The sequence below is a fragment of the Saimiri boliviensis genome, chromosome 7, assembly GCF_048565385.1.
Source record: "Saimiri boliviensis isolate mSaiBol1 chromosome 7, mSaiBol1.pri, whole genome shotgun sequence".
Classification (NCBI taxonomy): domain Eukaryota; kingdom Metazoa; phylum Chordata; class Mammalia; order Primates; family Cebidae; genus Saimiri; species Saimiri boliviensis.
In genome coordinates, this window is record NC_133455.1 from 72,525,331 (window position 1) to 72,669,509 (window position 144,179).

Genomic DNA, 144,179 nt, shown 5'->3' on the forward strand with positions numbered 1-144,179 from the left:
TTATATTCGATTTCATTTCAGTTTCATGATAACCCTGTGAGATGGGTGTTATTATCATCTGTTTTCCCCAAGGCTGAAAGAAAAGGTATATTTCAAAGAACACTATCCTTATGTATGGTAGGCACCCACTTAACTTTCATCTAACCTATGTTAGATTTCTTATACTTTGGTCTGTAAGACACTAGTACCGTTCAAGGTTTCATAAGTTTTCCTTATCAAACAATTATGGGAAGTGTTGAAAACTTTAACTGTCTCTTGGAGTTTCACAATGCACAAAAATGTTGTAAAATTTCTTAAGAAATTCTGTGGTAATGCAACTTATTTAACTTTATGCTTAGATTTCACAATCTTATTTAACTAAAGAATCCTTCTCCCATTTTTGGTAGAACAAGCATCCACGTTGCAAGGCATATACCTTTTGTAAAACATGTTTTGAGAATCATGGGTCTAATTATATATGGAATATATTCCCTGGTAGGAAGTAGAGGAGTTAGTTCATTATTATCATCATTCTTAGAAAATATGTATTTGAGTGGTGATTCCTCAAGGAATTGCACACACGCACATTCAATTTCATCTCATCAGTGCATCACATCTTAATGTCATTTGTTAGATAAACAAAAGCAAATGAAGGATGTGGATATCTATTTCAGGGGATTGGTCAAAGGAATTGAAGTTCACAGACTAAAAATTTCAGTTGTGTTTCAGTAATTTGGAAGGCTGGCAAATTATCACTATTCCAGAGATCTCCAGAATTTCTTTTTTAGGGATGTAATGATATTCTGCACTGTTCTGGCATCTTTTTTTCTAATAATTTTTTAAAACCCTCTCAAGAAATTTGGCATATTACCAATGAGGAAATGAAATTAATTTGTAGTTGTAACATTAACAGAGGAGTTGGAAATGAAATACTCAGCTGTGGTTGAATATGCAAGGGGAAATGTGAAGATGATGACCAATAAACCAGGTAACACAATGTTGAAATATGTTTTCTTGAATTATTCAGATGCTTATAACAAAAAAAGATTTTCCTCCCAGAAACACCTTATTTAAGCCAGCCCCAGCCCTTCACTCTGTGTCCCTTGTAAGTAGGGCTTTGCTCAGAAAAGCTCTGGGTGTGTGGCCTTGCTTTTTTCGAAGGATCATGACTTGCACCTTCATTTCATATTCTTGGGGAGAACAGAGAAGAAGGTTTATCTTTGCTTCTACAGATCTTAGCAGTATTCTTATCCTATTAAGCCACAGGTCTTATTTATTCAGGTCACAAATAACTGAGAAGTGCAGAAATAATAGGATACTGATGGCAAATTGCATTTCTCCATATTATGACTATAAATAAGTTACCTGAGACAATTTTTCAGAAGCCAATTTTACAATAGTGGTTTAAACCAAAACTCAATGAAAGGACGTCATTTTTTCACATAATGCAGTAATGATTAAGAATGATTATTTTCTCTTTACATTGATAATACCTGATCCTTAATTCTCCTTATGAGATTTGCTTTAATATCTAAAAAGAATGAATATTTCTAAATAATGTGCCTCCAATGGAACTACAAACTCACTTGAAATTGCAGAGGATGTCCATGTGGAGATGTTTCATATGAAACTGCAAGTGGCTTATAACATTACTTTCAGATAGTTCCCCAGGGGGAACATGACACACATCTGACAATATAAATGAGATAATTTGTATCTTGGCCTAAAGCAGGCTTTCTGCTTTGGTGTCTCTTCATTTCAAATAACAACACTGGAGGGCCTGGAAGAAAGAGGCAGATTCATCATTTAAACTGTGTTTCCTACATTAAGAGATTGGGAATGCAAAACAAAGGAAGTTGAGCCCCAGAGTTATTGGTTGTCATCTCTTTCAACACTGCTAGTAACAGATCCATTGTAAATTTGTTGGGGCAACATGGGAAAGTGGGGAGTCTCTAGTCACTTGTTTATAGCAGAAATCAGTGCTTTCTAAACATCTTTAATTCCAGTTCTGGCATAAAGTCACCAGCCGACTCAGTTAAGCAAAAATATTTCTTTAGTACTTACACTGAATTTCTTCAAATAATATTTATTAAGCACCTATTATATGCCAGGCACTGTTCTAGGTACTGGGTCACTGGTGAACATAAAGGGTGAAGTCCCAGCTCTCTTAGAGTTTACTGTTCCTTGGGAATAAAGACAACAATACGTTAACAAAGAGCCCATGAAGAAAATAAAATAGGCTAATGTGATAGAGAGTGACAGGTATGGGGTGGAAAAGGCCTCCCTGAGGGAGTCTTGTTTAAGAAAATGGAATCAGGTAGAGAAGAGGGAGGAAAAGAGCACCCCGAGCATTGGAGACAAGCTCAAAGGCCTGAAGCGGGAGCAAACTTGGCATGTTCAAGGTACTGGAAGGGGCTCTTGTAGCCAAAGCCTGGGAGCAAAGGTGGGGTAATGGAAGATAAGCAAGGGGAGGCAGGCAGGGATTGCACCATCTGGGATCTTGTAAGGTCCCGATGAAGAGTTTAGATTTTACATATACATATGTACTTCTAGCTGCTGTGAGGAGAATGACTGTGCAGGCAAGGGTGGGCGCAGGAAGAGCACCAGGGCTATTTCAGATAAGCCAGGTAAGTCCAGGGTCTTGGACTAAAGTGGAAATAGTAGAAATAGTGAGAAGCTGGTTGATTCCAAAATATATTTCAGAGAGAGAAACAACAAGCTATATTGATGGATCAGATGTGGGGATTGAGGGAAAGAGGCTTTTGTACTGAACAATTTCCTGAGATGGGAAAGAAGAGATTTAGTGAGTGGAAATTAAGGGTTTGATTTGAATGTGCTTAGTTTCAGATGCCTGTTGGACATCAAAACACTGATATCAGGTAAGTTGGAGCTGAAGATACACACTTGGGTGACATTTATATATAGGTGGCATTGGAAGATCAGGGACATGACCAGCTGATGTTGGGGGAGAGTATAGATGCAAGAGAAGGTGGTGCAGAACTGTGTCTCCAAGTCACAACATTGTTGAAGTTGGGAAGAGGAGGAGGAGCGGCAAAAAAGATGGAGAAAACCCAAAAGATGGAGAGGTGTAGCTATGGAAATCAATAGAGAAAGTGCTCGACGGAGGAAGTGTATAGCACTGCAGAGAGGTAAAGTTACATGAGAACAGAGAGATGGCCATTAGGTTTGTCTCTCAAAGGTCATGAGTGACCTTGAGAAGAGTGAGGATAACAAAGAGGATGAAACTCAACCTTTCTCTTCAGAGAACTGACAATGCAGCCATGGAAACAAAAAGTGGAACTTTACTTTGTGGCTCTACTTAACTTCTCAGGGTAACTGTCACCATAGAAACCCACTGTGATTTAAGAACCCCTAGAGGTCGGATAGTCCAAACTTTCACCCTGGGCCTTCCAGGACAGGCTGATAGATGTTAAAAATTTGCACAAACTTTTCCAGGAATGGAAGTTCATCTTGTGATAGTTCACTTTGTGGCTGGATAGCTTTGTCTGTTACAGTAAAAGCCTTTGACAATTTAAATTTAGCAGAGTTTATTTGAGTAAAAAATAATTCATGCATCTGCAGTACTCAGAACCAGCAAAAGTTCAGAGAGCTCACTAAGCACAGTTGGAAGTGAGTATATTTAAACGTAAAGCGAAGTGCAGAAAGAGCTTGACTGGCTACAGCTTGATGTTTGCCCTATCTGAGCATGATCTGAGCAGGCGGTAGTCTGTGATTGGCTGCTATGATTGGCCGAGACTGACCGTTTGTTTTATTCCCAAGTTAGGTTTTCAGTTTGTTTACTCACTAAGTTGCAATTCGTTTGTAGGAACTCAAAGTACAGAGACAACCTCAGACCAATGGTCTGCTTATTTAACTTAACAGATCTCTTTCAGAGCAGGGAGATTTCTCATGCCAGCATGTTTATATTTTATTATTAAATTAAATTAATTTTTATTATTACCATTTTGTTATTATTTAACCATGAGTGACTCACTGTATATTATTTTTAACTTACTATTTTATTATTATTAATTACAATTTTGTTTTTACAGGATTTTTAAATGTCTTTTTGCTATTTCTTCCTTTCCTCCTCCTTCTGTGTGTGTGTGTGTGTGTGTGTGTGTGTGTGTGTGTGTGTGTGTGTGTGTGGTGGGGGAAGGTGGGAGCAGGAAGAGCATAGGCTTCTGAGTTAGATAAAAGTTCATTCTTCACTCTGGCACTTGATAATTGTTCAGCTTTAGACAAGTTATTTTACTTTTGGGGTATTAGTCTCTTGATCAGTACAACAGAGACAACATTCAGTTCATAGGGGCTATTACGGGACTAGACTGAGATGATCTGTGTAAACACTTACTGATATGGTTTGGCTGTGTCTGCACCCAAATCTCATCTTGAATCGTAACTATCATAATTCCCACGTGCTGTGGTAGGAACCCAGTGGGAGGTAATTGAATCACGGAGGCGGGCCTTTCCTGTGCTATTCTCATGATAGTGAATAAGTCTCACGAGATCTGATGGTTTTATAAAGGGGAGTTTCCCTACACAAGCTTCCTTCTCTTGTCTGCCTCTATGTGAGTTGTGCTTTTCACCTTCTGCCATGATTGTGAGGCTTCCCAGCCACGTGGAACTACGAATCAATTAAACTTCTTTCTTTTGTAGATTGCTGAGTCTGGGTAAAACGGACTAAGACACTCACCAAGCGCCTGGTAAGTGGCAGGTGTGCAGTAGATGTTCATTACCCTCCCTCCCTCAGCTCTTGTGAGACCAGGTCTCGGCTTTGCGGGAGGCTTCTTCTTGGCAATGTTCCTCGACATTCCTCACCCCTCCCAACCACACTCAATCGTTTTCTTCTTCTTTTTTTCCTTTGTGTGTACCTTTGTCATACCATCTATGATATGTGATTGTTTTCTACATTTCTCTCCAACTAGACTGTAAACCTTCAGAGGTTGGGAGTGGTTTTCACCTTTAGAGAGGCAGAATAGCACAGTGATGAAAGGGGCAGCTGGAAGCCAAACAATCCGCTCCATCAGTGTCAGCTGAATGGTCTTGAGCAATTTACTTAACCTCACTGTGCCTTGTTTTCTCATTTGAGGAGTGGGTCGGACGTAATTGGGTGAGAATTAAATGAGATAACTCTGTTAAGTTCTTGAGACAGTGCCTGCCACATAGCACTTTGTAAATGTTTGCTATTACAAGGATTGACTTTGCAGCCTCTGCAGTGCCTGGTCTGGGGCTAGTGCCCCAGAGGAGCCAGTCTGTGGGATGACTGAGTGAAGTGATCAAATACAGAGGATGGATTACTACCTAGATGGGTAAGTGTGTTGCAGTTAATTAATATTATTTTAATGACTTAAAAAAAATTTCAGAAGTTTTACATAAAAACGGGCTTATTATAAAAAATTCAACATATAGAATTATATCGAGTAGAAAGAAAAACACCTTATTTTGTCCCCAGTTCATCTTCCCACATGTTAAGTTGGTGTATAACCTCCCAACCTTTACTATTTAACACATTTACTGTTTTCTCTTTGTGATTCAGGCATTTGCTCTCATGCCCATAGACTGAAAAACAAACTCTACTATCTATTCACCAGAAATGTCAGAGACTAAGAATTTGAATTAATCCTACATTAATACATTAATTCTAAGTTGTTAGAAACTTATTACTAACAACTTGTTTTAAACAAAAATTGTTTTGTATCTGAATATACCTTTCACTTCCTTCAGGATGATTTATGTGCAGAGTAGACACTGGCCTTGGAGTGTTTGGGGATAATGGGAAAAGATGCTTTGTTCAAAAATTCTCTCCCATACTCTGTCATGTGCTTGGTATTTTCTTGTTAGAGCTGCATTTCTTTGAGTTCAGATGTTGCCAAAAAGCCCCTGCAAATTTGCATGTGAGCACAGTTCCTAGACAAAGCAGCTTAAGGGAAGGGAAGGCCCTGAGAATGGACCTAGAAGCTTTGTCCCTGTCAGGGTTTGACTTTTAACTCCTCCTGTTTAACAATCAGAATCCTGGCCCTGACTCAGGGGCTTTAACTCTTCTGGTTCCTATGCCTTGATTTTTGTCATGCTCTGGTTCTTCAGTTAAAATTTCTCTCTTCAGGCTCATTTTATATTTTGGAGAAACAGTAGGAGGAGCTCTTTGGATGAGCTGAGGCTTTAGCCATCCTTTGATAATACATTTTTATTTCTAAGGCACTAGGCATAGACCTGGAGGCATTTTCCTGTGGTAGGTTTTTATCTCTTTTTAAAATGAATAGAAAGGGACACATGAATTTTTATCAAATCATGGATCTAAAAACAAAGCCCATGGTAACAGAAGGTTGCTCCATATTTCCTAATAATGCTTTATTACTAACATTTTCATATTATCCTAAAAACAAGCTACTTCTCTTCCAATTTTATGGTAATATAAAGTTATTGGTTGGAACATTATTATAGCTGTTTTATATTTGAAAATTTATTTTGGGACTGAACTTATATCTTCAGGGAAAACATGATTGTATATTCATAGATGTTATGATTTCTTAACTAAGTCTTTTAATTTTTGTAATATTTTAATACTATTATTTGTCTAGATGTTCAAATAATCAGTATCCCAGGGCTTAACAGTGCTTACAATATAATTGCATTTAAAACGATAAATTTTATATTGATAATTCAGGGATCCCTATTTAGTTGATCATAACGAATTATGAAACCCCACTGGTTGAAATCTGGTTAGATGCTGCTGTTACAATTTTCTCTTTTCTCTGTGGTTAGTATTTTATGCTGAAGTTAGTAGCTTCTAAACTTCGTGCCTATGGGCACTGCTATCCTTTCAAATGATTATAGTTTTCCCCCATTTAAAAAATTGTGGTAAAATACATGAATAAAAAAATTTGTCATCCTGACTATTTTTAAGTACACAGTTCAGTATTTTTAAATGCATCGTAATGTTGTGCAGTCATCACCACCGTTCATCTCCATAACTCTTTTCATCTTGTAAAATTGAAACTCTGTATCCATTAAACAATAATTCTCCATATTACCTTTCCTCCAGCTGTTGGCAACCACTATTCTACTGTCTGACGCTATAATTTTGAACTACTCTAAATATCTCATATAAGTGGAATCATTCAGTACTTGTCTGCTACAGACTGGCTTATTTCACTCCGCATAATGTTCTCAAGGTTCATCCATATTGTAGCATCTATTGAAATTCCATTCCTTTTTAAGGCAGAATATATTTCATTGTATAGATATACCGCATTTTGCTTATCCATTACCCATGATGGACCATGGGTTGCTTTCATGGTTTAGCTATCCTTAATAGTGCTGCTGCCAACTAGGGTATACACCTATCCTTTGAGGCCCTGCTTTCAACGTTTTTTGAGTACAGAAATAGAATTGCCGGATCATATGTTGATCCTATTTTTAACTTTTTGAGGAACTGTTATACTGTTTTCCACAGCGACTGTAACATTTTACATTCCTACCAACAGTACACAAGGGTCCCAGTTTCTACACAACCTCTCCAACACTTAGGTTCTGTTCTTTTGGTAGTAGCTTTCTTAATGGGCATGAGGTGGTATTTCATTGTTTTGATTTGCATTTCCCCAATGGTTAGTAATGTTGAGGATCTTTTTGTGTACTTATTGACTATTTGTGTATTTTTTTTTTTTTTTTTTGAGATGGAGTTTTGCTCTTGATGCCCAGGCTGGAGTGCAATGGCACAATCCTGGCTCACTGCAACCTCTGCCTCCCGGGTTCAAGCAATTCTCCTGTCTTAGCCTCCCAAGTAATTGGGATTACAGGCATGCACCACCATGCCCAACTAATTTTTTATTTTTAGGAGAGATGGGGTTTTTCCACGTTGGTCTTGAGCTCCTGACCTCAGGTGATTCGCCTGCCTCAGCCTCCCAAAGTGCTGGGATTATAGGTGTGAGCCACCATGCTCAGCCTATTTGTGTATTTTTTTTTAAAAAGAAATGTCTATTTAAATCTTTTGTCTTTTGAAAGTTTTGTTTTTCAATATTGTGGGAAGTTTAATATGGCCCAACTTATAGTTGAAGGAGGCAGGGACAACCCAGCATGCTTCTGCCAGGTCTGGGGCCTCCACAGGACTCACAGCGAGTGGGCTGATAAATAGGAGCCAGAAATCACACTGGCCTACCAGCCACTGCTTCTAGTTCCTGTTTGTAGAAAAAAAATAAAGACTGCCACCTTTTGGTCGGTTGGCTTTTTAAGTGTAAAGGGGATGAGCAGATGGTAACTCCCAGGCATCCTGCAAAGTAGGTGAGTCACCTTTTGCCCATTTTGGCGGCGTGCAGTGACTCATGCCTGTAATCCCAGCACTTTGGGAGGCCAAAGTGAGCAGATCATGAAGTCAAGAGATCGAGGCGATTCTGGCTAACATGGTGAAACCCCATCTCTACTAAAAAATACAAAAATTAGCTGGGCGTGGTGGCGTGGGCCTATAGTCCCAGTTACTCAGGAGGCTGAGGTAGGAGAATCACTTGAACTCGGGAGGCAGAGATTGCAGTGAGCCAAGATCACGCCATGGCACTCCAGCCTGGTGACAGATCAAGATTCTGTCTCAAAAAAAAAAAAAGTCTTTTGCCCATTTTTGAATCAGGTTGTCTTCTTGTTGTTGAGTTTTAGAAGTTCTCTGTGTATGCTGCACATTAATCCCTTACCAGATATGATGTTTTCTTTCATTTTGTGGGTTGTGTTTTTACTTGGTTGATAGTGTCTTTTGATGCACAAAATTAAAAAATTTGTAGGAAGTCCAGTATGTCTATATTTTCTTTTGTTGTCTGTGCCTTTGTTGTAGAATCTAGGAAATCATTGCCAAATCCAATGTTGTGAAGCTTTTGCCCTGTGTTTGCTTCTAAGTGTTTTATTGTTTTAGCACTCACATTTAGGTTTTGATCCATTAAAAAAAATCTGATTTAAAAAATTGTTACTTTTTTTTTTTTCTTTTTCTTTTTTTTTGAGACGGAGTTTCGCCCTTGTTACCCAGGCTGGAGTGCAATGGCGCGATCTCGGCTCACCGCAACCTCCGCCTCCTGGGGTCAGGCAATTCTCCTGCCTCGGCCTCCTGAGTAGCTGGGATTACAGGCACGTGCCACCATGCCCAGCTAATTTTTTGCACTTTTAGTAGAGACGGGGTTTCACCATGTTGACCAGGATGGTCTCGATCTCTCGACCTCGTGATCCACCCGCCTCGGCCTCCCAAAGTGCTGGGATTACAGGCTTGAGCCACCGCGCCCGGCAAACTGTTACATTTTTGTTTTTAAATTAATTATAGAGATGAGGGTCTTGCTATATTGCCCAGGCTGTTCTCAGACTCTTGGCCTCAAGCAGTCCTCTGCCTTTGCCTCCCAAAGTGCTGGGATTACTGGCATGAGCTACTGTGTCTGGCCTCTGATCAATTTTGATTTAATGTTTAAATATGGATTAGGTAAGAATCCAGTTTTATTCTTTTGCCTGTGAATATCCTGTTTTACCAGGATTAGTTGTTGAAAAATCTGTCTTTTCACCATTGAATAGTTTTGGCATTCTTGTCAAAAATCATTTGACGATATACAAGAGGGTTCATGTCTGGGCTGTCAATTCTATTCCACTGGTCTACATGTCTGTGTTTATGCCACTACCAGAGTATTTTAATTATTATAGCTCTGTGGCAAGTTTTAAAATCAGAAAATGTGGGCTGGGTGCAATGGCTTATACCTGTAATGCCAGCACTTTGGGAGGCTGAGGCGGGTGGATCACCAGGTCTTGATCTGTCACCAGGCTGGAGGTCAGGGGTTCGAGACCAGCCTGACCAACATGGTGAAACCCCGTCTCTACTAAAAGTACAAAAATTAGCCGGGTGCGGTGGTGCATGCCTGTAATCCCAGCTACTTGGGAGGCTGAGGCAGGAGAATCATTTGAATCCGGGAGGCAGAGGTTATAGTGGGCCAAGATCACCCCACTGCACTCCAGCCTGGCTGACAGAGTGAGACTCTATCTCAAGAAAAAAAAATCAGGAAATATGAATCCTCCAGCTTTGTTCTTTTCAGGTTGTTTTGGCTATCTTGGGTCCTTGAGATTCTATATAAATTTTAGGGTGACTTTCACTATTTCTGCAAAAAAATGCCATTGGGATTTTGGTAGATTTTGCATTGGATCTGCAGATCGCTTTGGGTAATATTGACATCTTAATCCTATTGTCTTCCAACCTGTAACATGGGATGCATTTCAATTTGTTTAAGTCTTCTTTAATTTCAGCAGTGATTCATAGTTTTTATTGTAAAATATTTTACTTCTTTGTTTAGGTTAGTTCCTAAGTGGTTTATTCTTTTTGATGCTGTTGTAGATTGAATTTTCATAATTTCCCTTTTCGATTATTTATTGTTAGTATGTAGAAATGCAACTAATTTTTATATGCTGACTTTGTATTCTGCTACTTTGCTGAATTCCACTATTAGTTCTGTTTCTTTTGTTAGAAACCTGAGGTTTTCTATATATAAAATCATATCATCTGTAAACAGAGATAATTTTATTTCTTCCTTTCCAGTTTAGATGTCTTTTCATTTTCTTGCCTAATTTTTCTATGTAAAATGTCCAGTATTGTGTTGAATTCAAGTGGCAAAAGTGGCCATTCTTGCCCTGTTCCTGATATTAGATGAAAAGCTTTTATTGTTTTGTCATTGAATATGATGCTTGCTGTGGGATTTTCATATATGGCTTTTATTATATTAAGGTAGTTTCCTTCTAGTTCTAGTTTGTTGAGTGTTTTCTATCATGAAAGGTTATTGAATTTTGTCATATACCTTTTCTGCACACCAATCAAAATGATCATGTGGTTACCCCCTTCATTCTGTTAATGTTGTTTATTACAATAGTAGATTCCAATATGTTGAACCATCTTAGCATTCCAGGAATAAATCCCACTAGGTGATTGTATATAATGCTTTTAGTGTGCTGCAAAATTTGGTTTGCTAGTATTTTGTTGAAAATTTTTACATCAATGTTCATAAGAGATGGTGGTCTTTTGTTCTATTTCTTTCTCATTTATTTTTAATTAGTTAATTTGTAAAGATACAGGGTCTCACTCTGTCACCTAGGCTGGAGTGCAGTGGTGTGATCCTAGCTCACTGTAGCCTTGAACTCTTTGGCTCAGGTAATTCTCCCACCTCAGCCTCCTGAGTAGTTGGGTCTAAAGGCATGTATCACCACGCCTGGCTAATTAAAAAAAACCACACACACATGTTTTATTTTAGATACAGGATCTTGCTTTGTTGCTGAGGCTTGTCTTGAAAGCCTGGCTTCAACCGATCCACCTGTCTCAGCCTGCGAAGTAGCTGGGATTGCAAGTGCAAGCCACTTCATCCAGTCTAGTTTTCTTTTCTTATAATGTCCTTGTCTGGCTTTGGCATTAAGGTAATGCTGGCCTCACAGAATGAGTTAGGGAATGTTTTCTCTTTTCAAATTTCCTGGAAAAGTCTGAGAAGGATTGATGTTAGTTCTTTTTTAAATGTTGGGTAGAATTCACCAGGGAAGCCATCAGGTTCAGGGCTCTCTTTGTCAGTAGATATTTTAAAATTACAGATTAAATATCCTAACTAATTATGGGTCTATTCAGATTTTCTATTTATTTGTGGTTTAGTCTTAGTATATTTGGTGTTTCTAGGAATGTGTACATTTCACCTAGGTTACCCATTTTTTTTTAGTGTATGATTACTTTTAATACTCTCTTGTAATCCTTTTTATTTCTGCAGAATCAGTTATATGTCACAACTTTCATTTCTGATTTTCGTAATTTGAGTCTTCTCTTTTTCTCAGTCCATCTAACTAAAGGTTTGCCAGATTTGTTGATCTTTTCAAAGGTCCAACTTTGGTTTCATTCACTTTCAGTATGGGACTTCTATTATTTATTTCTTATGTCTCTGCTCTAATCTTTGATTTTTCCTTCTTTCTGCTGCTTTGACTTTAATTTGTTCTTCATTTTCTATTTCCCTTAGTAGTAAAGTTAGGTTGTTGATTTGAAATATTTCTGTTTTTTAATATAAGCTTTTATATCTATAAATTTCCGCCTGAGCACTACTTTTTGCTCTATCACATAGGTTTTTGTATGTACTGTTGTCATTTTCATTTATTTCTCAGTATTTTCTAATTTCTCTTTTGATTTTTTTCTTTGATCCATTGGTTCAGAGTGTGTTGTCTAATTCCATAATTTTGTGAGTTTTTCAGTTTTCTTCTATTGTTTATTTTTAACTTCATCCCAAGTGATCAGATAACATAGTTATAGGATCTTGGGGGTGTCGTTTTTCTGTCCAGAAACCTCTGTGACTGGTGGTGCCTTTGCCTGGGCCCCCTGGGCTCTTTCACCAACTCATCCTGGCAGGCCGCACTTGACCTACTGGCCTGGGTCCCATACCTGCCAAGGGCAAGTCAGATGTGGAAGGGCAAGTGGTGTGTGAGTAAGCATGGGGTCTGGTCACTGCACACAGTCAGACATGCTGGCTGTTGCAGTGGGGTGGGCAGCTCCAGGTGCTGGCACAGGTGCTGGAACTCTGCAAGACTGCAGAAGGACCAGGCATACCACAAACAGCTTCTGAGACTGGAATAGGGGAACATGGTGATTCCTGGAAGCTTGGAGATGCCAGGAACTGTGGGCTTCGAAGAAGCCCTGGCTTGGGGAGTTTCCAGGTCTGGGCTCCCTGAAGAGCCATAGTTCTTCTTTCCTTCTCTTCACTCGCAATGTGGCGAGCAAGGCAGTATATCTCAGCTCTGTTTGTGTTACAGCTCTCTTAGCCTTGCCATTTGGTGGGTTCCAATTTCTTGTCCTGTGCCCAGGAAGAATGAGGTATGTAGACAAGTGGAGGGTGAATAAGACAAAGAGGAGCTTTAATGAGTGATAGAACAGCTCAGAGGAAACCTGCATGGGGCAGCTCCTTTCTGCAACCAGTGTGCTCTGATGAATGATATTCTTCTAGCAGAGAGGAGACCCTGGAGTGGGAAGCTCATCTATGCAGGCAGGTCATGCTGATCTTCCCAGCTGTCAGCAGAGAGGAGGCCCTGTAGTGGGTAGCTCCTTTCTGCAGCTGGTTATCCCAATGTCTCTGCAGCTCTCAGCAGAGAGGAGGCCCTGGAGTGGGTAACTCTACTCTGTAGCTGGTCCTCCTGATGTCTGCTCTGGCTGAGCCTTGGCTTTTATGGGCCTCAGAGGGGAGGAAGTGCTTGCCAGTTGGTCCATGGGTGGCTATGGCAGGCCCAAAAAAGGCACCACAAGTTCCATCTCTGGTCCCTGGGACTAGCAGCGCAGCCCCCAGTCTTTAGGTCCTCCCTGGCCTGAAAATGGGGCCTCATTGGGGAACTGTCCCCTTCTACTCAGGAACTTGCCTGCCTCCTGCTGCCATTCATGGCACCCAGGCTGTAGATGCTAAGTGGTGCCTTCAGGCCAGTGCCAAGCTGCCTTCAGCTTCCCCTTGGCTTCCCTCCTATGCTTGTCTGGAGGGGGCTGTGGTGGCAGGGGGCTGGTGTGTCAACACTGCCCCCAGTGTGTGCACACCCAGCAGGCCGTGACAGTGCCTGGGCTTGGTCCTGACTTTGCTCTGAGATTGGAGCAGGCTCCAACAGTAGGGAGAAGCCAGGCAGTGGGAGCAGGGACATCTGAGCCTGTGAGGGCAGTGGGGCCTTCCCAGACTTCCAAGAGCGCAGGGATGGCTGAATCTGTAGCTGCAGTTTAGGTGGTTGCAGCTGTGCCTGGTAGGGGTGTGTGTGCAGGGCTCCTGCCAGTTCCACAGTTTGGGTGTCTATGTCTGTGGGATGGGGTGTGGTTCCCACCTGCTCCCAGGCTCTGAGAACACAGGGATGCCCAGGTCTGCAGCCATGGCTCGGGTGGCTGCAGCAGCACCTGGGGAGCTCCCTTCCCAACTCAGAAGGGGTGGGGCTCCCATTTGTCCCTGGCTCCTGCTGTCTTCATGGAATATGCAGCCCCAGCTGTGCCTCCCCATTGAAGCTGCTGTGATGGTAGCAGCTATTCCAGATGGACCGCTGCTGTGATCAATAGTTTGTATAATATCTATGTTTTCAAACACATTGAGACTTAATTTGTAGCCTAACATATGGTCTATCTTGGGGACAGTATTTCATGTACACTTGAAAGAAAGCATTTGCTGTTATTGTTGGGTACAGTGTTCTGTATATGTCTATTAAATCTAGTTGATTTTTTATGTTAAGTCTTCTGTTTCCTTATCTTCTGTTTGGTTGTTCTATCCTTCACAGAGTAGGGGCTATTGAAATCACCAATTATTACTATAGAATTATTTCTCTCTTCAATTCTGTTTTTGATATTTTTGATGGTCTGTCATGTTTATAAAAGTGTCATATTGTCTTGCTGTATTGACTCTTTTATTAATACACAATGTCCTTCATTGTCTTTTTAAACTTTTTTTGACTTAAAGTTTGTTTTATCTGATATTAGCATAGCTACCCCTGCTTTCTTTTGGTTACCATTTACATGGAATATCTTTTTTGACCCTTTCACTTTCAGTCTGTGAGTCTAAATTGAGTCTCTCTTGTAGACAGCATATAGTTAGATCATGTTTTAAAATCTTTCTGCCAACCTCCGTCTTTTGATTAGAAAATTTAATCTATCTGCAATTAAAGTAATTCCTGATAAGGTGGGACTTCTGTCATATTGCTCTTTGTTTCCTGAATGCTGTATAGCTTTTCTTGTCTTTCAGTTTCTGTATTACTGTCTTTTTTAAAAAAAACATTTGATAGTAAAATGTTTAAATTTCCCTCTTATTTCCTTTTTTGTATGTTCTATAGCTATTTTCTTTGTGGTTACCATGGAAATTACATTTCACATGCTAAGTTATAATAGTCTAATATGAATTTATAACATATTAATTTAAATAACATAAGTCTGCTCCTTTAACAGCTCCGTCATCACCCCTTTTAGTTGTTGATGTCACAAAATTATGTCTTTATACATTGTGCTCCAAAACATGCTATTTGAAATTTAATATTAATATTTTATTAATAATGTAATAATTATATTAAGTGAATTAGTCTTTGAAATTATGTAAAAAATAAAGTGTGGAGTTACGCAAAAGTTACAATATGTTTTTAGACTAATTGTTTTAAAATATATTAGTCTCTTAAATCAGAAAATAAAAAAGTGGAGTTATACCTTTATCATAATACTAGCTCTTATGTTGCCCATGAAATCTTTGTTTATTTAGGTTAGAGATGGGGTTTTGCTCTGTCACCCAGGCTGGAGTGTAGTGGTGCAAACAGTTCACTGCAGTTCCAAACATCTGGACTCAAGTATTCCTCCTGCCCCAATCTCTCAAGTTGCTAGAACTACAGGCATGCACAACCACACCGTGCTAATTTTCAAACATTTTATTGTATTGACAGGGTTTTGCTATCTTGTCTAGGCTGGTCTTGAACTCCTGAGCTCAAGGAATTCTTCTGCCATAATGTCCCAAAGTGTTGGGATTACAGGTGTAGACCACCACACTCTGCTAAGATCTTTATTTCTTTGTATTGATTCAAGTTAATGTCTAGTGTCCTTTCATTTAACTCTGTAGGACTTCCTTAAACTTTTCTTGCAGGGCAAGTATAGTGGTAACAACCCCCCTCAGCTTTTGTTTATCTGGGAATGCCCTAATTTCTTTATCACTTTTGAAGGGCAGTTTTGGCAGATACAGGATTTTTGGCTGACAGTTTTTTCTTTTAACACTTTGGCTATATTGACCTATTCTTCTATTTTCAAAAGTTTCTGATAAGAAATGTGGTAATCTTGTTGAGGACCCCTTGTATGTGACAACTCACTTCTCTTCTGTCTTACTGCTTTCAAAATTCTCTCTTCATTGGTTTTTGACAGATTGGTTGTATGTCTTGGTGTGGCTCTCTTTGAATTCATCTTACTTAGAGCTGATTGAGCTTCTTGGATGTTGATATTTATATCTTTCATCACATTTGGGAAGTTTTCAGCCATTATTCAAATATTTTCTCTGTCCTTTTTGTTTTTTCTCTCTCTCCTCCTTCTGGAATTTTCACAATGCATAGTTTGTTCCACTAAATAGTGTCCCAGGGTCCCCTAGGCTCTCTTTTCACTTTTCTTTAATCTTTTTTCTTTCTTTTCCTTAGACTTGCTAATTTCCATCATCCTGTCTTTAAGTCTGCTGATTGTTTCTATTGATTGTTCACATGTGCTCTTTGGGGGAACCCTGGCTAAGAGAGCTGTCTATTTCCTATCTCATATCTCATTAGTACTCGGTTAGTACCCAGTTTTGAATTTGTTCGAAGATGAATATTGAATGAACTGTTTTTCAATCAACTGAATTTTCATTTTAGTTATTGTAATTTTCAGCTTCAGAATTTTTTGTTTCTTTTTACATCTTCTCTTTATTAATATTCCAATTTTGATCATATATAATTTTCTCAACTTTCTCCATGTTCTCATTTAGTTCTTTGAGCATGTTTAAGACAGTTGTTTAAAGTTTTTCTCTAGTAGATCAGCCATCAGGTCTTTTTCAGAAATGGTTTCTGTTGATTTATTATTATTATTTTTAAATGAGCCATACTTTTCTGTTTCTTTGTCAATTTTGATCATATATAATTTTCTCAACTTTCTCCATGTTCTCATTTAGTTCTTTGAGCATGTTTAAGACAGTTGTTTAAAGTTTTTCTCTAGTAGATCAGCCATCAGGTCTTTTTCAGAAATGGTTTCTGTTGATTTATTATTATTATTTTTAAATGAGCCATACTTTTCTGTTTCTTTGTATGCTTTGTGAGTTTTTGAAACTGAATATTTGAATCTCATAACATGGTAACTTTGGAAATGAGATTCTCCCTCTTCCTAGGGTTTGCAGTTTTCTCTTATTCTTTGTTATTTTGATTGTTGTGCCAAGGAGCAGCCTGAGATGCAAATATAAGGTCTTTTAGCCCTTTTCTGAGCCTGTGACATTTCCCAGTTATGTGTGGTCACTTGCTAACTTTTCCCATATATGTAGTTTTTAAAAATGATACTTTTAAGTTCTGAGACACATGTGCAGAACGTGCAGGTTTATTATATAGCTATATACATGCCATGGTGGTTTGCTGTACCGATTAACCCATCTATATTAGGTATTTCTATTAATGCTATCCCTCCCCTAATCCCCCATCCCTTGACAGGCTCCAGTGTATGATGTTCCCCTCCCTGTGTCCGTGTGTTCTCATTGTTCAACTCCTACTTATGAGTGAGAACATGCAGTGTTTAGCTTTCTGTTCTTGTGCTAGTTTGCTGAGAATGATGGTTTCCAGCTTCATCCATGTCCCTGCAAAGGATGTGAACACATCCTTTTTTATAGCTGCATAGTATTCCATGGTGTATTTGTGCCATATTTTCTTTATCAAGTCTACCATTGATGGGCATTTGGGTTGGTTCCAAGTCTTTTACGCAGTTGTTTTGAATGTCCTAGTTTTCAGTGTCTCACTCCTAAAAGAAGAACAAGAGAAAAACAAATGAAGATAAAAAGGATACTGGCCCTTTAAATTCCTTCAGGTCACTTAAGCCAGAGGAGTGGGGCTTGCAACAGTGAGGGAGGTGCAACGACAAGGTCCACTGGCCTCTTTTTCTACACCTCTGTGATCAGAATCAGCATTCAGTGATCAGAGCACAGATCCCTAATATTTGGAGAGCAAGATCTTTTTTGCCCATTCTGACTTCCACAAGCTGTGTGCGAGATGCTCCAGGAACATGTGCACAGCTGCTTGCCATGGGTCTGGCTTGTGGGATGTGTATCTTCTACTCTTTTAAGGGCTGAAATTAGTGTAATTTAACCTCTGTTTTGCTATAAGCCTTCCCTGGAAGTCACAAACATTCAGCTAATTTTGTATTTTTAGTAGAGATGGCGTTTCACCATGTTGGTCAGGCTGGTCTCAAACTCCTGACTTTGTGATCTGCCTGCTTCGGCCTTCCAAGGTGCTGCAATTAGAGGCATGAACCACTGGGCCTGGCCAGATGAGTATTTTAATTGCACATATCATACACTGAGCAGAATTGGAGTACTGATAGTAAGAAAGACAGCAGAAAGCATATTGAGTAGGCAACTTACAGTATTTGCCTCAGAAGTCTGTATGGGAGAATCAAGGAGGGACCCCAAACCTGGACTTGGGGAGGCAAGGGAGGGCAGGGAAGGTCCTTGAAGGTAACTTGAGTTGGATCTTGAAAGATGAGCTATAATTGGCCAGGTAGATAATATGTAAGCTTTTGTTGGTGTATGGTGGTAGGAGGCAAAAAAAAGGGAATGGGTGAAAGAACAATCTAGACATTATGTAGAAGGACAATAAGATTACAGGACTGAAGAAGAATTTTGGAGAGATACAACAGGCTAGAGAATTGAGTCCAAATAGGTAGTGCTGAGGTACATCTCTGACAGGCGTTCTGGGCCCAGATTAGACCAGAGAAGGCCTAGAATACCATCATAAGAAATATGGATTTTATCTGGAAGCCTAATAGGAAATTTTGAAATATTTTAGGCAGGAAGGTAATGTGATAAGGTCTACATTAAAAATCAATCTGAAACATGTTTGGAGAATGGATTGGAAGATATGGTCTGGCAGTAGTCGAAGACTTGCCATAATCTAAGGAAAAATGATGTAGAGTAAACTAATGAGGATAGAGAGAAAAAGACAGACTTGAGAAACATTTTGAAGACAGGGTTGACAGGGCGTGGTGGACAACCATGTGATGTAATTTCTGTAATCCAGCAACACATGAGGAGGAAAAGTAAATTTCCAAGGTAAGATGATAAATGGACATGCTGAAATGGAGGCTCCTGTGAGTCAGTGAAGTGGTGATATCTGGTAGCTAGGGAGAATGCTGGAACTGAAGCCTTTGTAAGAGACTGGAGCTGGAATTCTAGATTAGAGGTCAATGGCATATGGTTGCAACTGAAACCCTGGGTATGGTCAAGGTCACACAGATGGAGTGAGTATAAGAAAGAGGAGCCTGAAGGGCAGTAATATTGGGCACACAAGCATATGAACATAAGAAGATGAGGTGGAAAAAGGGATGGGGAAGGGGAGTGAGAGAGATCCAAGTGACTCTAGCAGAGAGTGATGCATGGAAAGCCATGGGTGAAGAGAGAGAGACTTAACATATGGTGTGGTGGTGAATAGTATGAGCTTCAGAGTCAGATAGACCTTATTTCCAGCCCAGGGTCTACCTAATTGTGTGACCTGTGTCAAATTTCCTTATCCTGTCTATGCCTCAGTCTGTTTCCTCATTTTGAAAATGGGGATCATAATAGTACATACCTCAGCATTGTTTTGAGAATTAAATGAGATGATATATAAAAAGTGCTCAGCACTGTGCTTGGCACACAGTTCTCAAAGAGTGGTAGCTACTGCCCTAATATGATGACTGTCTTTTCAAGAGTGGCAGGAGATTCAGACAGATCAGAAAAAGGATGTTGAAAAAAGGCTGGAAAGAATCCATGGGATTGTGATTCAAGGAAGTTACAGGGGATCCTTGATGAGTTTCAATGGCATGGTGGGGACAGAGACAGAATGTGGGTGGGGTTGGGGGAATCTGAGAGGGATGACTGGATTGTGAAGAGAAGATGATGATGAGTATATGGAGTTCATTATTTTATTCTCTCTACTATGGGAATAAAGGGCCTAATAATTTTAAAAAATATATTTTTAATCCACAATACTCAACACATGATAGAAATAGCAGAAGGAATTGGTGAGCAGGAGGACTTAGGCTTTGCCCTTTGGCCATAGCCAAAGTAGGATGATTTCCAGACTTATGATGCTGTCAGAAGGAAACTCAATTGTTTCTATGCATCCATCAATCTCAGAGTACGTATGTATGAATCAATCCCTACACCTGTGTAGGCTTTGAAGTCAGACTGCTGCATTCAAATCCTGTCTCCACCACTTGCAAACTATGAGATCTTGGGTAACTTATTTAACCACTCTGTGCCTCAATTTCCTTATTTAAAAAATAAGGATAATAGTTCCTGCCTCACATGGTTATTATCAGGAATATATGAGCTAATACACGCAAGATACTTAGAATAGTGTCTTCGTCTGTTTGGGCTGTTATAACAAAATACCATAGACAGAGTAGCTTATAAACAGAATTCTATTTTTCACTGGCCTGCAGGCTGGGAAGTCAAAGAACAAGGTGCTGACAAATTTGGTGTCTTTTGAGGACTCATTTCCTGGTTTATAGAATGGCACCTTCTTGCTGTGTTGTCACGTGGTAGAAGGGGCAAAGCATCTCTCCGGAGTCTCTTCTTTTAATGGGACTAATCCTATTCAAGAGGGCTTTGCCCTCATGTCTTAAGCACCTTCCAAAGGCCTACCTCCAATTACCATCACACTGGTAATTAGGTTTTAACATAAATGCAGGGGTGGCTGGGTATGGTGGCTTATGCCTGTAATCCCAGCATTTTTGGGAGGCTGAGGTGGGCAGATCACCTGAGGTCAGGAGTTCGAGACCAGCCTGGCCAACATGGTGAAACCCTGTCTCTACTAACAATACAAAAATTAGCTAGGCACGTTGGCCCGTAGTCCCAGCTACTTGGGTGGCTGAGGCAGGAGAATCCCTTGAACTCAGGAGGCAGAGATTGCAGTGAGCCGAGATCGTGCACTGGGCGACAGAGCCTGGGTGACAGAGTGAGACTCTGTCTCCAAAAAAGGAAAAAAAGAATTTTGTGTGGAACAGATACAAACATTAGACTGTAGCATACAGTATTGGGAAGATACTAAGTGCTAAAAAATGTTGTATTTCATTCTACTATAATTTTATTTTTCTATCTAATATATATGTTTTTTGACTTAAAACAACATTGTATTGAATAATTTTTTTTCCCTAAGGAAATATAGAAGTTGTGTTGTTTTCTTACTATTGCCTTTCTTAGGCTAGTAGTAAATATAACAGTGATGTTTCCCATAACACATACGTTCACATTTACCACATAAACACATATTATAACATGTACACACACACAAACACATTCACACACATCCCCCAAACACACTACTCTTCCACTCCTGGCATACATACATGAACACACAGACAACTACTATTGAAGCTGTTAGCCTTGACATTTTTCTGTTTCCCTATTTTTTCTTTAAAAGACAGGGCTTCAGTATGTGGCCCAGGCTGAAGTGCAGTGACTATTCACAGGCATGATCATAGAGCATGACAGCCCCAAACTTGAGCTCTAGCGATCCTCCTACTTCAGCTTCCTGAGTACCTGGGGACTATAGACATGCGCCACAGTGCCTGTCTGTTTCATTTCAAAACTGTCAGATTTTCTGGTAGAAGTATAGGGATACATCAATTTAAATAGGAAATGGATCCTTTGGAATAGCCCAAGTCCCTTTTTGGGGACTATGCATTCACACAAATACTGAAGAAGCTGGAATGATATAGTTAACTGTGGAAGGGGAGAGACACTGTCCAACTAGTAAATTCATAGAGAGTCTTGGTCTGGGGTTGTGGCTGTCCACTCTCCCAGGTACTAAGGAAGGATGGAGCTGAAATTGAGCATCTTTGGTTTTCATCAACCATTTTTATCAAAGGAATGTTTTTATTTTTATTTTTATTTTTATTTTTTTGAGACGGAATTTCGCTCTTGTTACCCAGGCTGGAGTGCAATGGCGTGATCTCGGTTCACCGCAACCTCTGCCTCCTGGGTTCAAACAATTCTCCTGCCTCAGCCTCCTGAGTAGCTGGGATTACAGGCACGTGCCACCATGCCCAGCTAATTTTTTGTATTTTTAGTAGAGACGGGGTTTCACCATGTTGACCAGGATGGTCTCGATCTCTCGACCTCGTGATCCACCCGCCTCGGCCTCCCAAAAGTGCTGGGATTACAGGCTTGAGCCACCGCGCCCAGCAGGAATGTTTTTATTAAATCATACAGTGTCCTTGAATGGTCAGAGTAACATCCTGTTTTTCTGGTGTGTAATGATCTCTCCTCTCTCTTCATCTTTCCAAATCCTATCTCTCCTTTAAAGTCAAGCTCAAGCCTTTTGAAGGTCACTTTTCTCATGAGAATCATGAGACACGTTGTTGTAGGAATCACGCATAAGTAATTCCTCGGAAATGTACATCATGTAATTGCGACAACCAATACCATGTTAGGGCTTCAGTAACATATTAGCCCTCACTTTGCAGTGGCCTACCCTGTAAAGCTTTCTTTCCTGCTCCAGCTGCCTATCAGTTTGAGTTGGCAGGTGGCAGGCGGGGAGTGTTGGGTAGGGTGGTCGTGATGGAGCTTGGCCCACTGAGTCACTCGGGGGGGTCAGCCTGACAGCAGCTCCACCATCTTGCTCCACCAGCACAAGAGAGAAACTGGACAGAGCCTGAATAATTGCACAGGAGTTTGTAATTGCCTCAGCCTACAAGTGACACAAGTCATTTCTCTCATTTTATTGGCCAGAACCAGTCAGATGTCCCCTTCTAACTGCAAGAGGGCTGGAGGTGCAATCTTCTGAATGCCCAGTGAGTGAGAAGATAAATCTGTGTATCACGAGGATGGGCAATGCCTACCAAAGCACATCACTATTTAGGCCAGTGGGGTAGCTGCTCATAGTGGGAAGGGACAATGTGTGTGTCATGGCTTTTTTTCTTAGAGAAGTCACTGAGACTTCTGGGTAATAGTTAAGTGTACTTGGCTGTATCTGGCCTTTGGATAATGAGGTAAACTAGAGTTAAAACCCAAATCACATCCTGCAGAAGCCCAAAGCCTCAAATAGATGATTAAGCATAGACTGTAAATGCCAAAGAGACTTACTAGAGCATGCAGCAGGAGAAAATCAGTATCACAATCCCTAATCATGGATCACGGGAAGAGTTCTGAGCCTAAAAACCAGGACACTGAGGTATCATTTTTTTGGTTAGTAGCTTGTCCTTCATCTTAACATTTGGCTTTAGCTGGCAAACAGTAACTGTGAGCAATAATCAATCAATTAGAGTCAGCTGTCCAGCAGTTTAGGTTATAACATTTAAATGTAGGCAAATGCTAATTTATTCATTTATGCCTGTCTAGCCACGAAAGACATGGAAATAAACCCTTTCTTGTAAATAGAAAATAGCAACGAAAGTGCCCTTGGCAAAGAAGCAGTTCCTGCTCCTGTCTACCTCTCGCTGAGATATCTTTAAAATAGGACTCAAATTGGCTTTTTAATATTTACACAAAAAGTTTTTTTAAAAAGTTGAAAAAACTACTAAAACTGAGCCAGGGATGAAGGAAGTCTGATCAGGGTAGATTGCGTTAGTAGAAAGCATACGAATAATTTTTTTATCTGCCATTCCTGCCTTGAATGAATAATTTTTTTAAGGTAATTAAGGCAAGAATTCTAGTGACGTGAAATCTTCAGGGACAGTGACCCTTCTAAGCAGGGTTCCCTGATTCTTCTCCTTGGACACATCTTCTGCCCATCCCTACTTCTTCTTTTTTGTTATTAGAGAACAATGGTGAGTACCTCATGCCCTACCTTGCAGGAAATCCTTTGACGTGATGGTTTGTGGTTTCCTCCTAGAAGATATTACTTGGCCAAACTCCTCAGTGGCTAATAGATGGTGATAGCATATTCATTCACCCCTTTTTTCCTTTAAAGTTACCTAGAGTCTGAGAAAGTAGGAGCCTCAAGAAAGGATGTCAAGGTGGTCCCCACATCATTTACTGCTGAGATGACTGTAAACTCAATTTTTTTCTTTCTTTCCTTTTCAGCATATGAATTTGGAAGCAATCTATTCTCGCTAAAAACCCGAGAAGTTGATTCCATGCCCAAAATAAGCCATAACCTCAGTTGACTACTTTTTATGTTTTCACCAGAGCGTTTCCTTTCCATGTGGCTGGCAGAAGGAACAAATTTAACTGAGGCTTAATATTTGTGAATAATCTATTTCAACATTCTTGTAGACCTAAAAATGTAACCTGGAAACTGCTGGAGCAGCAGACATCTGGCTAGCAGGACAGACCATGGGTCTAATCAGGCTGGAAACATTAAATAATCAAGAGAGAAGATTAAGATTCCGGTCTGATGGGCAGGGAATGACTCCAACAGCAAGGGAAGTTTGAAGTGGGAACTAATTTTGTTGGTGGCCAGTTCATTAGTGCATTATTTTTAGTTTGAACAACTTTTACTTCCCTTGTACTTGGGATCTAGAATGAATACTCTGAAAATGAGAGTTCCAGTAGGTCAAGATATGTCTGCTCATATCCCATTCCAAAGCAAGTCACTTGGCCATTTCCAAAGTACACTACACCCAAGGAAGTGGTGGGGGAGGGAGTGATTAATTTTGAGCAGTAATCTAAAATAGCATTACAGACAGACGTGATGCACACAGAAGGTGCCTCTCCATCATCTCTGCAGAGCTGATGGTGATTAGAAGCAAGTCCTGCAGGGGGTAGTAGGGATGCAGAATGATGGTGGGGAAAGCTCTTTTAGGGGCCCTGAGTGGCCAGGGTGTTTTGTTGAGCTGGGTCTCCGTATTATATTTTGGGGTCATTGATAGCACTTGGGGGACCCATAATTTTTAGTTCATTTACTATATATGAATATAACAAGGACATTTAATATAAGCAAATATTATTTATTGAGCCTCTATTATATGCCAAGCATTGTGCTAACTAGTTTTCATGTTTATCTCAACCTTTTTCTGTTTAGGGCCAGAGAGTAAATATTTTAGGCTTTGTGGGCCATAAAGTCTCTATTGCAACTGCTTGCCTCTGCTGCTGTAGTGTGAAAGTGGTCACGAACAATGCAAAAATGAATGCGTGTAGTTGTGTTTCAATATCATTTTATTTATGGATTCAGATTTGAATTTGATATAATTTTTATACATCATGAAATATTGTTTTTCTTCTGATGTTTTTCCATCCATTAAAAAATGTAAAAACCATTCTCATCTTGCAGGCTGTATAAAAATAAGTGGTGGGTCAGGTTTGGCTTGTGGTTCCTAGTTTGCTGACCCCTGCTTTATCTCATTATATTTTCACAATAAGCCTTATAGTGTAGTTATTGCACATTATAGATGAATATTTCAGAGGCTTAGAATTTCTGCTAATCTCTGGCAATCAGTTAGTGTCCCACCAAGATATTAGTGTTTTTTATTGTGTTTGACTAATTATGTGTTCATAATATGTAGAATAATTCTTTCCAATGTTTTTTGTGTATTTTAAATTTTACCTGTTAATATACCACAGGAAAACATATATTTGTCCCATTTGCTGTGATTTTGAAAGCACATTGTTGATTCATAAATTATTTGATTGACATATAATAAATAATTTATTTTAGACTTCTCCATAAAATTCTATTTGATTTAGGCTAATACTAAAATATACTGATTTCTCCTGAATACACTTTAAGGAGATATGATGTTGGTTCTGAGAGATGGCAAGGGAAACCAATGTGGAGTGAAACTTTACCACTTTACATGCAGTTAATTGAAAGAGGGCTAAATGTAGACAAATATGAATGCATGTATGTGCGTGCACACAAATACACACACACACACACACACACACACACACGCACACACACATACACACGCTCTCAAGGGAAAGAATTGCCCTGAACTTGGCAAAGCCTGGAAAAGATACAAAAAGAGGTTTCTCTTTTTTGCATACTCAGTGTGGTGCAGTATGAATATCTCAGTGAGTTTAAATAAAACAACTAGACTCATAAGAATTAATATGTATTTCCAGCATATTACATTTTACACTATATTAAAATTCTTATGTAATATAGACTTTTTTGTTAAATGGGTTTAGATAGAATATGAGCCAAATCATTTTCCTTAAAACACAGTGTCTGCATATAGTAAAGATCTGATCTAGCACAGATATTACTTTTAGCTCTCTGTGTTCTAGGTTTAGAAAATTCAAACTTCTTATTTAAATAATAAGCAATTTAAAAATTTCAGAATCTATCAATTTGCATATGACTAAGACATTTAGACCAAAAGGACTAAATCATCATGTGCTAATGAACGATAATATATCTACTGTTTGTATACTTAAAAAAAATCAAAATTACCCAGCATGGCTGTGTTTAATTGCATTATCACAATATCAGTGGGTAATTGTGCTTTCTATGAGAAAAAATTGGTCCAAAGTCAAAATGTCACCTTGCTGTCAAATAATCCCACAGATTAGTATAAACGGAGCTAAAGAAATTGTGCTGTGACTGGAAAGGTGTGATGTGAATCCTGCTCATTACCCAAGACATGACTTCCACTGTAATTATCTATCTATCACAGTAGCTTCCTCTGCCATCTCTAGCTTACCTGATGCCACATCCACAACTCATTAACATTCGGTCAATACGCTACCATTTGTACAGTTAACCTCTGAGCAAAGTGGGGTCATTACTTCATTATGATGGATTCTGTAATAACACAACAATTTGCATCAAGGATTAATATTTCTCTTTTCTTCACTTATGGTTAAATTAATAATTAGTCTAACACCTGGATTCCATTATACTCTTGTTTTTCTGATCTTGTGTCAAGAATTCAACTGGTTTAGAGGAAACTTCAGAACTCTGTTGCCAAGGAAGAGCTATGTAGCTCTTCTGACTGACATCTCTGGCTGACATCTATTTTTAAAAGGAGAAAAAATATTTGGCATCATGTGGTCTGAATATGAAAGACATTGGTAATGTAAAATGAACTGAAGGAACATACAGGCTAGAAAGTCCATTGTGGTTTTTAGAAATAGAGATTAAACTGGATGAAAGTTCTAACAATTTGTTTATTGTGTTGAGAAACTTGCAAGTGAGTTAATTCTGGTGGTTTTAAAAAGTTAATATTTTATGGGCTGGGTGTGGTGGCTCACACCTGTAATCCCAGTGCTTTGGGAGGCTGAGGTGGGCAGATAACCTGAGGTCAGGCGTTTGAGACTAGCCTGGCCAACATGGTGAAACTCCGTCTCTATTAAAAATATAAACATTAGCCAGATGTGGTGGTGGGCACCTGTAATCTCAGATACTTAGGAGGCTGAAGCAGGAGAATCTCTTGAATCCAGGAGGTGGAGGTTGCAGTGAGCCAAGATTGTACCACTGCACTCTAGCCTGGGTGACAGAGCAAGACTCCATCTTAAAAATATATATATATATATGTATATATATATATAATGGAGACAGGAGACAGGATCTTACCATATTGCCCAGGCAGGTCCTGAGCTCCTAGGTTCGAGCAATCCTGCTGCCTTGGTCTCCAAGTATTGGGATTACAGGCATGAGCCACCATGTCTGGCCTTATTCTTTCATTTTTAAGCAAAGCATACAGACCTCAAATTTCAGTTTTATCTTCACAGTTCTTTAGCACAGCATCTGATTCTATTATGTAAGCTCTTGTAAATAGCTGCATATAATGTAAAGAAGTGGTTCATTTTCCCACAAGTAGTTATTTGAATTTTCTAAGTTACGAATAGAATTATTATAGCAAGATACTTTTAAGAGGAAAGGGAGTTTAACTTTTAAAAAAACGTCTCTTATGAAGAGCAACAAAAGTCAGAAAGAAGCATCAAGGGGAGAGCTAATGTTTCTAAACGTCTCTATTAACCTTTGGCGTCTGTGCCCATTACAGCTTTTTTCTATAACTCTGGAATATATTGTTTAAAATTTCTATTGTCATTAGTGGAACATTTGATGCAACTGTTTTATGCTACCATGATGGTCTTTGGAATGAAAGTTTGAATTAACTGAGCATGCTAAGAATTTCCACCATGAGCAGATGAATAAAACCCCTAATGATATCAGAGCAGTGTAATTCCCAGATCCAAGCTATCTTTTAAAATAAATGCTTTTTCTGGGGTAAGTACTCTACTAGGTGTTCCGTATAGTAACTTTAAATCCTGAAAAGTAGGTGTTATTATCCCAACTAAGAGGTGAGGAAATTGAAGCTCACAGAGATACAGTAATCTGCTTAAGGCCACATACCTGGCAAGTGGTGGAGTCAGAAGTTAAAACCAAGTCTGTCTGACATAGAGCCAGTGCTTTTTCCATCATAATATATCTTACTCTGCCATTCTTCATAATGGATCCAAGTAAAGGTGAACAATAATTATGTGCTTATCTCAGAAAGAAAAACTACCCAAATATCAAGAGGCAAGAATTTAAAGTGAATAAAAATCAATTGAATTTATGCTTATATAGAACACCATGCATCCAAACCTATGCAAAACATTCTTAATGAGGGAATGCCCCAAGGCCCTAAATAGACATTCGTGTATAAGTGTAGGATTTTCAGACCAGATAGGTTATACTTTTCAGAACTTGGAGCTTCACACTTATGCATTGTTTTGGATTTCTTTGGGTAGGAGAGTGTCGTGCAGTGGAAAGTAGCAACACTTAGAGAAGTATAATATTGCAATTAATCAATAGTTATACTTGAATATTGTATCCAAACAAGAACAGATTGTTTGCCAGTTACTAATTTATTGCTTCTTGGGTTTGAATGTACTATTCATTGCCTGCTCTATGATAATGGAGATGGGCCCTTGAAATTTTTTGTCTTTTGCCAGCTAGCATAGTGTTAAGCTTTGTCAATAGAAGGTGCTGGAGGAATACTGGAGAAGAATATGTTTTTTTTCCTCTGGTTCCAGTGTCCTTTCTTGACAGGCTCCTGGTCTGTGCATGGCTTCTACCTTGCCATTCTGTCAGTGCAGGGCACACAATTTTCTTCAATACTCAGTTCCTGCAAATTATGTCTCCTCCAGCACTGGGTTCCTTTAGTGAATGGATTCTCCAGTGCTTAGCTTCTACAGCACATGGCAACAAACAGCATTCTAGCATCCAACACCATCCCCTGGTAGTTCTGTAGCACGTTCCAAGGCATGACATCTTCCTGTGTATGGCTTTCTCTAGTGCCCCAGAGGGTAGATTTCCAGAAAGTTCCACCAGTATGGCACCTTGGTGACTTCTTTTTATCCAATGACAATGCTCTTTCCAACAAGGTCTGGATCTCAGCCCTAGAAGGAGGGGAGTTCTTGGATACTCTGTCTCAGCCTAGGGGTGGTATCTGTAATATCTGTATTCTTTAAATTTTTCTTTACTTCTTATTAGCTTATCCATCAGTACTCTAATTTTCTGTCTCCTGACTGTACATTGACTGGCATAGTTCAGTAGGTTACGTTATTTACATTATTTCTACTTCTTCTTTTTTTTTGAGACAGGGTCTTGCTCTGTCACCCAGCCTGGAGTGTAATAGTTTGATCCTAGCTTACTGCAGCCTTTGAACTCCTGGGCTCAAACAATCCTCCCACCTCAGTCTCCTAAGTAGCTGGCATTATAGGCATGTGCCACCATACCTGGCTGATTATTTTATTTTTGTAGAGATAGGATCTTGCTATGTTTCCTGGGGTGGTCTCCAACTCCTGGCTTCAAGCGATCATCCTGCCTTGGCCTCCTAAAGCTCTGGGATTAGAGGCACGAAGTACTGCACCCAGCCCATTTATACTTCTTCATCTGATTTGCCTAAATGCCTTTAGTCTAACAGGATTAAAACGTACTACTGAAAGATGACTTTAAGTGTTAAATATTCAATGCCTTAACAAGCATATTTTCTACAAAATAACTTATCCAGGTGTATTGCATTCAAACTATATAATATACAAATTATCTTCTAATGATAAAGTGAATTATTTTATCAGTTAAGATGATTTGGTTGCAAGAAATAGAAATGGCCTGGCTAACTCAAGCAGAAAAAGGAATGTATGGGAAGAAGACATTGCCTGGCTATTGCAGAAATCTTTAGTGGTCTAGAAAGAGTAGAGACAGGCTTTGAGAGCTACAGGGAGAAGAATGCCTTAGTTTGACAGGTTTTGAAATAGAAAGATGATTCAAGAGAAGGATAAATTTTTGGGTGAGGCGTTAATTCTCTGCAGCATGGGTTTCCCATCTCATTTAGAGAAAAAGCCAAAGGCTTCACAGTCTTTATGTAGCCTTATGTGACCAGGCTACAAGGCCTTATATGACTAGGCTGCTCTCTTATTTCTGACCTCAGCCTCCAAACTCTTTCTCCACCACTCATTGCAATGGCTCCAGCTGCTCTGGCCTTTCTGTGGCTCTTGAACATCCCAGGTATACACCTGTCTCAATGCCTTGCACTTGCTGGAATACCTTCTTCCTGGAATACTTTCCTTCAGATATTACCTGACTTATTCTCTCTCTTCCTACAAGTCTTTGCTCCATTGTCATCTCAATAAGATCTTTCCTACCACTCTCTTTAAATTCACAGCCCTGACGTGGTACTCCCTATCTGTCTTCCCTTATTAGTTTTCTTCTGTAGCACTTAACACCTTCTAAGATACTACGTAACTGACTTATTATGTCTTTTGTTTGTCTCCCTTTGACCAATATATAAGTTCTACAAGGCAGAACTTTAAAAATATTTTTTTCCAATGCTGCATCCTTATTATTTAGAACAGTGTCTAAATATTTGTGGATACATAAATGAATGAACTTCCTGTATTATTAGGCTGAATATGATTCATATGTTATAATTTTTACTCATATTTTTGGGTGTATATGTGTATGTGTCTTCAATTATATAACCAGAATTAAAGAGGTAACAGGCTTTGTGTTATGAACAACTTTCTTGGAGGCCTTTACTGCTTGAATAATGGATTCCCATAATTGGCTTGCTTTTAAGTGGTATTTTGCCCATGTTTTAAAAATTAATGACTGCATAGAGAAATGCAAATCAAAACCACATTGAGATACCATCTCACACCAGTTAGAATGGTGATCATTAAAAAATCTGGAGACAACAGATGCTGGAGAGGATGTGGAGAAATAGGAACACTTTTACACTGTTGGTGGGAATGTAAATTGATTCAACCATTGTGGAAGACAGTGTGGCGATTCCTCAATGACCTAATAATAGAAATGCTATTTGACCCAGCAATCCCATTACTGAGTATATATCCAAAGGATTATAAATCATTCTACTATAAGGATACATGCACACGAATGTTCATTGCAGCACTGTTTACAATAGCAAAGACCTGGAACCAACCCAAATGCCCAATGATGATAGACTGGATAGGGAAAATGTGGTACATATACACCATGGAATATTACGCAGCCATCAAAAACGATGAGTTCACGTCCTTTGTAGGGACATGGATGAACCTGGAAACCATCATTCTGAGCAAACTGACACAAGAGCAGAAAATCAAACACTGCATGTTTTCACTCATAGGCGGGTGTTGAACAATGAGAACACATGGACACAGGGAGGGGAGCACTACACACTGGGGTCCGTTGGGAGGAAATGGGGGAGGGTTGGGGGGGAGGTGGGAAGAGATGGCATGGGGAGAAATGACAGATACAGGTGAGGGGAAGGAAGGCAGCAAACCACACTGCCATGTGTGTACCTTTGCAACAATCTTGCATGTTCTTCACATGTACCCCCAAACCTAAAATGCAATAAAAAAAATTAATGACTACAGTGAGCATTTGCTATTCTTGCTTCCTTCTCCAGTGCTCAGCTATCCCTCTTTTTAACAGCACCCTAGTTTTGCTTTGGCGGGACTATCAATCGGTGATCTGATGACTGGAAGGCATTTACATTCTTGAGAAGAGTGATATAAACACCCAAAATGGCAGGCACTTTTCCTTCACAATCTCTGCAGCACCCCTTGAAGTGACATGCATCAGGTCACACTTCTGCTTTTGTATGGGGTTGCCCTAGTGCTCACCCTTTCTGAACGTGTTTATTCCATGTTCATTTCCATTTTTGTGAGTTATCCCATCTTTTCCCCATGCATTTTTTCTTCTGCATAAATTAGCTAGACTGTTCCTATTTCTTAACTAATAAAATAATTTTATTATCTTAACTAATAAAATAATTCACTTTATTATGGGAGGAGAATTTGTATGCTATTATATAGAATGAACGCAATATGCCTGGATCAGTTAGTTTCTAGAAAACTGCTTTTTAAAATACTGAATATTTGACCAAGAAAAGCCAACTTTTGCTAGTGCACTTCCATCCTGATAGACTAAAGGCATTTGGGCAAATCAGATTAAGACATGGAAATGATGTAACCTCTGCTGATGTTGTATTAGATATAATATATGATGTTCTGGGTCCCTCCTCTAGATTTCTTGTCACCATCAGTAGGTTTAGAATGAATAGTTGATACACTTAGATACTGGTAAAGAAAGGCTCAGTTATACAGAAATGAGAGAATCTGTAGTCAATTTGTACAACAAAACAGCATGTTACTACTTTGCTACCCAGAGAGCATCTTCATTCTATAATAGCGAGAATAAATTTTAAAGATTAATGGAGAAGTGCTCCACAAACCTCATTTCTAAAACTAGAGCAAACTATTTACTGGCATAATGAGAAGGTTAAGAACTCTGTTGGAGATGAGGCTTAGAAAGTTGGCAGATTTTTCAGTTCAAATTAACTCATGATATCGTAATTATAGATGCTGTAAATCATTGTAAAAATGTCACAAAATCTGGAAAAGAATATTTGATACCTATAGGAAATAGGGTATTAGGAAAATGTATTCTCAATTATAGCATTGTTTCCAGACCAAATGATTATTTTTCCTGAAAAGTTAATGAAGATATTTGATCAACAGTACATACAAAATAAACTTTTGGTGGGTAAGCTTCTGTCTTACTACTATTAATGATTTTTTGAAAAGCCCAAGACTATACAAAAATGTGTATGCTAGTCATTTGTTTAGAGTTAGGTAATAGACCTAATAAGCATTTCAGAAGAGGTTGTTTGCATTTCAAAGAGGTTGTTTTCATTTGAATTTTAAAATTTGTCTGCTACAGGAACATAGTATACTCCAATGAAAACAATTGATATTGCCTGAAAGAGACTGCTGATTGGTGTGGCCACTTTGGGAATCAGATTTTTAAAAACTCAACTTTTTACAAACATAGAAGAGTACATACACACACAGAGAATAATGTTAGTGTGCATTGAAATAACCTGGAAGATTTGTAAAAACAGATTGGTGAGATTTATTCCCAGAGTTTCTGTCAAGAGATATGAAGTTGGGCCTGCAATTGGCATTTCTAACAAGTTTCCAGGTGATGCTGATGCTGTGGGTCCAGGGGCCACATTTTGAGAGTCACTAGTATTATAGATTCCCATGTTTCTATTCTCAGCTAATAATCAACACATGGCCAACTTGGTTTCATTTGTACTCTCCACTCACATTCCCATCCTCTCCAATGTAAGGTTTAGGAGCAAATTCCATACATTGTGTACTTTCATCCATAGGCTCTTCTGAATGTATCTCTAAAACAGAATTGGCAGGATCCAAGTAGTTGCCTGTTTTTGTAAATAATATTTTATTGGAATACAGTCACACCTATTTGTTTACATGTTTATGGCTGTTTTCAGGCTATCATGATATAGTTGAGTAGTTGCAACAGAGACTGTAGACACATTAGTCTGTTTTCATGCTGCTGATAGAGACACACCGGAGACTGGGCAATCTACAAAAGAAAGAGGTTTCCTGGACTTACAGTCTCACGTGGCTGGGGAGGCTTCACAATCATGGTGAAGGTGAAAGGCATGTCTCACATGGTTGCAGACAAGAAAAGTGAGCTTATGCAGGGAAACTCCTCTTTTAAAAACCATCATATCTTGTGAAACTTATTCACTATCATGAGAACAGGATGGGGAAGATCTGCCGCCATGATTCAATTACCTCCCTCTGGGTCCTTCCCACAACATGTGGAAATTCAAGATGAGGTTTGGGTGGTGACACAGCCAAACCATATCACACTCAAAGCCTAAAACATTTGCTGTCTGGCCTTTTTAGAAAAGGTTTGCTGACCTAAGCAATGAACATCAATGTCTCCTTTTTTTTTTTTTTTTTTTTTTTAAAGAGAGAGTGTTACTACATTGCCCAGGCTGGTCTTGAACTCCTGGCCTCAAGTGATCCTCCCAAAGTGAATTCTCTTGAAGGCTTCAGCATCCTACCCAGCCATAAATGTTTTAATATCATCAACTATCTAGCAATATTCATGTTTTCTTGATTGTTTCATACAAATTGAAGAAAACTGTTTGTTGGTTTGTTCAAATTAGATTCAAATCAAGTCTATGAATTGTGTTGATCTTTTTAAGATTTGAAAATCTATAGGTTCCCTCTCCTATTCCATTTTTAAATTATTGATTTGTTAGAGAAAGTGGATTATTTGTCCTGTAGAATTTCCCCATTCTGGATTTTGCTGATTGCATCCTCGGGGTGCCCAATAACCTGTTCTTCTGTTCCTATAACTGGTAGTTCAATTAAGAGAGTTGATCAGATTCAGGTTGACATTTTGACAAGAATACTTTATAGATGGTGTTGGATACTTCCTACTGCATTACATCTTTTTATGATGTTAGGATTGATCAGTGGGTTTAGATGTTATTCACTTGGTTCATCTATTCTAGGCTGGAAGTTTTTTGATCTATTTGTTCTAGCAGCCATTGGTGGGCATTGCCTATATCAGCAGTCTCAATCATTGCTTCTTCTTAGAACCATCTGGGGAGAGTTTAACCCTCCTCGTATCTCATTGGTAGGCCACCCTTAGGGAATCAAACCAGAATCTCTGGGTGTAGATCCAGTCAACATCAGTGTTTGGCCAAGCAATGATAATTTATCATTCCTACAAATTATTAGCTGGAATTTTTCTATAAAGAACTTTCTCCCATCAAGTATTTGGTTACTTTGAGATGCAGTTTATATAGGAAAGGCCGAATAAGTGCTTCAGTTTCTTCATTATCAGTTTTTAGAATAATGAATTCTGGGGATGATAATTTTGGCCATAATGGTCAGGTACCTACCTACTCCAGGAGTTTCTGGATTATGAAAACACCTGGAATTTTTTCTGTTTGGATCATATAACGACAACAAGAGATTTTTTATTTGATAGGATGACACTCATCCTGTAGCGTCTATGAGTACAAATGAGGCCACAAATTCATATTTAGATTCTGATGATTCTTTGTGCTGTCTCCATTTCTGTATTGCTCAGTCCCCTTATAAACTCTCTCCCTCTATTCTTGAAGTCCCCCTGGTAGTGTCACCCATCCACCTCTTCATTCAACAGGTATTTGTCAATACCTTCTGTGTGCCAGGCATGTATACTTAGGAGCAATTCTAGTTCTGCTGCTACTGCTGCTGGCCTTGACAAGGAGCTTCATCATGGCCCTTTGATTGTTACCCTCCTTCAAAGTGCTAGTGTATGTGCTGAGGCCACTATCTGTCATTGCTTCCAAACCCAGCAGTCCTGGTTGTGTCAGGTTTTGGGCAGCAGTGGGAAGATTTCTTCTATTTTGGTTGCTGTCGTTTATTATGTGGGTTCTGGTAGAGTACCACTTGGTAACCTGAGTCTCACTAAGTCTTTCAGGAAAAAAATCTCCTTCACCTTTTTGACTTCATATTTTTTCTATTGGGGCTGAAAACACATCACCCATTGTTCTTGTCTCCGCTTTTCTTTCCAGACACCCACATACCAAACCCCTTATTCTTTAGCAAATTAAACCAAATCACAACTGCAAACAAATCAAACGAAGCAAGCTTTCCATCCATCCTCATGTCAATTTATAAAAATAGGTTTGTGGAGGGGTCCCTAGCTTGTCAGTTTCACAGTGAGATCATTGCTTCTCCAACTTTAATGAGCAGATTTACTACCTGAAAGTATCTTTTTTTAAAATTGTCAAAAGACAAAATTACAAGTAATTAAATTTAAAGATCTAGTTGGCTTTATTAGTAATTCATGAATCGGGCAGTGTCATACCTATAAAAATAGGTGCTCCAATGAACTGAGCAGATGAGGTTGGTTTTATAGGCAGAAAAGGACCGAAGAAAGCAGAAACAGGAAACAAAAAGCAAACAGGTCATTTTAAAGTTACTTTCCTTATAGGGTTAAAATAAAGGGGACTTCCTTATCATGCTGGCTCAGGTAACTGGGCCCCTTCTGATTGGTTGCTGTGAATTTTCTGTTTTTGGAAAACTGGTCTGTTTCAAAGTCCAGTTTGACTACATGGCACCTGGCATAAGGGACTCCATTCTGGTTTGGGCTGTTCTATTGGGCCTAATGCAGAAGCTCAGTCCAAAAAAACGGCCTTTCATCAATTTCACTGAACAAAATGGAGATCCTGATTTGGCAGGACTGGGATGGAGCTGAAACTCTGCCTTCCTAACAGGCTCCCAGGTTGTAAGGCTGTTGCTAGTCTTGGGAGGAGCAGGGAGCTAGACTTCGCATTCCAGTTGTGGCTCAGCTGAGACACTGTACTAAACAATCAACATACATAGAAATCGATAGCAAACTGTATATTTTAGGTCACACTTGGGTTTTGTTACAAAACCCAAATTCCCCAGTAAGGAGCCATCATCACAAGATGTGACTGTGCTGTCCAAGGGGCTGCTGATCTTCATCTGTTGATTTGCTCTGGGAGGTTTCTTTCTGTAAACAAGGTCCTAATCTATAGTCTCTGTTTACAAACTTTCTCTGTGTTCCCACTCAGTTGTTTTTAGTCCTGGCTGGGCATCAAAGTCCCTGCTGGAGTTTTTTAAAAAAAGTGTAAAATCTCTAGGGGTGGGACCCAGGCATTTCTATTTAAAAAAACTCTCCTCAGATAATTCTAATGTGCAACCAGAGTTGAGACTCAATTTTTTAATTTTTTTTGAGATGGAGTTTTGCTCTCGTTGCCCAGGCTGGAGTGCAATGGCATGACCTCAGCTCACTGCAACCTCCTCCTCCTGGGTTCAAGCGATTCTCCTGCCTCAGCCTCCCAAGTAGCTGGAATTATAGGCGCCCATCACCACGCCTGGCTAATTTTTCATATTTTTAGTAGAGACGGAGTTTTACCATGTTGGCCAGACTGGCTTCAAATTCCTGACCTCAGGTGATCCACCTGCCTCGGCCTCCCAAAGTGCTGGGATTACAGGTGTGAGCCACCACGCCTGGCCAGATTCAATGTTCTAAATATGAAGTTTTTCATTTTATTGTTGCTAAGGTGATTTGCTGCCTCAAAAATGGCTCTGCAAAAAGCTTGCTGTTAATCCATGAACTTGGGGATCCGACTCCACGTATGCAGCACCATGGTTCTGCTTTTTCCCAGTGCTGAGCTCACTGAGGACATGGATTCTGTTCTCATTTTCTACCTGCTGCTCAAAAGGAAAGATGATTTTATTTCACTGTCTTTCACAAGATGCACAACTTCTCTACTGTGGTGCAAGCTGAAAACAGGATCTTCCCATTAGGCAGAAACATGGGTACCTGGAAATGTCCTGAGCTGTTAAAAGCCTGGTTGGGTATTCTCAAAAGGTTTGCATTGGGTGTTTTTTCTGATTTAACAGTGGACAGAGTTTTTAGGCCTGTCAAAACAGAGGCAGCAAAGTCTGTTGCAGACATCAGCCAGGAGTAGGAAAAAAGGAATGGAAAGGCTGGTTGCTGTATAGGATTTAAAAGGCTTTAAAAGGTTGCCAACTGAGAAATGAGTTGTGCTGTTGCCCAATTATTCCATCCACTTTCTCTGGTCCACTGGCTTTCTGGTATTTGTGTGCTGAGAGAAATGATCCTGGGGCAGAGATTTGAAAACCAACCTTTAGAACTGTTTGCCAGATTCTGATATTAAATTAGCTGAAGTTCAGCCCTTTTCAGTTACTGGAGGCATCCCTTTTTGTAGTGAATACTGGGTTTAAATTTTTTTTTTTTTTTAAAGTGAAATAAATACATTCCGACTCTATCCTTTTCTTTACTAGGCCAAACATTATAGTTTTCAAACATTTCTCTCACCAGGACAAAAAGAAAAACCCTACCTAAAAAAAAAAAAAAAGTATAAGAGATTGATTCTAAGATCCTACTTAATTTAAACTGTGCTTGTAAAAGTCTGTCAGGTAGGTCTCTGAAAAGAACAAGTGTTGAAGTCATTTTGGGTTTGAACCAGTGGTGAATGGCTTCTCCATTCCTAAAGTGGCATTGTGAGCTAAAAGGTGAGGTATAAATTACCGTCAACCTGGACGTGCCCATTCACCGAGGGAACACATTGCTGAACAGTCAGGGCTGAGAGCAGCAGAGTGTGTGGAAGAGTGTGGTTAAGCAGAATTGAAGTGAATCCAATGACTAAATGCTGGAGTTGGGGCTGTTTAGAGCTGTGAGAAAAGGAGCCAACTGCTTCAGAATCAAGAAGAATCTTAGCTTTTATGAAATAAATAGGGTCCAACCTTGGGAGTTAGGCCACGTTCCAGTCACACCTGACTCACAGATTTCATCATCCAGAACTTTACCATATTTTCCTAGTCTTCTGTGAGAAAATATCTGGCCAAACAACCCACATAACAAAATGGGAAGGAGAGTGAGTTCCTTTGTGGGGAAGTGACATGCCCGTTGACATTCTCTCTCCCCATACAATTTCCTTGTGGAGCTTTCTGCCATTTGCAGTCTTAGAAATGCCAAGCTAAGGGATGTGTGGGTGGTATGGAGGATGGAACATGGAGGAGGAGGCTGGAGGGGATCCAAACTTGTGTAAGAAACTGACTTTGCTATATTAAAAGAAAGAGAAGGGACTGAGCATTTATTGAGCATCTGTTACATTTTTGGTGCTTTATAAATTATTGTATTAAACCTTACAATCATCTGAAGTTGATGTTAAAAAACATTAAACAGCAATTTTAATATGAGACTTTTCATATTTTAATATGAAACTTAGATTGAAAATGAATGTGGCAGATGGGATGTTCTGTTTTTTTTTCTTTCCCATTTTCACTAAGAATGTCAAAGCAGAATGGCTTTGCATGGCTGTGAATGTCCACGTATTTGCAGAATGGCTATTCATTTTATCTTCCCAATGCTCCAAGGAATTTCTTTACCAATTATTTCTCATTTTCTAACAAACACCTTCTCTTTCCTCTTCCTTCATTTTTCTGATAGGAACCAGCTTCACTAATATGGACAATGAAGTTTCAGTAACTGCTTTCCTCAAAGAACGATGGAAGACCTAAATCAAATTTTAAATCACAGACTATCAAGGGAGATAAAGTCTCTAGACAAGACAGCTCCAGAAACTTCTTCTTCCCATTTGTTGTATGGGCTGTTGGACTAGGTATTTTCTAGCAGAGACTAGGAAAAGATTGTAACATTCTGGATGATATAATCTGAGTCAGATGTGTCTGGAACATAGCCTGACTCCCAAGGCTGGACCCCATTCATTTAATAAAATCTAAGATACTTCTTGACCAAACATTTTTGTCTTTTTTAAACCTCCAAAGACTCTGACAACTAAAAAGAAAGCCTAGACTCCTAGAGCTTTAAATATTATTATTTTAGCAATGCAGAATCTGAGGCTCAGGAAGGTTATGTCAAGTGGCCAAGGGAACATTATTGGTGAGAGATGGAGTTGGAGCGAGAACCCAGACGTGTCTGACTGTACGGTCTCTGCTCCTTTACATCACACCTCATGTTGTTGGATCATTTTAGGGTGAGGCATCTTGGAGTTGGGGTTTGGGCTAATTTAAGCTTCTAAGTCGTTTTTGCTTCATTCTCCAGTAAGTATTAAGACCCATGAGGTATTTTAGAGAAAAATCAAGATGTCCTACCTGACATGTTTCCTGTACTTTGTTATTCTGCTAGTCTGATTCTGACGAAGACCATATCTAAACCTATCCACGCCTCCATATACAAAACCAAACTTACACACAAATATTTTACCCCCAAATACGATTTGAATTTATTAAGTACAAATCTGATAAAACCCAGGTGACTTCAGGCAACAGCTTCTCCTTAAGTAATTACACTTGTAGTTCACAGTTACACTTGATTCCAGATAACCTGTTCAATCAGAACTGTGTTAGTTATATACTACTGCATAACAAATTATCTAAAAAACCCCAAAGGTTTAAAAAAGGGATTAAAATTTATCCTTTGTAGTTTCTGTTGGTCAGGAATTTGAGAGTGTGTGATGGATTTGGCATGTGTCAACTTGGTGAGGTTGAACAGTATTCCTCAGAATTCCCTTTCTAGTATGTTTCCAGATACAGTGGGCTACTAGAGATACTGTCTCATAAGAGTGGGTGGATGAAAAAGAAGCAACAGCCATATTGTAGGAAACACACACACCTTCTTCCAGTCATTCAGTGAAACACAACTCTATGTGCTGCCATGAAAGGATTTTGCAGATGTAATTGAAGTCCCTAATCAGTTGACTTTAAATTGGGTGGGCCTGACTGAAACAACTGGAAGGCCTTAAAAGAGGGCTTAGGACTTTTCTGAAGTTGGGGGAGAGGGGAAAAAGGGAGGGGGGGAGATTTCCATCTGTGGATAACAGCTTTGGCCTGTGTCCATGGAGTTCCAGCTTGCCTGTTTGTGATCATCCCTCACTGATGGGGCTGTGGACAACAGCTGGGGTTCCAAACCAGCTTAGTGGTGAGCTTCTCTTTCTGAGGCTGCTCTATAAACTTCAGACTTGCCAAGCCAGCCCTCACTCCCAATTTCATAAGCAAATTTCTTGTAATATATTTATATATTGCCAACTGGTTCTGATTTTCTGTCTGAACCAAAATTATAATACAGGGCAGCTTAACTAGGCTATTATGGTTTGGAGTGTCTCATGAGGGTATAGTCAAGATGTTGGCCCGTGTTGTAGTCATCAAAGGCTTGACTGAGACTGAAAGATCTGTTTCCAAGATGACTCATTTATATAGCTGGCAATTTGGTGCTGGCTATTTTCAGGAAGCCTTAGTTCCATGCCACTCAGACCTCTCCATAGACCTACTTGAGTATTATCACAGCATGGCTGCTGGCTTCCTCTACAGTGAGTAATTCAAGAGAGCAAAAAAACAGAAGCAGAAATGTCTTTTCTTATCTAGCATTGGCAGTCACACACCATCACTTCCACTGTTTCTTTTGGTCACCCAGACCAAGCCTGAAACGATATGAAAGGGGACTATGCAAATGCGTAAGTACCAGAAGTCAAGGATCAATAGTAGTCATCTTGGAGGCTGGCTACCACAAAACCTTTCTCATTTCAATTCATTATTTTGGTGCCATGTAGACACAGCTATAGTGTGATGGCTAAAAATATTTTATGATTAAAAATGTTAAAAATTTAGAATTCAATAAATTTTAAATAATTCATTTTGAAAGATCACTGGAATAAGACAAAACACTTATATGTAGAAATTTTAAATAAAAAAGTAAAGGATATAGTAAAATGGACCTCCATGCACCTATCACCAAGATTAATCAAATATAAAGAGTTGGCCAATTTTGTCTTATCTATTCCTTTTACTCCACTTTTTTTTTTGCTACAATATTTAAAACAAATTCTTGAAATAAAGGTATTTTGTCTGTAAATATTTTCTTTTTTTTCTCTTCCAACTTTAATTTTAGGATTGGGGGTACATATGGAGGTTACATGTACAAATGTAAATGTATCATTGTAAACATATGTCACTGGGATTTGGTATATGTGTTATTTCATCACCCAGGTAGTGAGGATGGTATCCAACAGTTTTTCAGTCTTCACCCTCCTTCCACCCTCCACTGTCAAGTAGGCTCTGGTGTCTATTTTTCCCTTCTTTTGTATCCACTTATAAGTGAGAACATGTGGTATTTAGGTTTCTGTTTCTGTATTATAATAATTTGCTTAGGATGAAGACCTCTAGCTGCATCCCTGTTACTGCAAAGGGCAACAGGGATTTTTTTAAATGGCTATATAAAACAGTGTTTTATGGTGTATATATGCCACATTTTTTTATTCAATCCAAAATGGATGAGCACCTGGATCGATTCCATGTCTTTGTGACTATTCGCTATTGTGCGTAGTGCTGTGATGAACATATGCATGTGTGTTAGTCCATTTTGACACTGCTATAAAGAACTACGGGAGGACTTCCACCAAGATGGCCAAATAGGAACAGTTCTGGAGTGAAGTTCCCAGTGTGGATGATGCAGAAGGTGAGTGATCTCTGCACTGCTAACAGAGGTACCAGCTTCATCTCAATGGGACTGGTTAGACGATGGGTGTAGCCCAAGGAGGGCAAACCAAAGCAGGATGGGGTGTTGCCTCACCCAGGAAGCGCAAGGGGTCAGAGAACTCTCCTTCCTACCCAAGGGAAGCCATTAGGGACTTTTCTGGAAATTCCAGCACTCTGGCTTAGATACTGTGCTTTTCCCACGGTCTTTACAACCTGCAGACCAGGAGATTCTTGTCAGTGCCAACAATACTAGTGCTGCGGGTTTCCAGCATAAAACTGGGTGGCCGTTTTAGCTGGTGCCTGGAATACCAGTGAGACAGAACTGCTCATTCCTCCAAAAACAAGGGGGCTGAAGGCAGGGAGCCAAGTGATCTGGCTCTGCAGGTACCTTGGCTCCTTTTAGCCATGACTGGATCTGGAGCAGCTGAGACACAAAATACCATGTTTCAAGGCTGCAGAGAGCAGTGGGGCTCTGGGTCTGGCCCATGAACCCATTTTTCCCTGCTAGGCCTTTAGGCCTGTGATGGGAGGGGCTGCCACAAAAATCTCTGAAATTTCCTGGAGACATTTTTCTCATTGACTTGGCTATTAAAATTTTGCTCTTTGTTACATATGCAAATTTATTTAACTGGCTTGAATTTCTCCCCAGAAAATTGTTTTTTTTTTTTTTTTTGCTACCTGGTCAGGCTACAAATTTTTAAAACTTTTATGCTGTGTTTCCCTCTTAAATATAAGTTCTAATTTCAGACCATCTTTTTCTTCATGCATATAAATGTATTCTTTTAGAAACAGCCATGTTACATCTTGAGTACTTTGCTGCTTAGAAATTTATTCTACCTGGCCGGGCGCGGTGGCTCAAGCCTGTAATCCCAGCACTTTGGGAGGCCGAGGCGGGTGGATCACGAGGTCAAGAGATCGAGACCATCCTGGTCAACATGGTGAAACCCCGCCTCTACTAAAAATACAAAAAATTAGCTGGGCATGGTGGTGTGTGCCTGTAATCCTAGCTACTCAGGAGGCTGAGGCAGGAGAATTGCCTGAACCCAGGAGGCGGAGGTTGCGGTGAGCCGAGATCTCACCATTGCACTCCAGCCTGGGTAACAAGAGCGAAACTCCGTCTCAAAAAAAAAAAAAAAAAAAAAAAAAAAAAGAAATTTATTCTGCCAGATACCTTAAATCATCTCTCTCAAGTTTGAAGTTCCACAGATCTCTAGGCTCTAGGGTAGGGGCAAAATGCTGCCAGCCTCTTTGCTAAAGCATACCAAGAATGACTTTTACTCCAGTTCCCAATAAGTTTCTCATCTCCACCTTAGCCTGGACTTTATTGTCCACATCACTCTGAGCATTTTGGTCAAAACCAGTCAACAAATCTCTAGAAAGTTCCAAACTTTCCCACATCTTCCTATCTTCTTCTAAGCCCTCTAAACTGTGCAAACCTCTGTCCATTGCAAAGTCATTTTCACAATTTCAGGTGTCTTTATAGCAGTGCTCCACTCTGCTGGGACCAATATTCTATATCAGTCCATTTTCAAATTGCTATAAAAAGAATTACCTGAAACTGGGTAACTTATAAAGAAAAAAGTTCTAATTGACTTACAGTACCACATGGCTAGGGAGGCCTCAGGAAACTTACAATCATGGCAGAAGGTGAAGGGAAAGCAAGGCACATCTCTCTCTCTCTCTCTCTCTCTCTCTCTCTCTCTCTCTCTCCATATATATATGTATACACACACACATAGTTATATATATATATATGTAGTTTATATATATATATACAGTTTTAGGTTTTGGGGTACATGTGTAAGACATGCAAGATTGTTGCATAGGTACATACATGGCAATGTGGTTTACTGCCTTCCTCCCCATCTCCTATATCTCATATTTCTCCCCATGTTATCCATCCCCAACTCACCACCCCCCACTCTCCTTCCCATAGTTCCAACCCACAGAACTCAGTGTGTGATGCTCCTCTTCCTGTGTCCATGTGTTCCCATTGTTCAACACCCAACTATGACTGAGAACATGCAGTGTTTGATTTTCTGCCTCACATATGCCTTCTTTTGTAAAGTGTCTGTTCATATCCTTCACCCAATTTTGAATGGGTTTGTTTGTTTTTTTTCTTGTAAATCTGTTTTAGTTCTTTGTAGATTCTGGATATTAGCCTTTGTCAGATGGGTAGATTGCAAAACTTTTTTCCCATTCTGTTGGTTGTTGGTTCACTCTAATGATTGTTTCTTTTGCTGTGCAGACGCTCTGGAGTTTAATTAGATCCCATTTGTCTATTTTGGCTTTTGTTGCCAATGCTTTTGGTGTTTTAGTCCTGAAGTCCTTGCCTGTACCTATGTCCTGGATGGTTTTGCCTAGATTTTCTTCTAGAGTTTACATGGTGTTAGATCTTACATTTCTTTAATCCATCTGGAGTTAATTTTAGTGTAAGGTGTCAGGAAGGGGTCCAGTTTCTGCTTTCTGCACATGGCTAGCCAGTTTTCCCAACACCATTTATTAAACAGTGAATCCTTTCCTCGTTGCTTGTTTTTGTGAGGTTTGTCAAAGATCAGATGGTTGTAGGTGTGTGGCATTGCCTCTGAGGCCTCTGTTCTGTTCCATTGTTCCTATCTCTGTTTTGGTACCAGTACCATGCTGTTTTGATTACTGTAGCCTTGTAGTATAGTTTGCAGTCAGGTAGTGTGATGCCTCCAGCTTGTTCTTTTTGCTTAGAATTGACTTGGCTATGCAGGCTCTCTTTTGGTTCCATATGAAGTTTAAGGTGGTTTTTTACAGTTCTGTGAAGAAGGTCATTGGTAGCTTGATGGGGATAGCATTGGATCTATAAATTACTCTGGGAAGTATAGCCATTTTCACAATATTGATTCCTCCTAACCCTGAGCATGGAATCTTTCTCTGTCTGTTTGTGTCCTCTCTTATTTCATTGAGCAGTGGTTTGTAGTTCTCCTCAAAGAGGGTCTGTACATTCCTTGTTAGTTGTATTCCTAGGTATTTTATTCTCTTTGTAGCGATTATGAATGGCAGTTCGTTCTTGATTTGGCTGTCTTTAAGTCTGTTATTGGTGTATAGGAATGCTTGTGATTTTTGCACATTGATTTTGTATCCTGAGACTTTGCTGAAGTTGCTTATCAGTTTCAGGAGATTTTGGGCTAACACGGTGGGGTCTTCTAGATATACAATCATGTCGTCTGCAAATAGAGACAATTTGACTTCCTCCTTTCCTAATTGAATACCCTTTATTTCTTTTTCTTGAGCAAGGCACATCTTACACGGTGGCAGCAGAGACAGAGTGAGGGGGAAAGTGCCACACTTTTAAATCATCCGATCTTCTAAGAACTCAGCTACTATTTGCGACTAGCATGGGGGAAATCCACCCCCATGATCCAGTCACCTCCCATCAGGTTCCTCCCTGACATATGTAACAGTGGTTGAAATCATCTGCATTCCCATCAGCAGTGTATAAGCATTTTCTTTTCTCTGTAATTTTGCCAGCATCTATTATTTTTTGTCTTTTTAATAATGGCCATTCTGCCTGGTGTGAGATGGTATCTCATTGTTGTTTTGATTTGCATTTCTCTAATGTTTAGTGATGTGCAACATTAAAAAAATGTTTTTTGGCTGCTTTTATGTCTTCTTTTGAGAATTTTCTGTTCATGTTCTTTGCACACTTTTTAATGTTTTTTTTTTGTTTGTTTGTTTGTTTTGTGTGTGTGTGTGTGTTTTTTTTTTTTTTGTTGTTGTTGAATTGTTCCTTATAGATTTTGGATATTAAAGCTTTGTCAGTTGCTAAGTTTGCAAATATTTTCTTCCATTCTGTAGGTTGTCTATTTATTGTGTTGATAGTTTCTATTACTGTGCAGAAGGTCCTTGGTTTATTAGGACTCACTCATCAATTTTTGTTTTAGTTGTGATTGCTTTTGGTATTTTTGTCATGGAAACTTTGCTAGAATCTGTGACCACGGTGACATTTCCTGGGATTTATTCTAGGATTTTTATAACCTTAGGCTTTGCATTAAAGTCTTTAATCCATCTTGAGTTGATTTTTTTTATATGGTGAAAGGAAGGGATCTAGTTTCAATCTTCTGCATATGGCTAGCCAGTTATCCCAACACCATTTATTGAATAGGGAATCGTTTCCCCATTGTTTATTGTTGACTTTGTCAATGATCAGAGGGTTTAAAGTCAGTGATCAGATGGTTGTAGGTGTGTGGCTTTATTTCTGAGTTCTCTAAACTGTTCCATTGCTCTATGTGTCTACTTTTGTACCAATACCATGCTGTTTAGATTACTGAAGCCTCGTAGTATAGTTGGAAGTTGGGTAGTATGAAATGTTCATTGATAGATTGATAGGAATAGCATTGAATCTATAAATTGTTTTGGGCAGTATGGTCATAAATTCTTCCTATTTATGAGCACAAAATGTCCATTTGTTTGTGTAATCTCCGATTTATTTCAGCAGTATTTTGTAATTTTCATTGTTGAGATCTGTTACTTCCCTGCTAAGCTGTATTTCTAGGTATTTTATTTTTTATGTGTGGCTATTTTGAATTCGAGTACATTCTTTTTTTATTTTTTTATTTTTTTACTTTTATTTTTTATTTTTTTATTATTTTTTTAAATTGCATTTTAGGTTTTGGGGTACATGTGAAGAACATGCAAGATTGTTGCATAGGTACACACATGGCAGTGTGGTTTTCTGCCTTCTGTCCCCTCACCTGTATCTGTCATTTCTCCCCATGCTATCTCTTCCCACCTCCCCACCCCCCGTCCCTCCCCCATTTCCCCCCAACGGACCCCAGTGTGTAGTGCTCCCCTCCCTGTGTCCATGTGTTCTCATTGTTCAACACCCGCCTATGAGTGAGAACATGTGGTGTTTGATTTTCTGCTCTTGTGTCAGTTTGCTGAGAACCATGTCCCTACAAAGGACGTGAACTCATCATTTTTGATGGCTGCGTAATATTCCATGGTGTGTATGTACCACATTCTCCCTATCCAGTCTATCATCGTTGGGCATTTGTGTTGGTTCCGGGTCTTTGCTATTGTAAACAGTGCTGCAATGAACATTCGTGTGCATGTGTCCTTATAGTAGAATGATTTATAATCCTTTGGATATATACCCAGTAATGGGATTGCTGGGTCAAATGGCATTTCTATTTTTAGGTCATTGAGGAATCGCCACACTGTCTTCCACAATGGTTGAATTAATTTACACTCCCACCAACAGTGTAAAAGTGTTCCTATTTCTCCACATCCTCTCCAGCGTCTGTTGTCTCCAGATTTTTTAATGATCGCCATTCTAACTGGTGTGAGATGGTATCTCAATGTGGTTTTGATTTGCATTTCTCTAATGACCAGTGATGACGAGCATTTTTTCATATGTTTGTTGGCCTCCTGTATGTCTTCTTTTGTAACCTCCTCGAGTACATTCTTGATTTGACTCTCAGCTTAGAAATTGTTGGTGTATAGAAATGCTACTGGTTATTTGTATATTGATTTTGAGTCCTCAAACTTTGATGAAGTTATTTATCAGATTTATGAGTCTTTGGGCAGAGACTGTGGAGTTTTCTATGTATAGATTTGTATCATCTGTGAAGAGAGATAGTTTGACTTCCTGTCTTCCTATTTAGATGCCTTTTATTTCTTTCTCTTGTCTGATTGCTCTGGCTAGGACTTTCAAAACTACATTGAATAGGAGTGATGGGAATGGGCATCTTTATCTGTTCTGGTTCTCAAGGGGAATGATTCTAGCTTTTCTATGTTCAGTATGATGTTGGCTCTGGGTTTGTCATGTATGGCTTTTATGATTTTGAGGTATGTTCCTTCAATGTCTAATTTGTTGACAGTTTTTATCCGGAAGGGATGTTGAATTTCATCAAAGGCTTTTCTTGTGTCTATTGAGATGATCATGTGGTTTTTGTTTTTAGTTCTGTTTAGGTGATGAATCACATTTTTTGATTTGCATATGTTAAACAAACCTTGAGTCCTGGGGTAAAGCCAATTTGATCATGGTGGATTAGCTTTTTAATGAGCTGCTGGATTTGATTTGGTAGCATTTTGTTGAGAATTTTTGCATCTATATTCATCAGGGATGTTGGCCTAAAGTTCTTTTGATTTTTTTTTTTGTCTCCACCTTGTTTTGGTATCAGAATGATGCTAGCCTCATAGAATAAGTTAGGAAGGAGTCCCTTCTCCTAATTTTTTTTTTTTTTTTAAATAGTTTAGTAGGATTGATACCAGTTCTTCTTAATATGTCTTGTAGAATTTGGCTTTGAATCTGCCTTGTCCAGGACTTTTGCTTATTGATAGGCTTTTTATTATTGATTCAGTTTTAGAACTCATTATTGGTATGTTCAGACTTTTAATTTCTTCCTGGTTCAATCTTAGGAGGTTGTACATTTCCAGGAATTTATCCACTTCTTGGTTTTATAGTTTGTGTTCATAGAGATGTTTGTAATAGTCTCTGGGGGTTTCTTGTATTTCTATGGGGTTGGTAGTAATGTATGCTTTGTCATTTCTGAATCTGTTTATGGATATTCCTTTTTAAAAAAATTAGTTTAGCCAGCAGTCTATCTATCTTATTTAGTCTTTAGAAGAACACTTCTGGTTTTCTTGATCTTTTGTATGGTTTTTCACATCACCATTTTGTTCAGTCCAGGTCTGATTTTGGTTATTTTTTGACTTCTGCTAGTTTTCAGGCTGGTTTGACAGTTCCTTTAGGTGTGATTTTAGGTTGTTAATTTGAGATCTTTCTAACTTGTTGGTGTGGGCATTTAGCACCACAAACTTTCTCTTAACACTGCTTTAACTGTGTTCCAGGGATTTTGGTATGTTGTATGTTTGTCTATATTAATTTCAAAGAATTTCTTGATTTCTGCCTTTATTTAATTCTCTACCCAAAAGTCATTCAGGACCAGGTTGTTTGATTTCCATGTAATTGTATGGTTTTGAGAAATCTTGGTATTGATTCTATTTTTATTTTGCTGTGCTCCAAGAGTGTGGCTGATATAATTTTGGTTTTCAAAAAGTTGTTGAGAATTGCTCTATGGCTGGGCATGTGGTCAGTTTTAGAATATGTACCATGTTTGGATGAAGAGAATGTATATTCTTTTACTGTTGGGTTGAGTGTTCTGTAATCTATTAGGTCCATTTGGTCAAGTGTCAAGTTTGGGTACCAAATATCTTTGTTAGCTTTCTGCCTTGATGATCCACCTAATACTGCCAGTGGGTTGTTGAAGTCTCCTGGTGTTATTGTGTGGTTATCTAACTCTCTTCAAATCTCTTCTAATAACTTACTTAATAAATCTGGGTGCTTCAGTATTGGGTGCACATGTATTTAGGACAGTTAAGCCTTCTTGTTGAATTGAACTCTTTATCATCATGCAATGCTCTTCTTTGTTCCTTTTGGTTGTCAGTAAAATCCGTTGTGTCTGAAATAAGAATAGCAACTCCTGTTCTTTTGTGTTTCCATTTGCTTGAGAGGTTTTTCTCCACCTATTTACTTTGACCTTATGGGTGTCATTGCATGTGAGTTGGGTTTCTTGGGAGCATACATTTGGGTCCTGCTTCTTTATCCAGCATATCACTCTGTGCATTTTAAGTGGGGTGTTTAGCCCATTTATGTTAAAGGTTAATGTTGATATGTGTGGATTTTATCCCATCATTGTGTTGTTAGCTAATTGTTATGTAGATTTGATTGGGTAGGTACTTTATAGTGTTAATGGTCTACACTACTTAAGGGTATTTTTGTGGTGGCTGGTAATGATCTTTCCTGTTCATGTTTAACATACCTTTAAGGACCTTTTGCAAGACTGTTTTGGTGGTAATGAATTCTCTTAGCATTTGCTTGTTTATAAAGGATTTTATTTCTCCTTCACTTATGAAGCTTAGTTTAGCTGGATATAAAATTCTTGGTTGGATTTTTTTTTTTTCTTTAAGACTGCTGAAAGTAGGCCCACAATATCTTCTGGTTCTGCTGAAAGGTCTGCTAATATCTGATGGGCTTCCTTTTGTAGGTGAAAGCCTCTTCTCTCTGGCTGGCTTTACTATTTTTTCTTTTGCATTGACTTTGGAGAATCTGATGATTATGTGTCCTAGGAATGGTAATCTTAGATAGTATGTCAGACGGGTTTTCTGAATTTCCTAAGTTTGAATGTTGACTTCTGTAGCAAGGGTGGTTAAATTTTCATGGGTAGTATTCTCAAATATGTTTTCCAAGTTGCTTGCTCTTTCTTTTGGGGATGCCAGTGAGTTGTAGGTTTGGTTTGTTTATATAACACCCTATTTCTCAGACGTTTTGTTCATTTTTAAAACTTCTTTGTTCATTATTTTTGTCTGGCTGAATTTATTTGAAGAACTGGTCTTTGAGCTCAGAGATTCTTTCCTCAGTTTTGTGTATTCTGCTGTTAATACTTCTGATTATATTACAAAATTATTGTAGTAAGTTTTTCAGCTCTATCAGATCAGTTTGGTTCTTTCTTAAAATGGCTGTTTAATCTTTCAGCTCTTGAACCATCTTACTGGATTCCTTAGATTGGGTTTCTTCTTTCACCGGAATCTCAGTGGTCTTAATTGCCATCTAAATTCTGAATCCTATGTCTGTCATTTCAGCCATTTGAGACTGGTTAAGAACAATTATGGGGAGCTAGTGAAGTCATTTGGAGGTAAGACACTCTAGCTTTCTAACTTTTAGAGTTTCAGAGTTTTGTGCTTCTTTTCCTTTAATCTATGTATTTGGGCTGATGTTTCTTTATCTTTAAAGTTGCTTTAAAAGGCTTTTTACTTTCAAACTCTTTGATGCACTTGAGAGTTTTACTGCAATATAAGCTGGATTTAGCTGACTGGTTTTGTTTCTGAATGATTTAATGGCGCCAAGGCTCAGCTCAGCATTCTTGTACTGTGTGCTGTGACCCTAGGGGTCTGGGACTAGGTCCATGTCTTTGTTCTCTGTCCCCTTGATGTTAGGTACCTACAACACTGCAGAGACTGGGATATTCCTGGTCTGCTGGTAACAACGCTCTGATTGGGAGAGGTGCCAGCAAAAGTACTTTGTCAGGGCAGCGACAGCAGAGCCTGTGCTCACATACACATGCCAGCAGTAGCAGGGTGGTTGTGTGGTGGGGTCTGCACCTGTGCACTAGTGGCAGTGGTGTGGTGGGGTCCACATGTGCATGTCAGTTGCAGCAGGGTGATGGGGTTGCATGTGCACACATGCACCATCAAAGCAGTGGGGGGAGGCTGAGAGTGAGTGCATGCTGGCAAAGTGGTGGTGGCAGTGGGTGGGTGTGTTCTGGTGGGGGCCCATCTGCAGAAGCTCTCTAATGGTTAGACAAAATCTGCCTGCAAGAGTTATAGCAGTGGCCACCGGGAGGCACCCTGGTTGGACATCTTGAGGTTGAACTACAAGTGGGTGCAGCCAGGCAGGGCCCCTGGAAGAAGCCAACTGATAGAGGGGTGCTCAGATCAGACTGGACCCATCTTGTGGGCAAGATAGCTCTGTTCTGTCCAAATCCAATAGTTGACAAAGGCAAGCCACCTAAAAGAGCCTGGTGAGTCTTGGGGGATGGGCGTCCCTGGCCATGCTCCACTAGAATCATTCTCATGCCAGACTCTCTAGGCTCCATGCAGGCTGGAGCCCTGTTCCTGCCAACTCTCCAGGAAGCTCTTCTTCCCAGCTCAAATGTCCGTGGAGGTCATAGGGTCTCCTGCAGCTAGGCTTCTGGAGTTTGTGGCTAGACTGGGCCACTCCACACCTGTTTTATTCACCCTTTCCCCAGAAGCCACTCAGGGCCAGAAATGAATCCTGGGGCTTGGCAACACTGTGCAAGGTTCCCAGCTTCCTGCTGCTTCAGGTCTGTTTATATAACACCCTATTTCTCAGAGGTTTTGTTCATTTTAAAAACTTCTTTTTTCATTATTTTTGTCTGGCTGAATTTATTTGAAGAACTGGTCTTTGAGCTCAGAGATTATTTCCTCAGTTTTGTGTATTCTGCTGTTAATACTTCTGATTATATTACAAAATTATTGTAGTAAGTTTTTCAGCTCTATCAGATCAGTTTGGTTCTTTCTTAAAATGGCTGTTTAATCTTTCAGCTCTTGAACCATCTTACTGGATTCCTTAGATTGGGTTTCTTCTTTCACCGGAATCTCAGTGGTCTTAATTGCCATCTAAATTCTGAATCCTATGTCTGTCATTTCAGCCATTTGAGACTGGTTAAGAACAATTATGGGGAGCTAGTGAAGTCATTTGGAGGTAAGACATTCTAGCTTACCTGGGGAAAGAACACCTTTTCAATAAATGATGCTGGGAAAATTGCTTTATGCAGAAGAATGAAATTAGATTCCTATTTCTCACTACAGACAAAAATCAAGTCAAAATGGATTAGATACTTAAATGCAAGAAGAAAACATAAAAATACTATTTCAGGATATTGGTTTAGGCAAAGATTTTATGACTAAGGTCAAAGCAGAGGCAACAAAAACAAAAATAGACAAATGAGACTATATTAAAGTAAAAAGCTTCTGCACAGCAAAGGAAACCACCAAAAAAGTGAAAAGACAACATGTTGAATGGGAGAAAATATTTGCAAACTATTCATTTGACAAGGGACTAATATCCGGAAAATACTAGTAACTCAAACAACAGTAACACACACACACACACACACACACACACACACACACACACTCCAATTTAAAAGTGGGAAAATGACATAATAGACATTTCTCAAAAGAAGATATACAAATGGCCAATATGACAGGCATATGAAAAAAGTACCAACATCACTAATCATTAGGGAAATATAAATCAAAACCACAGAGATATCATCTTACTTTAATTAGAACAGCTATTATTAAAAAGACAAAAAAAAAAGACACTGGGAAGGATGCAGAGAAAAGGAAACTCTTACACACTGTTGGTAGGGATATAAATAACTACAGCCATATGGAAATTAGCATGGAAGTTTCTCAGAAAAAACCCCACAAAAAACCAAAAATAGAACTACCACATGACCCACCAAATCTCACTCACTACTAGGTATTTATCCAAAGAAAAGGAAATTAGTATATCAAAGGGATACCTGCATTAGAATGTTTATCACAGCACTACGCATAATAGCAAAGATGTGGACTCAACCTAAGTTCTCATCAATGGATGAATTGATGAAATTTATCCCTAATGAATTAATCAATGCATGAAAAAAATGTGGCATAGGTTTTGGAATCTATACAGTGGAATACTGTTCTGCCATAAAAAGAATAAAATCATGTCATTTGCAGTAACATGGATGGAACTTGAGGAAATGAAATAAGTCAAGCACAGAAAGACAAGTATCATATGTTCTCACTTATATGTGGGAGTTAAAAAAGTGGATCTTATGGAAGCAGAGAGTAGAATGATAGATACCAGAGGCTGGGAAGTATATGTTGAAGGATGGGAGATAAATAAATGTTGGTTAATAGGTACATACATATAGTTATATAGAAGAAATTGTTCTCATGTTTGATAGCAGTGTAGAGTGACTATAGGTAATAACAATGTATTGTTTATTTTATTTCAAAATAGCTAGAAGAGAAAACTTGAAATGTTCTTAATATATAGAAATGATAAACACTTAAGGTGATATACACCTCAAAATACACTGACTCATTTATTACATATTCTATGCATGTAACAAATGTCACATGTACCCCATAAATATGTACAAATGTTATGTATTGATAAAAAATAAAAATAATATATTAAAAAAAAGCTACCACTAGACTGGGCCAAGTTTGATGGATTGAACTAAATTTAGTTTTTCTGCTGTCAAGAGGGAGTGGAAGCTTGTCAAGTAAAAATGTTTAGAGGTATAAAAGCAAAGGGAGTTTTATGTTTTCACATAGCTAATTTGTGATTGTTCAATTTATACCCTTTACACTAGATTTATTAAATCTATAGTGAGGCAGTTACTGAAAGCTAGGCTTTGTTGAAAAGAACACGCTTCCTAAGTTCTAAAAGCTTCCTTTGAAATCACAAGAATCCAGTCCGAGAGGGCCAAACTTAGAGCTGTATTATAAGGCACACGATAGGCTGGCTATTGTCCAGCAATGTCCCTTCCAGCAGGAAAGATGGGGAGCAGACAGCTGGAGAGGAAGAGAAGAGCACGGGACCTGGTCTGAAGCCTTTGGTCTACCTTTTCCCATAGCGGTTGAGAGTCCACAGTAGGCATGGCCAATATACATAATTAAAGCACTTTAGGGAAATCCTGAACAGGAATCTTTCACCCTCACTGGAAATTGGGCTCTAGAGTGAGATGATGGCAGTTCTAGAAAGTAACGTGAGTTCATTTGTTTGTTTGCACATCTGAATCACAATGTGTGACATGGTTTGGATCTCCATCTCTACCAATATCTCACGTTGAAATGTAACTTCCAATGCTTGAGGTAAGACCTGTGGGAGGAGATTGGATAAGTGGGACTGTTTCTCATGGTTTTATACCATGCCTGCCCCAGCCCCCGCAGTGCTGTAATCACAATAGTGACTTATTGTGAGATCTGGTTGTTTCAAAGTATGGGGCACCTCTGCAGTCTCTCTCTTCCTCCTTCTCAGGCCATGTAAAGTGTGGACTTCCTGTTTATTTGCTGTGATTGTAAGTTTCCTGATGCCTCCTTAGAAGCTGAGCAGATGCCAGCATTATGCTGTCTGTACCCTGCATAACTGTGAGCTAATTAAACCTCATTTCTTTATAAATTACCCAGGCTCAAGTATTTCTTAACAGCAGTGTAAGAAGGGACTAATACAGAAAATTGGTACTGAGAAGTGGGGTATTGCTATAAAGATACCTGAAACTGTGGAAGCAGCTTTGGAACTGGGTAACAGGTAGAGAGGTTGGAACAGTTTGGAGGGCTCAGAAGAAGACAGGAAGATGAGGGAAAGTCTGGAACTTTCTAGAGACTTGTTGAATGGTTGTGACCAAAATGCTGATTAGTGACATGAACAGTGAAGTCCAGGCTGAGGAGGTCCCAGATGGTAATGAGGAACTTGAGAGTGATAACAGCACTCTCAAGATAGGGTATCTGGTGGAAGAAATTTCTAAGCCACAAAGCATTCAAGATGTGGCCTGTCTGCTTCTAACAGCCTATCTCCTATGCAGGAGCAAAGAATAACCTGAAACTGGAACTTATGTCTAAAAGTGAAGCAGAACATACAAGTTTGGAAAATGTGTAGCCTTGTCAGAAAAAGAAAATCCCATCTTCTGGGGAGGAATTCAAGTAGGCTGCAGAAATTTCCATAACCTTTTAAAAGGTGCCGATAGCCAAGACAAAGGAGAAAACGCCTCAAAGGCATTTCAGAGACCTTCCTGGTAGTCTCTCCCATCACAGGCCCAAAGGCCTTGGAAGACAGAATGGCTTTGTGGACCATGCCTAGGGCCCTGCTGCCCTGTACAGCCTTGGAACACTACTCCCTGCATCCCAGCTGCTCCAGCTCCAGCCATGGCTAAAAGGGGCTCAAGCACAGCATGAGGCACTGCTTCAGAGTGTGCAAGCCATAAAACTTGGTGATTTTCACATGGTGTTAAGCCTGTGGGGGCACAGAATGCAAGAACTGAGGCTTGGGAGTCTCTGCCTGGATTTCAGAGGATGTATGGGAAAAGCCTGGATGTCCAGACAGAAACTTGCTGCAGGGGTGGAGCCTTCATAGAGAACCTTTACTAGGGCAGTGAAAAGGGGAAATGTGGGGTTGGAGCCCCTACACAGAGTTCCCACTAGGGAAACTGTGTAGTGGAGCTGTGAGAAAAGGACCACAATCCTCCAGACTCTAGAAGCATAGATCTACCAGCAATTTGCACTGTGCACCTGGCAAATCTGTAAGCACTCAATGCCAGCCCCTGAGAACAACTGTTGGGGCTGAACCTTGCAAAGCCATAGGGATGTGAGACATAAAGTCAAAAGAGATTTTGGAGCTTTAAGTGTTAAAGACTGCCCTGCTGAGTTTTGGACTTGTGTGGGGCCTATAGCCCCTTTCTTTTGACTGATTTTTCTCTTTTTGAATGGAAATATTTATCTATATCCTCATTATGTCTTAGAAATAACTTATTTTTGATTTTACAGACTCATAGGCAGAAAGGATTAGCCATGTCTCAGATAAAACTTTAAACTGTGGACTTTTGAGTTAACATTGGAATGAGTGGAGACTTTGGAGGAATGTTGGGAAGGTATGATTGTATTTTGAAATGTATGAAGGACATGAGATTTTGGAGGGGCCGGGGCAGAATGATATGGTTTGGATTTGTGTCCCCACCCAAATCTCATTTTAATACTTAATGCTGGAGGTGGGGCCTAGTGGGAGATGATTGACTCATGGGGGCTGTTTTTCAAGTTTAGCATCCCCACTGGTGGTGTTGTTATGATAGTGAGTTATTGTGAGATCCGGTTGTTTAAAAGTGTGTTGCACCTCTCTACTCCCTATGATCGTAAATCTCCTGATGCCTCCCCAGAAGTTAAGTAGATGTCAGTATCATGCTTCCTGTACAGCCTACAGAGCCATGAGCCAATTAAACCTCTTTTCTTTATAAACTATCCAGTCTCATATATTTATAACAGTGAGAGAATGGACTAATACAGATTAGTAGATGTGTTACTGCACACAAGCATTCAGTGGCTTTCCTGATGAGAGGGTTAGATATTTCCACCCTTTTGAACTCAGGCATGGCAGGTGAAATGTGACCAGAAGTGGAGGGTGTCTCTTCTAGGCAGGAATGTTAGGAAACAAAGCATGTGCCAATATGGAGCTTACAGTAGTCTGGGCTCTTGAGTGAGTATGATGAGCAGACCCTCCTTATAAATTAATTATGGGGGAGAGGGAAACTCTCTTTTTATAAGCCACTGTGACTTTTGACTTATTTTTTACTGTAGCATAAACTACTATTTTATGACTAATACATAGTGTAAAATTTTGTCTCCACTACAGTCTGTATAACATCATTAGCAACAATTTCCTCAATTTGCAACAATCTAAGGAGGGAGCATGTGGCCAGCATTTCTGCAACAACTTATGAGCTTACTTAGTTCCTTTTGTTATGGCACGTATTACTTTCCATTTGCATTGTAGCTATTGGTGATGTATTTTTTTTTGGTTGGTTTTTGCTTGTTCGTTTTTAAGAATTCTTTTTCTAGAGGAAGTTACTGGATGAAGAGAGGTTAAGTAACTGGCTGAAGCCTTCATAGTCAGTAATGTGGTGGATTTGGGGTTTGAAGCCAGGCTGTCTCCAGAAATCTTGCTTTTGGTCTCTGTACTACTGTACCTTGTACTGCTTAGTATGTAGAAGACATGTTTTTGGGGCTTCTCCACTCTCAGTTCCTTTATCTGGGAGACATCCCTACCCACAGCTCATATTAGAGGGTCAGGCTTAGGCTTTTCTTGTAGCTGGTTAGACTAGGGTTAGACTGGTCAGTTGTTTGTTTAATGGAATGTTAGATTTTTTTTTATTAGAGAATTTGAATAGAGAAATAGCCTGTAATGAGTTAGTGTCAGCGTATATGTAAGGCAAAAATGAAAAATTGAGTATTTTTGAGCTGGACCTGTTTTATTTGGGCCACAGAGTGTTTTTGAAAAATATTTAAACTGCTAGTAAAACGTCAAACAGGGATCATGGAGAAGGTAAAGAAAAAAAAATCATAAAAAGTTGTCCATAATAAAAAGTAATACATAAAATTTTCTATTTAGATATAATTATACTTGCATGTTTATAGGTACAAAGAGATGCTTGTACATAAAAATGTGGTTATCAAAATATTAATGGTGCCCACTGCAAAACAGTGGAATTTCAGGTAATATTTATTTTTTCACATACTTTATTTTTATTTTTATTTTTGAGGCAGAGTCTCACTCCATGACTCAGGGTGGAGTGCAGTGGTGCGATCTCCACTCACTGTAACCTCCACCTCTCAGGTTCAAGTGATTCTTGTGTTTTAACCTCTTGAGTAGCTGGAATTACAGGTGCTTGCCACCATACCTGGGCGATTTTTGTATTTTTAGTAGAGAAAGGGTTTCTACATCTTGGCCAGGCTGGTCTCAAACTCCTGACCTCAAGTGATCCACTCACCTTGGCCCCTCGAAGTGCTGGGATTACTGGCATGAGCCACCAGGCTCGGCCCTTCCACATACTTTTATATACTTCTTAAATATTGTATAATGAACATGTATAAATAGGAACAATTATTTTATTTTTAATTGTATCGTTGAGATTTTACGTAAATCTGTATTCCTAGTTACTGTTGAAATTTAAAAGATCTAGCACTGCTAAGCTCATCTTGTCACATGGCCACAATGGTCAGGGCTGACTTTTGGCTGCCTCTAAATATGGCAGGCACTCTCTAACTTCCACAACCTATTGTTCTGTACACTTGACCTTATTCATTGTTTGATATTTACTGCTGCACCTGCTGGCACTTGAATGAATCTTCTTTAGAGAAAGGTTACATAGATTTGGAGTTGGCAGCCATGCTGGGTTATGTGCAAACTACAAAAACCATGTTAGGTTGCATGCAAGCTAAGAATCTAAAGAACTGTCATATGATAAGACATTCTGTGGTGAGGGAAATGAGCAGTTGAAATGTGGCTCGTGCAACTGAGAAACTAAATTTTAAATTTAAATAGCCATACATGGCTAGTGGCTACTATATTGGACATTGCAGATCTAGGGGAAGAGAGAGACGGGAGAGAGATGTGGAGAGAGGAGTGAAAGAGAAGTAAAGATGAAAGAGTTTGCTGAGAGTAGAGATACTCTGTTTTTTTAAAAATTTCATCATCTTCTTCTTTATTTTTTTCTAAGAAGGGGTCTCATTCTGTTACCCAGGTTGGAGAAGGCTCTCAGGCTCAACTGATTCTCTTACCTCAGCCTCCTGAGTAGCTGGAACTACAAGTGTTTCATCACATTAATTTGTATTTTTTGTGGAGATGGGGTTTCACTATATTGCCGAGGCTGGTCTCAAGCTCCTGGGCTCAAGCCATTTGCCCACCTTGGCCTCCCGGATGGTTGGGATTACCGATGTGAGTCACTGTGCCCAGCCTGAGATACTCTAAACAGAGAATCTATGTAGGATGCTCTCTTTACTAATAGGTAGTTCAAAAGCTGCTGATAGTCTATCTACAGATTGTATATTAGAAAATAAGATGGTGATGAGAAAAGAGATTAACACAGAGAATTTATTTAGTGAGAGCTGTCAGCATGCTCTGTGCTTCAAACCAAGTGAAGAAAGATGCAGGAGGATTGCAAAGAGAGCTGACATAGATTTCCAAATTTAAAGGACTCAGAAATGAGTGCTTAGTTCTTTTTGGGAAGTGTCAAAAGACTGACTGGCTGACCAGACTGAAAACTCCCCTGACCACAGAGCAAGGAGAAAGGGGTACAATGGGGAAGTCTGCATTTGACCAAAAAGTTTCCATTGAACTAAGCAGGCTGCTACAGAAGGTGGTAGTGGGATCACTACCAAAGAAAATAAGACAACTGCAAAAGGAAGAGTCTCTGTAAGATCTACTTCCAGTAATTCCAGTTAGGGTGGAGGGAGTAGAGACTCCAAACGTAACCACTGAAAGAGTGACCTAGTGATGTACATCTGTTTTTCAGAGGGCATCAACTTCCAAAGACAGAATCACCCATTAGTGCAAGTCTCTCCTTCTTTGCCACTCTTTTTTCTCCCAGCCTGGTGAGAATAGAACGTGGAGAGCAAAGGCAGACCTCATCTCCTAAGCTCAAAGAAGGTTTCTAAAGGGAAAAATTGATTCCCATTTACTGAGATGAGGAATGCTGAGAAAGTTGTTCTGCTTGTCAGAGGAGAAATCAAGAGTTCAGTTTTGCACATGAAAGTACAAAACTTGATGGTGTAATACATAGTTATACTCAGAAAGTTCTAGTACTGTAGTGTTATGGTGTAAAGCAATTTTATCTCTGGTATAAGGATTAAAAGATAAAGGTTTTCAAAACAACTGTAGCTATAATAAATTGTCAAGGGATACACATACAAAAAGATAAATTTTGACATCAAAATCATAAAAAGTTGGGGGATTTTTTTGTCTGCAATCAAAGTTAAGTCATTATTAGCTTAAAATAGCCTGTTACAGATATAAGACATTGTGTGTGAGTCTCATGGTAACTGTAAAGCAAAAACCTATAATAATAGGACGAAATATAAAAATAAAGTATTCAAAGCACACAACTAGAGAAAACCATCAAATCATAAACAAAGACAGCGAGAGAGGAAGAAACTACCTACAAAACAACCAGAAAACAAATTTAAAATTAGCAGTAGTAAGTCTTTACCTATTAATAATTATCTTGAATGTAAATGAATAAAATTCTCCAACCAAAGACATAGAGTAGCTGAATGGATAAAAAAGGAAAAAAAGATCCAAGTATATATTGCCTATAAGAGGCTCACTTTTCTTTTTTTTTTTTTTTTGAGACGGAGTTTCGCTCTTGTTACCCAGGCTGGAGTGCAATGGCGCGACCTCGGCTCACCGCAACCTCCGCCTCCTGGGCTCAGGCAATTCTCCTGCCTCAGCTTCCTAAGTAGCTGGGATTACAGGCACGCGCCACCACGCCCAGCTATTTTTTTGTATTTTTAGTAGAGACGGGGTTTCACCATGTTGACCAGGATGGTCTCGATCTCTCGACCTCGTGATCCACCCGCCTCGGCCTCCCAAAGTGCTGGGATTACAGGCTTGAGCCACCGCGCCCGGCCCACTTTTCTAGTAAAGACAGGCAAAGACTGAGTGTGAAGGGATTGAAAACAATATTCCATACAAATAGAAACCAAAAGACAATAGGAGTAGCTATACTTGTATCATATAAAATACATTTTAAGTCAAAAACTGTAAAAGGAGACAAAGAAATGCTTTATACAGTGATAAACGGGTCAGTTCATCAAGAGGCTGTAACAGGATTGATACCCTGACTGTGTGTGTGTGTGTGTGTGTGTGTTTGTGTCTGTGTGTGTGTATGTATATGAACTTAAATATATAAAGCAAATGCTAAATGATCTGTTGAGAGAGATAGACTTCAATACAATAATAGTAGGGGACTTTAATACCCCACTTCCAATAACATGGCCAGATCATCTAGACAGAGAATCAATAAAGAAATGTTGGACTTGACTTACTCTTTAGACCAAATGAACCTAATAGACATGTACAGAACATTTCACCCAACAGCAACAGAGTATATTTACTTCTCCAGTACACACCAAACATTCTCTCAGATAGGTCATATGTTAGGTCATGTGAAGTCATAAGACTTGACATCAATAAAGTCTTAACAAATTTAAGAGGATTGAAATAATACCAAGTCTCTTTTCTGATGAGAATGTTATAAAACTAGACATCAATGAGAAATTCTGGACAATTCACAAATATGTGAAAGTTAAACAACATGTGCCTTAACAACCAATGGGTCAAAAAAGAAATCAAAAGGGAAGTAAAAAAATTGCCTGAGACAAATTAAAATGTAAACACAACATGCCAAAACATATGAAATGCAGCAAAAGCCATTCTAAGAGTAAAGTTTATAGCAATAAATGCCAATATCAAAAACAAAAATCTCACAAGAACAAACTAAGACTAAGGTTTGCATAAAGAAGGAAACGATAAACATCAGAGCAGAAATAAATAAAATGCAGAACAAAATAGACAAAATTCAACAATACTGAATTGGTTTTTGAAATGATAAAATAGACAAATTCTGAGCTAGATTGGAGAAAACAGAGGGCTCAAAATCAGAATACCATGAGAGTACAAAGAATCATAAGAAACTATGAACTGTTATATACCAACAAATTAGATAACCTAGAGGAAACAAAAATTTCTAGACACATTTGAGCTATAAAAACTCAATCATGAAGGAATAGAAAATCTGAGTAGAGTTATAATGAGTAAGAAGATTAAATGAGTTTCAAAAATCTTTGAGAAAAGCCCAGGACCAGATGGCTTCATAACTGAATTTTACCAAACATTTAAACAACTAATACAATCCTCAAAAACTGAAGTGGAAGGAATACTTACAAACGAATTTTACAAGAGCAGCATACTCTAATACCAAAGCCGGACAAGGACACCATAAGAAACAAGAATTATAGGCCAGTAAGCTTGATAAACATAGATGCAACAATGCTTAACAAAATACTGGCAAATCAAAGTCAACAATACATTAATACAATAAAACAATACATTAAAATAATTATTCACCATGATCAAGTGGGATTTATCCTGGGGTGCAAGGCTGGTTCAACATACGCATTCTTGCACTTTAGGAAAAAATACACACATTAAAAATGTGATAAACCACATTAACAGAATAGACAGCCACATGATCATTTCAATAGATGTAGAAAAATTATTGCACAAAATTCAACATTCTTTCATGATAAAAACCCTCAATGGATTTGATATGGAAGTAATGTACCTCAACACAATAAAGGCCGTATGTGACAAACCCACAGTAAACATCATGCTCAATAGTAAAAAGTTGATAGCTTTTTCTCTAAGATCAGGAACAAGACAAGGATGCTTACTCTTACCACTTCTTTCAACATAGTACTGGAAGTCCAAGCCAGAGCAATTAGATTTAAAAAAAGGTATCCTAATAAGAAAAGTAAAAGTAAAATTATCTTTGTTTGCTGATGACATAATTTGATATATAGAAACCAAAGATTCCACCAAAAAACTGTTGCAAATGATAAATTTAAAGTAAAGTTGCAGGATACAAAATCAACATATAAAAATCAGTGGCATTTCTATATGCTAACAACAAACTATCTGAAAAAGAAACCAAGAAAATGATTCCATTTACAATAACAACAACAAAATACTTGGGTGTAAATTTAAACAAGGAAGTGAAAAATCTTTATCCTGAAAAGTATAAAACGTGGATGAAAGAAATTGAAGAAAACACAAATAGATGAAAAGATATCTCAGGTCTAAAGATTGGAAGACTTAATATTGTTAAAATTTCAATATTTCCCAAAGTGATCTACACATTCAATTCAATCCCTATTAAAATTTCAATGTCATTTTTCACACAAATCGAAAAAAATACTAAAATTTGTACAAAACCATAAAAGATCCAAATAACTGAATAACTGAATAACCAAACTAATTGTATTAGTCCATTTTTATTCTGCTATGAAGAACTGCTGGCACTAGGTAATTTATAAAGGAAAGAGGTTTAATTGACTTACAGTTCAACATGGTTGGGAGCCTTCAGGAAACTTACAATTATGGCAGAAGGTGAAGGGGAAGCAAGGCATCTTCTTCACAAGGTGGCAGGAAGAAGTGCTGAGCAAAGCGGGAAGAGCCCCTTATAAAACCATCAGATTTTGTGAGAACTCACTCACTATCATGAGAACAGCATGAGGGAAACTACCCCTGTGATTTATTACCACCAGCTGGTCTCTCCTTTGACATATGGGGATTATGGGATTTACAATGAAGATGAGATTTGGATGGGGACACAAAGCCTCACCGTATCACCAACATTCAGCAAAGATAACAAAGCTGAAGGCATCACACTACCTGACATAAAAATACACTAAAAACTGTGATAAAACACCATAATATCAGCACAAAAACAGACACATCAGCTAATGGAACAGGATAGAGTCCAGAAATACACCCACGCATTTATGGACAACTGATTTTTGACAAAGTTGTCAGGAACATACACTGAGGAAAGGACAATCTTTTCCATAAATGGTACTGAGAAAACTATATTTACATGCAAAAGAATGAAATGGATCCTTATCTCATACCATATAAAAATCGACTCAAAATGAACTAATGACTTAAATAAAGCACCTGAAACTGTAAAACTCCGAGAAGGCAACATAAGAGAAAAGCCACATGACATTGATCTGGGTAATAATGTTTTTCGGCTATGACCTCCAAAACACAACAAAAGCAAAAATAGACAAATAGGATTACATCAAATTAAAAAGTTTCTGCACACCAAATGAAGCAATTAGAGTGAAGAGATTGTCCACAGAATGGAAGAAAATATTTGTAAATCATACATCCAATAAAAAGTTAATATCCAAAATATATAAGCAAATCAACTCAATGGCAAGAAAACAAATAACCTGATTTAAAAATAGGCGAAGGACCTGAATGAACATTTCTCAAAAAAAGGCAAAAATAGTCAAGTTTATAAAAAATTCTGAGTCACGAATCATTAGGGAAAGACAAATTAAAGCCACAATGAGCTACCACATCACACCTGCAAGAATGGCTATTATTAAAAAGATGAAAGATAACAAGTGTTAGCAAGGATATGGAGAAAAAGGAATCCTTGTTCACTGCTGGTGGGAATATACATTAGTATAGCCATTATGAAAACAGTATGGAGGTTCCTCAAAAAGTTAAAAGTAGAACTCCCATATGATCCAGGAATCCCACTTCTGAGTGTATATGCAAAGGAATTGAAATCAATATGTCAAAGAGAGAGCTCCACACTCAAGTTCATTGCAGCATTATTTAGAATAGCTAATATATGAAATATAAAATTAAATATAAGATTAAATATAAAATATAATTAAATACTAGTCAGCTTGAAAAGAGAAGGAAATTCTGTCATTTGCAACAGCATGGAAGGAGGATATCATGCTAAGCGAAGTAAGTCAGGCACGAAAACACAAACACCGTATGATCTCACTTATATGTGGAATCTAAAAAATTCAAACACATAGAGGTCGAGAGCAGAATGGTGGTTACCAGGGGCTGGAGGTGAGGAGTAGGAGGGAAGAAAATGGAGAGATGCTGGTCAAGGGGTACAAAGTTTCAATTTGATGAAAGGAATCAGTTTTTGAGATGTATTACACAGTGCAGTGACTTTAGTTAATAATGTAAGGTATATTTCAAAATTGCTAATAGAGTAAACTTCCCATGTTCTTGCCAGAAAAAAATGTTAAGAAAGTGAGGTGATGGATACATTCATTAACTTGATTTAATCATGCCCCATTGTGTTTATATTTCAAAATATCACATTATACTCTATAAATATATACAGTTATTTGTCAATTGTAAAAAATAGCTCAGTTTTGGAAGGTGAATGCTGATAAGCCAGTCAAGTGGAGTTGTTGAGACAGCCGTATACCAATCTGGAGTTCGAGAGTGAGAGGAGACAGGAACTTGGGAGTTGCAGGACACAGATGGCGTTTAAAACCATAGGAGTGCACAAGCTCACTTAGGAACAAGTCCTGGTAGAGGAGAGGACTGCAGACTAAACACTGGGGCACCCCAATGTTTAAAGATGCGGAGATGGATAGATTCATGTAAAGTGCTTAGAAAAGGGTCAGGCACACGGCAAGTGCTCATTAGCTACTATTATGAGTCGGGAAATGACTCACTTGGGGAACAGAGGTTTTTCTAATGGAGATCAAACTCTCAGCTTTGATCTAAATGACCTGTTAAAACATCTGCAAAAGGGGGCCAATGTTCAACATAGAAAGAACCAGTGGCAAACTAGCCCATTCATGCTTTTGAATTCATGTTTTCGAATGCAGTGGTATCAGACTTAAAAATGCTTGCTGATTCTGGCTCTCTGATGTAAAATTCAAATTAATCTGTTAATAGATTTAATCATGACACACTTCTTAATTCATGAAAACAGACCATACCAAACTTTGAAAACAAAAAGCTAGACAGAGGCATAATAATGCTTTCCCTAATTTTCCTACCTTTCTTTTCTTACCTTTTTAGTCATAGGAATAGCCTATAGCAAAATAGATAAGTGTAGTTAAAGTAGAAGTTAGCTAGTCATTCTGGCATATGTGAAAATGTAAAACTTAGAGTGTACCTTTGCTTAACGTCAGTTTTCTTTCAGGAAGGCATTTGAATATTGTGATAGTACAGACCATGGGAAAAAAAAATGAAAAAAACTCGAACAAGAAAATAATCTTTAAAAAAATTTGAGAACCTTCATTTCCAAAAATTTTTAAGTAGTTTTTACAAAAGACATGCCCATTAAACTTTGCCAGGTCACTGTCAGCAGTGGATGCTGCATGGTTAAATCCAGCACATGGCATTTCTTACGCTTCATGAGTTACGGAACGCAGAGTGACAGAATTTATGCAACCTTATGACACATGCCAGCACAATGTAGCATTTAAGCTAAGCTATTTTAATGACCCAATTTGTTCAGACTGCTTGAGGATAAAAAGTGATTTCACAGGATTTGCTACTATTAATCACAACAGCTTCTAGTATGTAGTACATGGTGGGCAGGTGTTTTCAGGATTATACTAATAACAAGAAAAACAACAGAATGTTTTTTAATAGTCAAATTATAATGAGAGACAATTAATGTAACATTTAAATTAGCATAAAAGGGCAAGGTTAGCATAGTATGAAGTATATAATTAATGTATTAAATGCAGATAAAATAATCTTACTTCATTTAGCAATTACTCATTCTGCTTACAGTAAGTGAGAGACTCAGTCGGAACTTTACTGGAAGAAAATAAAAGGCATTGTTGCTTAACTCCTGGTGTCTAGGAAGGAGAGAGAATACGCTATATTTTAAGAGACCTCTGAAAGAAGTTCATTTACAAAAATGCCAGGACTCAGGTTTATTATTATTCTCCTGGGGCACACACTTTGAAATGATATTTTCACACAAGGTAGAATCTGAAATTTGAATCCTGTCAGTGCCACAAAATGCTGAAAGTCCAGATCTCACAGGGAATAACATTTAAATATTAAATGTCTATGTCCAAGGCAGAGATGACAAGAATAAAAACGACTCAATTTTGAGTAAAATATCTGTCCTCTTTGTTTTTTAAACTGGGTCAAATTAGCATTTTTGTTCAGTTTGGCCTGAAAGAATACAAAATAAATATGATAAGAGTTTGCAACTGTAATGTTCACATAGTTAAATGATTCTCAGTTTCACTGAAGGCTCTCCTTTGCATGGAAGCTTAGGATTGTTATTTATAGGCTGTGAAACCAAAATGAATGGTCCATCAGTCAAACTGGATGCTCAGTGCAGTGGAAAAAATCAAAGATTTGATTGACTGAATGTTTCGCTTTGCAACAAATTGTTTTGGTGACAGAGAAGTCTTACAGTCACTGCTGTTTGGTTCTTCCCTTCTTTTTTCAGGATTGATGTCTTACACATGTCAATCGCTGGGTATTCTGAAAAGCTTCAGCCTATGGGGCTACTGTGTCCTTAAATAAATAAAAATAGCCAGCGTCCCACATCCAGTGTGTTGAGAGTATTTGAGGAGCAAACAATACATAGCCTCTTTTTTAACTTAAGTTCTAAATTAGTGGAGAAAAAAATTCAAGTGATTGTATATCAAGTGTACATTCAAATGATTGTTGACAGAGGCCAAAATGTCAGCCAGAGAGAGGTCCGAGTTGCTGTGTGAAGTGCTCTGCTATATTACCTAGCCCATCCAATGGTGCTTGAAGTGTCTTTGCCTTCCACCATGATTTTGAGGCTTCTCCAGCCGTGTACAACTGTAAATCCAATTAAACTTTTTTCTTTTGTGAATTGCCCAGTCTCAGGTATGTCTTTATCAGCAGTGTGAAAACAGACTAATAGAATCATGTCATTGTATGCTTTCGTGTTTATAGCCAAAGGCCATCAAAGAAAAGACAACTTTCTCCTGAAGAGGAAGTTTGTTGCCAGTTGTAAAACACAGGCCCTTCCCTCCGCCTCTCCCCCTATCTTAAATTGTCTTATATTGGATCTCAGTGGAGAGGGATGCCATATTCTCTACCAATCTGTCACAGATTTACTCAAAATCAAATTTATAAAACCAAAACCTTAAAAGAAAGATTGGCACAAATGATTGTATTGGGAGAGGCAGGTCCTGCTAAGAAACAGCTTTGGGAAAGTTTTGAATTACAGGCAGTTTGTAACAGCTGTGGATTGCAACATTGTCCCTTGTGAGTTGTTTAGGGTGTCATTATGTATAAATTTCAAGCTATACTTCCAGAAGCTTGTTTAGAAAGTTGGTCTTTTACTTCTTTAGGGGTATAAAAGGAAACTGCAGCCTGTGACTCTGTGTGTGAAATTGTGGGCAAATTGCAGCATGTCAGTCTCCCCTTTGGAGACCTGTATGTTTATCATTTTAAAAATACAATTTAAGGAAGCAAAGGAATTGTAGCGAGATGGATATTTAAATTCAGAGATGGAAGAAAATACAGAAGGAGATGGAGGAAGGTCGGACAGTTATTTTTTTAACTCATCAAGACATGAATGCAAGCACTTTATCTTAACAAAAGGATTCGTTATAGCCATGCTGAATTAATCATTCTAATTTGATTTCCAAGATATTTGAAAAAAGACTCTCCATATTGAGCGACTGATAATGTTTCATTGACACTTCGCTCTTTTTGTATTAGTGGTCCACAGCCTCATAAGTTTAGAATTTTCAATTCAATAAATTAGAATAAAAAGTGAAAGGGAAAATTACTTCTATTTGACTAGAATCACAGGTTTTTATGTTCTCAGTATATGGATGTATTATCTATATACTATTTTTTTCCTTTCTTTCTTTTTTTTTGCTATGTGCAAAGAAGGAAGAAGAGTTTTGGGGAAGAGGACACGTGGGAAATGCCTTCAGCAGCAGCTATGCAAGAGGACAGATGAGAGAAACCTTGTAGGTTTGGTATCCACAGTGCTTTTGACAACGAGTTGACTTGATGTTTCCATGTGATAAGGCCAGAGCACCAGGATTCAGGGTATGACTCAACCACTATCAGATTCTACTTTTGAAGTTCATTTCCTTGGAAGTTGCTCTGAAGCAGTATTTTCTTAACTTTTTTGGTTCATGGAGGTCTATGAAGTCATAGACCCTTTCCAGAGAAAAATGCATATATATATATATATATATATATATATATATATATATATATACACACACATACACAAAAGGCCAACAATATTAGAAGATGATAGGCCCCACGAAACCTACCCAAGGGCTGTAGGCTATAACTTCTATTCTAAATCATTATCTTTTGGAGAACTGTAAAGGTTTTTCTATTCTATGTTGAGGTTCCTTTTCGGATCTAAGCCTGAGTATCACTCAGCTCTTCTGTGACTTAGCAGAGGATGATAGATTCTTATACCTCATAGTTGTTTAACACAAGGCTGGATAAATTCTAAAATGAGCACAACCACAGAGAAGCCACATTTGTGTCTTATTTACTGTTATAGTCCAGGAACATAGTGGGTACTGAAGAAGTATTTGTTGAAACTTTTGCTTTAGAGTATAAGGTGGTGGTAAAGTGAGGTGAAAAATTAAAGTGGGCTTTGTGTACTCTTGGAGCAAAAGAAGTGTCCCTGGAGCTCAAATGATAGAATGTGCAGCTGGTTCTCCAATAAACCAATTAACAAGGGACTCCTTGCTTTCCTTTAGTCTTGCTGGTCACAAGAGGAAAGTTGGGGCTGCATAACAAATTTGAGCTGTGGGTAGGGCTGCTGGAGGACCAAGAAGAACAAGAGAAAAGTTGGTATCATGATGGTCCAAGAGCTGAGGAAGAAAGCCCCATCCTTGGACCAGGGAGTTGTGAACATTCCTTAATTGGGCCACGTGTGCCCCAGGTGGTTCCCCACTCAAGTGGGAATATATGCATGAAGCTAAGATTAAAGTGAAGAAAGAGTTTTCTAATTCTTAATCCTTTCTCTTATTTCAGTAAAACTGGACCAGGTTAGTGTCAGGCCTTCTGAGGTGGCCAGTAATTTACAACTCTTCCAGTGGCAAACTCTGTACCAGCTGAGAAGTAGACATAGGAGTCAGCCAAGAATTAACCAGCAGCTTTATAATTCTTAAAGCTCAGTTAGTGAAGGTGGCTTAAATCACACACCAAAATGGACTACGAAAACCTTGCCTCTCTCTCCACCATGTCCAGACCATGGGACCCACTTGGGGAGCATCTTGTTTAGAATCTCAGCTTTGCCATTGACTAGCTTGTTAGCTATTGTGATGCTGATATGATTGGACTGTGTGCCCACCTAAATCTCATTTTGGATTGTAGTTTCTGTAATCCCCACATATCATGGGATGGACCTGGTGGGAAGTAATTGAATCATGGGGCGATTATCCTCATGGTGTTCTTGTCATAGTGAGTTCTCATGAGATCTGAGGGTTTTATAAGGGACTTTTCCCCTTTGCTTGGCACTTCTCCCTCCTCTTGCCATGTGCAGAAGGATGTGCTTGCTTTTTCTTCTGCCATGATTGTGAGTTTTCTGAGGACTCCCCAGCCATGCTGAACTGTGAGTCAATTAAACCTCTTTCCTTTATAAATTGCCCAGTCTCAGGTATGTCTTTATTATCAGCGTGAGAATAGAGTAATACAGATCCTGAGCAAATTACTTTTCCTTTCTGTGCCTCAGGCTTTCCACCTATCAGATGGCCATATATTCATAGAGTTATCATGAATATAAAATGCTTGGAACAGAGCCGGCATAAAATAGTATTGAGTCAATATAAATAATGATGATGATGGTTATCATTGGGTAGACATCCCTGACTTACCCAGCTGGCTGCATGGAGGATTGTGGCCTGCTTCAAGACCAGAGGTGAGCAATGACATGAATATATTCACTCTGCCTAATGGAGAAACTTGAGACACTGCATGTTAGATTTTTTTCCATGTAATCACTTAGATTAATCTACTAGAGGGAGTAGCCTGTGAGCATGGAAAATTCCTCCTTTATGCATTGAGAAAGCTTCCTTTATAATGAGCAGCAGCAGGGTGCTTGCTGTAGGTAGCTCATCCACTGCCATGGGAGGCTACATGTGTTGAGGTCCAATGAGTGTGAATTATACAACCCATAGAATCCCTTGGTACATGAAGATGATCCCTGTTGTCTCCTCATGTAAGAGGTTGTATCTGGAAAGAGGATAAGTAGGACCACGAGTGATGCTGCAGGGATGGGCGTGAGTCAGGCAGGGAGGCAGGGGCAGGGAAGGCACCTGTGATGGTGCAGAGGCTCACGTAGGGACTGGTTATGGGAAGCCCAGTTAGTCAGGCAGAGATATCTGGACCTGAAGGGCAGGAATGGAGACCCTTGAGTTTCATAAGATACGTCTTGAAATCTTTGTGAGTCCCCGGATTTATAAGGGCCACGATGGTATATCATCTTTTACCTCCAAACAATTTCTAGTTATATCCTAAAGTCACCACCTCCCTAGAGCTCTCCTGTTCTGCCTTTCCTGACTCTGAGAACTGGCCTTCTTTTGGAAACAAGCTCATTTTTGAAAAATATAATTTTTCAGGTGATACCCAACAAACAGCATTGAGAGTAAATACTAAGCGGTCAGCTGGGTTCATTTATCAGCTACATAAATCAATCCTGCACAATCCTCTTGTAGTGTGTATAATTCAAATTGGTGTCTGAGCAATGTTACAAACCATTACACGCATTGGCCTTTGTGGATGCTTGAAAATACTTCAAACTGAGAATACTCAACTAAATTATTTTTGAGCCCACTCAGAGCTGTAAACCCAGCCTCCAGTTCCTAGGTGTCTACAGCTCGAATGTAACATTTCCAAAGCAAGCTCTACAGACTGTCTCTCCAAACCTGGTGCTGTTTTTGTGATTCCTACCTCAGATTCCCGAAAAAAAATCAAGGCTTTTATCCCGTACACTTCCTTTTCATATTGTCTGTTACCCCTTCATCCTCCTCCAGCAACTGCCCTGTGCTTCTGCTTCTCTCTAAGTAGAACTTTTGAAAGAGCTGTATCTTCACCACCTCTACTCTACCACTTCCCACTGTCTCTTGAACGGGTTCCAGTTGGGCTTTGACATGCACCACTAAGATCACTAGATCTCACTCTGTAGCAGCCCCTGGTGCACTTCTCGGCCCTCTTTAGAAGTCCTGTTGCTCTTGGCCTCACATCCAATTAATCAGCAAATCCTTCTAGCACTGTCTTTAAATTACACCCTGAATGCAAATACCTCTCACTGTTTTTGCTGTTTCCAACCTGGTCCAAACTAGTACCATCTCCCTTCTAGACCACTCTTACCATAGCGTGCAGTATATGTTATAACTCCAGCCAGGATGATCACTTAAAAATGTAAATTTGGCAAGGCACGGTGGCTCATGCCTGTAATCCCAGCACTTTGAGGGTCTGAAGTGGGAGGATCACTAGAGCCCAGAAGTTCAAGACCAGCCTGAGCAACATAGCAAGACCCCGTCTCAACAAAAGTAAAATATAAAAAATATTAGCCAGGCCTGGTGGCATGCACCTGTAATCCTAGCTATTCAACAGGCTGAGGTGGGAGGATCTCTTTAACCCAGAAGTTTGAAATTGCGGTGAGCCATGGTTGCACCATTGCACAGCAGTCTAAAAAAAAAAAAAAAGGTAAACTTGATGTTGTCATCCCCTCGTTTTGATTGTCGTTTACCTCTCCTACTAAATGTCAGCTCTGTATATCCAAGCAACTGGAACAGTACCTGGCACAAATAGATATTTAATAAATACTTGTTGAGTGAAAGAAGGAAGAGAAGAATCAGAAAGGATGCCTTTATGCTAGGAGCATTACATATTCTGTGATCAGATTCTCTCCAACAAAAAGGAAGTTATTTTGTTTTTTATTTGTATAGGAGGTAGGCGTCCCATTCCTTTCCTGCCTGCCAAAGAGAATTCTGCATTTGTCTTCTTTGTTTCCTCTTGCCTAAGGAAGAAGAATCCTTACTCCTAAGAGAGGAAAGCAGATTTATGTCATAAGGGAAAGAGATTGCTGGAGGTGGATGAAAGAGAGAAAAATCATAGGATTAGTGAGTTAAGAGAATTTTTTGAGAGAGATGCTCTGGAGAACAGATGCTTGCAAATATGCAATTCAGATGATTTCTTCAGGATCGATTTCCCAAAGTGAAATTACCAGGTCAGATGGTGTAGATGCGCTTAAGACTCTTGATGACAAAGTGCTTTTGAGAAAAGTCAATCATTTAACCTCCTCTGCTTTCCGTTTCTGAAACATAAGAAGGTGCTCATATGTTGTCAGTATTTTTTACATTCTGTAACCAGGGAAACAACATTTTGGAGAATGTAAATACTTGCACAAATTGGTAAATACTCTATTTGTTCAATTCCAAATGACATGCTTTCCCTTACGCAGCACCATGGTTCAGTGTTGAGGTCTACAGAAAATGTGACAAGGTTGGCCTTTGACTCAGGCTTAGGATACCTGAGAATAGGCATGGGGACAGAGAGAGAGAGGGAGAGAGAGAAAGAGAGAGAGAGAGAGAGAGCTAGAGAGAGCTGTGGGTCAGGGCTTCAGGGATGCAATGAAAGCTGCAAACATCTTTTTCTCACAAGGCTCAAAAACATCCAGTCACTTCCCTGACCACACTTCTCAGATCTGTTTTCATCTGACTTTCACGTCCTCAAGGTTAACCTTGTCAGGCTTGATGATCAACAAGGTTGCAATGAGTATTCATAGAAATTGGTACAGAAGTTAATGTCCAGATCCACATGAAACGCATGCAAAAATGAAGACAGTGACACTTACCAATCTTGACAGAAGGGACAAAAGCCTAAACTCTACAAGGAAACATTTGTAACCCCCATCAGCATGGTGCTGCATATTGTAGACGATACATACACTTTAAAAACCACAGGATCTAAGCATTATGGAAATGACAATGACAACTTAAGGAGAGCTGTTGTCACTGGGGGAAGATGCTTAGAAACATGCACTGCTTTTCAGCATCGTTAGGAAATCCCCAAGTCCTTGGTTTCAGGTAATTTCTTTTGTGAGTTTATAAGATACAGCTCTCAAATTCTTTCCAAGTATTATTAGTTCCTCGATATTTATGACCAATTATTCATTAAGTGGAAAAATGAAAGGAGGGAAGGGAACACAAATGAGTTTCCAGTTTTTACAAATATTGTTTCCTTTTTTGTTCTGCTTCCTGAAAATAATATGGGATACATTCATACAGTCCAGAGGATGATTTCTATTGAAGGCACAGAGAAGAATAGATAAGCACACAGTATACAAAGTGAACAAATTCCCTTTAATAGAATATTCAAAGTCTGCCCACCAAAAATGTCTAGTTTTCTGGTTTTAGTTGGTTTTGGATGTCTGATTTTGTAGGTCAGTCCTGGTAGATAGGGTGGGGACTGAGTTATCTATGCTTTTGTGCTTCACTAGTGTGGGACTGCCTTATCAATGCAGCCCTAGAGCCAGTTAAGGACAAGATGAATTTTTGGGGCCTCTCCAGTCACGTTTCTTGAGCTTCCACAAGAAAAGTAACTTCTAGTGCCTTTACCTGATATTGCTTGAAAACAGTCAGGTGAATGCTATGGTCTGAATGTTTGTGTCCTCCCAAAATTCATAAGTTGAAAATGTAATCACCAATGTGATGGTATTAGGTGGGGTCTTTGGAAGATGATTTGATCATGGGGTTGAAGACGTCATGAATGGTGTTAGTGCCTTTATAAAAGAGGCCCCAGAGACCTGTCTTGCCCCTTTCTACCATGTCAGTTTACAGCAAGAAGACAGCTCTCACCAGACACTGAATCTGCTAGTGCCTCGATTTTGGACTTCCTAGCTTCCAGAACTATGAGAAGTAAACATTGTTTATAAGCTACCCAGTCTATGGTATTTTGTGATAGTAATCTACATGGACTAAGACAGAGGCTGTTATCAAAATTACAGAAAATATATTTAGAAAAGACATTATTATTATTTTCTTATACTTTAAGTCCTGGGGTACATGTGCAGAATGTGCAAGATTGTTACATAGGTATACACGTGCCATGGTGATTTGCTCTACATTCCCCACTCATTGACATTAGGTATTTCTCCTACGTTAGCCTTCCCCAATTCCTCTACCCTCTTATATCTCTTCCCTGTTCCTTCCACCCCGCAACAGGCCTCTGTGTGTAATGTTCCCTCCCTATGTCCATGTGTTCTCATTGTTCAACCAATGAGTGAGGACATGCGGTGTTTGGTTTTCTGTTCTTGTGTCAGTTTGTTGCGAATGATGGTTTCCAGCTTCATCTATGTCTCTGCAAAGGACATCAACTCATCCTTTTTTATGGCTGCATAGTATTCCATGGTGTATATGTGCCACATTTTCTTTATCCAGTTTATCATTGATGGGCATTTGGGTTGGTTCCCAATCTTTGCTATTGTGAACGGTGCCGCAATAAACATACGTGTGCATGTGTCTTTATAATAGAATGTTTTATCATCCTTTGGGTATATACTCAGTAATGGGATTGCTGGGTCAAATGGTATGAAAAGAAATTATTTAAAAATGCTGCATGTTTATTCATATGGAGAAAAGACTCTTAGGGAAATATTATGGCCCACAATGACTATACTTACATGTATGTTTTTTCATTAATGTTGACAGCAACTCTGTGAGCTAGCCATTATTATTATCTCTCTTTTATGGATGAGGAAACTGTGGCTTGGAGGGGTTTAAGTGACTTGCTCCTGGCTACACACCTAGTGAGGAATGAAGAGACGAGGACTCACACCTAGGTCTTCTGAGATAAAAGTACTTGTTCTTTTTGTTACTTTAGGTTCCTTTGGTTTAAGCCAGAGTGTATTATTGAAGTATTCATGGTTATATTTATCTTTCATCGTTAGTATCCCTCATCCATGAAGTGGCTTTCATCTTGTAAGACAAATATTGGAAGGTGTTTCCAGTTAAAATTTACAAAGTCAAGAAGTGTGAAAGTACAACTCTGAGTGCTGGCCACTTGAATGTGAAAACAGCACAGTCTCATCAAAATTAAATGAGAAAAAAGTGAGCAATGTATGAAGTAGGAATGCATTTGGCTGCAAGTAATAGAAAAATAAAAAAGTCTGATGAGAATGGCTTAACCAAATAAGAATTTATTATTTTTTTCATAACAAGAAGTTCAGAGGTGGGCAGTCTGTGGTGGGGAGTAGCCCTGCATACATCAGAGTCCCTGCTACTCAAATCCTTCCACTTCACCATCCTTAGCATGGGCCTGTCTTCAGGTTTGTTGCCTAATGATTGTAAATTGAGTTTTCCATCTTTAGCTCAATATCTATACTCCATACTGGTAGAATATGGGCCCAATCTGTTTGCCTTCGAGTTTATCTTTGGGTTTGGAAAAGGATGTTCTCTCTGGAGACTTCCTTGTATCAGTTGGCCAAGGCTAGGTCTCAGGACCACCTTAACTGCAAGGGAGTCTAGGAAGGTGACTATTTTCAGCTTGGGCCACTTTCATATTGAAGAATATATGGATTATGTTAGAAAGCATAATAAAGGAATGAATGTAAAGTGAATTTTTTGGAGGGATTGGGAGTGAGAGTTGTGAATGGACAGTAATGATTAAAAATCAGTTAAACCAAATGCTCAGTTGAGACAGGCTTCTAAGGAGGAAACAATATCCTTGTACTTGGGTATGTTCCAATGAATGAGGAATTAGTTGGGTCAGCCTGGCAGGTAACGGCATAGAAGAGCAGGAAGAGCTAAGTGGCTGGAATGGTAGTGAAAGATCATGACAGCAAGGTGGAGCTCAATCAGAAAATGGGCAGAAAAGATTAGGACAACGAGAAGATGCCAGAATTTATGGGGTCATACTTTTTTTTCTTTTATTACATTTTAAGTTTTGGGATACATGTGCAGGTTTTTTACATAGGTATACTCATGCCATGGTGTTTTGCTGAACCCATCAATCTGTCATCTACATTAGGTATTTCTCCTAATGCTATCCCTCCCCTAGCCCCCCACTCCCTGACAGGCCCTAGTATGTGGTGTTTCCCTCCCTGTGTGCATGTGTTCTCATTGTTCAACTCCCACTTATGAGTGAGAACATGTGAGACTGTTTGGTTTTCTGTTCCTGTGTTAGCTTGCTGAGAATTATGGTTTCTAGCTTCATCCATGTCCCTGAAAAAGACATGAACTCATCCTTTTTTATGGCTGCATAGTATTCCATGGTGTATATGTACCACATTTTTTAAAATCCAGTCTATTATTGATGAGCATTTGGGTTGGTTCCAAGTCTTTGCTGTTGTGAACACTGCTGCAATAAACATACACGTGCATGTGTCCTTATAATAGAACCATTTATAATCCTTTGGGTATATACCCAGTAATGGGATTGCTGGGTCAAATGGTATTCCTGGTTCTAGATCCTTAAGGAATCACCACGCTGTCTTCCTCAATGGTTGAACTAATTTACACTCCCACCAACAGTGTAAAAGCATTCCTGTTTCCCCACATTCTTTCCAGCATCTGTTGTTTCCTGCCTTTTTAATGATCGCCATTCTAACTGGTGTGAGATGGTATCTCATTGTGGTCTTGATTTGCATTTCTCTAGTGAGCAGTGATGATGAGCTTTTTTTCATGTTTGTTGGCTACATAAATGTCTTCTTTTGAGAAATGTCTGTTTATAGACTTTGCCCAGTTTTTGATGGGGTTGTTTGTTTTCTCTTGTAAATTTGTTTGACTTCCTTGTAGATTCTAGACATTAGCCCTTTGTCAGATGGATAGATTGCCAAAATATTCTCCCATTCTGTAGGTTGCCTGCTCACTCAGATGATAGTTTCTTTTGTTGTGCAGAAGCTCTTTAGTTTAATTAGATCCCATTTGTCTATTTTGGCTTTTGCTGCAATTGCTTTTGGTGTCTTTGCCCATGCCTATGTCCTGATTGGTATTGCCTAGGTTTTCTTCTAGGGTTTTTATGGTTTTATGTATTACATTTAAGTCTTTAATCCATCTTGAGTTAATTTTTGTATAAAGTGTAAGGCAGGGGTCCAGTTACAGTTTTCTGCATATGGCCAGCCAGTTTTCCCAATACCATTTATTGAATAGGTAATTCTTTCCCCATTGCTTATTTTTGTCAGGTTGTCAAAGATCAGGTACTTGTAGATATGTGGTATTATTTCTGAGGCCTCTGTTCTGTTCCATTGGTCTATATATCTGTTTTGGTACCAGTGCCATGTTGCTTTGATTACTGTAGCCTAGTCTTACAGTTTGAAGTCAGGTAGCATGATGCCTCCAGCTTTGTTCTATTTGTTTCAAATTGTCTTGACTATACAGGCTCTTTTGAAATTCCATATGAAATTTAATGTAGTTTTTCTAATTCTGTGAAGGAAATCAATAGTAGCTTGATGGGAATAGCATTGAATCTATAAATTACTTTTGGCAGTATGGCCATTTTTACGATATTGATTCTTTCTATCCATGAGCATGGAATGTTTTCCCATTTGCTTGTGTCCTCTCTTATTTCATTGAGCAGTGGTTTGTAGTTCTCCTTGAAGAGGTGCTTTACATCCTTTGTTAGTTGTATTCTTAGGTATTTTATTCTCTTTGTAGCAATTGTGAATGGGAGTCCACTCTTGATTTAGCTCTCTTTTAGTCTGTTATTGGTGTATAGGAATGCTTGTGATTTCTGCACATTGATTTTGTATCCTGAGACTTTGCTGAAGTTGCTTATCAGCTTAAGGAGATTTTGGGCTGAGATGATGGCATTTTCTAAATATACAATCATGTCATCTGCAAACAGAGTCAATTTTCTATTGAATACCCTTCATTTCTTTCTCTTGTCTGATTGCCCTGGCCAGAACTTCCAATACTATGTGGAATAGGAGTGGTGAGAGAGAGCATGCTTGTCTTGTGCTGGTTTTCAAAGGGAATACTTTCAGCTTTTTCCCATTCAATATGATATTGGCTTTGGGTTTGTAAAAAAAGTTCTCATTATTTTGAGATATCTTCCATCAATAACCTAGTTTATTGAGAGTTTTTAGCATGAAGAGTTGTTGAATTTTATCAAAGACCTTTTCTGCATCTATTGAGATAATCATGTGTTTTTTTGTCATTGATTCTGTTTATGTGATGGATTATGTTTATTGATTTGTGTATGTTGAACCAGCCTTGCATCCCAGGGATGAAGTTGAGTTGATTGTGATGGAAAAGCTTTTGGAAGTGCTGCTGGATTCTGTTTGCCAGTATTTTATTGAGGATTTTTGTATTGATGTTCATCAGGGATATTGGCCTGAATTTTTTTGTTTTGTTTTATTTTTGTGTCTCTGCCAGGTTTGTGTATCGGAATGATGCTGGCCTCATAAAATGAGTTAGGGAGGAGTCTTTCTTTTTCTATTTGAAATAGTTTCAGAAGGAATGGTACCAGCTCCTCCTTCTACCTCTGGTAGGATTTAGCTGTGAATCTGTCTGATCCTGGGCGTTTTTTGATTGGTAGGCTATCAATTACTGCCTCAATTTCAGAACTTGTTATTGGTCTATTCAGTGATTTGAATTCTTCCTGGTTTAGTCTTGGAAGGGTGTACATGTCCAGGAATTCCTCCATTTCTTCTAGATTTTCTAGTTTGTTTGTGTAGAGTTGTTTACAGCATTCTCTGATAGTAGTTTGTATTTCTGTAAGATCAGTGGTTATCTCCTCTGTTTCATTTTTTATTTTGTCTATTTGATTCTTCTCTTTTTTCTTGTTTATTAGTCTGGCTAGCAGTCTACCTATTTTGGTAATCTTTTCAAAAAACCAGCTCCGGATTCATTGATTTGTTAAAGGTCTTTCATGTCTCTATCTTCTTTAGTTCTGCTCTAATCTTAGTTGTTTCTTGTCTTCTGCTAGCTTAAATTTGTTTGCTCTTGCTTTTTTAGTTATTTTAATTGTGATGTTAGGGTGTTGATTTTAGATCTTTCCTGCTTTCTCTGTAGGCATTTATTGCTATAAGTTTCCCTCTACAGACTTCTTTAGCTGTGTCCCAGAGATTCTGGTATGTTGTGTCTTTGTTCTCATTGGTTTCAAAGAACTTATTTATTTCTGCCTTAATTTTGTTATTTGCCCAGCAGTCATTCAGGAGCAGGTTGTTCAGTTTCCATGTAGTTGTGCAGTTTTGAGTGAGTTTCTTCATCCTGAATTCTATTTGATTTCACTGTGGTCTGAGAGACTGTTTCTTATATTTCCATTATTTTCCATTTGCCGGGGAGTGTCTTACTTCCAATTATGTGGTCAATTTTAGAATAAGTGCGATGTTGTGCTGAGAAGAATGTATATTCTGTTAATTTGGGGTGGAGAGTTCTTTAGATGTCTATTAGGTGTGCTTGGTCCAGAGCTGAGTTCAAGTTTTGAATATCCTTGTTAATTTTCTGTCTCATTGATCTTTCTAATATAGACAGTAGGATGTTAAAGTCTCCCACTGTTATTATGTGAGAGTCTAAGTCTCTTTGTAGGTCTCTAAGAACTTGCTGTATGAATCTGGGTGCTCCTGTATTGGGTGCATATATATTTAGGATATTTAGCTCTTCTTGTTGCATTGATCCCTTTACCATTATGTAATGCTCTTCTTGGTCTTTTTTGATCTTTGTTGGTTTAAAGTCAGTTTTATCAGACACTAGGATTGCAACCTCTGTTTTTGTTTCCTTTCCATTTGATTGGTAAATCTTTCTTCATCCCTTTATTTTGAGGCTGTGTGTGTTTTTGCACTTGAGATGTATCTCCTGAATAAAGCACACTAATGGGTCTTTCCTCTTTATCCAATTTGCCTATCTGTGTGTTTTTAATTGGGGGGCATTTATCCCATTTACATTTAAGGTTAATATTGTTATACGTAAATTTTATCCTGTCATTTTGATGCTAGCTGGTTATTTTGCCTGTTATTCGATGCAGTTTCTTCATAGTGTAGATGGTCTTTACAATTTGGTATATTTTTGCAGTGGCTGGTACTGGTTTTTCCTTTCCATGTTTAGTGCTTCCTTCAGGAGCTCTTGTAAGGCAGGCCTGGTGGTGACAAAATCTCTCAACGTTTGCTTGTCTTTAAAGGACTTTATTTCTCCTTTGCTTATGAAGCTTAGTTTGGCTGGATATGAAATTCTGGGTTTAAAGAAAAGAAAATTCTTTTCTTTAAGAATGTTGAATATTGGCCCTCACTCTCTTCTGGCTTATAGGGTTTCTTCAGCGAGATCTGCTGTTAGTCTGATGAGCTTCCCTTTGTGGGTAACCTGAACTTTTTCTCTGGCTGCTCTTAATATTTTTTCTTTCATTTCAACCTCGGTGAATCTGATGATTATATGTCTTGGAATTTCTCTTCTCAAGGAGTATCTTCGTGGTGTTCTCTGTATTTCCCAAATTTGAATGTTGACCTGTCTTGCTAGGTTGGGGAAGTTCTCCTGAATAATATCCTGAAGAGTGTTTTCCAACTTGGTTTAATTCTCCCCATCACTTGGTCTTTTTACATAGTCCCATATTTCTTAGAGGCTTTGTTTGTTTTTTTATTCTTTAATCTTGTCTTCATGCTTTATTTCACTGAGTTGATCTTCAATTGCTGATATTCTTTGTCTGCTTTATAGATCTGGTTATTGCTACTTGGGTATGCTTCACAAAGTTCTCGTGCTGTGTTTTTTCAGCTCCATCAGGTTATTTATGTTCCTCTCTAAACTGGTTATTCTAGTTAGCAATTCCTCTAATCTTTTTCAGTGTTCTTAGTTTCCTTGCATTGGGTTTGAGCATGCTCCTTAATTCAGAGCAGTTTGTTATTACCCACCTTCTGAAGCCTACTTCTGTCAGTTGGTCAAACTCATTCTCTCTCCAGTTTTGTTCCCTTGCTGGCAAGGAGTTGTGATCCTTTGGAGGAGAAGAGGTGTCCTGGTTTTTGGAATTTTCAGCCTTTTGCACTGGTTTTTCCTTATCTTCATGAATTTGTCTACCTTTGGTCTTTGATGTTGGTGACCTTCAGATGGGGTTTGTGTGTGGATTTCTTTTTCATTTGTGTTGATGATATTCCTTTCTGTTTGTCAGTTTTCCTTCTAACAGGCCCTTCTGCTGCAGGTCTGTTGGAGTTTGCTGGAGGTACACTCCAGACCATGTTTGCCAGGGTATCACCACAGAGGCTGCAGAATAGCAAAGATTTCTGCCTGTTTCTTCCTCTGGAAGCTTCATTCCAGAGGGGCACCCACCAGATGCCAGCCAGAGCTCTTCTATATGAGGTGTCTGTCAATCCCTGCTGTCAGGAGGCATGGGGATCAGTGACCCACTTCAAGAGGCAGTCTGTGCCTTAGCAGAGCTCAGTTGCTGTGCTGGGAGACCCACTGCTGTCTTCAGAGCTGGCAGACAGGAATGTTTAAGTCTGCTTGAAGCTCTGCCTACAGCTGCCCCCGCCCCAGTGCTCTGCCCCAGGGAGATGGGAGTTTTATCTGTAAGCCCCTGACTGGGGCTGCTGCCTTTCTTTCAGAGATGCGCTGCACAGAGAGAAGGAATCTAGAGAGGCAGCCTGGCTACAAGTTTTGTGGTGCTGTGGTGGGCTCTGCCCAGTTCGAACTTTGTGGCGGCTTTGTTTATACTGTGAGGGGAAAACTGTCTACTCAAGCCTCACTAATGGCAGACGCCCCTCCCCACACCAAGCTCAATCATCCTAGGTTGTCTTCAGACTGCTGTGCTTGCAGTGAGAATTTCAGTTCAGTAGATCTTAGCTTGCTGGGCTCTGTGGGGGTGACATTAGCTGAGCTAGACCACTTGGCTTCCTGGCTTCTGCCCCCTTTCCAGGGGAGTGAATGGTTCTGCCTCACTGGTTTTCCAGGCACCACTGGGGTATTAAAAAAAACTCCTGAAGGCCCTAGCTCGGTGTCTGCCCAAATGACCACTGAGTTTTGTGCTTGAAACCCAGGGACCTGCTGGTGTAGGCACCTCAGGGGATCTCCTGATCTGTGGGTTGAGAAGACTGTGGGAAAAGCCTAGTGTCTGGGCAGGAGTGGGAAAAGCCTGGTGTCTGGGCAGGAGTGGGAAAAGCCTAGTGTCTGGGCAGGAGTGCGCTGTTCCTCACAGCACAGTCCCTCATGGCTTCCCTTGGCTAGGGGAGGGAGTTCCCCAACTCCCTGTGCTTCCTGGGTGAGGCAACCCTCCCCCCTGCTTCAGCTCACCCTCCATGGGCTGCACCCACTGTCTAATCAGTTCCAATTAGATGAGCCAGGTACCTCATTTGGAAATGTGGAAAGCACCCACCTTCTGTATTCATCTCATTGGGAGCTGCAGACCGGAGCTGTTCCTATTTGGCCATTTTGCTAGCCACCTCAGGGTCGTACTTTTAAAGCCAAGTCAAATAGTCAGCTTCTGGAAGCCTACACTCTACCTTTTGAAGAGGAAGAACTTGCTTGTCTTAAAGTGGCCTTGTTTGCAAGCCATGTATTTACATCACAACTCAGAGTGTATCAGGAAGCTGGAGTGTGGGTCAGCAGAAAAACCCCACATGTTGCCATGTTTTTGGTAGTACTGTTGATTATTTCAGGAGCAACACAGTGATGGTGCTGGATTTTGAGCAAGAAGACTATAATTATCCAATGCCCCTTCTTCTTTTTTTTTTGAAACAGAATCTCACTCTGTCACACAGACTGGAGTGCAGTTGCATGATCTTGGCTCACTGCAGCCTCCACCTCCCGGGTTCAAGCAATTCTCCTGCCTCAGCCTCTGGAGTATCTGGGATTACGGGCATGTGACACCACACCTGGCTAATTTTTGTATTTTTAGTAGAGATAGGATTTCACCATGCTGGCCAGGCTGGTCTTGAACTCCTAACCTTGTAATCCACCCTCCTTGTCCTCCCAAAGTGCTGCGATTACAGCCAGTGTCCCTTCTGTTAGGGAGATTATGTGACAATTCCATGGCTTGTGAAATGTACATCTTAGGATTTTTGTCTAGCTACTATTGGCTTCACTTTTCCCCTTTGTTTTCTGTAACAACATTATGCTTCTGCATCACTGCTGGCCAGTTATCAGTGTTACATCTGTGGCCACAGAATAGTGAGGCTGCCTGGAGTCTTAGTCTGTGACTCTCTTTAGTGTCATGTTAAGGCCATTAGAGTTACATGGAAGTACACTAGCATCCACTCCTACTGGAGCTCTTGTCCTTGAGTGGAAGCTGCGGCCACGAGGATACAGCCCCACTGACAAGCTGACTGGGCCTGTCCTGTGAGTAATATTTGGGAGCATCAAACTGCAGGCTGGGTTCAAAGACAATCAGTAGCACCATGCTGAAGGAGAGGCCAGGAAGGAGATCCCAGGCATAGAAGCCAAGTTGAAGAGGAGAATGCTGTGGTTGGGTAAGCTAATACAATTGAATAAGCAGAGAAGATGTGTTCTGTAGAAGCCAGTCTAGGGAGATCAGAACCCTTGGGGGCCAAGGCAAGGGATGAGCACTAGGCCCCAGAAGCCACAGTTCTGAGTCAGGTGGCATGAATGTCAGCTGTGGTGGCAGTGGTGGTTGGTACTGGGCCAAGTGGGGAGGAGTGCAGAAGGAAGGTTGTTGAAAATGTATACATCTGGTTCTCCCAGTCCTGAGGCTTACCTGTATTATAATAGTGATCTGAGGCTGGCTGCTGTGAAAATTCGGAGCCTGGACCTGATTAGCAAAGGCTTTGCACTTGGAATTTCTCAAAAGGGATGTTGAAATCCATTTCCACTACCAGGAAACAGCTTTCTAATCTACTTGGTGCAAAGTGTGGTTCAATCTCTATATACCTTTTCTTTTCCATTGTTTAAAATGGAGACATTTTCTAGTTTGCAGGCTGGAAGAGATGTTATGAGTCTAAATGAGATTATGTAGTTCTTGGAATTCCACGGAGGAAATAGTTATGTAAATTCAATGTGTTGTTATTCATGACATGTGTGGTTGAGCTGAAAACTCTAGCTACTACCCAACCATGCAAGCCATAAAATTAGACTTCCTATACCATGCACAGTAATTCTCTTTTTTACAATAGAAACCACAAACCAATTTTGCCTTACAGAAATGTGCTCTCATCCCAAAATTTTTAATGCACATTTTAAAAACCAGCTCAGTTTTATTGTGAAGTCACATCTAAGAAAAGTGACACAGTTAGGGAAATGTCTGTCTTACATACAGGAGGGGCATGCATATTTTATAAGATTATCAGAAGCTGATTATGAATATCACCCATCTAAATGATCTAACAACTTTAATTTTCACATCACTAGTTTAATTAAGAAATAATTTCCGATAAAATGAATCCAAATATATTTTCATTTCTGGACATATATGCATCCATGCTGTGGGTATTATTTGATTTTTTTGATTACTCTTTAATTCTTTAACAGATGCAGTTTTTTTTCCTTTGCAAGTGCATAGTGGGTAATTTATGTTGTTTTGATAGTTTGTTTCTTTGATATAATTTGCAATTCTGCACCCAGAGTTGAATATACTGCAGTTTAGATAAATGACATGGAAATACAGAGGTTATCTATGTAAAATGATTCATATTTCAAAATAGGGACTTCTGTAAAATGAAAAAAATACACATTGCTATTAATCACACTTTTTATATGAATTTTTTCCTTGACTGAGATTTGTTGCGTTTACTATTGTAACGTATTTCCAAAACACATTAGTTAAATGGGGCTGAAAATCATGCATGCATATTTTATGGAAAAAATGTGCAGATATATTTTCAATTTTAAGTTATAAACTATGGCTTTTTTTGATGATTAAAATATTCTGGCCCATTTAAAATGAGCTACATAATAAAAGTAATGTGCAATAATAACTTTACAATGCTCAATAATATAAAGTACTTTATCTGAAAGACGCCTTTTAAAAGATTTTATGCATAATTCAAGCACTTTTGTTCTCTTCTGTATAGAAAATAAGTGAGTGATACGCAAGTGCAATCAGACATTGAAAAGAATTTAAGAAACAATTAAAAAACCAGACAGATTTCTGCCTCTGCTAAAATTAAGAAGTAGTGACATGTTAAAATGTTTTATGCTATTGGCAACTGGGAGAAGTAGGGCAGAGTGACACAATAGAAAACATAAGGCCCAAACTTTCTCTAATATAGGTTTTCTGGCTTTAAAAACGGGGTACAAAGGGTCATTGAAGTTTGTTGAATATGCTGCTTATTGTCAATTCATGTCACTAAAGAGAGTTTGCCCTTGCTCACACAGGAGAGGAGCTTTCAGATCTTCGACCAGATACCTTCCAGGAGTGTCTTTAACATGCAAACTAGCCCAGGGAGTTTGCCTGCTTCCCAGTCACCATCAAAGCCCAAGCACCTGAAGAAAGAGTGCACACATCCTTCTGGTGCTGCCCCTGAGCTACCCCTAAAGAAGACTCAGGAAAACCAGGTTAGGGAATTGTAATGTGTTTATTAATGAAGGCTGGGCTATTGTTCACTTAGAATTATCCAAAAGATTAAAATAATTTTGAAAGGGGATTACAGTATAAAAAAAGAACGTGGAAAATCAGCCCCAGTAGGAACCAATTAATTACTAATCCACAGTGGAAAGCATGCTTCATATTTTTTTTTTAAATCTGAAGACATGGTAAACTATGGGTAGATTTTTAAAAATTACATGTGAACAAATGACTAGATTGTCAAATGTAATCAAGTGCCAGAATACCCTAGTTGCTTTGGTACAGAATTCCATTGCTGTTTGTAGGTTTTATTTACCTAACGCCACAGTTTTGTTTGGGTGAATTTTTGTTTGTACTTGAGGGTTTTGATTGTATTGCCTGGCTCATTTGAGTGGCACAGCCTGAAATCTTTTGTTCCAACTTAATCTCCCATGAACAAATTTGTAAAAGGATAGCTTTACGATTTATAAGTGTGGTGCTTCTCAGAGGTCATTAAAGAAGTTAATGTTAAGAAGTTAAAAAGACACAAATGAAACAGAAATCTGTTGAACCTGACCAAGACACAATCTTACCAGGAGGCAGGGTTGTTGTGTGGTTCATTTTTATTTATTTATTTTATTTATTTATTTATTTATTTTTTGGTAGGAGGTATTTACTTGATTAGAGCCTTAGAAAATTCAGATAGAGGTTTGTAAATAGTGTCCTGAAACCTTGTTTGTAAGAAAAGTTGGTTGTTCTAACTTCTATGGTCTCACTCTGTTCTAAAATCTTTCATGATACCCATGTCCTAACAGGTCAAGGTAAAGCTTCGCTGCCTGGGTAATGGGTGGGAAAGACATAGAGAGAAAGAGTGCATAGATATGCTTGCCTTTCCATTGATGCTGTCTTGCCTTTTGGATTTGGCCCTCTCCTTGATCTCCAACATCTTTATGTTGAGGGGTCTACAGAGTAAACGGTGGCACTCAATAAACATTTGTTACCTGATTTATTTTAGTGAAAATTTGAATATAGCTTAAATAGACACAGGATTTTGTTTTGTTGGGGTGATGTTTACAAAGCGTCCCACATTGTTAAAAGAGTAAAAGGTTTTTTTAATGTAGATTGTCTTTGGTCCATTCATCCACAAATTAAAACTTGATATTTCAGTGGAGAATCACTTTGTTCCCTCCACTCTGTGTATGCCATTCTTTTGTGAAGTGAAAAAACTTTCTAAAATCCTTAGCCACATTTAAATCAACTCTGAAAAATCACGTTTAATATTATCTTTTTTTTTTTTTTGCCACCTGCTGTTATTTATTCTGGTTTTATTTTATTTTATTTTTTTACCTAGAGCCACTCCTTAGAAGAGCATTGTATGGGTAGAAATAATTGTAATGTGACATGGTAAAAGCCCCATAAACTGCATACCTCAACCATACCTCGGCTTTCTTTTTTTTTTTTTTTTTTTTTTTTGAGACAGAGTTTCGCTCTTGTTACCCAGGCTGGAGTGCAATGGAGCGATCTCGGTTCACCACCACCTCCGCCTCCTGGGTTCAGGCAATTCTCCTGCCTCAGCCTCCTGAGTCGCTGGAATTACAGGCACGCGCCACCACGCCCAGCTAGTTTTTTGTATTTTTAGTAGAGACAGAGTTTCACCATGTTGACCAAGATGGTCTTGATCTCTCGACCTCGTGATCCACCCGCCTCGGCCTCCCAAAGTGCTGGGATTACAGGCTTGAGCCACCGCGCCCGGTTTTCTATTGAAACTGCTCTCTGTGACCATAATGTGAGAGACAAGCAGTCCAAACCCACGCCATCTTGGCTCCTGCGACTTGTAATAAGTAACTAAGGTCTGTAATTTCCACCACTACCCAGACAATGTGTAAACTAACATTTATCTTGACTTCTGTAAACCACTTAAGCAACAATCAGAATGACAAAAGTCCCCTGGTCCTTGGAATGTCTGGAGCCTCTCACCCTTATCTCCGCCCATGAGGTTGTTTACAGAATCCACTAGCCCTCGGAATGTCTGAAACCCCACATCCCCATCCCTGCTCCTCACCCTCACCCCCGAGGTGGTTTTAGGGTTTTAGGGTTTTAGGGCCATGGGTTGGAGAGACGTGAGTCCTCCCTGGCCGCCGGCAATAAAGACCCTACAGTTTGGCATACTTTAGTCTTGGTGTTGACTTTCTATGCTCAGTTCAGTACAACAGTTGGTTGATTAATTATGATTGGAGAGTATGTGTTCTGAAGTTGGGGGTTAAATAAAGTCAATGCCACAGGTCTACATTGAATATATGTGTGGTTGATTTGATAGAGAGAAAACTCAGTCCACTACAGAGAGGGCCAGGTGAGATCCTCGAGGGCTTTGGGCTACACTTTTGATTCCTAATCTACACAGATTACTTTGGAACTGACAATAAACTAGTTAAATGATTGGTGACAAAAAAGAAAGATGAACATAATAAATGCATACTAGGTGGCACAAAAGATTTAGAGGGATTTGTATTAGCTTTGTAACCACACTGACACATGGGAAATAAAATTTATTGTTGCTAAACATTGAACATTACTCTTGAGCACTAAAATAATGAACACAGTAAAAATAAATAGCATTGAACTAACTAGAGCAGTAAGACTTTCAAAAGAGTCCTCCAGAGAGAGGAAGGAAGGGTTTTTCTTTCACATTGTGTAGATAACATAAGCCACACATCACCTATGCAATAGCGTTAGGCTAATTATGCCCAGATAGCTGGTCAGGGTGTCTAGTTATGCCTAATTGATTGATTCTTTCCTCTTAAATTCCTAAGGAAGCATCAATATTTCTTAAAATATACATGTCAAGATATCAAATCCCCAAGCTTTTAAAAACATAGCAAAAATATTATAATACAGTTTGGGTTAGAAAATGATTAGAAAAGTTTCAACTCAGCATTTGTGTTGAGTGTTGAATAAACCCGTTAGACCTTGAGCTGCCTTGGAAAACCTAAATGACAACAAAAAGTATTCGTTTAGGGAGTAGCCTTCCTGGAAAAGAGTTAGAAACTCTCATCACTAGAGACATTCAACATGGCCATAAAATGTGGCAAAGAAATTATTTTCTCTCTGATGTTATTCTGAGCATACATGACAAAAAATCTTTTAATTTTATCCATGTGTTTTTACTCTCAGTTTACCATTAAGTGCATTACAAATCGGTTTTGAATTTCATAGTAAACATAGTCATGTTTTTCAGGGTCTCCTCAATAGGTCCATATAGTCAGAGATTAATTGCTTAGGGCAGTGTCCGGTTTGTCACTTACCCAGGTATTGAGTTTCAAACTCTACCTCTCTTTAGGAATGAGGTTAGTTTTTTTGTTTTTTAAACTCCCTACTGACTGCATTTGTCCCTCTTCATCAAGGTACACTCTGAAGAGTCATACTTCTGTATCTTACTGATGCAGAGAGGTTGATCAGTTGGATTGAAAGAGCTTGAAAGGTGTTGTGATGCTTTGTGGGCAGCATCAGTTCAAGGTGGTATGTTGTGGAGAAGATTCTAGCCTTAGCTCTGCCACTAAAAACAGCTGGACTTTAGGTCAGTTGATTGGCATTGCTACGTCTTGCTTTCTTCATTCGCAAATGAAAAAAAAAAAAAAAGTCTTTGCCCATGTTCCAGGATGCTCTCAGAACTGTCTTTTATTCGTCCAACCATCAGCCTTTATTCCATCCAAGAGAAGACAATGTAAACAAACAGTGCTGCTTCTGGAGGTCTCATCTAATGAGGGGCTAAAAAACTTTTTCTTAAGGGGCCAGGGAGTAAATATTTTAGATTTTGTGAGGCAAAATTGAGTGAATTATGTAGGTATTTATGTAACATTTGAAAATATAACCATTAGAAAATGTAAAACCCCTTTGGGAGGCCCCGGCGGGTGGATTGCAAGGTCAAGAGATAGAGACCGTCCTGGTCAATGTGGTGAAACCCCATCTCTGCTAAAAATAAAAAAATTATCTGGGCATGGTGACGCATGCCTGTAGTCCCAGCTGCTCGGGAGGCTGAGGCAGGAGAATTGCTTGAACCTAGGAGGTGGAGGTTGCAGTGAGCTGAGATCGCGCCATTGCACTCCAGCCTGGGTAACAAGAGCGAAACACTTTAAAAAAAAAAAAAAAAAAGGAAAATGTAAAACCCATTCTTGTGGGTGGTACAAAGAGTGGTGGGCTGGATTTGGCCCTGTTGTGGTTGTCCACCCCTGCTCTAGAGGAATGAGATACACAGATAATCACACCCCAATGCACAAGCTAGGGTAGAAGTCAGAGGCCAAAACATTCATCTGAACGATTTCCTTCCTTGACCAGACACTTTAGTTAGCCTTTCTTGATCATGCAAGAGCCCTTTGCCCCAGTGAGGCCTCCCAGCTGTTCTTTTCATCTCTCCTCTCCTCTTTCTTTCTCTTTGTTTTCTTTGACCTCAAACAACCATTCCCATTTGCTTCAAGAGCTCTTTCACTGGGACAAGATGAGGAGGCCTGGGGGGTGGGAGGGAGGGAAGGAGACGGCCAGCAAGCGTTTTAATTTCCCGTGCACCGACATAATTACAGAGCAGATACAATTGCCTCCAAATCTTTCGTGCTGCTTTATATGCATTCATTGTTTTCCTCATCTTTTTGTCACCCGTCAGCCATTTAACTAGTTTACAGTCAGTTCCAGGGAAATTTATGTAGATTAGAAATCATTGACCTTAACTGATGCCCTGAAGACATCTTACCTGGTAGCATGTCGATACATATTGTGTTTTAACAAATTCAGTTTCTGTATCAGAAACTTCATGGCAGCTGCAAGCCTCTCTTATCACAGAGGCATCTGAACTGCCCTAAGTATGGAATACGGACAATCAGGAAACCTCATCTCAGATTGTTCTGGAGGTTTTCTCTTGAGAGAGCCCATCATTTTCCATTTAAATAGGTAGAAGGAAAATATCAAGAGCCTAAAAAATGCATGTAATGCCATTGCATTTTTCTTTTCTATGATTAATTTCAGTTCCCCTGGGAAATGTTACCCTTTGAAGTTGTGGATGAATTAGAATTTTTCTCAGAATTATTAACACATACCATTTTTGACAAATAGTGTGTTTCCTTTAACAATCTGATTTTTCTGACATTTAAATGCAGTTAATATTGAAAAAATGGCCCATTGTCTTTCTTAGTATTTATTGTCACTGTGACTTGAACACTTGCAGTATTTCCTTTTTGAAATGTATAAGGATATATACATGTTCTGGGATAAGATTTTATCTAAAAACATTCTGACCAGTATTGGGCATGTATCAAAAATGATGTGCTTGCTGATTTGAAGTCCCGTAAAGGGAAAATGAAAAGTTGTAGGACAAGGCTGGTAAATTGCAGCTTGAGCCCAAACAATGACTGTTATGAGATATAAGCATGTATGAGCTCATCTCTCAAACTGGTGGGGCACTGCTGCAATGAAGCCTTCTTTCTTTAAAAGTTTATTTTATTATACTTTCAGTTCTGGGGTACATGTGCAGAATATGCAGGGTTGTTACATAGCTATTCACGTGCCATGTGGTTTGCTGCATCCATCCCCCCTTCCTCTACATTAGGCATTTCTCCTAATGTTAGCCCTCCCCAATCCCCCCATCCCCTGATATCCTTACTTTAGCCCCCCACCCCCAATAAGCCCCAGTGTGTGATGGTCTCCTCCCTGTGTCCATGTATTCTCGTTCAACACCCGCTTATGAGTGAGAACATATGGTGTTTGGTTTTCTGTTCTTGTTCAGTTTGCTGAGAATGATGGTTTCCAGCTTCATCTATGTCCCTGCAAAGGACATGAACTCATCCTTTTTTATGGCTGCATAGTATTCCATGGTGTATTTGTGCCACATTTTCTTTATCTACTCTATCATTGATAGACATTTGGGTTGGTTCCAAGTCTTTGCTATTGTAAACAGTGCCACAATAAACATATATGTGCATGTGTCTTTATAATTGAATGTTTTATCATCCTTTGGGTATATACCCAGTAATGGGATTGCTGGGTCAAATGGTATTCCTGGTTCTATATCCTTGTGGAATCACTACATTGTCTTTCACAATGGTTGAACTAATTTACACTCCCAATAACAGTGTAATTAGGAAAAGCGGAAGTCAAATAGTCTTTATTTGCAGATGACATGATCGTATATTTAGAAGACCCCATTGTTTCAGCCCAAAATCTCCTTAAGCTGATAAGCAACTTCAGCAAAGTCTCAGAATACAAAATCAATGTGCAAAAATCACAAGCATTTCTATACACCAATAACAGATAGAGAGCCAAATCAAGAGAGATCTCTCATTCACAGTTGCTACAAAGATAATAAAATACCTAGGAATGTAACTAACAAGGGATGTGAAGGACCTCTTCAAGGAGAACTACAAATCACTGCTCAATGAAATAAGAGAGAATACAAACAGTTGGAAAAACATTCCATGCTCATAGCTGGGAAGAATCAATGTTGTGAAAATGGCCATACTGCCTAAAGTAATTTATAGATTAAATGCTATCCCCATCAAGCTACCATTGACTTTCTTCACAGGGAAAAAAACCACCTTAAACTTCATATGGGACCAAAAGATAGCCTGCATAGCCAAGACAATCCTAAGCAAAAAGAACAAAGCTAGAGGCATCAAGCTACCTGACTTCAAACTATACCACAAAGCTACAGTAATCAAAACAGCATGGTACTGATATCAAAACAGAGATATAGACCAATAGAACAGAACAGAGGCCTCAGAATTAACACCACACACCTGCAACCATCTGATCTTTGACAAAACAGTCAATGGGGAAAGGATTCCCTGTTTAACAAATGGTGTTGAAATAACTGGCTAGCCATAAGCAGAAAGCTGAAACTGGACCCCTTCCTTACACCTTATACAAAAATTAATTCCAGATGGATTAAAGATTTAAACATTAGGCCTAACACCATAAAAACCCTAGAAGAAAACCTAGGTAATACCATTCAGGACATAGGCATGGGCAAGGACTTCATGACTAAAACATCAAAAGCAATGGCAACAAAAACCAAAATAGACAAATGGGATCTAATTAAACTCAAGAGCTTCTGCACAGCAAAAGAAACTATCATTAGAGTGAACCAGCAACAAACAGAATGGGAAAAAATTTTTGCAATCCAGCCGTCTGACAAAGGGCTAATAACCAGAATCTATAAAGAACTTAAACAAATATACAAGAAAAAAACAAACAATCCCATCAAAAAGTGGATGAAGGCACAGACAACAAACATGAAAAAAAGCTCATCATCATTGATCATTAGAGAAATGCAAACCAAAACCACATTGAGATGCCATCTCACACCAGTTAGAATGGCAGTCATTACAAAATCAGGAGACAACGGATGCTGGAGAGGACATGGAGAAGTAGGAATGCCTTTTTTGATCACCACAGGTACTGGGTAAGCACTCATTCAGAGAAGGAGACAGGTTTGAAAAGCTTCATCCATTATCGAAACTATAGTCACAGCCAATGTGTGTGTGGGTGACAAGGGGACAGATGTCCACCACTTAGCCTTATACCTGGCCAGACCCCCATGGACTCAAATCTGGGCCGTGGAAGAGAGAAGACCTTGAATAGATTTTCTGTGTGTGGAAGGTGATATGGCGGAATTGGAGTCTTTGGCAGACACGGTTAGTTGCCCTTCTAACTCCAATAGCCATTTCCCCTCCTTTTTGTAAACACACTCTTGTTTTCTTTGACGGGGAGGGGGTGGCCTTATGCCCCACTATGAGGCCTAAAATCGTGATTGGTAAGTCATTAGTGGCAATTTCATTACTTTGACGGTCTCCCTTTCCCAGAGCTCCCAGAACTCCCAGAGCTACGATGACCATGTGACGTCGTTCTGCTCAACACTGTGCAAGGAGAAGGCCACAGCAGGGCTTCTGGGAGAAACTCTCCTGTCGTTTTGCCCACTGATATCATGTGAAGATGCAGCCTGTGTCTGTGGCAGTCATCTTGTCATCAAGAGGTGGCACGTCCAAGGATGAAAAGCTCACAGTTGAGAATGGCATGGTAGAGGCAGAAAGAAATTAGGTGACGGATAGTGCTGTGGAGCGGCTGCACCAAACTCGGAGCTCCACATCTCCAGACTTCTTATAATATATGAGATCAGTAAATGCTCTTACTGCTTGAGTCACTGTGAGTTGGGTTTTCTCTTTCTTTCAGCTGCTTGAAATCAAATGAGTGTAACATCAAAATGGAGTGACGCATTTGCTTAATTCACCACAAAACTGGGAGGACTTAAGTAATTCCAGAGCCCCAGCAGAAGATGCAGCAGAGTTCAGGAAGGGTGAGCATATTGGGCCAGAACATCAGTAAGCAGCATAAGCAGTGGGAGTGCTGATGGAGGCAGCGGTGCCCAGAGGCTACAGCAACAATGTCTGGCAATCCTGGCAGAAGAGGCAGATGTGCCAGACTGAAGTAGGGTGAGTGGGGAAGCCCAGCAGATAGATGTAGTGGTCCCTGGTTGACACTGGGTGGCTCATGTTGCAGAAACAGAAATAAAGAAGCTGTGGTACAGAGTAGCCTTCTGGAGAGCTGATTTTACTTGTTTGTAGGCATATTTGAGGCATCATTTTGTACATGAGAGAGGATAATCTGCTGCCTCATATATGCCCAGAATGTTTAAAGACTGAAACATAAGGAGTTTGTGTTCTGCTCACATAACAGAGTGGTGGCCAGTGGATGGTTCTCCCTCTTGCTGATGATTCAGGGGCTTTGGAGACTTCCATTTGGAGATTCTGAAGTTCCTTGGGACCTGGTTGTCATGGCATTCAGCTGGTAGCAGGAGAAAGAGAGAGCATGGAGAAGATATGCCTGCTTCTTAAAAACCTTAAAAAGTCTAGAAGTGGTACAAATTACTCCCCTCCCACTTCACAGTGGAAGAGTTATATGTTTCTACCTGACTGCAAATTGAGTGGGCAATGGGTTTCCCTGGCTGGGCAGATGCTCCGGGTTATATCTTGAAATAGAAGAATGACTTTGATAGGTAGTCTCTGCAAGCCAGGTACTCCTGGATGTATGATATTTGTTTTGTGGTGGGATTGGGGTGGGGCAGATACTTTGCAGAGCCCTAGGGTTCTGAGCTAGCTGGTGGGGTCAGCCAGGGACACTGAGGTAACAAGTGCAGTGATTTAACCATTGTTCTTCTAAGTGTTGTCAATTAGAGTAGCTTAGGCAGAAGGGGCATTTTCCTTCCCATTCCTTGGAATTACTTGCTTGATTATATCAAATTACTGAATAATCGAAAAACTCTCTCTTTTGTCTAACTACAGTCATGTGTTGCTTAACGACAGGGATACATTCTGAGAAAAGTGTCAATAAGTGATTTTGTCACTGTGTGAACATCACAGAGTGTGCTTACAGAAACTTAGATAGTACAGCCTATTACACACCTATGATATAACCGATTGCTCCTAGGCTACAAACCTGTACAGCATATGACTGTATTCAATACTGTAGGCAATTATGTGATGTATTTGTGTACCCAAACATATTAAAACATAGAAACAGTGCCGTAAAAAGATGGTATGATCTTAGGGGACCGCAGTTATATATGCAGTCTATCATTGACCAAAACATTATTATGCAGGCTATGATTGTGTTTAGATCTGCTATGGCCAGAGTATTGAATTTCATTTATGATTTAACATAAACCAAATACCGGCAGTCTAAACGCTAATGTATACATCTGCCAAGTCGTTTTATTATTGAAAACAAAGCACTTAAAAGCATGTGGTAGTTCTTCTTTCTCTTTTAAAGTATACCTGATGACTGCATGGCCTATGACTACTAAGAAATGGAATTTCAAAATGAGCATCAGACTGATTTTTCAAGTGCCTTGTCATAAATGCATCGCTACCCATGTAATAAAGTAATTTTCCCTGGTGTGATAAAGATAGCACTAAAGAAGAATGAGCCTTGTCTGATAAAATGGCTTTTATTAATCTTTTAATGTTTTTATTTTGTTGTAAAATTATGATTAGTTTCAAGAGAGTAGCAAACAGGTTATGATCAGAGTTGAGTATTATTGCTATCCAGATATATTTAGTTAATGCCTGCTGTTTGTTTCAAAAACAAAATGTTCCATTAAGAAAAATCAATGATAATGGTTAGACTTTATTATCAAGAAATTATACCTGTTATGTAAACCTTGCTAATTATAAGTGCTTGGATTCATTTGGGTGATATAACAGATGAAAAAGGCCATTTATTAGGAGAAGTACTTGGCGTTTGTACCAGCATAATAAAATGAAAGTAATAAGAAACAAGCCAAGGAAAGAAAAAAATGTTAATGAAGAATGGAATTTGCCCAGGAATGAATTATAGTAGGAGACAGCATGGAGTGTGGGATTAACACTGAGTGCTTCATCCTGGATGTCAATTTCCCTGTGACAACTCTAACAGCCTGTCCTTGTCTCCCCTTCTTTCCACTTTACTTCTTACTTTTTCTGGCTGAGCTCCTGCATGTACAGGCTTCAGCTTCTATTAACTCCTGTCTTTGTAACTTCAGCGCTGACCTCTTGCCCATGGTTCAGTCTGCCCTCTGGCCATCTCTGCCTGGATGTCTCCTAGGAACCTGAACTCTACGTGTTCAAATAGAGTTTATCTCTCATCCTCTTCTTGAGTATCATAGTGACAGCCCTCACTTCTCCGTCCCTCACACCCACATCCCATCAGCCATACCTTCTTGTTTCCAGTCAGAGATTTCTCTCTCAAATCTAGATTCTGCATTTGCTCACACTCCCACTGCCTTAGTCTGGGTCGTCATTGCCTTTTGTTTTAATGACTATAAAGCGATACATCTAACCAGTGGACTCATAGGATGTAGTCACTACAGCAATTTTATGTTTCTCTTCTATAGTCCTTTATTTTAAAATTATTCTCTCAACTTTCAATTTTCAAATATTTCAAACCGACAGAAAAGTTGAAATAACAAAACTATAAACACATGTATAAACGTTACCTTCTAGATTCATCAGTTGCGAACACTTTGTGGGCTGTCTTTCTCTGTGTGAATCTCTCATGCTCTCTCCCTGGCCCCATTCCTCTGTCGCTGTCTCCTGTGATCCATGTTCTACATCTCTGTACAGAACCCAACCCTGCTTTGGCCCTCTAAAGACAGTGGCTTGGGACTGATGTGGACACTGGCCTTCCCATCTGTTTCTAATGGTCTGACTCCAGTAGTAAAAGGTGTTTGATTTCAGACAGAAGCAGAGGGAGACAGCAGAAGAAAAAGGGTTACTTTGATGAGAAATGTTGTGAGCCTTGGCAAACCATGTGCTTGTATGTCTGGGTGTCAGCGTTTGCAAGGAGGCCATTTTCTTAGACTGCAGGTTGGCCACATGGGGGCTCGAGGTGGGGCCAGAATGTTATGTGAGACTGTGGCCCTCAGAGAAATGTCCTAATGGATGACACTGGCAGATACGACTGGGCCCGGATACCTCCTTGAAGTGACTGGCTCTTTGTTAGTGGACATTGAGAGCATAAGGTGTGAACAACCTTGTTTCTGAACACTTGGTGATTTTCAGAATGGGTAAGACCTTAAGGCTGAGCAGGTAATGGTGGCCACAAAAACCTTATGAATGCAGGTAGAGGACATAAAACAGCATGATGTGAGCATTGTTGTTATGGGGACCTCACAGGCTAGTGAAGCCTGAGGACATTTGGATTACATAGGGATAGGAAAAAATATATAGAAAGAAATATATTTATTTCAATAAGAACATTTCCTTTACCCTATAGTTTGCCATGGCCATAATTGTGTACAAGTTTTCCATCATTCCACCTTTGCATTTTGATGATATATATGTGATATAAACACATGTGACAATCTGTTTGGCCAATTGATCTTCAAAGCCATTGAGGATTATTAGTGCTGATTTTGTTTTAATAGATATACGATTTTTTTGGTCTGAATTAACGACTCTGCTTTTCAAGTCATTAAAGCAAAACTCAAATCCTTACTGTTTCAAAAATATTACTAATGGGCTTATTTGTTCAAAAACATCTGCTTTTCATCAGAGGCAACTGAGGCAATATGTTGCAGATTGTATTTTCCAAAGATGATGATAATGGTCTCTCCTACCCTTTGTTCTCTTATAATGTGACTGTGACATTTAACTTATAAAATAGTGGAGACTGTGTCCCTCCTCTTGAATGCAGGTGGATATTGTGGTTGCATTGATCAACAGAGTACTGAGGAAGTGACTCTCTGTGGCTTCCAAAGATAGATCATGAAAATGCCATCCACCTCTGCTTTGCTCTGTTGGCACATTTGTTCTTGGCATCCAACCACTACACTTTAAGAAAGCCCAGCTATCTCACATAGAAAGGCCATATGAAAAGGCCATGTATAGGTATTTCAGCCAACAGCTTAGCTGAGATTCCAGCTGACCACCGCATCCATCACCAGATGTGTGAGCATGCCAGATGATTCCACTCTTTGGCTGTTGAGTAACCCTCAGTCATTGAGTCTTCCTAGTTGGGCATACAGTTATCAGAGGGCAAAGAGAAGCCCTCCCTCTGTGCTCTGTTCAAATTCCTGACCCACAGAATCTGTGAACATGATAAAATGCCTGTTCTATACCATTGAGTTCTAGGGTGTTTGCTATGCAGCAGTAGCAACTGGAACAGCATGTAACACCCTTTTCTAGTTTGTTAACAACTCTGTGAGTTTTGATCATCTACGAATGTTTTATAAATGAATCAATTTGAAGCCATTTTCTTTATCCAGTATCATAAAGTCCCTAATTTGAGAAACATCTCTCTGAAGTCCTTTAATCAAGCATGGCTGGGCAGTCAGAAGAGCTTGTCAGGTAATTTTCCTAGGAGTCTTTGTGTGGAAGACCAATAAGCCTCTTGAGAAAGAATTCATCCTGACCAAAGAGACTCTGCTCAAGAACTTGGTGCCAGGGTAATGGTCTAATGTTCTGGGACTGGTCAACTATGAGAATAGTTCAGTACCATCACTCGACTTGCCTTGCAGCCCAGGCACCATAGACCTACCCCTGAATCCCACAGAGAGAGGAACTGCAATAAAAGAAAGAGGAAAAGGAAGGGAGTGCTTGAGTTGCTCTTCCTTGGGGCCTTGGGAATATAAGTCAACAGGTTCAGCAGCACTGGTACCAACTGCCTTGGCCACATCAGAAGGCATCTGACCTAGGATGTTCGGCATTGGGTGCCTCACTATTGACTTTGGTAGACTTGGCAGAAAGCCAGGGGAGAGGGGCAAATGGTACTTGCTATGTGGAAGCAGGGAAGACCACATTCACCCATTTATTCATTCACTCTTCAGTGGGCATTCTTAACCGTCCATGACTTACGTTTTTGTTTTCTGTAATAACAAAATTGTAGTTGGCACGTGGCTGCCAAGCTATCCTATGTTTTTCAGTTTTTCTTGTAGTTAGGTGTTGTCATGTGGAATGGGAGAAGTGATTTGTGCCTCTTGCAGTGCTGAGACTTTTATACCCGATATGCATCTTCATGCTATTTTTTTCCTTTCTACTGGTTGGAATCTATCAAGTCAACCTGGATATGCAGATGAAGATAATACCATGGGTCTCTGAATGACCACATGGGAGCAAAGCTGCCCACTGACATGGGATGCTCAGTACTATTTTTTAGGTAAATAACGAACTATCTTTTTTCAATCTTTGAATTATTGTTGAGTCTTTGTTTTATCATTTTATCCTTAACCTAAATATGCTTATCTATCCAACAAATATTTACTGAACTATATATTATGTTCTGTGAAAGATAATAAGGTTACAATGGCAAGCTTAAACTTCACCAGGGGAAGCAGACAAAATATAATTACAATGGTGATACATGCTAAATCCTCTAGAGGAGAGATGCTTGGTGAAATGAGAGTGTATATTCAGGGGAATCGATGCAGCCATGGGCATTAACGAAGTCCTCTGTGAAAAAAATAATAACTGAAGTCTTCAGGAAGAGTGAGATTAATTTGTGGGTAGGAGGCAATTAGTAGAGATCTAGGCAGAAGGGACATTCTAGCATGCCTAAAGGCCCCAGGGTAGCAGTTTGCATGGTACATCTGAGGATCTGAAAGAAGGCCAGTGTGGCTGACATGAAGGGAAAGAGCATTGTTCAAGGTTTAGCTGGACAGATAGAACAAGGTCAAGCCATGAGGGGATTTGTAAGCTAGATCGTCGTCTTTGTCTTAAGAGCAAAGAGATTGTCATTAACTAAACAATGACTAGAGCTCTTCAAGAGTTAAAGCAGAGGGGCGATGTCAGAGTTGTGCTTTGAAATGATTTCTTTGGCAGCTATGTGGGGAGCAAGGAGAGTTTAGAGAGTCTAGTTAGGAGGCGATTGCGCTTGGGAACACATGTGCCAGATCCTCTGGGATTCCTGAATAATTAGAAGGTGATTTTGAGTTGGGGCTAGAATTCTCAAAGATATGGGTAGGCATGAGCCAAAGAAATACAGTTTTCTGTTTGCAACTCTTGTTTTGCATGCAGGCTGGTAGGCCAGAGAAGTTCGTATCACAAAAGTACAACTATGGCATCTTTATTTAGTGAGCCCCTAATTGAGGCACATGGTCTAACAATGGGACAAATACTTGAAGTTTCAGTATACTTCTTGGAAAGTCTGGGTTGTAGTACTGCTGGATTAAGTTGAGTCAGATTTGATGGCTCATACTTTCAAGTAGTATAGAGATATAGAAACACTTTAGGTTATTTTGTCCAACCTCAGGGTGGGCCATGAACATCTTGATTGAGTGTGAACATTTAATGCATTCTTAAGATGCATTATCTACATGATATCAAACTGCTGATGAGTATCAAGTCATCTGATACTCAGAAGGCTCTTTCCTCTTTAATTTTTACAGTATTGTCACTGATTTGGGCAGTCTAAGGCCCTGTGCAGTTTGACGTCAATATTTTAGGCCCTCATATTTTCTTCACTCTACAAAGAAGACTCTTGAGCTGCTATCAGAGGTTTTGTTCTTAGGTGGTGGTGTACAGTGTGTTCTGTGTTCTACTGTGACTCTGACATTAACTCTTCAGTTGTAGTTTTTTCCTCTGGGCAAGTTCATTGATGAAAAATGTAACCATGGTAATGGTTTACATTTTCACTGTAGAAAAAGGGAGATACAGAAATTTAAAACTGTTTTCCAGACACATAGGCCAATGAAACAATAGAGAACTCAGAAATAAGACTGCATACCTCCAACCAACTGATCTTTAACAAAGTCAACAATAACAAACAATGAGGAAAGGACTCCCTGTTAAATAAATGATACTGGGATAAGTGGCTATCCATATGCAGAAGAATGAAACTGGACCCCTACCTATCACTGTATATAAAAATTAACTTGAGATGGATTAAAGACTTAAATATAAGACCTCACACTATAGAGATCCTAGAAGAAAACTTAGGAAGTCTTCTTCTCAACATTGGCCTTGGCAATAAATTTATGACCAAGTCCTCAAAAACAATTGCAGCCAAATTAAAAATTGGCAAGTGAGACATAACTAAAGAGCTTCTGCACAACAAAAGAAACTATCAACAGAGTAAACAGACAACTGACGGTGCTATTTTCTAGCACTCTCCTGGTGGCAAGGGAAAGAGACTGAACCAGGGAAAGCAGAAAAGAGAATTTCCTGGTTAATAGAACTGGAAGGGAGAGGTGGAGTCAACATTAGGGACAAATGGAACCAGGGACTTGAACATTGTGAGGAGTTCTGTTCCTGCTTGTCTTGGCTTCTGTGAGCATCAACTTGTCTGCTCACGTTAGCTTTTCCTGTGACTAGAGCCATGGTTGCCATAGCTCCAGCCTCACACGTTTACAGTTCCAAGACTAGAGAGGAAAGGTCCTCTCTCCTAAGCTCAAGTTTGAAAAAACCAGGGGAGAATTCTGATTGGCTGGATTGGAGTCACATGTCTATTCCTGGACCAATCACAGTGACCAAAGTGTGAGACTTTATGATTGTCCAGATTGGATCAAGCACCTACCTCTTGGCACATGTTGGAAACACTCCTCAGAACCACCTGGTTTGAAAAGGCATCTACTTAAAGATGCTGTTCTGGGCACTGTTTTGATACTTTTTTCCTTGAAGTTTTCCTTCCATTTCCTTATATTTATGTATTTTTAAAATGACATGAAGGACAGAGCCTCTGTTAGGTCCTAATTGCTCTACCGAGTGGTTGCATCTCAATATCCTTAACAAAGGTGGCAGTCAATGTCTTTCTCTCTCTCTCTTTTTTTTTTTTGAGGCAGAGTCTCGCTCTGTCGCCTAGGGTGGAGAGCAGTGATCTTGGCTCACTGCAACCTCTGCCTCCCGGCTTCAAGCGTTTCTCCTGCCTCAGCCTCTCGAGTAGCTGGAATTATAGGTGTGCTCAACCACAACCAGTTAATGTTTGTATTTTTTCTAGAGATTGAGGTTTCACCATGTTGATTAGGATGGTCTCGATCTCTTGACCTCGTGATCCGACCGCCTCGGCCTCGCAAAGTGCTGAGATTACAGGCGAGTGCCATGGCGTCTGGCCCCAGTGTCTTTTTTTTTTTTTTTTTTTTTTCTGAGACGGAGTTTCGCTCTTGTTACCCAGGCTGGTGTGCAATGGCGCAATCTCGGCTCACCGCAACCTCCGCCTCCTGGGTTCAGGCAATTCTCCTGCCTCAGCCTCCTGAGTAGCTTGGATTACAGGCATCTGCTACCATGCCCAGCTACTTTTTTGTATTTTTAGTAGAGACAGGGTTTCACCATGTTGACCAGGATGGTCCCGATCTCTTGACCTTGTGATCCACCCGCCTCGGCCTCCCAAAGTGCTGGGATTACAGGCTTGAGCCACCGTGCCCGGATTTTTTTTTTTTTTTTTTTTTTTTTTTTTTTTTTTTTTAACATGGAGGGAGTGCTTATGGCAGGCGCCCCAGGAGCCCAGGGCAGGGCTCAGGCCGGGTAGCCTGGGAAGCAGGGCCGATTGAGTATCTGTGAAATGCAGGGCACACAGTAAATGCGCTGTAGTGGAAATCCTACATCTGTGGTACTGGAGGGGTTTCTGTATTTCTGGCTGCTGGTAGATAAAAACCAGAAATTTCTGTGTGCTGAAAACTAGAACACAGAAAGATTGGTGTTTGTTATGAGGCGAGAGAGGGAAAGAGAGAGAAATTGTGCAGATCTTGTTTCTCCCCCTGTGCTTACCACCTTCGTCTCTCTTTTGGCATGTTTCTCAACTTAGAAGTTTGCTTGGGGGCTTCCCAGCCAGCTGTGTGCTCCTCAAGGCAGGAAACAATGCTCGCCAATCTTTTTGCTCATTTTTAATCAGCTTGGAAATTTCATCAGAATAATGCCAGGTACATGCAATTGTAAAAAAAAAAAAAATCTATTAATTAGCTACCCACAGGCTGGCCTTCTCAAGTTAAATTTAAATCCCGAGGAGAAAGTGACATACAGCTCTGTTCTGTACCTCCAGGTATGGAAACCACCGCCTGGGATTAAAGCCTCAGTGAAGATGCTGCTTTGGAGGGATTCAGTTTTAGAGGAGAAAGGAGGTCATGAGAGCTCATTACTGGATCACTGAACTGGTAAGAATTATAAAGAGCTCTCTTTTTTCTTTTCTTGTATATGTGCACTACATGCATTTTTTTTTTCGGTGTGACAACAGTGCTTATAAAGGACCAAGCATTCACTCTGCTAATGACAGTTGACATTTCTAGTCACCCGAGAAACAAGGATCCTTAATTTCAAGAGATGTGCATCAAGGTGGTACCAATAGGTACACAGTGTGGACTCTTTGGGGAACTGAGCACTCAGAATGGACACAGGTTTAATTTAACTCAGAAACACACTTAACACATGCAGCGGGACAGTTTGTCTGCAGTATCTGACTACTCTTTATGACCATGACCTTGGCTCATTTATCTCCCCAGAATTCGATCAGGAGTAGCTCTTGCCTCAGCCGTGGCAAGTTTGCTGCCAAGTGGCTAGCCTATTACTGGGAAGCTTGCTGAAATAAAGGTCTTGATTCAACAGTGCAGGGGTGGGACCAGAGATTCTGTATTTCTAACCGGTTTCCAGGTGGTGCCAAGGCTGCTGGTTCCAGGGTCACGCTTTGAGTAGCCAGGGACTAAGTCACAGACACAGGGGAGGTGAGAGCCCAGACACCTTAATTGTGTAGCCGATATCAATGTCTGGGAGCTTCTGGTGCAGAGGATCCCAGACAAGCCCTAATTTGTTCTCTGAGTCCTGTTTTTCCCCTTTTTATTTTCCCCCTCATTTCCATGGATTCCACAAGAGATGTGTCCTTTGAACAGAGCCCCTTTTCTGAGTTACTTTGCGGGGATTCTATTCTGTTCTTGTAGCCAGATGAGCCTCGCTAGGTCAAGAAACAGATACATCAGTATTTAGAGAAGAGTTCACAGGTTAGGTGTGTATGAGGTACAAATAACCAGACTCTGTCTCCTCCGGCTATGGCCTGGCAACTTTCTCTTTCTTCCCTACTTCTCCATCAGCCGGACACTTCAAATCTGTGCCTTCAGGGCAAGACCTTCTTTTGACCCTGTTAACGTGCTCATTTCTTGAATCAACTTGTCTGGTTAAGAGATGTAGTTTCAAAATGGAAACACCTCCAATACTGCAAAGTGAAGAAAGCAGAACATTCAGCTGTTTGATGTAAAAAGAGTCTGAAAATACAGTAAGTGAATCCATGATTAAAATGCTAAACAGTAAATTTATTTGCAAAGTGAATCACATGTCGGTTGATTGTGACTGTTCTGGGGCTGTTTTAATACTTGGCCTTGTATGGCATCCATACCCAGTTTGGCTCAGGCAATGAAAATGAAATGGACAAATATATCTGGTGACATAAATAACAGTAAAGTTAAAAGGTTCTACTCAGCACTTGGCATGTGACTGCAGAAGGAATCCAAATCCTTTGGGGTCACTGAAGACATACTGAGTACCCGCATTTATGCAGGGAATCGTACTTAGTGTGGTAGAAGTTCAAAAGTGAGCAAAATGTTTCTTCTTTCCTTTTGGCTCTTACAGTCTAGGAAAAAAATGACAAGAAATGTTTTTTCTCCTCCCTCCATTTTCTATTAGCTGATAACTACATGAAGCCTCTTTTTTTTTTTTTTTTTTTTTAAATTTGATGGACTACCTCTCTAGTGGTGATATTTTAGTCGCAGCGTTAGGCCAAGGAATGAAGTGTTTTGAACAGACCATTTTCAGTGTTCCTCAGATCCCATGATGCAGGTGACAGATCCCTCTTAAGGCCAGCCCCTTATTAGTTCATCCTTTCAGTTTACCCCAGCTTTCCTAATCAGAGCCATTCTTTGCTCCGACAACCATGGACCCTTCCGGTGAAACAGCCCTTTCCCTTTCCCTTTCTTTCATCCCCTATAACCTCCCTGAGAAATTTCTGCCTTGGTCTCTGCAAAGGGGCCACCTGGCAAAGCACCATTAGAGGCACATTGCAAAAATGATACAGCCTGTGAACTGGGGGACTTCTGCTACTCACTGGCTACTCTCCCAGCACAGCTTCCTCAAAACTTTTTTTTGAAATGATGGCTTGTCGTGGTGAATAAGAGCATCAATGTGCCAGGACCAGGGGTGCCATAAACTAAATTGTGCCCCATTCCTAAATTCATATGTTGGAGTCCTAACCCCCCATGTTGGCTATACTGGAGATAGGATCTTGAAGGAGGCAATGAAGGTTAAATGGGGTTATAAGGCTGAAGCCCTGACCTGGGAGAACGGTTGCTTCTTAGAAGGAAAGGAAGAGGTACCAGAGCTGTCTTTCACCATGTGAGGGCACAGTGGGAAGGCAGACACCTGCACACTAGAAAGAGAGCCCTCACTAGAACCCAGTTGTGCTGGCAGGCTGATCTTGGACTTTCAGCCTCTGCAAGAAAATAAATTTCTGTTGTTTAAGCCAGTGGTCCCCAACTTTTTTGACACCAGGGAGCAGCTTTGTGGAAGGCAACATTTTCACGGACTCAGGGAGGGGGTGCGGTGGTTTTGGGATGATTCATGAACATTGCAGTTATTTGTCCTTTATTTCTATTATTATTACATTGTAATATATACTGAAATAATTATACAACTCACCAAATGCAGAATCAGTGGGAGCCCTGAGCTTGTTTTCCTGCAACTAGTTGGTCCCACCTTGGGTGATGAGAGACAGTGACAGATCATCAGGCATTAGATTCTCATAAGGAACACACAACCTAGATCCCACACATGCACAATTCACCATAGGGCTTGCACTCCTATGAGAATTGAATGCTGCTGCTGATCTGGCAGGTGGCAGAGCTCAGCTGGTAATTAAAGCAGTGGGGAGTGGTTGTAAATACAGATGGAGCTTAGCCCGCTTGCCTGACACTCACTTCCTGCTGTGTGGCCCAGTTCCTAACAGGCCACGCAGAGACTGGTATCAGTTTGTGGCCCCGGGGGCTAGGGGACCCCTGGTTTAAGCCACCAGTCTGTGGTACTTGGTTAGGGCAGTGAGAATATAATTGATACAAGGGAGACTCAGGGATGGGGAGGCAAGCTGAGGCGGGCAGGAGAGAGTGAGGCAACGGTGCACACCGCAGGCTGGGAACTGAGGTGGTTCCCAGTAGAGGTCAGCTTCATCCGTTTCTTCAAACAGTTTCAAATCCATGTCTGCGAACCATTTCACTTCTTATGGATGGGTAGCAAGAAAAGCTGCCTGCAACAAGATTTAATTGCAGGAGTTCTGGCAAGAACATTATTTTGTTTTAAGCTACAAAGAATGTGCACTTCTTATGATACCGATAGTGAGAGTCACATAAAAATAGGCATTTGGCCTCAGAACCACAGTCTACGGCAGTTTAAGTTTGAATCCTGAAATTAATTTTTGACAGCCCCAATAAACTGCACATTGAGACCACACTTCCCTAACTACTGATGTGATCATTAGGGTTTCTATTTCTCAGGATTATTAGGAGGAAAACCAACTATATCCAAGCTACTGGGAGATGCACAACCACTGATAATTAGAAAGAAATAAAATCGATGACTAAATGAATGTGCAGTTTACACGCAAAGGTAACCTTTTATTCGTTCCAATTAGGCTTTCTCCTGTAGGCTTGGCAGATGAGGCTGTGTTATAAATAGAAGTGGTATTTTGTAGGGTTCTTCAAACTGAAGTGTACAGGAGGTCAAATTATAATCAAGGTAATATATATAAGTAATGAGCTGAGTCCACATTCCCAGGCATTTATACATTTAGTGGTAATAAATGAGCAAAGATGAAAAGAGCACTTCTGGACAAATGCAGCAAAATAGTTACTTGTGTGGTGGGAGCACAGCAACTTCCCTCTTTGTAATGAATGCTTGCCAGTGATAATTGACTTCATTTGTTAATTGTATTCATGATATTAATGAGATCATTAGCATAACAGTCACATCCTATTCTCCTGTGGCCAGAGTCTAGGGAATTACAAGTTTGGGACACCTTGTTGCTATAGATATACTTATGCATCCCAATGATGTACAAATTTAAATGCCATCTGGGTTGACTTTTACAAGGACACCCTGAAATAATTCCTTGTTTTTAAAGGGGCTTTCTGAGAATTTGGGAGAGATCTTTTCTTCTCAGAGTCATGAGTTTCATATTTATGAGAAAGATCCAAATTTAGCTCCTGTCATCTTTTTCTCCCTTGAATTCTACTTATTAGTAAGACTTAGCCATGAGCTAAGAACCTGGAAGGAGGAGGAGAAAGCCGAAACAGCTGAGTCTCAGTAAGAGAGGAAAGGGAAGTGTTGGGGCTCAGGAGCATCAAAATACGGCACCCTGACATTTGAGAAACCTGCAGAAGGGGTGTGTCGCCCTCACCTTCCCCTTCCCCTTCTCCCTCTCCCCTGAAGCAGGTCATGAAACCTAGGAAGGGCAGTCTCTGATTTTCTCGGATCCTTCTTCCCTAGGAAGGAGGTCTTAATATCCTCATTCAGGAGGTACCCTCCCTATACCTGAAAGAAAGGAACATCCTTATCTCTGAAGACACAGGGACACAGAAGAATCTGAACAAAGAAGCAAACCTGCCTTGGTAGTTTCTCCAAGTTCATTCCCATTAGGTCATATCTCCTTTGTCCAATCATATTTCCCCATGATTTTCCATTCTTCAGCAAACTCAAGTGTAAATATATACAGGTTTCCCTGTTTCTTTGGGTCTTCATTTCTGAAGGTTCCTGTGTCACATTAAACTTATATTAAATAAACATGTATGCTTTTTTCTTGTTAACTAGGCTTTTCCTATAGGTGCCTCACCCATGAACCTGGTGAAGGATAAGAAAAGAAATCTTTCTTCCCCTATAGTAGTAAGTAAAACTACCCCTTCTGGCCTGGGGGATTGTGTGAAGAAAAACACCTAGAGTTTCAGGAGACAGCAAGGAGGTAGGTATGTTGGATAAGACCTTCAAGAAAGGGGTGGAGAAGGTTTGTCTCAGTTTAGGTGTGAGACTCTGGAAGTGAATTGGATTACCCTCTTCTCCCAGGGAGCTCTTGTACCAATTTATGTGGTGAGGTGTGGAGGAGACCCAGATGTGCCCATGTGCCTCTGCCAGCACCAGGAGGGATAGCGAAAGGGACTGGACAAGATCTAAGCAAGCCTGCTTTAGAACCCAGCCAGATACAAGGAATATGACCCCCAGCAGCTGGTTGAAGGATGAGGCAGAGCTCGAGTGAGTAACCAGGGAGAATCACCAGGCCACTGTGGAGCTGCAAAGGGCCAGATCAGCCCAGTCCAGCCCAGCCTAGATTCTCTAGGAGACACTAATACCCTTCCAGATGTTGGCCACTCCATGAGGGTCATTCTCCAGGAGCAGCCCAGTCTAGGGATTATGCTGCAGGGAATGCACTGTGGAATCAAGGACCCTTTTCTGTCCTTGAAAATCATCTTGGGGAAGAGAAGAAGGAAGGAAGGAAGAAGGAAGGAAGGAAGGAAAGAAGGAAAGGCATCTGAAAAACTGAACATTTATCCCAAAGATATTACCTTACCGCAGGATTCTGTTCAGATTTTAGGATGGCCTGTGATTTTAGAATTGAACTCAAATCTCTAGTTCCCTTTCTCTGCTTGCAAGGGGAATGGGAAATTTAGAGAGATTAATTAATAAGAAAATAGTGAAACTTCATTTCTCTGGATTTATGAAGGTAGTGTAAGTGAATTGCAATGCTGCCACATATCAAATTGCTATCAAGAGGCAACCTCTTTTGGTCCTGTTATCTCTCCAGGGCCATTCCAATTATTTATAATAATTGTTCAGTATAATTATGTATGGAAAGGCCAGCAGATCTGGAAATGGCTCCATGACTGCTCTGTCACCATGAACGAATCCTCAGGCACTATCTGAAGTTCCTGGGATGCGGCCCTCCCCTGATTATCCCTGTGTGTCTCCTTACCGGACCCCTTTTTCCTGATTCTGCTTGGTACCTGGGATTCCTCTGCTTTCCTCTATGACCTTGACATATGCCTGGTGGGGAAGCCACTCCATGTCCTCAGCTGCCTGGCAGGGTCCATATGCTGGCCTTATCTTTGCAGTGCATTTTTCAGATGGGCACAAGGAGGCTAGGTGACTTGCCTAAGGACATGCAGTTGGTGGCAAAGCCAAGGTTTAAACTCTTGTCAGGTTTTGTGGTCTCTGTGCCTAAATCTGTGCTTACCCTCTTTTTTTGGATGCTGTACTCACCCAGACCCAGCTTTCTTGCACCCATTTGGTTGGAAAGGAAGCTAGTACACTGACAAGTCAGTACAATATTTCAACTGACATGGATACATTTTGCTTTGAAGCCAACCTAATTGATACCTAATTTTTTCACTGTTAGATTATATTATCCATTGTTTTCTATGATGGAAGTCTAAAATTCAGGGCAGGACTCTCAGGTAGTGAATGGAACTTGTTCACACTGTGGCCACTCCAATGACAGGGAAGTCCCTTGTTGTGATCCCCAAATCCACGGAGAAGAGGTACAACAATGAGGTTGTTTGCACAATGCTGAGCAGTTAACTCCAAGTGAGGTGTTTTCTGTGTAACTCTCCTTGCACTCTTGGGTTGACAGTTCCAAATACAGAGGCGGGGAGGTGTTTTTTTTTTGTTTTTTTTTTTTTTTTAGTGTCCAAGAGCACTCCCTCCACAGCTTGGTGGAAACCAAGTAGTGCTTTACAGAAGATCTTTAGATCCCCCTGACCCAAGAGTGTCACACACCAAACTGAAGAGTCCCTGACCAGATGGGCCTTCAGCTGGTGGTTGTACAAGACAGTCCAAACTTTGTATGAATTCCTCATACAGGACCCTGCCAAATCCTTTCACACCATCCCTACAGATAGGAGGTTTAGTAAGAGGGCTGAGACAATGTGTGGGCCAAATGCGTCTGCTATTCTGCCCCTGCCCCTCTTTTAATTGCTTTCATTGGGTTCTAGGTATGTTTAGTGAGTCTTTGACCATCATCATGGTGCCCCTCTCAGGCTGGTCCCCTGTCCAAACATTTCCCAGTCTCCCCATTACCACCTTTTCTGAGTATTTTTAGCTCTTTTGATGGATGGATGCTGTGATAATTTTATGTGCCAACTTTGCTGGGCCATGGTGCCCAGATACGTGGTCAAACATTATTTTGGGTGTTTCTGTGAGGCTGTTTTTGGGTAAGATTAACATGTATTTATTTGTGTATTTATTTTTTATTTTTATTTTTTTGAGAGATGGAATTTCACTCCGTCAACCAGGCTGGAATGCAGTGGCATGATCTTGGCTCACTGCAACCTCCACTTCCTGGGTTCAAGTGATTCTCCTGTCTCAGCTTCTCAAGTAATTGAGACTACAGGTGTGCAGAACCATGCCCAGCTAATTTTTGTATTTTTAGTAGAGATGGGTTTTCACTGTATGTTGGCCAGTCTGGTCTTGAACTCTTGAACTCAAGTGATCTGTCTGCCTCAGCCTCCTGAAGTGTTGGGATTACAGGTGTGAGCCACTGCCTCGCTAAGATTAACATTTAAATTGGTAGACTTTGAGTCAAGCAGATTGCCCTCCCAAATTTTGGTGGGCTTTATCCAATCAGCTGAATGCCGAAATAGAACAAAAATATTGACCTCCCCTAAACAAGAGGGAATTCTGCCACGACTTTTGGATGTGAACTGCAACATTAGCTCTTTCTGGGACTCCAGCCTGATTGCTCACCTTGAAGATTTCAAACTTGCCAGCTTAACTACACTAACCAGTTTCTTTTTCTTTTTCTTTTTTTTGAGATGGAGTTTTGCTCTTGTTACCCAGGCTGGAGTGCAATGGCACGATCTCGGCTCACTGCAACCTCTGCCTCCTGGGTTCAGGCAATTCTCCTTCCTCAACCTCCTGAGTAGCTGGGATTACAGGCACGTGCCACCATGCACAGCCAATTTTTTGTATTTTTAGTAGAGATGGGGTTTCACCATGATGACCAGGATGGTCTCGATCTGTTGACCTCATGATCCACCCACCTCGGCCTCCCAAAGTGCTGGGATTACAGGCTTGAGCCACTGTACCCCGCCCCCAGTTTCTTAACTAAATCTCTTTCTATGTGAATTTATACCCTATTGGTTTTGTTTTTCTGTAGAACCCTCAATAAAAACCCAACCTGTTTTTCCTTCTCTCATTCTTATTGCAGAATACATCCCCCCTGGTCACCAAAATATGTAGGGATTTCTCTCCACCAGCAAGAATCAGTTTTCCAGAGCATACCGGTAGGATGTTCTGTAATTCAACTCTGACACTGTCTACCCAGAGAGCATTAGATTCAACAGCTTAGCTCCACAAGACTGCCCCACCCTTCAGATGCCAAGCACAAGTCCCAGGTTGTGACCTGTATTTCTGACCAACTGGCTTTATATAAATTGAGGATTCTCACAGCCCTTTCCCTGGGTTTGATTAATTTGATAGAGTGGCTCACAGAACTCAGGGAAAAACGCTTTACTTTTGTTTACTTACTATCTCAGTCTGTTAGGGCTGCTATAAAAAATACCTTAGATTGGGTAATTTATAAATAATCAACACATGTTTCTTACAGTTCTAGAGACTGGGAAGTTCAAGATGAAGGTACCAGCAGATTCAGTGTCTGGTGAGGGCTACTCTCTGCTTCTAAGATGGCATCTTCTTGCTGCATCCTCGTATGGTAGAAGGGGCTGAAGGGGCTGGGGCACTCCCTTAATTTTCTTTTATAAGGGCATTAATCCCATTCACATGGGTGTAACTCTCATGGCTTAATCACTTCCCCAAAGACATCACCTCTTATTACCATTACCTTTAGGTTTAAATTCCAACATATGAATTTTGGAGGGACACATACATTCAAACCATAACACCTATTTATTATAAAGGATATTACAAAGGATACAGATGAACAGCTAGATGGAAGGGATGGAGGTCAGGGAGTGAGGCTGAAAGTTCCAACCCTTCAATCATATGGCTGGTTCCACTAGTGATCAGTCCCCACCCTGAGGCCATCTAGGAACCCACCAACTGTCATCTCATTAAAACAGAAGATGCTCCTATCACCCAAGAAATTCCAAGGGATTTTTGACTCCTGTTCCAGAAGCTCCTACCACTCAGGAAATTACAGAGGTCTTAGGATATCTGTGTCAGGAGCTGGTTAGAGACCAAATAAGTATTTCTTCTTGTATCACAATATTACACTTTCTCTCTCTAATTCTTATGCTATTTTTCTTCTCTTGAGGACCTCTTTGTAACTTGAACTGGTTGGGGTTCACTTTCTCCCCACTCCCTTCAATTTCCGTAGATCCACTTTAATCTCTTTGGGGTTTCCTAAAATATTTAATTTATTATTTTTATTAAAAAATACAATTTTTTTTGTATTTTGTATAACAAATATTTAATTGGCCAATCATAATTGTATATAAAAGTTTTTTTTATTTAAATGAAGGTTTCTGTGGCTAAAATATTTTTAAAATGCTGGAATAACATATGCTTTTCTGAGATAATGTATTTGAATTAAAAATGTTTGTAGTTCTCCAAACCTTAGTGACTTATAGTGCAACCTACGAGACATAACTTAGTGAGAGGTTAAGGCCAGTCTAGTCTAGACCTCCATGGACTGAACTCTGAGGGCATTGCTAGACAGGGCCTTAGGTTTACAGGCTTGGAGCACCTTTTCCATCCCTACTCCAATCAAACAAATAAAAAATATGTTATTATGTAATAATACATGTTCATCTCCAAAACCAGCAGCATAGCATCTTCAGATCTCTCTCTGCTTCTGTTGTCACATTGCCTTCTCTCACTTTGACCCTCTGGCTTCCATTTATAAAGACCTTTGTTGTTATTTGGTCCTGCTTGGATAACCAGGGCAATCTTCCCATCTCAAGATTCTTAATCACATCTGCAAAGTCTCTTTTGTCACAGGTAATGTATTAACAGATTCTAACTATTAGGATATGGACATTTTGGGGGATTTATTATTTTTTTAGCCATACAGGACTTACTCTAGAGTCTGGATAATAGATGGGAAGAAAGAAATATATTGGACATGAAGGGAGTGATTAAAGCAAGCTCAGAAAATCACAAGTTCAAAAATACAAGGATACAGATGAACTCCACCCAGTTACAATGGGAGGCTTGCTGTCTCTTTCACCTCCTCATCTGTGTTCCTAAAACTTCACAATATATGTGGATGTGACTTCTATGTCTGCAAACAATAATTCATATAAAGTTTGAAGCAAAGAGTTAATAAATTTGCTCAAAGTCATACAGCTTATTTATAAGATTATAACATGAAGTTAATGGGGTGCTAAGCTGTTGCTTAGCTTGTAAGTCCCATTACCAATGCTCATGCTGCTTGTAGCATTATTTATGTACCTAGAGCACAAACAAAAATGTAATTTTGAACATCTAAATATAAACACAGCAAGCTCCATGTATCTCTCTTTTTTTAAAAGAAAAAAAAAGAAAGAGAAAGAAAGAATAAAGAATGAAAGAGAGGAAGAAAGAGGTATCTCTCCTGATATACCTATATTCCTCCATCATATATTTGAAAATCTTCTCTATTTTCTTGTTTCTGCCTTTCTTTCTCCTTCCACGGTTCCAGCTTGAGTCCTAGGTTCTCTCCCTCACCCCAGGATTTAAACATATTAGGGCACTGCTGAGTCATGGAGCCAGAGCTATCTGAGCCCATTTTTTTTTTTTTTTAAATCACTGTATGTACAGAGTCGCATAGTGTCTGACACCTGATGGGCCCTCAATATTTGTTGAACAAATTAAGGAATGACCCTGTTGGCGGCAGAAACTGTGGAGCCCCATGAGAAAGAACTCAACCCAAGGGAACAGGGAGTCAGGCACACAATTTTAGTGCAATATGAAAATTCCAGGCTGGGTGCAGTGGCTCACGGCTGTAATATCAGCATTTTGGGAGGCTGAGGTGGGAAGACTGCTTGAGCCTAGGAGTTGGAGATCAGCCTGGGCAAAATGGTGAAACCTGGTCTCTACAAAAAATAAAAAATTATCTGGGTGTGGTGGCACATGTCTGTAACCCCAGGTCCTCGAGAGGCTGGGATGGGAAGACTGCTTGAGCCCAGGAGGTTGAGGCTGCAGTGAGCTCCAGCCTGGGTGACAGAGCGAGACTTTGTCACATAAAAAAAAAAAAAAATTCCAGGCACGGAGATCTCTTTGGGGTTTCCTAAAATATTTTATTTATTATTTTTATTAAAAATATGGTTAATGTTATATTTAATTAGTCAATCATATTGTATATAAAATATTTTATTTAAATAAAGTTTTCTGTGGTTAAGATATTTAAAAAATGCTGATAGTCCAGTGTTCGATCTGTCACTCACATTGCCCTCTGCCCCACTGTGAACTGTGTTCTTGGAAGGAGAACCTGAAATTAGAATTCATTAAGGAATTTGGATGAATTCGGAGACTGTGGTATTAGACACTCAACCCAAAGTGGCCACATCTTAATGTGACAGGGATGCAGATGGTGCTTAATGTGACAGGGATGCAGATGTGTTAGGGCACCATTGACCTAGCATCATGCTGCAGTTAGAATCTGCAGTAGCTTTAGCCAGGAGGGTAGCATTAAGGGCTGTAGTATTGGCTAAGTGACTCTGAGGAGCACAGTGGGAGCTTGACACCAGCAACAACCACAAGGCTCCTTCCATGAGTCTTGGGAGCCTCAGTCTCAATTATTACTATGTGGCCACTGAGAGGCCTGAGCTCCTGGGAACACACAGGACATCTCTATGGCTCCTGGAAACAGCTGCGAAGACACCAAGGGGAAGTGGAGGAACCACAATAGTGTGTGAAGATAAAATCAGATAAATGCTGTTCTCTTTAATGCGATCTTATTTTTACCTTTCAGACCAGGCTTGGGAAAACACAGTAATGCATAAATAAGATTGGTATTAGATGTGCATTATGAATAAATAATATTTACTCCTAATATCAATATAGGTAGATTATGTGTATATATGTTATATTTTAACATCAATATACCCAAATAAGCAGTATTATATATATTATAACAGTCAGATATATGCCCGTGTGTGTGTGTTGTGTATAAATGTATACATAAACAGAAATCAATTGGTGACTGGAGTTTTTACTGTCAAAGATACTGATTAGCTTGGTCACATGCAGAAAAATGTGAACATAGTAAAGGTCACTAAAAGCAATCAATGGGCTAACCTAATTTGAATATGGTCAGGCTAATATCATAAAACCCATTGCTCCTGTGGAGAGTGTAAAAAATAGCACCAGAAGATATTGTAAGGCAGTCAGGTGTTTCTTTCTTTTTTTTTTTTTTTAACTGTTGCTTTTTCTTTTTCCTTTTTTTTTCAGTAAGAAGGGATAGAAGAAAAATGTAAAAATTACCTTGGGTGCCAGGATTTACTGTGTTTATTCAAAGCAAAGCTAACATACTTAATGGTTCTAACTGTTTCTCTGAGTCTGAAAAGAAATATATGATAATTTTTCACAGATGGGATTCCCAACAGTATTACATGTTCTTTATTAAGAAGAAAAATTTAAAATTTAATAGAACCTTTAATATCAAGAATTACAGAAGATCATGAATGGTATTTCCATAGTTAATTTAGAAAAATATGGCCTTTTGTTTTGTTTTGTTTTTCTGTTTCTTTCCTAGTTTCCAGGGAAAGAGATAATAGTTTTAATTTTGAGGTGTATTTTGGAGGGAGGATATTTGTCTGGCAGAGGGAAGGCAACCCTGTCACTGTGTTTTGAATCTGGGAGGTCAGCGTGTTTGTGTGCGTATGTGGGTGTGTGTAATTATTTGTGACTGTAGGGTATTTGGAGGATTTAGATCTCAAAGGTAGAGAAGGAGAATGGCTTGTGTGTGGTTTGATCCCCAAGAACATAAAGAGGAATGGTGGGTTGGAGATTCTGAGGGTGACAGAGACCTGGGCCTTCTAGAGCAGGGCACCCAGATGTGACAGAACCTTGTGTAGCATATTTTCTATTGATGCTTAGAATAGATTACCATAAACTCAATGACTTAAAACAATACAATTTTTTACCTTACAGTTCTGTATGCCAGAAGTCTAGTGGGCTCACCTGAGGCTCATCAGGCTAAAATCAAGGTGTTGGCAGGGCTGCTTTCCTTTCTGGATGTTTTAGGGGAGAATCTGTTTCCTTGCTCTTTCATATTGTGGGCAGAATTGAATTCCTTGTGGTTGTGGCACTGAAGGCCCCAGTTCTTTGCTGGTTTCCATCTGAAGGCTGTTAGCTTTCAGAGGCTACCTGAATTTCTTGGCTCCTGGTTCTTTGCCTCCATCTTCAGAGCCAGTAATGACAGGGCAAGTTCCTCTCAGGTTTTGAATCTTTCCTGCCTCTTTTTCCACCTCATCTCTGATGAACTGTTCTGACTTCCGTTTTCATTTTTAAGGGTTCGTGTGAATACATTGGTGCCACTGGGTCATCCAGGATAATCTCCCTATTTTAAGGTTCGCAAACTTAAGTTTATCTGCAAAGACCCTTTTGCCACATAATGTAGCACACAGGTGTAATGCAAGAAGGTAAAGATCTTGGGTGTCAAAATTTTGCCTGCCACGCATAGGAATGACTATTTGGGTTACTTTTTAGACAGAAGCCTTAAGAACCTCAGTGATCATCCCTTTGGCCAAACTTGGTACAGAAGGTACAAAGGTATCAGGGGAGCTGGCCGCTCTTGAATAAATCTCAAGGGCCTGGGAAGGAGTCACAGCAGTGGTGACCTGATAAGCCCGAGGATTCTTCTCTGATCCAAAGAGAGAGGATTCCGAAAAATGATTGGTATTGGACTTCTGGCCAAACTTGGAGGGCTGGGGTATGCAGCAATTAGGATGCTTTTAGCTACAAATAACAAAAGCTTGGGTTCAGCTGGCTTAATAATGAGACTGTTATTGTAGAGCACACAACGTGCAAAGGTAGGGGGGGCTAAAGGATTGGTTAACACTGTGGCTCAAAAATGCCATCACCTAGATTCTTCTCTCTTTCTTCTCTGCCATCTTCAACTGACTGGTCTTGTCTTCAGGCTGTGGTCCTTCAGGCTGTGGTTTTAATTTGCTGCCTTGGTTTCACATCTAGAGATGCCTGTATCCAGTGGAGAAGAGACCATCTCATTCTGCGTCTCCTTGAAAGATGGAAGCTTCCCAGAAGTGTCCTGCTTCCCTGTGTGTCTTAGGCCAGAACTGCACCCTATCCCTCTTCTGACAAGGTGCTCTGTTGGGACCACTCAGGATTCACTCACCTGGGCTAGAGCTGGGATGGCAAATGATGGGCATCTGAAAAAAGAAAATCAGGGTTCAGCCACGGAGAACTTTGGAGTGGATGTTGTGCTGGCCACTAATGGCGTCCATGACAGGGAGAGGGTCAGATATAATTACATTTGGGAAAATGAAGAAAAATATATGTGACATTTATTACATTATATTTCTACACAGCATCAATGATCACATTAATCTTACTGCCATGAGCAGGGAGACATTGTCAGAGCATCTGAGACTTGCTCACAGCTACACAGCAGGTAAATGAAGAGTCATGGCTTGGACCCAGGTTTTCTGGCTCAAATCAACTTCTCTTTCCGCTACCCTGAAATTGTGTTATAATAATTGAATAAATCATTTTTTATACCAAAATTATACCATATTCTTCAACTATGCATTTTGATTTCTGAAACATGCCTATTTCTAAACCACCTATTATAGTTTTGCCTAGGTCTTACCAAATTAATACATTGGAAGCAGATACATTTCTCCCTGCCTCAAACACTGTATATTCACATTAGGAGAGATGACTACAAGAGAAGAGAGAGTCAAGACATTTGTGGATCTTTAGTTTAGCATTCAGTGGCAAATTGATTTAAACATTTCATTTTTTTCTCAAGAAAAAAGTTTAACAAGAAGAAGCAAAACTACTAAATTTAAAATTGCATTTAAAATGTCATCCTCAAATAAACAAAAACAAAACTTTAGGGAAATGGATTTTCTAAACTCTGCCTCAAATCACATCTAGCTGAGAAGAAAATGGGAGAAGTTTTAGCATAAAACATAATTATTTAGGAGCCAATAAGATGCAGAAAACAAAGGTTAAGTAAGAAAGGACATTCTGAGTCAGAATAGTAATAAGTAGAAGTAACAAGTCAGCGTATTTCAGCAAGAACACATTATTTTGTGAGTTTTTTTATTTTTCATTTTTTTTTTAATTTTAAGAAATGGGATCTTGCTATGTTGCTGAAGCTGGACTTTAACTGCTGGGCTCAAGCGAGCCTCCTGCTTCAACCTCCTGAGTAGCTGGGACTGCAGGCATGTGACACTGCACCCAGCTCTTGTATGGAATTTTTTATATGGAATGTGTAATACATAAACTATCCAAATCACTGAATGCTTGCAAGGACTCCATTGCACCTGGAAATTAAACCAGGCTATCTCTTCACATAAAAGTAGAGAAAGAGCTAAACAGAATAAAGACAATTACCTCTCTACCCTTGCCTACTGCTTTCTGTTAGTCTTATATGAAGTTTTTAAGCGATAGTCAACTGCACAAAAGCAACATCTGCTTGACAGATTTCCTTTAGTCCTGGAGCCCACCATTCCGTTCTATCTCACTGAACATGTTTATTGGAAAGCATGAGCAGATTCCAGTGGAAGCACAGATGCATTTATTTAACTAACTTCTTGCTTTTTTGGAACTGCTCTTTTAAAATGAAGGCAAGAGTTTTGGGGGCTGTTTACAATGAGTGGCAACGTCCACTTGTGGGAAATGCTGAATGATGGATAATGTTAACAGCTACAATGAGTATTTGGCAGAATGGAAGATGTTCTAGCTTTAGCTCCTTTGCATGCATATCCAGAGGATTATTAGCACTTTGGCATGATGAGGTCAGTAAGTTATTTTTAGCCAAAACACTCTCCAAGGTCAGAAAGTTAACTTTTGATTGTCTGTTGTGTTTTTAAAGATCTGCTGGCACGGTCTTTGAGTTTTCCTTTCGAAGGTCATTTTCTGAATTAATGGGTTTCTGACTGTGTCTATGGCTAGGAAAATGAATTTCAGTGAAAATCAAGAAGATTGTATTTTTAAAAAAGACATTTATTGATTATCTAGTAATATGTATCAATTGTTAAGACACCTTTCTTCTCCCATAGTGGTAGTAACTATTAGCTTCACACATATAATTGCCAATAGTTGACAGTTTTGACCTTTTTTTTGAGACGGAGTTTTGCTCTTGTTACCCAGGCTGGAGTGCAATGGCGCGATCTCGGCTCACTGCAACCTCTGTCTCCTGGGTTCAGGCAATTCTCCTGCCTCAGCCTCCTGAGTAGCTGGGATTACAGGCACGCACCACCATGCTCAGCTAATTTTTTGTATTTTTAGTAGAGACGGGGTTTCACCATGTTGACCAGGATGGTCTTGATCTCTTGACCTCATGATCCACCCGCCTCGGCCTCCCAAAGTGCTGGGATTACAGACTTGAGCCACCGTGCCCGGCCAGTTTTGACCTTAAAGAAGGCTATTTTACATGGTCCAATTGAATATATACTATATTTCAATTCCAACCAATACTTTAACAAATATTAAGTTCCTAGTGAGGTACTATGTTAAGTGTTGAAGTTACAAGGATGAACAAAACAGTCATGAGACTTGTCTTCACAAAGCTTACAGTCTAGAAGGAGTGCCTGGCAGACAAACCACTGCTTTGCCAGGGGCAGAACAGTAACTGCATGAATTCAGAGCAAGGGAAGCTAATCCATTTTAGAATGGTCAAAAGAATCTTGCCAGAGGAATGAAAGCTAAGCTGAGCTTGAAAGATGAGTAAGAGTTAAATGGAAGAGTAGAACAAGGACTCCTGACAATGGAACAGCAGTGTGAAGGCAGGGAGGTAAGAGCAATACAGTGGGATCTGTGACATGACAGGGGAGCTGAGCAACACTCAGAGTGGAGGGGGCCGTGTAGAGAGATGATGCTGGGAGGGAAGAAGGGCCCCATGGTGAAGAGAAGAATCTGGTAATTCTGTTATAAAATATTTACCTCTTTATTCTGAAGGCATCAAGAAACTATTGGACAAGGAATGACATGATCATAACGGTGCTGTATAAAAAGGACCACGTGGTTGCTGTGTAAGCATAGGCTGGAATCTGAAAAGTCACTTAGGAGGCTGTTCCTGGAATCCAGGCAATGAAAAATGGTGGCCTGTACTGGGGCAGTGAACATGGGGATGAAATATGGAACACTTTGTGAGCCGGTTGGGAGGCAAGTTGATGGGTCTTGGTGATTAGCTGGGGTATGGGGGTGGTGTGACAGAGAGATGGGAAGGAGGATTGCTCTCTGAATGTAGAACTACTTCTGGGCCACTGGAATTTTCACTGGCAGCAATGGTTTGACTTCTCAAATGACTCGGTGGACTGCAGTATCACAACTTGCCACCAGGTGCCGTTCTCTAACATCTGAATTCTAGCTTAAAAACTCTCTAGGAAGTTTTGGGCTATGTAATAGTTACGGATTTTAGCTTTAACAATTCCAAACTGTGTGCATGGAATTTATTTAATAGGAGGAATACCGACAGAGTTTTCTTGTTTAAACTCTGATGATAAAAGTTTCAGTTTATAGCTCAATCCTATGGATGTGGTAAGACTTTAGTCTTTAACTCAGTTTCATGTTCTGCTTAGAGACAGCCTGGATTTGAATCCAGTAAAGCTAGAAAAGGGGTGAAGCTGGTCCATTGTTAGAAGACTGATTCTTAAAAAAAAAAAAGGCCTGGATTTTCATTTTACAGACATCAGCTTAGTTAGGTCAGTGATTTCAAAATGGCTCTTTCTCCTAGACTAGGAGGAAATCTGAAGAGAACACTTATTTATTGAGTACGTATTTTTTTTCCCACATACTTAAAATTTTAGTTTAGTCCCCACACCAACCTTTTGAGGTAGATTTTGTATCTCTATGTTATAGATGAAGAAATCTAGGGCAAGGCAGATTAATTGATGTGCCCAAGGTTACATAGCTGCCAAATAACAGAACCGAGGCTTGATTTCTTTCTTTCTTTCTTTTTTTTTTTTAATTTATTGTACTTTAGGTTCTGGGGTACATGTGCAGATCATGCAGGATTGTTGCATAGGTACACACATGGCAATGTGGTTTGCTGCCTCCATCCCCCTGTCGCCTACATCTGGCATTTTTCCCCATGTTATCCCTCCCCCACTTCCCCACCCCTCCTCTGTCCCTCCCTTGGCCTCCCCCAACAGACCCCAGTGTGTGATGCTCCCCTCCCTGTGTCCATGTGTTCTCATTGTTCAACATCCACCTATGAGTGAGACCATGTGGTGTTTGATTTTCTGTTCTTGTGTCAGTTTGCTGAGAATGATGGTTTCCAGGTTCATCCATGTCCCTACAAAGGACACAAACTCATCATTTTGTATGGCTGCATAGTATTCCATGGTGTATATGTGCCACATTTTCCTTGTTCAGTCTCTTGTCAATGGGCATTTGGGTTGGTTCCAGGTCTTTGCTATTGTAAACAGTGCCGCTGTGAACATACATGTGCATGTGTCTTTATAATAGAGTGATTTATAATCCTTTGGGTATATATCCAGTAATGGGATTGCTGGGTCAAATGGAATTTCTATTTCTAGGTCCTTGAGGAAGCACCACACTGTCTTCCACAATGGCTGAACTAATGTACATTCCCACCAACAGTGTAAAAGTGTTCCTGTTTCTCCACATCCTCTCCAGCATCTGTTGTCTCCAGATTTTTTAATGATCACCATTCTAACTGTCATGAGGTGGTATCTCAATGTGGTTTTGATTTGTGTTTCTCTAATAATCAGTGATGATGAGCATTTTTTCATATATTTATTGGCCTCACATATGTCTTCTTTCGAAAAATGTCTGTTCATATCCTTTGCTCACTTTTGCATGGGTTTGTTTGTTTCTTTTCCTTGTAAATCTGTTTTAGTTCTTTGTAGATTCTGGATGTTAGCCCTTTGTCAGATGGGTAGACTGCAAAAATTTCTTCCCATTCTGTTGGTTGCCGGTTCACTCTAATGATTGTTTCTTTTGCTGTACTCAAGCTCTGGAGTTTAATTAGATCCCATTTGTCTATTTTGGCTTTTGTTGCCAATGAGTTTGGTGTTTTAGTCATGAAGTCTTGCCTATGCCTGTGTCTTGAATGGTTTTGCCTAGGTTTTCTTCTAGTGTTTTTATGGTGTTAGGCCTTATGTTTAAGTCTTTAATCTATCTGGAGTTAATTTTAGTGTAAGGTGTCAAGAAGGGGTCCAATTTCTGCTTTCTGCATAGTGCTAGCCAGTTTTCCCAACACGATTTTTTAAACAGGGAATCCTTTCCCCATTGCTTGTTTTTGTCAGGTTTGTCAAAGATCAGGTGATTGTAGATGTATGACATTGCCTTCGAGGCCTCTGTTCTGTTTCATTGGTCTATATCTCTGTTTTGGTACCAGTACCATGCCGTTTTGATTACTGTAGCCATGTAGTATAGTTTGAAATCAGGTAGTGTGATGTCTCTGGCTTTGTTCTTTTTGCTTAGGATTGTCTTGGCTATGCGGGCTCCTTTTTGTTTCCATATGAAGTTTAAGTTTTTTTTTTTCCTGTTCTGTGAAGAGAGTAATTGGTAGCTTGATGGAGCTAGCATTGATTCTATAAATTACTTTGGGCAGTATGGTCATTTTCATGATATTGATTGTTCCTAACCATGAGCATGGAAAGTTTCTCCATCTGTTTGTGTCCTCTCTTATTTTGTTGAGCAGTGGTTTGTAGTTCTCCTTGAAGAGGTCCTTTACGTCCTTTGTTGGTTGTATTCCAAGGTATTTTATTCTCTTTTTAGCAATTGTGAATGACAGTTCATCCTTGATTTGGCTCTCTTTAAGTCTGTTATTGGTGTATAGAAATGCTTGTGATTTCTGCACATTGATTTTGTATCCCGAGACTTCATTGAAATTGCTTACCAGTTTAAGGAGATTTTGGGCTGAGATGATAAGGTCTTCTAAATATACAATCATGTCATCTGCAAATAGAGACAATTTGACTTTCTTTTTTCCTAGTTGAATACCCTTTATTTTTTTGTCTTGCCTAATTGCTCTGGCCAGAACTTCCAATACTATATTGAATAGGAGTTGTGAGAGAGGGCATCCTTTTTTAGTGCAGGATTTCAAAGGGAATGCTTCCAGTTTTTGCCTATTCAGTTTGATATTGGCTGTAGGTTTGTCATAAATAGTTTTTATTATTTTGAGATGTGTTCCTTTGATATCTAGTTTATTGAGAGCTTTCAGCATAAAGGGCTGTTGAATTTTGTTGAAGACCTTCTCTGCATCTATTGAAATGATCATGTGGTTTTTGTCTTTGGTTCTGTTTATGTGGTGGATTACATTTATAGACTTGTGTATGTTGAAATAGCCTTGCATCCCTGGAATGAAGCCTACTTGATCATGATGGATAAGCTTTTTGATGTGCTGTTGCAATTGGTTTGCCAGTATTTTACTGAAGATTTTTGCAGCTATGTTTATCATGGATATTAGCCTGAAGTTTTCTTTTTTTTGTTAAGTCTCTGCTGGGTTTTGGTATCAGGATGATGTTGGTCTTATAAAATGATTTGGGAAGGATTCCCTTTTTTGTATTGTTTGGAATAGTTTCAGAAGGAATGCTACCAGCTCCTCTTTGTACATCTGGTAGAATTCAGCTGTGAACCCATCTGGACCTGGACTTTTTTTGGTTGATAGGCTATTAATTGCTGCCTCAACTTCAGCCCTTGTTATTGGTCTATTCAGGGTTTTGACTTCTTCCTGTTTTAGGCTTGGGAGGGTGCAAGTGTCCTGGAATTTATCCATTTCTTCCAGGTTTACTGGTTTATGTGCATAGAATTTTTTGTAGTAATCCCTGATGGTAGTTTGTATTTCTGTGGAATCTGTGGTGATATCCCCTTTATCATTTTTTATGAGATCAATTTGATTCTTCTTCCTTTTCTTTTTGATTAATCTGGCCTAGTGGTCTATTTTGTTGATCTTTACAAAACACCAGCTCCTGAATTTACTCAGTTTTGATGTTTTTTTTTTTTTTTGTGTCTCTATCTCCTTCAGTTCTGCTCTGATCTTAGTTATTTCTTGTCTTCTGCTAGCTTTTGAGTGTTTTTGATCTTGCTCCTCTAGCTCTTTCACTTTTGACGATAGGGTGTTGATTTTAGATCTTTCCTTCTTTCTTGTGTGGGCATTTATTGCTATAAATTTCCCTCTAGACACTGCTTTCAATGTGTCCTAGAGATTTTGGTACGTTGTATCTTTGTTCTCGATAGTTTCAAAGAACATCTTCATTTCTGCCTTCATTTCATTGTTTATCCAGTCGACATTCAGGAGCCAGTTGTTCAGTTTCCATGAAGCTGTGCAGTTCTGAGTTAGTTTCTGAATTCTGAGTTCTAATTTGACTGCCCTATGGTTCGAGAGGCCATTTGTTATGATTTCCGTTCCTTTGCATTTGCTGAGGACTGATTTACTTCCAATTATGTGGTCAATTTTAGAGAAGGTGCAATGTGGTGCTGTGAAGAATGTATGTTCAGTGGATTTGGGGTGGAGATTTCTGTAGATGCTTATTAGGTCCACTTGGTCCAGATCTGAGTTCAAGTCCTGGATATCCTTGTTAATTTTCTCTCTCATTGATCTAATATTGACAGTGGAGTGTTAAAGTCTCCCACTATTATTGTGTGGGAGTCTAAGTCTTGGAGGTCATTAAGAACTTGCTTTATGTACCTGAGTGCTCCTGTATTGGTAGCATATATATTTAGGATCGTTAGCTCTTCTTGATGCATTGATCCTTTTACCATTATGTAATGCCTTCTTTGTCTCTTTTGATCTTTGTTGGTTTAAAGTCCATTTTATCAGAGATTGGGACTGCAATTCCTTTTTTTTTTTATTTTTGCTCTCCATTTGCTTGATAAATCTTCCTCCATCCCTTTATTTTGAACCTATGTGTGTCCTTGCATGTGAGATGGGTTTCCTGAATACAGCACATGAATGGGTCTTGACTTTTTATCCAATTCGCCAGTTTGTATCTTTTGATTGGGGCATTTAGCCCATTTACATTTAAGGTTAATATTGTTATGTGTGAATTTGATCCTGCCATTTTGATCCTAGCTTGATGTTTGCCTGTTAGTTGACACATTTTTTTCATTGTGTCAATGGTCTTTACCATTTGGTATGTTTTTGGAGTGGCTGGTATTGGTTGCTCCTTTCCTTGTTTAGTACTTTTAGGAGCTCTTGTGAGTCAGGCCTGGTGGTGACAAAATCTCTCAGCAATTGCTTGTCCATAAAGGGGTTTCTTTCTCCTTCCCTTTTAAAGCTTAGTTTGGCTTGGATATGAAATTCTAGGTTGAAAGTTCTTTTCTTTAAGGACATTGAATATTGGCCCCCACTCTCTTCTGGCTTGTAGGGTTTCTGTGGAGAGATCTGCTGTGAGTCTGATGGGCTTCCCTTTGTGGGTAATCTCACTTTTCTCTCTGGCTGCTGTTAGCATTTTTGCCTTCATTTCAACCCTGGTAAATCTGACGATTATGTGCCTTGGGGTTGCTCTTCTTGAGGAATATCTTTGTGGTGTTCTCTGTATTTCCTGGACTTGAATGGTGGCCTGTCTTGCTAGGTTGGGGAAGTTCTCCTGGATAATATCCTGAAGAGTGTTTTCCAGCTTGGATTCATTCTCTCCATCACATTCAGGTATACCTATCAAATGTAGATTAGATCTTTTCACATAATCCCATATTTCTTGGAGACTTTGTTCATTTCTTTTCACTCTTTTTTTTCTCTATTCTTGCCTTCTCATTTTATTTCATTGATTTGATCTTCAATCTCTGATATCCTTTCTTCTGCTTGGTCAATTCGGCTGTTGAAACTTGTGTACGCTTTGCAAAGTTCTTGTGCTGTGTTTTTCAGCTCAATTGAGTCGTTTATAGTCTTCTCTAAGCTGTTTTTTCTAGTTAGCATCTCATCTAACCTTTTTTCTAGGTTCTTAGTTTCTTTGCATTGGAGTAGAACATGTTCTTTTAGCTCGGAGCAGTTTCTTATTACCCACCTTCTGAACCCTATTTCTGTCAATTCATTAGACTCATTCTCCATCCAGCCTTGTTCCCTTGCTGGTGAGGAGTTGGGATCCTTTGGAGGAGGAGAGGCATTCTGGTTTCTGGTGTTTTCATTGCTTTTATACCGAATTCTTCCCATCTTAGTGGCTTTATCTCCCTGTGTTCTTTGTAGTTGGTGACTTTTGGATGGGGTCTCTGAGTGGACGTCCTTTTTGATGATGATGAAGTTATTTCTTTCTGTTTCTTAGTTTTTCTTCTAACAGTCAGGCCCCTCTGCTGCAGGACTGCTGGAGGTCAACTCCAGACCCTGTTCATCTGGGAATCACCTGCGGGGGCTGCAGAGCAGTAAGGGTTGCTGCTGGTTTCTTCTTCCGTTATCTTTGTCCCAGGAGGGTACCTGACCGATGTCAGCCTGGGCTCTCCTTTATGAGGTGTCTCTTTGGGTATATCAGCTTTGGGGAGCTGCTTGAGGAGACAGTCTTTTCCTTATAGGAGCTCAAGTGCTGTGTATGGAGCTCTGTTGCTCCACGCAGAGCTGCTGGGCAGGTACTTTTAAGTCTACTGCAGCAGAACTCATAACTGCCTCTTTTCCCAGGTGCTCTGTCCTAGGAAGGTCAGCTTTATTTATAAGTTCCTGTCATGATACTGCCTTTTATCATAGATGCCCTGTCCTGCCCAGGGTAGTCTAGTCACAGTCTGCCAGCAGAGGTGTTGCTGAGCTGCTGCAGGCTCTGCCCAGCTGCTGTGCGAACTGCCTTGGCACTGGTGGTTGCCCTTCCCCACACTGAGCTAGACTGTCCTGGGTCCAGCTGTGCTTGCTGTGAAACTCTTAATCCAGAGCATTTCAGATTGCTTGTTTTGTGAGGGTGTTACCTGCTAAGCCAGATCGCCTTGCTCCCTGTCTCTGCCCCTCCCTTTCGGTTAAGTGAGTTGCTCTGTCTTGCAGGCATTCCAGGAGCCAGTTGAAATGGCTGCCCAGATTTGTGTGAGTTTGTGTGTGCCAACCAGGCACCATCTGAAACTGCCATGCTGAAGACTTGTGGCACTTTTTGGCCCAGGAATCTTCTGGTCTGTGGGCAGTGAAAATTTGTTTGGAAATGCAGTGGGCACTTACCCTCTGCATTGTTCTTGCTGGGAACTGCACTCTGGAGCTGTTCCTATTTGGCCATCTTGGATCTAACCTGAGGCTGGATTTCAAGGCATACTTTTGCCTTCCACTTTATGGTGTCATCTCTGTTATGTCTCACACCCACAGCATGCCATCATACCATCACATACAGATGCATGATTAAAATGAATGTCTTTGATATCCAAGTTCAATTTCAGTTAACTGTCTTTTAACACATTCATTTAATCATCTATCGTAGCCATCTTATTCAAGTAAGTTTAGTAGATTCATGTTGATAATAAGCTCAAAAAATGAGTTGGTAAAAGTATAGTTTCAACTGAAGACATTTTTGAAGTGATTATTTGTATTTCTTAATGGATAAAGAGCAACTGTTACTGTAGGATCCTTTTTGGGGCCTCAGTGCTCAGGGCAGATGGAATTCATAAACCAAACTTTCAGATAACAATTTAGCCACCAGAGATAAAGGAGCAATGCCCATATTGATATATAGTAGTTTAAAGGACCACTGAACAGAATCTACTATGGCTGCTTGTAGGACCACTGAACAGGAAAACCTACCATGTTGCTGTTATGGCAAACATGATTATCTGAAGGCTATCTGCAAGGGGAATCCAAATATAAGTGATTCTGAAGCTATTGTATCAAGGGAAGAAAAGGTGGCTGGAGTCATTTGAGCCTCTTGAACAAAGAGGTCAGAACATGGTCACCCATTTTCAATTTCTTAGCATAGACTGATAACTATAATAAAGTTCACATGATTAGAAAAAGATGATGTAGCAATATTACTAAGTCAGACAAAAGAGGCTTTGAGAGAAACAGTATAAGTGATGAAGAGGGTTTCTACGTAATGAAAAAGGTTCAATTCACCAGGGAGATATAAAAATTTAAATTGATATTGATTGATACTAATATAATTTTTAAATACATAAAACAAAAGTTGACAGAACTGTAAAGAGAAGCATGACAGACATATTTGGTAGGTGAGTGGGAGATTTTAATCTACTTTTCTCAGTAATTAAAAAATAAAGCAGATGAAAAATCAAAAAGGATATAGAAAATTTTAATAAAACTACTTGTGTTACTGGGCCAACAGACATTCAGAGATCACTGCACTGCCAGTCTTAGGAAATTTTAAAACATACTTTTAAATAATTTATAGATTAAAGAAAAAAAATAGTGAAAAACAAAATAAAGAGCAATAATAAATATACAACAAATAATTTATAAGATGCATCAAAACAACACTTTGAAGAAAATGTACAGTAATAAATGTATATATTAAAAAAAGAAGAAAGACTAAAAATTAAAGAACTAAGCATGCAATTTAAGACATTAGAAAAGTAGCAAAACAAATTTCTTCAAAAAGGAGAAAGATTATAATAAAGATAGTTTATATTAATGAAGGGAAAATAAAAAGATACCATAGAAAGACTCAAAAAAGATAATACTTATATTTTTGAAAAGATTAATAAAATTAGCAGTCTTCCTCTGAGAAGAACAATTAAAAAAAAAAGAGAAGGCACAAATAGAAGTTACTTGGAATGAACAAAACAGCATAACCACATGTGATGTGGAGATTAAAAAGGAAGTTTAAGAACATAATAACATTTTGCCTATAGATTTTTTTTTTTTGAAAAATGGATCCCTCTTTTTTTTTTTTTTTACTTGTTTTTTGTTTTTGTTTTGGAGAAAAATAATTTGTTGGCTCATGTAACTGGATTTCCAAGAATGAACTTAAGGCATGGCTGAATTCAGGGACTTAAATTATGTCATTGTATCTGCTCCTTTCTCCCTCTTTTGATTCCACTTAAAAACATTTTTTTGAGGGAAAATGTCCATATGTAATTTATCATCTGTTCAGTGATAATAAATACGTTTATAATCTTTTTTTCCCCCATCATCTTCCCCCTTCCACTTCTTGGCCTCTGGTAACCACCTATCTTTGCCTCCAGGAGATTTACTTTTGTAGCTTGCACGTATGAGTGAGAACATACAATGTGTGTTTTTCTGTGCTTGGCTTGTTTTATTTAACATCAGGACCTCCAGTTTCATCCATTTGCTGCAAATGACAGAATTTTTTTTTTGGGGCTAAATAATATTCCATTGTGTGTATGTGTATACATACATACATACATACATACATACACACATACATTTTCTTTATCCACTCACCTGTTAATGGTCACTTAAGTTGATTCCATATTTTGGCTATTTGTGAATAGTGCTGCAATAAACACGAGAATGAGATATCTCTTTGATATATTGATTTTCTTTATTTTGAATATATACCCAGCAGTGGAATTGCTGGATCATCATATGAAAGTTCTAGTTTTAGTTTTTTGAAAAACCTCCATACTGTTCTCCATATTGGTTGTACAAATTTACATTCCCACCAATAGTGTGTGAGGGTTCCTCTTTTTACTCATCCTCACCTGCATCTATTGTCTTTCTTTTTGATACAAGTCATTTTAAGTAGAGTGAGGTGATATCCCATTATGGTTTTGATTTGAATTTCCTAACACGTAGTGATGTTGAGTATTTTTTTCATATTACTGTTGGCCATTTGTATGTCTCCTTTTGAGAAATGTTCAGATCTTTTGACCACTTTTTGATTGAATTATTCGTTTTGTTTTGTTTTTTGCTACTGAGACAAGAGGTAATTAACTGGCACAATATGGAGTATGGATTTTTTAAAAAATTCTGTTTAAAAGACAAAAATGTATACTCTTATCACTTCTATTCAACTTTATATCTTGTCTAGTCTAACAGGCCAAAAAAGAAAAATAAAAAGTGTAAAAATTTGAGAAGATATAGAAAGATTAGAACTATTTTTAAATTATATAACTTAACTCCCAAGGGTCTATAGACAAATTATTAAACTCAATAAGAGTTTTACAAGGTTGCTTGATATAAGACTATTATACAAAAATCAAATACACTTCCATACATCAAAAATGAACAGTTAATGAACAAAATTTTAACATTTAACATTTATAATAGTTAACAAAATAAAACATACCTAGGTAAAAATCTCATCAAAGATGTGTGAAATCTTTACAGAGAAAATCATGAAACTTATTGAAGGACATTTAAAATTGAACAGACATACCATTTTCAAAGAAAGGAAGACTCAATATCATTAAGAAGTAATTTATCCCCAAATTAGTCAATTGATTTAATAAAATTTCAGCTAATAAAAACCCTAAAGCTATTTTTGTCAATCTTTAAAAACTTATCCTAAAATATAAATGAGAAGCAAAGAACCAAGAATAGCTAATATATTCTTGAAGAAAAGTGAGGTTGGGAAACTGATTATATTATAATATTTTTTGTGTACTTACAGTATTTAGATGATGTGACATTGGTGTATGGGTCGACAAATAGGCCAATGCAACAGAACAGAGTCCAGAAACAGACATATCCCTATAAGGAAAGATATAAAAGATGTATTTCAGATCAGTGGTGAAAAATGAAGTACTCAATGGGAAATGCTATCTTTATGGGAAGCAGTACATTACTACTCTTACCATACACAAAATCAATTAAGGACCTAAATGTTAAAGATGAAAGTTTAAAACTTTTAGAAAAAAAATTGGAGAATATTTTTATGTCCTCAGAGTTGGAAAGGGTTTTAAAACAAGATACAGAGAGCATGTACATAAAGGAAATGACTGATAAACTATGCATTACAAATAACTTCTGTTCACTAAAAAAACACACAAATAGGATGAAAAGGTAAGACACAACTTAAGAGAAGATAATTTCAACTCTGTATAACTGGGCAAAGGCTTTTCTGCAGTTCATACAGAATTCCTAAAATCAATAAAGAAATATGGCTCAAGTCATTCAATGCTTCTTCAAGTGTTCATGGCAGACCCCTATAGATAAATACTAGTGTAGGCCTCTAGTGTTTTGAAACAAAGTTTTGCCATCCTCTTCCGATAACTAGTCTTATTTTGAGAAACACCTTCTGGCTTGCTAGCAGGCTTTAGTACAAATTAAACATTCACCATGGGTCACCGAGTTACTATGTGATGAGAAGTATCCACACAAACACTGTGAGGAAGTTGCTGTGCTTTTACTGTTCCTCCTATTATTTGTTTCCTGGTAAGCATGGTCCTGTGGTGTTTTTTTTTTAATTCCCTTTCCATCATGGCAGCTTAGTAGAAGCCTCAGTATCTCTTCCCCAACTTCATGAATGTTGAGAAGCAGGATTTTGTGGCTCATATAGCCTCAAAAGATTCCTTGAACCCAGAAGTTGAGGTGGTGGCTACCCAGTTCCCCACTTCCTGATCATGCAGATTGTAGCCCCTTTGAGGGACCACTTTTGTCCAGGAATTGTTGTTCAGGAATTGTTCCTAGTTTAGTGTGTCAGTTCAGGTTGGGGTCGGCTGAAAAGCAGATGTCAACATGGAAATTTCTCCCAATGAATCTCCCACGTGAGAGATTTATTAAGGAAAATGCCTGTGAAGAATAAAGCCGGGAGAGAGCAGGAGTGGGCAGGGAGAGGGGCAGACCGCAATCAGGCTCTGACATCACCCATAAAATGAGAGGGGAAGGAAGGAGGGTTAAGCAGGAAGAGACCTGTACTGCAGTGCAGCTCTAAGAAAAGTCTCGGCTAGGCTGATGGGGAGTATCCAAGCACAGCCTGCTTGTACTTGTCAGAGGGGTCTTTCACTGGGCACGAGGAGCCTGGCTCTAGAACTTCCACTATGGAAGTTCTAAATGTCACCAGTTTGGAGCAGGCTGTGTAAAGCATGGCCTTGTGTGGATGCTGGGGTAGGTTCTGAAGATGGCAGCTGCCAGCTAACTGATTTCAGAGCCGGTTCTTTCCCAAAGCGAAATCTGAGCAGCACACTCCCAGGGTTGCCTAACTCAACCTGGAGGCTTCTCCTTCTGTTTTTCTAATGATTTTTTTTTTTTTTAGAGCATCAAAATTCTGTTTCAAATCACTCATCTTACACTAGTGTGTACAGTTTCTTTTACTTGTAGTTGAACTCTGACTAATATAACCCTGAAGCTCAGCAGAGTGTCTGGTGTATTGTAGAGGATCAATAATGGTTCCTGTATGAATTAATTTAAGTGGAATGGCGAAAGGTTTTTTGAGAACAGGATATTTAACATTTAGTTGCTGATTGTTTGTATTGCTGCTAATAATCCTTTTAGCAAATTCTTATAGACCCATAGAACCATATTTAGAGGTGATGTAGCTGCCACCACTCATCAGTCTGCTGATGCTTATGTTGGGATAGGAGGAGGGGTTGTGGTACAGGGGTTCCAGGCTGTAGTTGGTAGAGAATAAATTATTCCTAATGCAGAGAAGCAGCTGCAACCTGAATTCCATGCAGGAGCTGATGAAAAGAAAAATATAGTGGAGGGAGGTCACCTTAGAAAGGTTGGGTAGGTGGCATGTGGAGGCTGGTATCTGGGTTTACATGCAAAGCAATGAAGTCCATATATGTCTTTGTAGTTCTCAGATTTAAACATCAGCCATCAGAGGCACCTCCTTTTCTTTCTCTTGCCGCCACCCCAAGGAATGTTTAGTTCTTTTTAAAGCTAATCAGCCCTCTTAAGTGGAAGGATTGAGGTAATCACCCCAATTCAGTCTACCCTCAGGAAGGCTCAGTGTGTTTATAAAATCTCAGCTGTTTTCTGGGAACTATGTTTATTAAACTTTGAACTCTACCATCAAATTCCCCCCAATTGAATATAATGAAGTAAAATAGTTTTTAAAGTGGTTGATGTCAACAGTTTTACAGAAAAATTCTTGGACAAAGGGGAAACACACAACATATCCAGACTTCTAAAATCAAATTTAGTCAGCACTTCTCTAAGAAAGCTCACCTTTTTGGTGGGAAGAGCTTCAGGGAAACACACTTAACATACTGAGACTTCTAAAATTAAAATTTAGTCCGCATTTCCCTAAAAACACTACCTTTTTGCTGAGAGAAACTGTAGGAAACTTAGGTGGAGGTGGTAATTTGTCCAGGTAATAAACACGTCAAGAACAAGAATGGCAATCAAAGTTTCTTCTCAACCATATCTCAGGCTAATGGAGCAGAGTGCTTTCTGGTGGGGCATTCTTTATTCTGCATCTGGAAATACTCAGGCTGATGAAAGAAACTGATCTATAGTAGTATTTAGTTTTGCCAAGCGATGTTTAATATTCCAGATGAAAAGCTGTAGAATCTCACTTGAAAAGCAAGACAAACATAAAGCAGTGTCTAATTCTCAGCCTTCTTTTTTCATTTCATCATGGTGACCTGCTACTCCCTGCTGTCTAGTGCTTTGGTTCATTATTGTGTCTGTACACAGACTGCACCTGCCGTACAAAAACACTAAATTTAAGCATTTGGGAAGATGCCATTAACAGACGAAAAGAAAAGTGTTATGTACATATAATGTATGTATTGTATACTTGGACCCACTGATAATTTAGTATTTTGAAAACATTTATTTAAAAATAATTCTTTAATATCATATGCAACAAATTATATATGATAATTTAAAAAATTTCTTAGCTATATTAAAGAATTGTTAAAGATATCTAATAAATTTTAAAATTTATTTATTACAGAATTATTGCCTTACTATTTATTTAAATAGTGTTTCTCTCTGCTTGAGTCAGGATATCATTAGATTTCACACATTGTGATTGATGGACATGCATTTAAGCCTCTTTTTATCTACAGGCTCCCCCCATTCCTATGCCTCTCTGTCTCTGTCTCCCCTTGCAGTTTTATTGGTTGAAGAAATGAGGTCATTCGTTCTGTAGAGTTTCTTGCAGTCTAGACCTTGCTGACTGCATCCCTGTGATGTCTTTTAACATGTTCCTCTGTTTTTTTGCATTTCTCATGACTTAATACTTGGATGGAGGCTTGGTCAGATTCATGGTTGTCTTTTGGCAAGACTTTTTCATCAAGAAGTACATGATGTGTGTGTGTGTGTGTGTGTGTGTGTGTGTGTGTGTGTGTGTTTGTGTGTGTGTGAGATGGCAGCAACCACAGGGGATATCAGTGACTAGATAGACATTAATTCAAGAGGTGGCTGCTAACTTTTTATTTTGAAATAAATTTGAACTCACAGGAAGTTGCAAAAATAGTATAGAGTCACCTCATGTACCGTTCACCTGCCTTTCCTCATCTGTGTAAGGAACATGTAACCCTAGTTCAATATTAAAGCAGGGAAATAGACACCAGTACAATAATCATATGCTTTTAAATGTGTTCTGATAAGAGCATTTTTCTTTTAAAAGTTCAGTGAAAGAATAAAAACCAAAACTTCATAATTTGGTTGATTACATGTGACTTTCAGAAATTTATTCCATCTCAAAATAGGGATTTTTTTTCTGAAAATTAATTTGTGAACCTAGGTTAAGATACATCAAGGTTAGCTGTATTTTGAGTTGAAGATAGAATTGGCACTGTCAGATCCTGTTCCAGGACATTGATTTGTAATTCAACAATTTAAGTGTGGATTCTGGGTGTCCAGAAAAAAATAATGCCACAGGCTCACTTTTGTTAAATGTGAAAGAAACAACCTCAGAGATGAGGTCAGCTTCCTTTCCCTTACAATGCAGGCAGTGCACTTACATGATGACTCCATGGAAAACTAGCATAGAATAGAGATAACAGGAATGACAGAAATATTTTTAGTACTTTCTAACTTACAAAACACTTGAGTAAAGTAAAACTACCCTGTAACAGAATGTCTGGGCCTGAGTCAGTGGAGGGCATATCTTGCTTAGAATATGAATTCCTTCTTTTGTGATAGCAGAGAAAAATGTGGCAATTTTGACAGAGTAACAGTGTTGCTTATGGCAATTTAAACATTGTTGTTGGTTGGAATATTCTTCTGATCTAGTTTTGAAATTTAAAATTAGTCTTTAGGTTCATAACTTGTAAAAATTAGGATACCATTTTGAAATCAATTGGCTATCTGCTCAAGATACACACGAGAAACTGAGGTTTAGAGAAGTGAAGTGCCGGCGTCCCTCGGTAAGCAGGTGGGACTGGGTCCGGGACCCCATGGATACCAAAATCCATGGGTGCTCAAGTCCCTGGTATAAAATGGTATTGTATTTATGCCTATGCACATTCTTGCATGTACTTTAAGTCTTCTCTAGATTACTTATATTACCTCATACAATGTATATGCTATATAAATAGTGATTATACTGTATTGTTTAGGAAATAATGACAAGAAAATAGTCTGTCAGTACAGATATAATCCCCCCACCCCAAAATATTTCAACTTGCCATTGATTGACTCTACGGATAGGGAGTACTAGGAATAGCCAAATATTTCTTATAAACCCCCAGCGTATAGAGGGCTGACTAATTTGCTTAAGGTCACCCAGTGAGCCTTTGGCCGGGCCAGCAAAGTTACGTCTCTTCGCCACTAAGCCAGGATTTGGGGCACATGAGGAGCATGTGTGAAGACCCAGAGGCCCAAGGTGTCTGTTCTAGCCATGAGCATGGCTGTGGCTTCTTGTTCCCTGTAGTATCTCCAGGCTTTCCGTAGCATCTGAGTGGAGGAGAGTTGGGCACGCGAGAGTGTCCAGTGTGGCTCCGGGGGAGTGACAGGAGAGGCGACACCGAAGGGGCTGGCAGGGGCAAACCCTCACACACTTCGTACACTGTGTTAAAGAGTTGGAACTTTGCGCTGATAGATGACAGCCCTGAAGAATTTTGATATAACATCATCAGATTACCCTTTTAAGAAAATCGTTGGGCAGCAGGTGAAAGATGAGCAGCTAGAAGCTGGTGAGACTGGAGCGGAGATAGCACACAGAGCCCTGGTGGAAAGGAAGGGGCTGACGTCGGGGATCCCACTAAGGCAGTGACGTGGAGGATGGAGTTCACAGAGCTGCATTTGGAAGATGCTCAGCGGTGGGTTTGGTTAAACAGTGGCAGAGGAGTGAAGGCTGACTCTTGAGTTCCTGCAGAGGGTAAAGTGGTTGATAGTCTTTTGTTTGCTAAGATTAGGAAGGCAAACAGGCTGGGGGTGAATGAGGAGACTGACTCTTGAGATGGTGGATGTGAGTCTGGAGCTCAAGAGACAAGTGCCAGCCCCTCAGGGAGGAGATAGTGTAGTGAAATTCACAAATTTAACATTTTTTTTTCTTTTTCTTTTTTTTGAGACGGAGTTTCGCTCTTGTTACCCAGGCTGGAGTGCAATGGCGCGATCTCGGCTCACCGCAACCTCCGCCTCCTGGGTTCAGGCAATTCTCCTGCCTCAGCCTCCCGAGTAGCTGGGATTACGGGCACGCGCCACCACGCCCAGCTAATGTTTTGTATTTTTAGTAGAGACGGGGTTTCACCATGTTGACCAGGATGGTCTCGATCTCTTGACCTTGTGATCCACCTGCCTCGGCCTCCCAAAGTGCTGGGATTACAGGCTTGAGCCACCACGCCCGGCCAAATTTAACATTTTTTAAAAGCAGCATGTTGTCAACACAATACAGACCTCAGTGTACTTCGCACACTAAGACAGTCACCCAGTCTGTATCTTGCAGCAATGATAAAAATAAGAGTGCTTCTGGTGGTTTCAAAACCTCAAAACATGACATTAATCTCTTCTGTTGCTTTTTCCACGCTTGTTTGGCGAAGTGGGGGTTTTCAAAGGTGAGCCAAAATCTGGACCAGGAGCAGGCAGCACCCCATTTGCCTGCGCCATGCGGCAATCCTGGAAGCCTGCAGTGAGGTCTGGAGGTGGCTGAACAACCGCCTGGTGCCACTCAAGTTTGCTTCATGGTTCTCATCGCCCTCCTTCTCACCCTCACTGCTCTCCCCAAAGCAGCTTAGCCAAATATTTCTTCTAAAGTCATATACTATTCTCCCAGAGAGGAGTTCTGGAAAATACAATTTTCTCTGTCTCATTACATTTCCAGATTTTTAAACTTGGTTACTGATTTTATTGCATTCATCTCTTTTTACTTCTGTATCTCTTACCAAATTATAAGTTGTTTGAGGGGCGGAAGTGCAACTTATTGCTCTTTTTTGGAACCCAGATCCAAGTTTCGATCTTAGTACAACTTTTAATAAATGAAAAGTATTTTAGTTTCAGGTATATATATATATGTTTTTTTAATAAAATGAAGTTTCCATAAGAATTGTTACAAAAACTTTTATAAAAAAACAGGTGCCCTACTCTTTCTCATTTGATTCATTCAGAAATCTTTCTTACATTAACAAAACTACTTAGAATATAGAAATAGTTTCTATAAAAACTATTTTTTGAACTCCAGAGAGTCTACTTTAGTTATTTTTGGCACTTGAATTTTATAATGCCTTTGATTTTATACATTTGACTTTAAAAATAGGGAATGCCTGCCTTATGGCCACATCGAATTTAAACAAATGTGTCTAGGTCTCTCATGGGTTGTGGCAAAGGTGAGTTTAAGATAATGCATTTTGCAACAAACAATTCAAATGATAAATAAGCCATTCTTTGAGTTAGCCACTTAGGAAAGGCTGGGGTATATGGAAATTAATTCTGTGTAGCTGAACATTCTTTTTATTGTATTAAAAAATGCTTACTCTTTATTCAAAGCTTGTATGTGAAGTGTTTTTGTGTATATATATGTATATGTATTTTAATTATTACTTTAAGTTCTGAGACACATGTGCTGAATGTGCAGGTTTGTTACACAGGTATATATGTGCCATAGTGGTTTGCTGCGCCTATCAACACATCATCTAGGTTTTAAGCTCCACATGCATTAGGTATTTGTCCTAATGCTCCCCTTCCCTTTCCCTCAACTTTCTGGCAGGCCCCAGTGTGTGATGTTCCCCTCCCATTGTCCATATGCTCTCATTGTTAAACGCCCGCCTATGAGTGAGAAATAATTTTCTGTTCCTTTGCTAGCTTACTGAAAATGATAGTTCCAGTTTCATCCATGTCCCTGAAAAGGACATGAACTCATTTTTTTTTTTTAATGGCTGCCTAGAATTCCATGATGTATATATGCCACATTTTCTTTATCTAGTCTATCACTGATGGGCATTTGGGGTTGGTTCCAAGTCTTTGTTATTGTAAATAGTGTTGCAATACACATATGTGTGCATGTGTCTTTATGGCAGAATGATTTATAATCCTCTGGGTATATACTCAGTAATAGGATTGCTGGGTCAAATGGTATTTCTGGGTCTAGATCCTTGAGGAATTGCTATATTGTCTTCCTGATTTTTTTTTTTTTGAGACAGAGTCTCACTCTGTTGCCAGGTGCCAGGCTGGAGTGCAGTAGCATGATCTCGGCTCACTGCAACCTCCACCTCCTGGGTTCAAGCAATTCTTCTGCCTCAGCCTCCCTAGTAGCTGGGACTACAGGTGCATGCTACCATGCCCAGCTAATTTTTGTATTTTTAGTAGAGACAGGGTTTCACTATTTTGGCCAGGATGGTCTCGATCTCTTGACCTTGTGATCTGCCTGCCTTAGCCTTCCAAAGTGCTGGGATTACAGGTGTGAGCCACTGCGCCCGTTTCCTAACTTTTTAATGGTCACCATTCTAACGGCATGAGACAGTATCTCATTGTGGTTTTGTGGTTTTGATTTGCATTTCTCTAAGGACCAGTGACAATGAACTTTTTTTCACATGTTTATTGGCTGTATAAATGTCTTCTTTTGAGAAGTGTCTGTTCATACCCTTTACTCACTTTTGATGGGGTTGTTTTTTTCTTGTAAATTTGTTTAAGTTCCTTGTTGATTCTGGACATTAGCCCTTTGTCAGATGGATAGATTGCAAAAATTTTCTTCCATTCTGTAGATTGCCTATTCACTCTGATAATATTTTCTTTTGTTGTGCAGAAGCTCTTTAGTTTAATTAGATTCCATTTGTCAATTTTGGCTTTTGTCCCCATTGCTTTTGGTGTTTTAGTCATGAAGACTTTGCCCATTCCTGTGTTCTGAATGATATTGCCCAAGTTTTCTTCTAGGATTTTTATAGTTTCAGGTTTTAAGTCTTTAATCCATCATGAGCTAATTTTTGTATAAGATGTAAGGAATGGGTCCAGTTTCAGGTTTCTGCCTATGGTTAGCCAGTTTTTCCAACATCACTTATTAAATAGAGTCCTTTCCCCATTGCTTGTTTTTTTCAGGTTTGTTGATGATCAGATGGTTGTAGATGTGTGGTGTTATTTCTGAGGTCTCTGCTCTGTTCCTTTTGTCTTATGTCTGTTTTGGTACCAGTACCATTGCTGTTTTGGTTACTGTCTCAGGTAGTATAGTTTGAAATCAGATAGTGTGATGCCTCCAACTTTGTTCTATTTGCTTAGGATTGTCTTGGCTATGTGGGCTCTTTTTTGGTTCCAATATGAAATTTAAAGTAGTTTTTTTTTTTTTTTCTAATTCTGTGAAGAAAGTCAATGGTAGCTTGATGGGAATAGCATTGAATCTATAAATTACTTTTGGCAGGATGGCCGTTTTCAATGAAACTGTTAGAAGCATGGAAATTTACAAGATAGGACTTCAAAGGGAATTTCTGTTTTAAAGGCCTGGCCATGGACAACAAAGCCTCATGTCTGAACAATTTTGTTTTCTTCTTAGGAGGCAGAAATTAATTGGGTTATAGAGAAAACTTTTTTTTTTTTTTTTTTTGAGATGGAGTTTCACTCTTGTTGCCCAGGCTGGAGTGCAATGGCGCGATCTCGGCTCACCGCAACCTCCGCCTCCTGGGTTCAGGCAATTCTCCTGCCTCAGCCTCCTGAGTAGCTGGGATTACAGGCACGCGCCACCATGCCCAGCTAATTTTTTGTATTTTTAGTAGAGACGGGGTTTCACCATGTTGACCAGGATGGTCTCGATCTCTTGACCTCGTGATCCACCCGCCTCGGCCTCCCAAAGTGCTGGGATTACAGGCTTGAGCCACCGTGCCCGGCCCCTAGAGAAAACTTTTTAAACTCCTTGATTAAAACAAAAAAGACCTTTTCTAGCTCATGTTCAGTTCTTTCAATTAAACAACTTTTAATTTTTTAATGAAAAGTAAATTTTTAAGGAAGAAATCCACAATTTATTGTATGTTCTTAAAAATTCAAACAATACAGAAGTATATAGAAGGAATTAAGTTCTTTTAGCATATCCTGCTCCTTTACTACGTGCTCCTCTGCAGTGACTACTGTGAGTGATGCAGACTTCTAAGCCCTTGTTCTGTGTATTCACACACACACACACACACACACACACACACACAAAACCATGCAAACTTATAGTTTTTATTTTTATAACATAAATAATATTACATATATTGCTTTGCAATTTGCTATTCTTTTCTGAAAAAAGCTCTTTGGCTTTTTTTTTTTCATGTTACTAGATATAAATCTACCTTATTCTATTTGACTTTCACCCAGTGTTATATAACATGTATGGTAGATAGCATGGTTACATATGCTTTATCAATAATCCCTTGATTTTGCCAGGCAGAGGGCAGATATCCCTTGATTTCAGGGAAGGCCTTTTTCTCCAACCAGTTATGGTCCTTTTTGCAGGGTATTTACTTCCAAACTTCTCTAAAGCAACAGTGACCATGTGACATGGCTCTGGTCTAGGAAATGTAAGGGAATGCTGGCATAGAGGCTTCTGGTAAATTTCAGTGATCAGTGTTCTTTGATCAAAAAGCAAGAGTCTTAGAAAGGAAGGTTTTTCTCTGTCCTGGCTGCCCTCCCCACACCCCTAATTTTTTGCCTTTGGATACAGATGTGATTTCTGGAGCTTGAAACCATCTTGAGACCACAGGCCACAGGCCTAAGGATGGAAAGTCAACATGCAAAATTTATTAGTTAGTTTTGTTGTCTAACAAACAACCTCAAAATCTCAGTGGCTTGTAACCAAAATATTTATTTTATTGCTCATGGGTATTTGAGTTAGCTCTGACTCTGCTGCTCGGCTTATCTAGAATTGGCCGAACTTGGCTCTAAGCTATGAGTTTGGCTCAGCTTTGTATTTCTTCATTCCTCTTGGGTCAAGGCTTCCCTAAGAAATAATTCTTATGGTGGATCATAGGAGTGGAAGAGAGTCGGTAGAAGCATGAGATCCTATTAAGACCTTGGCCTGGAACTGGCAGATACACAATTACTTTTACCCACATTCAGTTGGCCAATGCATGTTGCAAGGCTAACTCCAACATCAGCCCATTCTAGCACACCGCAAGGTTAGACTGCAGACAAAAGGGGTAAAGAGCTGAGAACAATAATCAAATTGACATAAATGGATGGAGGAGCAGAAGAATGAGAGCCTAGGCTCTTAATAACAACATGGAGCAGCTGTGCCAACAATGGCACTAACTAGTTTTTTCTAGACTTCTGTTTTAAGATAAAAATGTTCCCCTGTTTATTTAAGGCACGATTTCTACTTGCTGTTGAAAATATTCCAAAATGATAAAATGCAGTTGTATTCTAATTTAACTCTTTCCTTATTGATGGGGATTTAAGTTGTTTCTAGTTTTCCAAATAATGCTACAATGAACATCTTATATAAAACTTACCAACTGTATGTGTGTTCTAATCAGATAGATTCTTAGAAATGGAATTGCTGGGTGGAAGAGCATTTAGATTTAAAGTTTTGGTAGATCATATCAAATTTCCCTCTACAAGACTTCATCAGTTCATTCTCCATATTATTACTAATTCTGATAGTATGTCATTTTAAAAAATGCTTCCAGGCTGGGTGCGGTATCCCAGCACTTTGGGAGGCAGAGGCGCGTGGATCATAAGGTCAAGAGATTGAGATGGTCTTGGCCAACATGGTGAAACCCCGTCTCTACTAAAAAATACAAAAATTCGCTGGGCTTGGTGGCATGGGCCTGTAGTTCCAGCTACTCGGGAGGCTGAGGCAGGAGAATTGCTTGAACCCAGGAGACGGAGATTGCAGTGAGCCGAGGTTGCACCACTGTACTCCAGCCTGGCGCCTGGTGACACAGCAAGACTCTGTCTCAAAAAAAAAAAAAATGCTTCTAATGTGGTAGGTGAAATATAGTTCTGTTTCATTTGCATTACTATGATTAGTGAAGTTGAATATTTTTTCATATATTCATTGGTGTTCATATCTTTTGCTCATTTTTCTCTTGTGTTTTCCTTTTTTCTTAGTTGGCAAGGGATTATTTTATTTTATGCTTTTTTTGGTCTGTTTTATACTTGATAAATATTGTCATTTATTTGTCTTTCCTTCTTTTAAAATAATTTTTATTAGATATTACAGAGATACAAAAGAGTATATATGAAATATGCTCAAACTCTAAACAGTGAGAATACAATAAATTTCCGAGAATTTGTCATCCAAAGAATTTGTACATTCTCATTGCCTTTGAAGTCTACCCAATTCTTCCACATCAGAGTAACCAAAACTCTGAAATTTGTGTTTATTATCTCATTTTTCTTTATGCTTTTACTACAACCATATGTGTCCAGAAGCAGTATTTAGTTCACATGTTTTGACCTTTATATAAATGGAATTATACTATAAGTATCCTTTGGTGACTTTTTTCATTCAAAAAAGTTTCTCAGGTTCATCCACTTCATTGCATGTATCAGTAATTCACAGTGGCAAAGAATTCTATTATATAAAATAACATAATGTATTTATCTTTTTAAGTTTCTTAAATGTAGTAAACATGCTTGTCTGTTTATTCCAGCACCTGAAGTACAGAGGTTAGTTTATGTTGTCTATTGCTTCTGCTGGCTCTTAGTCATGATGCCTCATATGCTTCTGTGCTTTGAGCTTTGCTGTGGTTTCAAAGCGTGTGTTCCCCCTCAAGTTTCATATGCTGAAAACCTAATTACCAATGTGAGGGTATTAGGTGGAGCTTTTGGGGGGTGATTAGATCAGAGAGTGGGCCTTCGTGAATGAGATTAGTGCCCTTATGAAAGATATCCCAGAGTAGCCAGGTGCGGTGGCTCATGCCTGTAATCCCAGCACTTTGGGAGGTTAAGGTTGAAAGTTTGAGGCCAGCGTGACCAATATGGAGAAACCATGTCTCTACTAAAATACAAAAAGTTAGCTGGGCATGGTGGCATGTGCCTGTAATCCCAGCTACTCGGGAGGCTGAGGTATGCTGAGGTATGATTCTCTGAGGGAGAATCACTTGAACCTAGGAGGCAGAGGTTTTAGTGAGCCGACATTGCGTCATTGCACTCCAGCCTGGGCAACAAGAGCAAAACTACATCTCCAAAAAAGAAAAAAAAAAGAAAAAAGGAAAGATACCCTAGAGAGCTGCTTTTTCCCCTTTTCCCATGTCCTCACATGGGAGAGAAGGTGCTGTCTATGAGGAATGGGCCCTTGCCAGACACTGAACCTGTTGGCACCTTAATCTTGAACTTTGCAGTCTCCAGAACTGGAGACTGTCTTGAAAGATAACAATAATAAAGTCACATGAGAAGATGAGCTCAGCATTCAGGTCTGGTGATGAGAAATGATGCTGACATGTGGTTACCCTACATTTGAATTTGGTCAGTGGGAATACAAAAGTTCAGATCCCAGT

At 39.5% G+C, this 144,179-nt stretch overlaps 1 long non-coding RNA gene across 3 annotated transcripts; it reads left to right on the top strand.

Moving 5' to 3' along the window:
* Positions 1–4,441: 4,441 nt before the first annotated feature.
* On the top strand, positions 4,442–118,599 carry LOC141585134 (uncharacterized). Of its 3 annotated transcripts, XR_012518466.1 has the most exons (5): positions 4,442–5,291; positions 85,839–86,018; positions 94,219–94,478; positions 103,492–103,603; positions 117,600–118,599. It is a non-coding gene; the product is annotated as an uncharacterized LOC141585134 (long non-coding RNA). The 3 variants fall into 3 exon arrangements; XR_012518465.1 differs by lacking the exon at positions 117,600–118,599 and having other exon boundaries at positions 103,492–107,592; XR_012518467.1 differs by lacking the exons at positions 94,219–94,478; positions 117,600–118,599 and having other exon boundaries at positions 103,492–107,592.
* Positions 118,600–144,179: the final 25,580 nt, after the last annotated feature.